We start from the raw sequence: 144,179 nt of genomic DNA, 5'->3' as shown, positions 1-144,179 counted from the left end.
GGTAACCGGGTCCATTTTACTCGCCACGCCAAGGTGGCTAGCCACTGGTGACCTATGATGGATGCCATTAATTCAAATGGCAGCCTGCACACGGGCCACTTTGCGGTGGCAGTGGCGGACGGACTTGCATTGTTGACGGTCCATTCCCTACCCAAGGTCATGTGTCTACCCCAGGTTCTCTCCCTAACCAAGGCCATCTTCTTTCCCAGGTTACATACGTATACAAGATCATTCCCAAAATAAAAGTTACACCACACTACAAAGCTGAAGTTCACGAAAGTCTACAGTTTGTATCAGGTAACGTTATCAATGTGTCCTCCCCAGTGCCAGACAGAATGTCAGGTATTGCAAGCGAAGCTGAACAGTCTGACTGATTCAATTATTTCATTTATATATTTTGTTTATTGGTAGCATGTTGGTGGATTTTTTCTAGCAGTGGCACAGTTCTCTGATAAATCAGTGTTGCATGTTTTGTTATTATCTTTATGTTTGCCACTAGGTCTCATCATTTTCAGAAAAGCAACACACACACCGCAACTCAGCCAGGAGACAGGGCGTGTGTGCTGGGCATTCCCCAGGCCCTGTCTTCCCCCTTACCTTTACTCAAGACAACCACCAGCAACCGGGCTACAGCAAGGCCCGGTCTCCTCGAATTGAGGAGAGAATCATCAACAACAACAACAACAACAACAGAAAAGCAAAACATTACGCCATTTTCTTAATTATCTGTGGAAAGTATTTCTGTGTTATACAGTTTCAGTGTAATATCTTTACTCTTTAAAAAATACAATGTCTCATGTATTTTATGACATGTGGTTAATTTACTCACAAGTTTTCTCAATAAAATTCTTGCCCAGCGTGTATGTGTTTTTCTATATTTACCTTAAGATAACTGCAAGTCTTCCTCATGTTTGTGTTCAAACGTGAAACTGAAGGCCCAATTGCAGTCAGCAGGTCATCAATAGAAGCACAGGTCATTTTAAAATAGTTTGTAACCTCTCTGGGTATGCTTTTAAATCTTCAAATAGGGTACAAAATTGACCCCTGATAAGCCTATGGCTGATTATTGGATGCACCCAGCACATTCTTGTACGTCTTTCTTTTCTTATTTGGAGGAGCACAGCGATGACACATGCCACCTCCTCGACATCCTTGGTGGAACTGCCTGTGGCTGCCACGAAAAAGTGGCTTGTGTGCGGGATGTCATATAGCATCCCTCTCCACTTTTTAGTGGCGCCACGAAAAAGTGGCAACCACCGCCCACTGAAAAGTGGCCCGTGTGCAGGGGACCTAAGAGTGAGAACCTAGCTTAGGGTACAACATTAGTGGCCTTATAACTACTGAGATAATAAGAATGTTAATTCTATACTTACTTGTAAAAAGTAACTGAAGATGAGATATAATAAAACCTTACAGTAAATATGGGTATAACCTTACTGCGATGATTAACACATGGGGAATTACTGCTGAATAGTAACTCTCCTCAAGTATATATTTTTTGCGTTCTTAAAAAAATGGAACATCACAGTGATCACGAGCATACACTTATTTACATTTTGTAGAAGCTTACGTGGTGACTACGGTTCGTTTATCATTTATATTAAGTTAGCAACATGCAGCAGTTTTGTTACATACCCACTATTAATACGTAACAGCACCCTAAAAAGAAGGAGCACTCAGAGAATATCTGACTTTGGCCTGTGGCCTTAATCTTTGACACACTGCTCTATAGACTCAAATTACTTCATTCTCGTCTGACTCTAAGCTCATCCACTAGCTTTGGTTAAAATCAAATAAAAACTGAGCTGACTTTGTTCAGCGAACTTGATCATTGACATTTCCCCCTGACCTGGATCTTTGACTACTTGTTGTCAAAGTTGAATTTGTTTCCTTATTTTAACCTTAGCCTATCCTGAAAGTGTAGTCTACAACGAATAAAAACTAGTGAAGTTGACCTTGCCATGTGATCATGAATTCTGACTTTTTTCTCAAAACCAATAGAGCAACCACTTTGGTGATCCTCAACTCATCCACCACCATTTATCCAAATCATATCAAAACTGTTTTAGTTATTTTGTTCACACATAGACGCACAGATCGAATTGGACCTTGCCCTGTGATCTTGATTTTTGACTACTTGTTCTCTAAACTGGGTCCATTCGTTCTTACCCGACCCTTAACATTTCCACAAAGTTTGGTTCAGATCAGGCCAGACTCTTGGAGTTGACCCTGCCGTGTGACCTTGGACTTTGATCTTGTCCAGCGACGTTGAGTGCTGGGAGTTCATCAGATTCCAGTCCTTTAACTCTTGCCTTGTCTTTAACCCTTGCACAAAGTTTGATCGAAATTGGATAAAAACTGTTTAAGTTGACTTTTTGCCCTGTGATGTTGACTTTTGATCTTCCCTAAAATTTGGTCCAACTTGGATAATAGCTGCAATGCTGAATTTCCTCGGTAATATTTCGACTTAACCCTATTCGGTGCAACCCTTGGCGATTTCCCACACTTACGACCCTAGTATCGTGAAAAGAATCTTGAGTAATATTATTGGTTTGACGAAGTGCAAGGAACGCATTCGGACACGTCGGCGCCGTTGAAAGGCAAGCGCCGCCAAACATATCGTACCGCACCCGCGCGCACTGAAACACACACACACGTTTAACTATTATCAAATTTAAAATTAATGTAAATATCAAATGACCATATATTTTACCATTCACCAACGCTTATCATGTTTGCCATATATCAAAGCTGTAGGCTTTATTTTCAGTCTGAGGGCTGCAGTATCAATAAACCGTTTACTCGTCTCACACACACACCGTCCATAACATGGAAGTTGATGGCTTACACATCTTCCTCATCATCATCACCACCCTTCCTCCCTCACACTCACCACCTCCCATCTTCCTCACCACCACCTTCCCTCCTTCCATCACCCTCACACTCACCACTATATTCCCTTCTACCCTACTCTCCCTGTCTCACTACCACCGCTTTTTTTTCTCACCACCATCTCTCTCACTCACTCGCCACCACTAATACTCTCCCTTTCTTCCTTACCATCATAACTCCTAAACCCACTTTCAGTGGATTTACTACTAGGTAGACTAGTTGATGGAGAGGTAGCTATTAGTCAAGGAAATCTAATAATGTAAGCATGTAAATAATTTCTGGTTATACATGCAAGTATTTTTTTTTTATGCAAGAAAGAAGGAACCAAAGGGCAGGACCTACAAATTGCTCCCTCCAAGAAAAAAACGACAGCAGAGCCAAATTCAAGATCAGTTCATTTCGAGATGCCTGGACACACTGTGTATGAAAGACTGGAGACCGTAGGCAGTAAGAAAAACAGAGATGGAGACAATTCCAGAGTTGACCTGTTGCATACATGAATGACTGGAGCAACGGTTAACTCTTGCATTAGAGAGTTGGACAGAAAAGGGCTGAGTTTGTTGCTAAGACGGGTGCTGCGTGCCTGCCGTGGTGGTGGAGGGATGCAAACAGTTCAGAGGAGCAGTGACCATTGAAGTGGCGATAGAAAAGAAACAATGATGCAACAGTGCCGCGAAGAGACAGAGGTTGAAGGGAGCCAGTAAGAGGAAAGTTAATGAGACGAAAAGTCTCCGACTCCATCCTGTTGAGAACTGTGTGGGGAGCTTCCCCACACACGACAGCTGTGCTCTACACAGGAGCGAATAAAACCCGTGTATAAAGTCAACAACTGTGCAGGGCCGTGGGTTAGGGCTTCCTGACTAAAACCTCCCCAAGTGAAGAGTTCAGTCCTGCTGTGGACTAAAAATGGAAAGTACATAATGATGATGATGAGAATACTACCATATATTTTTTTTCTAATGACTGAATATAATATTTAACTAAGCGAGTTTCAGCCACACTCAAAAAAAGAGTGTAACCAGGATACGGGACGAGGACCCAACTCGCCATGTATCCCACCAACCACTTTCCCCAACCTCCTCCCTTTAGAAAGTAGTGATTTATTTTTCAACTGTCATTACCACTATATAATAATGAATTTATAAAAGTAAAAGATTATTCTTATTAATGAATTTTACACGTGTGGTGTGAGGACTGTGTTGGTGCGTGAGGACTGTGTTGGTGTGTGAGGACTGTAGTGGTGTGTGAGGATTGTGTTGAGTGAGGACAGTGGTGGTGTGAGGACTGGTGGTGTGTGAGGACTGTGTTGGTGTGTGAGGACTGTGGTGGTGTGTGATGATTGCGTTGGTGTGCGAGGACTGTGTTGGTGAGTGAGGACTGTGGTGGTGTGAGGACTGTGGTGGTGTGTGAGGATTGTGCTCGTGTGTGAGGTCTGTGGTGGTTTGTGAGGATTGTGTTGGTGTGTGAAATATAATCTATTCGTGAGAACAAAACAGACTCGGCCTTCTCATGGACCCACTTCACGTATGACTAAGGAGTGAGAAACAGGTAGACCTTTATCATACAAATGGATGGCGAGTGAGAAAGGGCCGGGGAGAACAGGAGGTAGATAATGCAGAAGGCGGTAGATGTACGGGAGATAAATGCTTGAAAAGGCATACATATTGCATAATAATTGCAAAATTCCACATCAACAGCCTTGTGCCTTACCTACCTCCCATTCTGCCTGCCCCTCTGTTGTATAATAAAGGTCTACCTGCTTCTCACTCCTTACTTACAGCTGAAGGAGGTCCTTGAGAAGGCTGAATCTGTTGTCACCAATATATTATATAGGTATTTCTAAATCTGAGTACTGCAAATTAAAATTGAAGGCCACAGAGAAATATTTAGTTATAACCAATTATTCGAAGGGCACGGTAGCCCTATCTGCTCATGCTACGCCCCAAGGAGTATTCAGAGCAATGCAATAACAAATATTCAATTATGGATAGTTATACCCAAAACATCATTAATATACAGTATAGATCAATAGTTATTCAGTGGGTCAGTCAATCCCAAAATACCGACAAATTAGCCAGTAGACTGTCCTTCTGATGTCAGTTTATTAGTAATTTCCCACTGGTCAATCACTAGTCTATCACTGAGACCTTTGTCGGTCAGCCAGTCAGTCTCTCCAGAAGTCAGTCCCTTGATCCTTTGTCAGTAGTCACCACGAGAAAATGCAGCTGCCAGCCAAAGCTCCGTACATGCGGGGTCACCATTAAATTCTTACGAGTAAACTGTTAACCAGGAAACGTGCCAGTCTTTGGATTCCTGAATCGCTTAGAGCAGCCTGTAGCTTCCTGGTTAAACCCTATATCTCTATTAACCGGAGAACAAGCTGTTCCTTGATTAATGCACAGGCACAGTGTGTATATGAGGGGTTAGGTCCAGAGCCTTGCCTGGCTCTTTCAAGGGAGACAGCAGTCAATCAGGCCCCAGCTCCTTCTCTCCACTGCGAGATCATGCTTCATTTCAGCTGATCCACCCCCTGCAGCATCGACCCCTGGTAAGTTAAAAAGATCTCGACGGGTGCCAATTAACTAACAGGGCCCTCAGTGACCCACAGCCCGTCACAGGTCGAAAGAGTAGTAACCGTTAACTCGGGGCTATCCATGCCTATGCTCCTAATCTATGTATTTTCCGGCGGTATTTGATCCTACGCACTTGAACATCCTTTTACTCTACACTTACAACTAATGTAAGTAAGCTGGAGGATTCTTATGCTGCAAGATCCTCACCTTCCGTATCTCTATTTACATCTATAAGGAAATTTTTAAACAAAAATATAATCCGTATATAACGTAAACTCAGTCATAATCTATACATATTCGCAGACATGCATATTCATTCTTAATTTCCAAAACAAGACTTTCACTGATTGGGCATGTTACTATAGCATTTCATACATACTTTATTTCAATGCTGATCACAGGTGTGCTTGTGACATACTTGACATTGTTTCGTGGACGATTTTACTTTAGGGCGATTCTGAGTGTATCCTGGACCATAAAGAGACTCCAGTCATGAATGACACTTGTGCCGCTTGCCTGACCTATTCTCATGTGTTACTTCTGGGACGGCCTCCTCTACCTCTCCCTGTCCGAGCATCAGATTCTTCTTAGCTATTGTATTCCTGGTCACACCACAAGCCTCAACTTTTCTTCTTTCAATTTGCGGATTACACAATGCCTTCACTATCTGCCAGCCATAGGAGATTGAAGCAATTTTTCTTGGGTCCTGATTATTATATAACGAATAAATTGTCTGTGAATTTACTCTGGCAGTGTCGACAATGTAGCCAAGGGCATTCACTGTCCATCTTCTACATTTAGTGTGTACTGTATGAAAACTTATTCTCTGATCCATAATGTCAGTGCCTTCTTTAGTGAAATCATACAATTTATAGCTTTTTTTTTTTTTTTAAATCATTCTTGGTAATGCCAAATATAGGGGAAACTGTGCTCAGAAGTAACACATTTTTCTTACCTTTGCTTTTGGTGGGTGTTATATAAGATTCAGTGTCATTTCCTCCCCGTGTTTCTTCCAGTAAATTTGGTATGACCTATCTTCCCTTTCTGTGACTGTCTTTATCTCTGGTGGTATGCATTTCCTAGTAGAATCTATAGTACCTAAGGCTGAGATACCTTGTGTTTGAAGCCACTCCAGTAACTCTATACTGGTGTACAATCTGTCCAGGCTAATAATCCCACCTCTGAGGTCGACTGAGGCTTGTAACTGACTTACCAGAGCTTTCACTGTTGGGACTGTACCGCGTATGTAGTGTGGTCCTGGCTCTCCAGGTTTACCTGAATATACAGCTGTCCTAAAGGTTACTGGATATCTAACAGCATTAATAGATTTATATTGGAGGCCGTAGAGTATGGGTTTGCTCTTATTGTAGTCTGAACCCTATTTGTGTTCTGCACCCATACAACGTTTCATCAGTGGTCAAGAAGTCACCTGGCTCTAACACTGAGCAAGAACAATTACTGAACTGTTCAAAAAGCTCCCTGATTGCTGCAAACCGATCGTGTACCCATCTCTGGTGTCTGGTATCAATGTTGATCGTGTACCCATCTCTGGTGTCTGGTATCAGTGTTGATCGTGTACCCATCTCTGGTGTCTGGTATCAATGTTGATCGTGTACCCATCTCTGGTGTCTGGTATCAATGTTGATCGTGTACCCATCTCTGGTGTCTGGTATCAATGTTGTTAAAAATTATCTTGGCATGTAAGAAACCAAATCGTTTTACAGACATGACAGCTCCAAATATTGGGTGACCAAACCCTTCCATGAAGAGACGATTATAGCAATATTTATTTTGTCCCAACAAGCCTCTTGCATAGAGCAGGCCAAAAAAGCTTTTCAATTCAATGGCATCAGTCATCTTGACGTGTGTTGGTATTTCAGCACTGTCAGTATTAGAAATTTCGGTAATTATGCCTTGTGTTAGCATGGGTTACAATACCATCAATCATATTAGATGTTATAAACAACTCCCATGCCATTATTTCTGTATTAGCTGACCTTGCCTCTCCTAACAAACATCCTTCACTAGGCAATACCTTCTCAACAGGCCTACCTTCTGTATGATTGGTCCATGTTATTGACTTAACGATATCTAATTTTCTCTGGGGTTTCTCTAAAATGCAGGTATATTCCCTGAGCTCGTGTGGCAGGACAAATTCGTCATAATTTTGTTTGTTCAAGCATTGGTCCAAAGTACTGATTAATCTATTTTTCACCAGTGGCTTTCTGTTTCTGAGCGGTACCCACTCTTCTTCATTTTGTCATCATTCTGATCCTCTTCATCATCGCCCTCAGCTACTCTATCCAAGGCAAGGTCATCATCGCCAACTACCTCTTCCAAGTAATCTTCGACTGGGTCGTCAACATGGTCGAAAGTAAAAGCCATGACTACGTCCGTCAGCACATCCACCCCGTCCCCTAATTAATTGCTAACTAACCGTCGTTCGGCACGCCTACACGAGAGCCGAGAGGTTTGTGTGTGTGTGTGTGTGTGTGTGTGTGTGTGTGCACATTACAATACACGTGTGTGTATCTGTGTGCACAATACAATGCACATGTGTGTATCTGTGTGTATGTGTACGAACAACCATTTCATTGGGTATGAGAAGTCATAGAGCAAAAACAATGAATAATACATAGATAATAAAATTAGTGAATGAAATAACTATTTCACTAGGTATGAGGAGTCATAAAGTATGAACAATAAATAATACATAGAAAATAATGTAGTTTTAATGAAAATAGGAAACGTATCGTACGTCTGGAAGCTGTGTTGATGCCCGTTAGGCTTGCGTAGGCAAAGGTCCCAGATATTCCACTCATCTTCGAGCGTTTTCTTTTTGTTTAGCGCTCTCCACGGGGAAAAATCGTTAATTTTAGAGAAAACGCTCGTTTCAACCCAGTTTTTTTTGCTCAGAATCACCATTTGTTGTGTTTCCACTTCCAGTAATTTAACAAGAAAACAATCGTGAGACCATGCATTGCTTACAAACTAGAGTTTATTGGTAAAAATTAGTTAGGGCGTATCAAAAATGATACGGGTTGCACCGAATAGGGTTAAACCCGAGACACTGACCTCTGACCCTCAGCCCTTCTACCAAACTCAGTTAGAACTACATAAAAACTGTTTGAGTTATGTTGTTAACACACACTCACACGATCGTCTATCAGGGCATTGCACGCGATTTCGCTTTGCGAGGGATGGTGTAATAATATTCTAAGCACCACCGAAAACTTATCTGTTTCCCAGTGGTACTATTCGTGAAACAATGAAATATTGCATTTTCTGTTATGTAAATTTTACATTATGCTTTCTCCTATTAGATATTTTTTCTTATTTTCGCAAGCCTCGTTGAAAATTTCATAAAATACAACCTTGTCGCCTACTCGAACGTCCATAAACAATTTTACTCATTCATCACGTTTTTCACATGTCAATGTCATCTGATACACCGTTTATGCACTAAAATATTGCGTTACATCTATCACACTCATATCACCACCTCAAACATCAGAGGGTGACTAACTGACAACTTAGGAGTAGAGGTAACTAACAGAGAGCCCCTGACAGACTTTTTGCAGCACAACTCGTCAGGTGGAATTCAATGTGAGGTGCCAAACTTGCAGCATCACATATACGGCACCCGAAGCACTCTTTGCTGCAATATATGTAAACAACAAGAAGGGAAGAGATTAAACCATTTTACCCCTACATTATGCTTAAATACTTTTTAATATAACCTCTTTGCTGCCATACACTTTTATTCAGTTTAGGAAAGACTTTTTTTCGAAATGGACAGGTCAGATATAACATTTATCAATTCCTTACTATACAAAGTCTCTCCTTAGTTACGAGTAATAAATGTCTGAAGGTTACAAAATAAAATGTAAACCAGTTCATCACAATATAGAGAGCAAGCAGAAACAAATATTTAATATGGGAGAACTTTGTATCGGGGTAGTAATATTAATCAGATTACAGGAAAGAATGTACACAGAACATTGTTTTTGTACAATTACATTTCAGCTTATATGTAGGAAGAGAATATATATTTTTCTTTTTTATTATCAAAGCTGGTGAATGGAAAAGTTACCTGGTTATGTATTTCGCAAAATCGGAATTAGATTAAGAGAAAGTTGTCTAGGGAGTCCGAACTCTCTCTCTCTCTCTCTCTCTCTCTCTCTCTCTCTCTCTCTCTCTCTCTCTCTCTCTCAGGTTTCAGTTTATCTCGTGCAACTAGTGCAGGGTAACTTAACTGTTGTATGAACAACAGCATTAAGTAGTCAAAAATTTCTCATCATTATCAGTTTAACCTTGCTGATAAAAGGCATCTTCGTGATTGAAAAATACACTTTTGATAATCCATATATAAATTTAATTCCTATTTATTTTGTATACGTAACTCTTGCCAGTAGGTAGGCTAACAAAAAGTTCTGAACCCCCACCCCCCCAACAAATGCTAGACCTGACCCTAAGTTAGTGAAATTTAAGTGGAGAGTCTCGAAAATATGTTAAACATACGACGAAAGAGAGTTGGATTCAACAGTTTTCTAATTTCCACAGTTTCGAATGGAAAATTATGACGGTATTATAGATTTTTCCAGCAGGTTACTCTCAGGATTATTATCCAGTGGAAAAAGGGAAATTTTGAAGACGTGAAATATTATATGAACTTCGTCCCCGATTATAATTATACAGTATACTCGTTTCAAAAAGTATCCGAAGTTTTCCGCCTTATAATATGAAAAGTGGATGAGGTTTTAAAAAATAAAACATCTCCAGTAATGTTCCATCAGTGTGTATGCGTGTTGTTTTTTTATCAATACACCATCCACTCAGAAATGGTTTGTTTGGAAAAAACGGGTCTCGCAACAACGCTCGTTGTGAAACTACTGACCTCCTGGATGACAAAAATGCTTCTATTGTGCGTACGTTTTCACTTTCACCTGCCAATTTAGATCAGAGAGTGTGATGGACGGTGAATGGGGCTGGGAGATCATTGTTCGTTGTTATCCTTCATTTATTCTCATGGCTTAATCATATGCTTAAGCTTTTCACACCGCGGTGGAATAACTTTATTGGCTAATGGCAGGCGAGATTAATATTCTGGCAGAAACCGCCAAAAAAAAAAAAAAAAAAAAAGTTTCCAACTCGCATTATATCTAGCTCAGGGAAAACTCATCCCGGCCACAGGGTTAAACTGAAGCTGCTTAGAGTTTGCCCACGTGAACACGGCGGAGATTTTCGTCCTTTGACTCTGTAGCTCATTGGCAGATAAGACAACAGGCACTTTTTCTGTGACAAGCACAATTTTCTTGTGTAAATATTTTGTTACAGCTTGGCACGCAAGAAGGAGAGATGCAATTTTTTAGTACAAGCCAACCGGCCTACTGATTTGTCCTAATTCATAATTATTCGATATTGTTTATAATATTCAACTTTACAGCAAAGGAGGTGTTTCCAAACTTGGGGTAGCAAATACAACTTTACTTGAGAACCAACACATGTTATGTTATTTTTTTTTCCTACTATCAACTTAGCGATGCAAAGTACACCAAACTAACGTCCTTTTTTTTACCAGTAGGAACTCAAACTTTGTATGTTAAGTGTGGAAGTCTGAACAAAACTGCAGTAAAGTAAGAAGGTGGGTGGGAGGGAAGGAGAAAGGGGGGAAGGAAAGAGGAAGGAGGGAGGGTGAGAATAAGGGTGGAAAAGTAGAACAGCAGGAGGGAAGGCAAAGTGTGGAGAAAGGAGAAAGCCAGCGTAAGAGTTTAACCCACGGCATCCCGTCGACGTTCTTCAATGTCCTCACGTTTTGTCACTGCCAATCCCGTCGACGTACTTTAACGCGCTGCAATTTCAAGATCCATAATTTCCACAATTTTCAAAATTCGCGCAAGATTTTCGATTCGCCCACCTACCCAAGCCTCCCCTACCTGCCACCAGGCGGGCAGCGTCCCAGACCCTGTGTGACCCATGTGCGCCCTTGTCTTGGTCACTCACCTGTTAGCAGTGACCCAGGTCAGACATGGCGCATAAAGGTCTCTCAGACGACGAGATACAATCCGCCCTGGATGCCTTCACTGGAGATAGTGATTCTCCACTTGATGACGATGTGGTGGATCGAGATTATGTGCTGCCTGAGGAGGAAATAACAAGCAGTGATGAGGAGGTCCCTTCACCCCGGAAAAAGCGGTATGATATGTATCATAAGGCAAGGGAAGGCCAGCCTGCACCCAAAACACCTGCATGGACCTCTCTCCATCTCCTAGAGAGAGATTCTGATAAGGACGAGGACAAGGATGGCGGCTTAGGACGTGATGCTGCCTCGTGGTTGGGGAAGGAAAAAATCTCACCCCGAGGATCAGAAGGTGGGGCGAGAAGGCAAATAAGGTATGGTCCTAGTGTTTTGTCTGGGGAAGGCGAAAGTGGTGTGGCGGGAGTGCAGGGTGAAAGGGAAAGTGGTGTGAGGGAGGCAGCACGAGCACGTGGTGAACGTAGGCATAGAGGAGAGGAGGTGGAGCCGCTCCCCAGCATGTCTTTCGCCCCTCAATATTCCCAAACTTCCTCCCCACAGCCCCAGGATGTGGGGAAAGGAAGGAAAGGGAAGAGAAAGGGTAAAGGAAAAGGGAGATGGAAGAGAAGTGTGAGTGATGAAGGGCGCCGCTCTCCACCTCCCCAACCTCCCCCACCACCCTCACCTCCCGACCCTGACGAAGGCAACGATGGGGATGAGGCTGGAGACGGTAGTGTCTCGTGGAACTGGGAAGATGGGAGTAATTTTACTCCCATCATTCACCCTTTCACTGAGGAGTGGCGGTCTGGTTGCACAACTCCAGGTGTGCATGTGGGTTCCACTAGGGTGGATTTCTTCCACCTGTTCTTTGGGGAGGCGTTTGTGGGGCGCATAGTGGAGCAGACAAACCTCTTTTCACGAACACAGCGCCGTGAAACTGAATGTCTGGGTACAACTAGCAGGCACTCCCAGCAATATGATTATCCTGTGACAAATTCTGAGATGTTCTTATTTTTTGCCCTGGTTCTCTTGATAGGTGTTGTCAGGAAAAATCAAATACCGGCACACTGGACCACTGACCCAATGACCATCACACCTTTCTTTGGAAAGGTGATGAGTTGTAATAGATTTCAGCAGATTCTCAGCCGCCTCCTCTTTTTTGATGCAGAAGATCCAGCTAATGCTAATAACACTGATAAAATGAGGAGAATTAGGCTTGTATTTGATCATTTACGGGAAATGTTCCGCTCCTCATTTTATCCTTACAGAGACCTCATCATAGACGAGAGTCTTGTGTTGTGGAGAGGCAATATTTCCTTTCACCAGTACATACCCAGCAAGAGACACCGTTTCGGGTTCAAGATCTTTGTTATGTGTGACTGTAAGACTGGTTATGTGCAAGACATAGTCTTGTACACGGGCGCACAGACAGACATAACAGAAGATCGTAGTATTGGACTCTCAGGGGCCGTGGTGAAGACAATGATAGAGGAGTACCTTCATCGTGGTCATGTGTTGTACCTGGACAACTGGTACACTGGCCCTCTTCTCGCTCGGTTCCTCCACCAACACAACACCGGAGTCTGTGGTACAGTAAAGAGAAACCGTCGCCATATGGTCAAGATAGGGAGGAAACTTGACAAGAATGAGGTGGTTTTCTTCCAGGCAAATAACATCCTTGCCACCGTGTGGAACCACAACAGGGAAGTTTGCCTCCTATCGACTGTACACAGCCCCCTGATGCACAGCACAGACTCCGTTGATCACCGTAGCGAGAGGAGGCGCAACGTCTGGAAACCTGAGTCTGTACTTGACTATAATCTGAACATGAGGCAAGTGGATCAGTCAGACTCAATGATTTCCAGTGTGGACTGTGCCAGGACCACGATGAAGTGGTACAAAAAGCTCTTTTTCCACTTGCTCGACATCACGGTCCTCAACGCACACTACCTCCACGCCATGACAACGGGAATATCAGAGACCTTTGAGGGGTTTGTGAGGGAGCTGTCACGTGAAATAATCGCCAGGTACGCCCAGGACAGGCCCACACACCGCACACGCACCCCCATGGCTGCCCAGACTCCCCTACGCCTCGCACAGGACGCCACTACCCTAGCACAATCCCTTCCCAACCAAACTGTCGTAAACCCCAGTGCTGCTGCCATGTATGCAAGCACTCGACAGTCAGACCAGCCACTCAGAGAAAAGACACAAGGTACGAGTGTGCAGAGTGCAATGTTGTGTTGTGCCTTCAGCCCTGTTTCAAAGAGTACCATAACTTCCTACACTACTGAAACTGTGTGGGATGGCGATATGACGCTCAGTATAATGGTAAGGCCAGTCAGTATGTGATAAGTTTTATATAAAGTCGAAACGGGTGTAATGTTAGCAGGAAAGTAATGTATAAGTTGAGAAATAGTGTAAGTTGAAAGAAGTGATATCAAAACTACACCCACTGTGTAAATCTGCGAAAATATGTCGCTCAGTATAACAGTCTGGTCTGTAAATATGTGATAGCAAGAATATAAAGTGGAAACGGGCGTAATGTTAGCAGGAAAGTAATGTATAAGTTGAAAAATAGTGTAAGTTGTAACAATTGATATCATGAGTACACCCACTGTGTAAATCTGAGAAAATATTACGCTCAGTAGAACATTCTGGTCTGTAAGTATGTGATAGCAATGATATAAAGTGGAAAAGGGTGTAATGTTAGTAGGAAGGTAATTTATAAGTTGAATACTAGTGTAAGCTAAAACAAATGATATCGCGATAACACTCACTGTGTAAATATGCGATAATATGATGCTCAGTAGAATGGTAAGGTCTCCAATTATGTGATAGCAATGATATAAAGTGGAAACATGTGTAATGTTAGTGGAGAAGTATTATATAAGTACAAAAATAGGTTGTATGTTGAAATAATAGTCATAGCGACTTCACCCTCTGTGTTATTATGCAATATTATTACGCTAAATATTATCGTAAGGCCTAAAACTATCTCAAAACAGTTCTCTAAAGTGGAAAAGTGTATAATGTTATTAGGAAAGTATTATGTAAGTTGAAAAAACACAATGCGAGTTGAAACAACAGTCACAGCGAGTTCACCCACTACGTAAATATGCGCTAACATTACGCTAAATATTATCGAAAGGCCTGTGAATACATAAAAACAGTTCAGTAAAATGTAAAATGGTATAATGTAATTGGAGATGTATTATGTAAGTAGAAAAAATGATATGTATCATGATTCAGCAATGTTAGCGATTCATCAGTGAACAGTTTGGCCGATTTCGCTCGGTTTGCCCGATGGTACAATGCTTATTTCACCTCTATTTTTGTATAAAATCCAATTTACTCTTGCATCACATGTTTTTATGTTTGTAATAAATACATATCTACTTATTCGCATTGGTTTCCCAGACTTATAATACCATAGAAAACTTGAGAGCCTCAGACCACCTCCACAGAACACGGTACCAGGTGTAATGAAGGTATACCTGTTTAGGCCACTTATGGACCCCGGTGAACACTTTCTTGGTGATTGACCATTGTTTCTGACCAAAAACGAAAGTTTTAGCAAAAAAAATTTGGGTTCAAAAATGGTCGGGATTGGGGGGTACCAGTGGTGAAAAAGTGGTCGGGACGGGGCGGGTTAAGGGAAAGAGAAAGAATAGAGATGAACAGGAGGAGAAATTCAGTAAGGTAGTTTGCAAATAACAGTTATCAATAGACATCCTTTTCAGAGAGCAATGCCGGCAATGTTGTGTACTTTGTCCATTTTAAGGTGGCCAATAATCGTATTCCTCCTATCTTGAGTGCCGAGTTGTAACAAAAGAATAACACTAGAATGTGATCTTAGTCACGAAGAAGTACGGTATAGTGAAGAGAAAGTGGAGGTGCAATATCATCTTATTCAGCCCTTGATACACGGGAAATAAACTGCAATGGGCGAAAAATCTTCTCCAAATTAAGAGGGGCTAAATTCATTATTGTACAGAATTCATATAAAAATTAGGTGTGTTGACATGAATGAACAAAATACTTTAGACAAGGCAGGTCTCCAACATCACAACTGAGTGCAATATTTGGGAGAGTCGTTGGTGACGATTTAGATGTCAAACATGTGACAGCAGTGGGGGTAAGAGAAAGACTCGATCCACTCTAGGCTGTCCATCTCAATTTGAAGGTGGGACATTCACCAGTTCGCAGTTTATTTCCAGCAACTCGGTAAGAAACTAAGACAATATGACGGCACTACATATTTTCCATAACAGTGTTTTTCTTTGTCAGTAGACGTACCGTCCAGTTCATTCGTGATATTCCCAGAGTAGTATATGCACCTTTAGGATAGAATTATTTTTACCATCAGGGGTTAAACAGACTCATTAATAACCTTTTTACAGTAAACGTCCTTCTTAATCTTATCAATAAAATCGTATAGAGGTAGAAAGGATGAAAGAGAGATCATGTCATCACACTGAAAGGGTTAATCTCTTCTTACAACTCAGCATTCAGGATGGAGGCAGTTTTAGGCCAAGTTAAGGCCGACAGAATATTATGTGTTTCAGTGTGTATTAAAGTGGCACCCTGTGGTCCTGTTATTGTTACCACCCCTGTGGCGAGTGTTGGCCGGTGGGTAGGTGGGTACTGTAGGTTGGTAGGTATGTCTGAGCAAAGTTAAACAAAATATGTTGTTTTTGGATTGAAGGATAAATGTATAGGATTGGAAAAGTACTGAAGGGTAGGTAGGGGAATATGACCCAAGGGATGGGGGAGGGGAGAGAGGTAAAGAAAGAGGCTGAAATATAGTTGAAGATAAAAGTGTTGGTAGCCTTATAACCCTGCCCTTCAATGCTTACGAAACATCTTGAGGTTTAATTGTTTATAGATTTTTTTTACTATTTCACCATCTCATATCTTTACCACAAACCGTGTGTAAACAAGAGTGCATGGTAAAGTGGAATAGATAGAACTGAATAATGTAATCTGATAACAGTACACTGCTAGAGACACTGGTATATCCTGAAAGCAAGGTAACCTCTTCAGTCCAATGATATATGTTTAGGCTATTATTATTCTTAATATCCTCAGACGATTTCATTCATTTTCGAGATGCAAGCCACTTTGTGAACGTGTTGATTTGCATTGTTTCTAACCATATAACTACAAAGGGCTTCTCGAACACTAACAAAATCATTTATAGGGAGGAAGATTATTTTAAAAAGTCATCGGACTGAAATGTTTCAGAAACTTGCAACAACGAGCATTCAGTGACTGCAATACCATCGCCACACAACTGGTCTGAGGGTTGAATATTTCACACTGTTATCTGAACTTGATCTTCCACCGATTGTCCATAAAACTGAAATTACTTCAGCCATGCCTGAGCCCCAACTCCTCCACTAAGTTTGTTTAAACTGGATGGGAATGTCTGAACTGGCCTTGCCCAGTCGCCTTGAACTTTGACTTATTCTCCAAATTATACCTTCTTCATTCTACCTTGGCCCTCAATGCTTCATCCAAGTCTTGTCCAACTTTAACCCCTTAACCGCGGGGCGTCACTTTCGTGATGCTCGGGCGCAATGGATCATACTGCGGGGTGTCACTTTTGTGATTCTGTGTGATTTTGAATTCTCCCGGGGTTACAAGTGGTGGCTTGTATCATCTATCAGTACTGCCAATGTCCAACACTAGTCAGCACTCCTAATCTCATCTGTACTCCCATCCATTGTTGACAATTTAGCCATTTTTCCCCATTCTTGACTCCCCTCCCTACCTCCCCTCCATTACCCTCTCCTCTTGCCTGCCCGGCCACACTGCGCTAAGCAAATCTTCCCCAGAATTTTCCACTGATGGCATCCATTGAAATAAGCCCTGCCCTTTTCTTATACAAAATAATATATACAAAAATGAAATAAGGTAAGTGATAGTGCCATACACCTGGAATTGGCTAATTATCACCTGACAACACCTCACATGCACTCGTTCGCTAATTTCCCCCGGTAATATCCCCTTGAAATATGCCATATAATCTATTCTCATAATAAAAATATATATATATATATATATATATATATATATGAAAGGAAGGGACAAGCCTAAGTGATATTTACATTCACCTGGAACTACCTATTTTTTTATGTATTGTTGAGATTTCCTACCAATCATTTCATAGCATGTATATTAGCAGCTGTCACCCTATTGACCTTGTCAACCCTTGCCTGCCCATATACGCAGCGGGAACAGTTCCTTGTCGTCCTCTGAGGTGAAACCATGTTGCACTCGCGCCCCGCCATTTCTGCCGCTTCTGTGCCCATTGCAAAGGGTCCTGTGACCTCTACCCCTAGAAAAACTCGTGTGGGAAGCAGTAAAGGACTTAGTGACTCGGCAGTGGAACATGGACTGTCAGAGTTATCTATGATAATGATGGATAGTGACTTTGATCCTTCGGGTGAATTGTGTGATGAGCCTCGGGAGGAAATTGATACAGAAACTCCTTGTATGAGTGCTTCAGTGTCCCAAGTTATCTTTAGCTCCAAGGGAAAGGAGCCCTTAGTGCAGCATGGGAAGGAATTTGGGAAGGGAGTGAAAAGGCGGTGGGTTAGCCTCGAAACAATGGCCCCACGTGACCCAGCCCGCCATGACTCCCGGGGTGAATCACCTCCCCACTCCCCCAGTCCCACTTCACTAATTTCTTCCTCATCTTCAGCGGAATTTTCTCCTGAGTTTTCGTCGTTGGAGTCTCCACCAGCATCTACAGTGAAGGCAGGCCATAGGGGAAGAGGTAAATCCCTGACTCGTTGTAAAAGTAGAGTAGCAAGTAGAGTTAGGGCTGCTAGTGCTACACGGCAACCTGGGGTCAGTGAGAGTGACCTTGAAACAGCCCAGTCTGCCTCACAGCCACCCTCTACCCTTACCCACCCTACACCGCCACGACAAGGAGTCCTGGACGCCTTCTTGTGGACGGAAGGTTCTGATTTCATCCCTGAACATCATTTTTACAAGAGTTCCTCATGGATACAGCCTGCCTTCACTCTTGACGACGATGCTGAGTGTGTGGACTTTCTTTTGGCCTTCCTCGATGACGAAGTCATGCAGCACATATGTGATGAGACAAACAGGTACAAATCACAACGTGCTGCAAGTGGTGCAGGTGCAGCGAAAATGCAACAGTGGACCATGCTGGAAATGCAGGAGCTGTATCTGTCCTTCGCCCTCATGCTTCTCATGCCACACTCAAAGAAGCATGAGTTGGAACAATACTGGTTTATGGACTCCTTACTACTCTCACCCACCTTCAATAAGTACATGGCCAGAGATTGCTTCCAGAACATCATGGGAAACCTGCACTTCGCCAACAATGATGTACCTTCCCAAACCGACCCACTCTGGAAGATCCGGGAGATTCTAAGCAGAATGAAGGATAAGTTTATGTCATTCTTCCACCCCTTTCAGAAGGTTGTCATAGACGAATCCTTGGTTTTGTTCGGAGGACGTCTTAGGTTTGTACAGTACATTCCAAGCAAATGCCATCGCTTTGGAATCATGTTCTTTGTACTGTGCGACTGTAAGACGGGGTACATCCTTGACTTCGTCATCTATTCAGCCAGCACTGTCGATCTGGACAAACCCCCCCCCCCTGGTTTCTCAGGCTGTGTAGTGAAAGTGCTGCTTGAAAGGTATTTTGGTGGGAATCATGTGCTGTATACTGACAATTATTATGCAGCACCGAAGCTTGCTAAATATCTTTCAGAGCACGGTATCGGCTCCTGTGGCACTGTGAAGAGTAATCATGCCCACTTCCCCAAATTCCCAGAGGCAGGAAACTCGCAGTGAGGAGACGTGCACCTACACAAGTCTGAGAAGATGCTGGCAATACAGTGGCATGACAAGAGGGTCGTGCACATGCTCACCTCCGTACACAAGGGGGAAATGAAGGAGAGTGGGAAGGTCGACCATAGGACAGACGAACCTGTGAGGACACCTGATGCTGTCATAGACTATAATAACAATATGCGGCTGGTGGACAAGTCCAACATGATGATTGGAGAGATTGACTGCCTCAGGAAGAACACTAGGTGGTACAGGAAAGTTTTTCTGCATCTCATAGACATGACGATGCTGAATGCTTTCATCCTGCACAAGATGAAGGTAAAGCACTTGTGTTCAGTAGCTGCTTGAGAGATATGGGAGGGTGACAGCAGCAGCTCCAAGGCACCATGCAGTAAGACTTCCCGACAGACTTGAGCAGAGGGCGTACATGGATTGCCACAAACTGATGCAAATGCCTGCCACAACCAAGAGGAAGGCTGCAATTCGCAGGTGCCAGGTGTGTGCACATACCACCAGACGCACACCTGAGCACAAACGCACCTCTTGGCAGTGTGCTGAGTGCCAAGTTCCCCTCTGCGTTACCTGCTTCTTTGAGTACCACATCCTGAAGCAGTTCTAAAAGTGCAAGTGGAAAATGTAAATAATGTGTAAATAATGTGAAAATAGTAAGTGAAAGCAATGGATATAAGTATGATGGAACAGTGTAATATGGTTTTATAAGTTACTGGAAGTGACCTGCATTACATAGTGTAAGAAAAATAGAAGTGTAAATATTGAAAATACAATAGAAAATGTAAATAGAAATGTAAATAATTACTAGTATAAGAATATGAGTACAGATACTTGAAGTTATGACAGTGAAAGTGAAACTGTGGCTCTCTATGTTTTTTACTGAAAGAGAAATTGAATGCCTACAGTGACAATAAACTACTGTTACTGAAGGAAACTTATGGATAAAGACTGCAGATATATATAAGTGTTATACAGTAATAGGATTATAAAGTGTGAGTATTTTTATGAATAATATATAAAAGAATACCAGCGGCGAACGAGCGCAAGTGGGAAGGTCATACACGCTCGTAATTTTCATTGCTTTCACAGTTGTTGTTTTTTTTAGTATGGATTCCAAACTATTTGAAAATCATAGAATAGTGTTTTTAGTGATAATATCAGGCTGTGGTAATCATATTACGGGTTGTCGGGAAGTGTAAAGTGGAGACTTCGTTACCCAATTTCAGAGGTCTCCACAAGTCCTACGGTACTCGACGAAGGCTCAGCAAACATCCCAGGAGAAAGCTGAATGTATGTGCCATAAGCATATGTAATATTAATATTCTAGGGCTAATAACTGATTTTTGGCAAATATTTTTAGAAAGTCTGTCGGAGCGCGAATATCTCCGCGGGACACAAAAGTCGAGCCAAAACAACCCTGCGGTTTAGGGGTTAATGAAAAGTATTTGAATTACAGGGTAATTTCTCTGACTTAACCTCTGACTTTGACCTTTTGCCGATTATTCATAAAATAGAGCAAGTTTGACCTGAATCAGGTTTAGACTCATTGGGCAGACCTTGCTCTGTGGCTCTGACCTTTAACTTATTATTTAAAAAAATAACAGGACATCCATACGACTGATCTACAACTTTCCTCCAATTTTGGTCAAAATCGGATCATAACTGTTTTACTTACAGTGTTCTGACACACACACACACACACACACACACACACACACACACACACACAACGAGTGAAACGATACACTCACGCTACCGGAGGGGTTTGATAAAAAGGATCCCAGGTGTCATACGTCACTTCCTTCTGCAAGGCCCTGTGCCCAGCTATCTCTTTGTTTCCAGATAAAATGCAACCAGGAGCGCGGATATCACAGACAGTTAACCCTTTCATGGTCACAACAACCCCACAATTCTATTCTTGTAAACAGCACACGATTTTAAGCACAGAGTAAGTCATAGGATCCTGATTATTAATACTGACACCATTAGCGTCTTCTTGGCCCAGTCAACCCTATTATTCTAGTACGTGAAACACCAGACGATTTTTTTCAAAGCTATGTGTGCGTCCTAGGAGCCTTAAATTATAGCCTAAAGGAAACCCTCATTTATTTCATTTAACTGCTCTCTCTTGGCTGCCCTGAAATGTAGGCGAACTGAGTGTAGATTGTTTATCCCGGGTCTACGTTAATGAACAAACCTTACCACCACTCTCCTCTCGCTTCGTACTCAAATATACGATTTATGGAAGGAAAATGAGAGTATAAAATCTTCCCATGTCTCTTGTTCATTCTGTAAAAGTTAATCTTTGCTACGAAACGAAATGTATTGGAGAAACTTCCCATGTCTCTCTCTCGTCGTACAAATAAAATTTTGTTTTACGAGCGCGAGTTGATCTTATGTTTGTGAATCCTGGTTGGGACAGTTTTAGTATTTTATTCCAGCTAACGCCAGACGATTATCTTTTACCTTAAAGTAAGTCATGGTAGCCTGAGTGTTACTACTGGCAGCATTAACTTTTCTCTGGTCTGGACAAGTCCATAATTGTATTCTAGCTGACTCCAGACAGTTATTTTAATCTTGAAGTGAGTCATAGGAGCTTGAGTGGTAATAATTACCCTGATATACAAATGCCTTGTTGCCATGTGCTTGAAGACACTTGTTTCGTTTAGCTAGAGCAACTGTGAAAATGGAGACACAACCAAACTGACCAGATTGAAGGAACATTGGATAGAAACATGGGGTGTAGGAAGGACATTTGGATGAGTAAGAATTAGAGTGCAGTGAGCAAAGAAGGGGAGAGAGGTAAAAGGACTGAGAGAGGGAGTAATTTAAGAGTCTATTATACATCAGAATCTTTTTTCTAATACTTCTGGGGGTATGAGAGGAATGAGATATAATGTGCGATGTGAGGTAGGAGAGACCAAGTGTTGATGCCTCAGTACTTGAGGTTGGCAATATCGGAGTGTATCGGATAGGGGGTACTGCTTCTGGCACATGTCTACTTGTCATACTGTTTCTCAATTTCTTTATTACACACACACACACACACACACACACACACACACACACACACACACACACACACACACACAGATATATATATATATATATATATATATATATATATATATATATATATATATATATATATATATATATATATATATATATATATATATACACGATTTTGTTCTTCTTACATGGCTCTTGAGTGTCGTTTTCATTTGAATTTTTTAAAAGACTCCTAAAGTTTTTCTTTTAATGGGTCGGGTGTCCTTTATCCTTAACATCACACAGGTGCCGAATCCGTCAAAGGGCAGTGACCGTCCTTCTGTAAAGTACGTCTCACATAGATATGTGTGTGTGTTATGGTCATGCCAATTTCTCGCACTGAGGAGATGATGCGATAGTTTTAATCTCATTATAATTCTTCCTTCCACTGACTCTAAGCAGTCTTTTTCATTTGCTTCCTCCCACTGACTCAATAATTTTATCGTTTGACTTCCTCCCACTGATTCTGAGCAAAGTAAATCATTTGAAATCCTCCCACTGACTCTGAGCAAATATTTTTCATATGACTTCCTCCCACTAACTTTGAACAATTTACCATTAGACGTCATTGATACACAGATTCTTTCTGTAGTGTATTACGCTGAGCATTAATCCCCTGAAATCATTGTCTACATGCTTTTCGTACTTAGACAGATATGTACCATCATAATACTCGTAGATCTGCTGTTCTTTTCTTTCAAAAGCATTATGCATTACAGGTAGATTCTGGAAGACTCTTTCATAGCCGATCATTCCCTTTGCGTACGATCTCCAGTCAGCCGTTCAGACATAAGTGACCAGACACCTCACTGAAAAACAATGATAAATTTGGGTTTTGTACTGATTTCATTTGCTTAGAAATATGTGGATTCCATGTCTTTGTCTCATTCATCTTACCTGAAAATGTTCAAGTCAGGACATCCTTAGATATGCAATATGTACAGTATGTTCAGTTCAAGTTTTCTGACGCCGTTCCATTTAGCGTCATGGATTCCCTTATCTATCTTTATCCCCTTCAAATTTAGGACGTCTACTTTATATTATTACTACCACCGATAATATACTTCAGCTTCGGAGAAACTCTTTAAACATGGGTGGGTTAAGTGAAGCCTCTATATACACAGCTCATCTAATATACCATAGCAGTAGCCGTGTGTGTGTGTGTGTGTGTGTGTGTGTGTATTTTAGGCAGCCGAAACTACACATTCAAATCGCACCAAGATTGGCACAGAAATCGCAAAAAATTCTCTATGTGAAAAAACTTGGTCCCTCACGATCAAAAAACTTTTACTATATTTAATGAGTGATCATATATTGACCAAAAAAACGCCACTCATGGCGCCCGGCATAGGATCTCCGTAGAATTTTTTGCCCACAGGTACAATTAAAGTATTTTGGACTTACGTTCGGACAACTTGGGTTCCATTCCCGAAACTGCAAATAACACGATCAATTGGTTAGCTGCAAAAAATCCAAGTGACAACATTACACTAGAACATCACATAAACGCGAGAGCCCTCTGCAGGAGCAAGTGCGAGGGACCCGAAGGGTCCACGAGCATTTGTCTAATATACTCTAGCACTAGCCGTGTGTCTTTGTGTGTGTGAGTGTGTGTGTGTGTGTGTGTGTGTGTGTGTGTGTGTGTTTTGGGCAGCCGAAACTACACATTCAAATCGCACCAAAATTGGCACAAAAATCGCAAAAAATTCGCTGATATGAAAAAACTTGGTCCCATCATGATCGAAAAACTTTTACTATATTTAATGAGCGATCACATTTTGACCAAAAACGCTGCTCCCGGAGCCCTGCATAGGATCTCCGTAGAATTTTTTGCCCAGAGATAGAACTAAAATAAACTGTAGCAGTAGCAGTGTGTCTGTGTGTGTACTTCGGACTTGCGTTCGGACAACTTGGGTTTCATTCCCGAAGCTGCAAATAACACGAAGAATTGGTTAGCTGCAAAAAATCCAATTGACGACGTTACACTAAAACAGCACATAAACGCATGAGCCCTCCGCAGGAGCAAGTGCAAGGGGCCTGAAGGGCCCACGAGCACTTGTTATACAACTAAAACCACACTTCTGTATATGTCACCGAAGCCATCCTTCACCATAATCCTTACCCAAGCCAGCTATCCCTATAACCCTCATCTAAGTCACCCTCCCTCATAGTCTCCATTATCCTCGAGCCACAGCAAAGCATGAGCATCTCCAGCACCCCTCTAATATGCAATAATGGTGCGAGGGAATAAGGAGAGAGAGTAATAAACTGAGAAAGAGAAAGAATAAATGATCAAGGCAAGGGGAGAGAGACTGTGGCGCGACTGAAAGAGGGCGTCATATGAAAGCGTGTAGCGAGCCAGTGAGGGGTGGGTAAGTGAGTAATTGCGTGAGAAAGTGACGGAAAGTGAACAATGACTGAGTGAGAGCGGGCTGTGTGCTGATTGTAGATCCGTTAATGATCAGACCTTCTCGTGAAGAAGCTTCGCTCTTGAGAGCCTGGGGTGGAAACTCAGTTGCCAGAGATAACTAAAAAATATAATCACTTTGCTACTCATCCTCTTGGCAGCTAAAGTTCTGAAGGTTTAACATTATTTATAAATAAAGAATCCAGATTTGTGGAAAAAGATCTGTAGATATTTTATTTCGCAGTCTTTGTTACATTCGCGGTATTATTCACATTGTCCTTATTATCCAGAAATTACACCCCCCCCTTTTCCTAAGAGTATGAGAACTTCATTCTTTCATTTCACTGTAAATTTAGTGTACTAATATATCGCTTTATAGGCTGAATCCATGGGAAATAATCTTATATCAAGAAATGAACACTTACCTTCTGTCAGACTGAGAGGTGGCCTGCAGTCCTAACGGACCCAGGTTCGAATCCCGGCTGGGGCAGGGAACAGTTTAAGGATTTGAATTTCAATAAATCAGGCTTTACTGATCTACCAGAAGACCCGCCGACATGTCGTGAAAATACCCCCGCTAATACCAATACACCAGTCCTGTATGAGACAGCCCTAGCATGTATTCAATATGGACGGTGGGTGTTAGCGCCGAAGTGGTGACATGTAGAGGTGTATGGTATGTAGGAGGACTGCTAGGCCTTGATAGCAGGCTGTGAAGCCTATGCCCTGAATCGGACACAAAAAAAAGACTACAGCCTATATACTGTTGTCTTCCCCAGATGCTACTCATTCATTACATTAACCGGTAAGAAAGATCTAATCAAGATCTGAATCCGTGTGACATTCCTAAGAGTCAGTTGCATTATGTATAATTATACTCAAGTCAGATAAGTTCTTCAGGCAACACTCTAATGTCTGACATTTAGCTACGTACTGGAGTATGACAAAACTCTCTGCAGTTGAAAGGTGTGACTGTGTTGCGCCTGGAATCTTATAGAGGTGTGTGTGTGTGTGTGTGTGTGTGTGTGTGTGTGTGTGTGTGTGTGTGTGTGTGTGGTATAGCAGTGAAATAACTGTAGGTGTCTAAGTTTTGGCGACAAAAGTTTTGACAGTGTGAGGTGTGTATGATGTAGCTTGTACGGAGTATTAGTGTGTAAAGTGTGGTAAAGTGTAAGATTTAGCAGAATTAGGTGTGTGTAGCGTGGCAGTGTATGAAGTGTGGCAGTGTACAATGCTAGACTGTGCGCGGTGTGGCAGTGTGTAAGGCTTGGCAGTGCAAAGACTGGCAGTGTAAGGTGTGTGAGGTCGACCTGTGTATGGCGTAGTAAGGTGTGGCAATGGATGGTGTAATATTTCATAAGGTGTGGCAGCAAGGGAGGTGTGACCATTTGTGAGTTGTGGCTGTGTACGAGGCTGGGAGTATTTGAGATATGGCAATGTGTGAGGTGTGGCAGTGTGCAAGATAATCCAGTGTGTGGGGTCTGGATACGGAAAGCAAGGTAAAGTACCATATGCTACTGGAGTGAATTTTCTATCACCCTGTAGCAAAAAAAAGAACAATATTTAATTCTGTATTTCTCCTACCCACAACAAAGACACTTTCCCGACTAAGTTTGGAAATTCAGCCTGGGCTGAGGAAAGTGCAAGGTGGCACTTGATTTCACACCAGCTTGCATACGTTCTCTTGCTCCTTTCTCTTCACATCGAATTACAACCCATTTTGCCACAGAGTGCCCACCACAACTCCCCATTTCATCAGCTTAAGTGTGCAGATGACCTGTTCCAGTTAGATATCATTGTGGAGGTTCCTGCATTCACCTTTTTACCGTTTATTGTAACAGTTGAAAATAGTTAAATATGGTAAATATGAAATAGATTTTTCTGTGTATGTGTATCGTTTTACAGTACTTTTTCTGCACACAAACTAAAATACCTGCTCTACTTCCCAAAGCAGAAATAATATACACTTTCTTCAACATGGGGGACGTCTTTTTCATTATTTTCCTTGCTTATACAAGACAGTTATATTCATAATTATGACACCCCCTCGTTCTGTATGGGCCAATGAAAGGCATTTCCTTCATTTCAGAGAAGTGTCTGTAAAACTGAATAACAGTCTAGATATACCTTGAATGCACTTTAAAACAAAAAGTCTGAAGTTATTTTTGATGAAAAAAGAGCACTTTTGTAGTAAGTCATGGGTTCCCAACCCCATGGTTCTCGTATCTCTAGGGTTTGCACGTGAAGAGATTTTCAGGCTATACTGTACGCCTCAGAATATTAAAATTAATCATGTAGCTATTGTCATCATTGCTTTGTACAAGGTCACATCGTAAAAAGAAATAAAGAGACAATAAGTGAATGACAGATTATTTCAGTCTGTGCGACGAATCTGAGAGTTTTATTTTTCGAATATATATGCACTTTTTGTGTGTGTAGTACTTTTTCTTTTTTTTACATGCAGTATGTGTGCAGTTATTAAGGATACAATATTGTTAAAATGTATAAGTTATTTGGTTAATTTCATATTATGCTGATGCAGTACCGAAATATTTTGAATGAAAACCAGTTCAGAATGTGTTTACGTGTGTTTTATCTGTCCGTTTTCACATATGCACAAAGAGGCTCGCGATTCGTCATACAAGTTCCAAATGGAAGACAGACGATTGGAAAACCCTGCGGTAATTGGAGGGCGCTACAAGGGGGAAAAAAAAGTACCGTGTTGATGAGCAAAACCCACCGACAGTTCCAGATAGTCAGTAAGCAGCTGGACACTAAGATAGCCGTGAGTTACTTTACAGATACTGGCACCTGAATATCCGATTGTTAATAACAGAACGAGCAATAGGCTGTATCATGAATGCATTAATGGTTAAATTTTGTCAACGTACTTACATGAGTATCATCTAGCTGTATGGAAATATGAAAAAAATAGACTAGGTGGGGGTGCCCACCAAACACTCGATGTAGCGATGCCTTTGGATGATTCTTCATTGATTGACAGATCAAACTGTTTACTGTAGAATAGGAAACCATTTAATACTTTGGATGGTAACCATATAACTAAATGGCGTCTGGTGGTCAAGTCAGCAAAGGTGCTCCAACAGGATTGGGCTCTCAAGGGTTTACATTTAAGGATGGGTTGGGATTTACTGCCCACATAATGCCGCTTGGGGCAAGCGAGGCAGGTCAACCTCGCCTTAAACGTTGGGACAGAGCAGTCTTGCCCCAGGACACAAAAGGGAATTTAACGAATAGTGGATGGATAGATGGATGGATAAAATACATACTCAAGGATTATATTGCACAGCAAAGCAAAGATACACTGTCAGGTAGTTCTTCTTTAAGAAACATTTTTAACATAATTCACTTGATGATTATATTGCATTCATTTTGCACCAGATAATTTTACAAATGCAGGAACATTTTTCAGCAAAAGTCTGCCTTTGGATTTCTGGCACTATATTTGTTCTAGGATGATTTGTCGCGGTGCCGTTAGAGATCTTTGTTTTAATTTAGTTTGTGAATGTGCCCCGGAAGCCACATAATGTACGTTCTGGTGACATAGGATTCAACCAGAGACCTACTTGAAAGGAAGTAAAACATATATACGTGTGTAAAAACCGGCCCATATATTGTTTGTGTGACTAGAGTGAAAGGTGGGTTATGAGCGGATGTGGAAGTGTGCATGAAGAAGTTTGAGAGAAGTAAGTGAGTTTCTGATTGAAGATATGAATGCAAAATTAGGGAGTGTTAGAGTGGATGAGGTGGTTGTCAGTGGGACTTGCCCACTGCAGTGGATGGGAATTGTAGTGCTCTGATGAATATTTGTGTATTGAAGGATTTGGTAATAGTTATTGCCTTCTTTAGGCACAAGATGATCCACAGGTATACTCGTACATGGCAAGTGATAGGGAGGAGGGGTGACGAGCTGGGTGAACGTAAGCCAATGACTGACTATGTGTGTTTGTGTCAGGATGATCAAATAAGACCTGTCCTGGACACAAGAGCGCATAGAGGCTGGGGAAGGAGACAGTCTGATCACTTCATAGTAGAGTTTAAGACTGAGGTGCAAAGGTGATAAGTGAATAAAGGAAGAGGAAGACAAGAAGAAGTAGTTCCCCAATAAAGATCATAAAGACTTACTGTAGGGGAAAAAAACAACAACTGTGACGTACATGAGAAAAGTGGCGAAGCAAATAGGTAGATATGGTCTGGCTCAGATGGAGTGATGAATGTGTTTGCATCAGGATGATCAAATAAGATCTGTCCTGGACACAAGAGCGCATAGTGGCTGGGGAAGCACAGTTTGATCACTACATAGTAGATTTAAGACTGAGGTGCAAAGGCGATAAGTGAATAAAGGAAGAGGAAGACAAGAAGTAGCAGTCTTTATAATCTTATTATAAAGACTGCTGTAGGAAAAAAGAAAAACTGTGAAGAACAAGAGAAAAGTGGAGAAGCAAATAGGTCGATATGGTTTGTTTCAGATTGAGGTGGCAAGCTTGTAGACGATATTCACAGACGAGATCTGTACAGCATGGTGGACTGAAAAGGTGATATGAACTGTGGATGAGAAGTAGAAATCGATATATGTTACTGGTTGAGAAAACGAGGAACGCAGGATGCAGAGAGACGGGAAAGAGAGGTTTATGTAGAGAAAAAGAAAAGGGTGAAACGACTAGCAAGACAGAGTAAAATAAGAACAAGACAGAGAAAAATAAGAACAAGACAGAGTAAAATAAGAACAAGACAGAGAAAAATAAGAACAAGACAGAGTAAAATAAGAAAGAGTGTATGAGGAATTTGGCAAAAATCTGAGTGTAAAATGGAAGGAATGTAAGAAAATTTTCGGATGAAGGTCAAGAAAGTAAGACTGAGTGACAAGAGAAGTTGTAATAGAAAGAAAAAAAAAATAGCAGTATGTCGGTGGAGAACGGAAAAATAGTGAACATATGGAGAGAACATTTTAAGGAATTTTTGAACATCGGGAACGAAAGTAGCGCAAGTGTGAGTGGTTGGGGAATGGCTGGGAGAAGACGGGAAGTGAAAAGGGAGGAAGATTTCAGTGCGATGGGAGTAGCTGAAGCAACGAAGAAAGTCAAAACGGGGACAGCCTCAGGAACTAATTTAATGTGTGTAGCGAAATGGTGATATTCGAAGGAGAGATACGAGTTGTGATTAAATGGATATGGCAGATGTGTAGATTAGTCTCGGAGGAAGGTAGAACCCAGGAAGATTGGACGTCAGATAATAATAGATTGCAAGTTCAAAGGAAAAGTGGGAAAAGAAGTGCATGGCAATCATTATGGAATTTGTCTCCTCTGTGAAATAAGAAAATCATACGGTAGGATACTTGACGACAGAATAAGGGAAATAAACGAGGAATTAGTTGGAGAAGAACAAAGGGATTTTGAGTCGGGAAGAGGTTACGTAGATCAGATGTTCGTTTTACAATGTTTCGTGAAAAATTATTTAAAGAAGGGAAAGAAACTGCATGCTGTCTCCTTGGATTGGAGACAGGATACGACAAGACATGAAGATACTGAAAATGTATGGAGTAGATGGGAAGTTCTTCAATAATGTCAAGAGGATGTATGAGGGCGTTTGGTCTGCAGTGCATATGGAGAGTATACTAAGTGAATTCGTTTAATTGAATGTTGAATTGAAACAGTGATGTGTCATGTGTCCATGATTGTTCTGAATTTACAAGGACAGGGTTATCAATGATGTACAAGGTAAGGCAGTGGATGTTGGAGTGTCCTTAGTGAAAGAAGGTAATACCAGGAAACTGTCTGCATTGTTGGCTGTTTTCCCGTATGAACGGGAGCTGCAAGGCTTGGTAACTGTGTATGGAAATGTACAGTACGTAAGAAGCGTAAACTAATAGTGAATGTAGCTAAGAGTAAAGTTATGGTCTTTGAAAGAATTAAATTCACAGAAGGCACGGTGTGACTGAGTGGTCAGGAAATGGGAATGGTGAGCGCACTTACGTATTCAAGTAGTTTGATGAGTAAAGGAGGAAGTTTTGATGATGAAGTGCATGAAAGTGTACAGCAGGAAAAGGAGTTTGCTGGTTTACTGAAAGCAGTAATTAGGGAATAGGGAAGTGAGTATGGAAGCAAAATAAGTCACTGCAAGACAATGTTGTGATCCCCACTCTATGTTAGGATGAAACAGTAACGTGTTATGTCACGGTGGGTCGACAGCCGCTTCGCTCAGGTGATGTCCTTCATGCCGCTACTTTATTGTTGCTGTTTGCAGAGGCTATATCTCATGTTAAGAGAAACTTATCCAGCTGCCGGGGTTTGATATAGACTTTCATTGGTTTCCTCAATGCAAGATGTCTCCCATAGGTTCAGTAAAATTGTCTGGTAGTAACAAGAACAAAAATAAAAGTACGTAACCCTATTGTAATAGTAAATATCTCCATTGATAAATATAATATATACCTGGTACATCTATAAGCCGATTGTGCTAATAACCTGCTTTGGTACAGTGTCTTAGATGACAGATAATTAAACATATCAAAATCTTCGTTCCATGCGCAGAGAATTTCTTTGAGAATTACTTACACACACACACACACACACACACACACACACACACACACACACACACACACACACACACACACACACACACACACAAGACCAGCCAGAGCGTCGGACGTGTCTCAACCGCCTCTCAATCACTGCAGCAAACCTGTGCGTGATGCTAAAGTGGCAGCAGATGAGAGGTGGGGTAGGCGGCTGACAGAATTTTCAGCAGAATAAGAAAATGTTTTGGAAGGAGATGAAAAGGGTGCGAAAGGGAGAGTCTGGGAAGGAAGAACGAGTAAAAGCAGAGGATGGAAGGATGTTAATTGAGATGGATGCAGTAAGGAAGAGATGGGCAGAGTATTTTGAAAGATTGTTAAATGTAGATGAGGAAAGGGTGGCTGAGATTGTGGCGGATGGAAGGGTGCAAGGAATAAATGTGTTGAATGATTCTTTGATCACGAAGGAGGAAGTGGAGAAGGCAGTAAAGGAGATGAAAACAGGGAAAGCTGCAGTTATGGATGGGTGTGCTGTAGAATGCCTGAAGGGTGGTGGAGTGACTATTGCTGACTGGTTAGTAAGATTGTTGAATGTGTGCTTTGAGAAAAGTGTGGTGTCAATTGACTGGGAACGTGCTTGTGTGGTCCCGTTGTATAAAGGCAAGGGTGATAAGTATGAATGTACTAGCTTTAGGGGTATAAGTCTGTTGAGTGTTGTAGGTAAGGTGTATGGCAGAGTGTTAATTATGAGAGTTAGAGTGGGTACAGAGGGAGTGATTGGTGATGAGCAGTGTGGCTTTAGGAGAGGGAGGGGACGCGTTGATCAAGTGTTTGCTGTGAGACAAGTGTGTGAAAAGTATTTAGCGAAAGGCAAGGATGTGTTTTGGGCATTTATGGATTTAGAGAAAGCGTATGATAGAACTGGTCGGGAGGCTTTGTGGACTGTTTTAAGATTGTATGGACTTGATGGTAGGTTACTAAAAGGGGTGAAAAAATTTTATGTAAATAGTAGAGCATGTGTAAGAGTGGGAAATGCTGTGAGTGATTGGTTTCCCGTGAGAGTGGGGCTGCGACAGGGATGTGTGATATCGCCTTGGTTGTTTACTATTTACATGGATGGTGTTGTAAGGGAGGTGAATGCAAGAGTTTTAGGTGGAGGTCTGAGTCTGGTGAATGTTGATGGTGAAGAGTGGAATCTGAAGCAGCTGCTGTTTGCAGATGATACTGCACTGGTGGCTGATTCAGAGGAGAGATTGAGACAGTTGGTAGAGGAGATTGGAAGGGTGTGTGAAATGAGGAAATTGAAAGTAAATGAGAATAAGAGTAAAGTGATGAAGGGTACGAGGTTGATAGATGGTAGGGGGATGAATATAGTTTTGAATGGTGAGTTGCTTGAGGAGGTAGATCGTTTTAAATATCTAGGGTCACATGTTGCTGTGGATGGAAGAATAGATCCAGAAGTGAAGTTTAGAATAAATGAAGTAGGAAAGGTGCTGGGAGGAATGAAAAAGTGTTTAAATGTTATTCGCTTAGAATGGATGTAAAGAGAAGGCTGTATGAGGGTGTTGTGGTACCGACTGCGTTATATGGGGCTGAAACATGGAATATGGGTGTAGCAGAGAGGAAAAGTTTGAATGTAATGGAGATGAGGTGTCTGAGGAGTATGTGTGGAGTGACGCGTATGGATCGGGTGCGAAATGATGAAGTGCGAAGGAGAACTGGAGTTGTTCGGGAGACGGCTGGTAGAGTTGAGCAGAGGGTGTTGCGATGGTTTGGGCATATGGAGAGAATGGATAATGAGCGATTGGTGAAAAAGATAACTAGATCTGATGTGAGAGGTGTAAGGCTGAGAGGAAGACCACGAATAGGATGGATGGACAGTATGAAGAGAGCGCTGGATGCGAGAGGGATGTCTGTTGAGCAAGGAGGAGTGGCTGTGCTTGACAGAAATAAATGGAGAGAAATTGTGAATGAATAAGTGATGACGCAGCCCTGAGGGGATATTCTCCCGCATTTGGTCTGATCAGCTAGTCAGGTCAGGTGCGGGTAAGGGGATGGATCTGTTATGATGTGGCAGGGGTAAACCAGTTATGCTGTCAGGCCCTGCTGTCGGATGTCACTGACTGCACTGCGCAGTTGACCCTTGTGCGGTGTGGTGCGGTGAGGATCTGTCCGTTTTCCCCTTTGGGGCTAAGATGCGAATGAATGTGTTTGAATGGATGAGTAAATGGGGAGTGTGTCGTCCTGTCTCGGCTACCTCCCTTTCCTTGGGGGAAGCAGCCTAGGTATATAGATAGATAGATCCTTTAACCTTGTCTAAAGTTAAAAGTATTGTAAGTTAATATAGACTACCAAAAATGAATAGAGCTACTGTTGGTGAGTATACATGAATGTTTATAGGAATTTCGATAACAGTTGTTTAGTACTGTAACCAACCTAAAACATGGCCGACAATGTAAACATTGAGGGACCCGAATTTCCAGGTTTTGACAGTGAGACAAATGTGATGGATTAAGTTAAAACATTGATTATGAGGATTAGTGAATTAGAAAAGAAAGTGGAGGATCTAGTATCAAGAAACATGCCTGAAAATACAGAACACACTATACAGAGTCTGATACAGGCCAATGAGACGGCGAACCAGGAGATCGAAAATTTGAAACGAGAAAATATCGAATTAAGGAGAAAACTAGAAGAGAGCAGTAACAAAATGGAGAAGGTGAGTAGTGTGTTAGAAGAGCAAAAGGCAAAGTGGCACATGTGGAAGAAGAACAGAAAGAAGTGGTCAGTTTAAGGGAAATCATTCAGGAAGAATGGGAAATGAACAAGGAAAAAATATGGAAGGAAATGTGGTGTAAATATTGAAGAAAAAAGAGAAAATAGTGAGAGAAACTGTAGAAAGGAACAGATGTGTGGTAATATTTGGAAACAGGGAGGAGGAATAAAAGGTTAGATCTGGGAGACTCAAAAGAGACACGAATCAAGTGAGAAAAATATTGGGCAGGATGGATCCCGAAGGAAACAAGTGGGAAAAAGAAACTGAGGAAGTAAGGAGAATAGGGTCATATAAGAGAGGGGAGGCAAGACCAATTAGAGTTAAGTTGTGATCAGAAAGTGTAGTAAACGATATACTTAAAGTTACCTGGAAACTAAGTAAAGAGGCAGGGATGGAAAATATTATAGTAAGGAAAGATCTGAATGAAGAAGAAAGAGAACTTCTAAAATCTTTGAAGAAACAAGTATAGGAAAAAAAATGACAGGACAGAGGAAGAATGTAAAACTTTTTTTTTTTTTTTTTTTGGAGAGTGATGGATATGAAAGTAAGGAAGTGGTTTGTGAGGAATCTGAAGTGAAGGAAACAAGGGGGATGGATATGAATACGAAAAAGAAAGGCATGAGTAAAGATATATATATATATATATATATAACCAGTGCAGTAAATCTAAGTATCATGTATAGTAATGTGGATGGGTTAATAATTATGTATGAAAGGGGAAATTGGAGACTACATAAATGAAAAGAAACCTGAAATTTTTTGCTTGGTGGAGACTAAATTGCCTCGAGATGTTGATACAAATTTATTTGGCTGTAACAATTATAGTATATGGAGGAAGGATAGAAAAAGTAAGTTTGGGGGAGGTATAATGATTTTAACCCATAATGACCTAAGAGCAAAAAACATAGAAACTGAAAATACCATAGCTGAACTTTTGGGAGTTGAAAAAGAGGACAGTTATGGAGAAAAAAAATAGATTTAATAGTATTTTATATGCCTCCCAAAACTAGGGCATGGACAAAAGAAGATTACGAACAGTTAATAAGAGAATCCATTATTATACCAAAGACGTTAACCTAACGAGCAAATAGAATAATAATAATGGGAGAATTTAACCGTAGAGAAGTTGATTGGGAAGTCATGGATGCTGGGAACAATGAAGAATCATGGGGAAATAAATTAATGGAATTGGTGATGAAAAATATGTTAACCCAAGTAATTAAAGAAAACACAAGAATTAGGGGTGACGACGAACCATCAAGACTCCACTTAGTATTCACAAAGGACCCAAATGATGTGAAGAACATAACCTACCAATGCCTCTTTGGTAAAAGTGATCATCTGGTTATTGAGATGGAAATGGCAGCAGTAAGGGAAGGAGAAAGAGATGAAAAACACAGAGAAAACAGACACAACTATGGGATGGCAGACTTTGCTTCCCTGAGGAACTTTTTCCAAAATGTAGGCTGGAGTAAAATGAATACGATCACAATTGCCAATGAGAAATATGAGTTTCTGGTAGAAGTGTATAAAACAGGAGTTAGTAAATATGTCCCAAAATTTTCCGCAGCCATGGAAAGGAAGAAAGAATGGTTAATCAACAGATGTAGAATGGCACATGAGGCAAGAAAAAGAGCATGGAATAAAGTGAGAAGAAGGTATAGTGAAAGGGCTTGGGAGGAGTACAAGCAGGTAAGAAATGAATATGTAAGGGTGCGGAGGGAAGAAGAAAGGAAATATGACAAAAGATATTGTAACTAAATATAAAAAAGAGCCGAAATTATTTTATAGGTTTGTAAATGGTAAAATGAAAGTTAAGGACAGTATAATACAACTGAGGGATGGAGATGAAACTTACGAAAGAGAACAAGAATTGTGTGAAATAATGAGCAACAAGCTGCAGTCAGTCTGTGTTGGAAGAGGAATTTAGGGAACCTGAAAAAGAACCCAGGATGACGGGAATGGCAGAAACTACAGTTGACGTGAATGAGATGAGGGATTTGGATGTAAGAAAAGCAATGGGACCAGATGGTGTTGTTGGATGAATCCTGAAGGAATGTGCTGACCAGTTAGTGTGGCTTGTTTATGTCATCATCAAAGACTTCGCTGGAAAATCGACAATTACCTAAAGATTGGAAAAGAGCAAGTATTGTGCCAATCTTCAAGGGAGTAGATAGGGAAGATCCATTCAATTACTGACCTGTATCACTTACTAGTATTGCTTGTGAAATCTGCGACTCTTGGCCCTGTGATGTTGACCTATGATTTTCCCAAAAGTGAACCATTTTGTATTTGCCTTACCCTCAGCTCCTCCCTAAAATTTGGTCCAACTTGGATAAGAGCTGCAATGCTGATTTTCCTCAGTAATATTTCGACTTAACCCTGAAACACTGACCTCTGACCGCTGCCCCTCAGCCCTTCTACCAAACTCGGTTAGAACTACAAAAAACTGTTTGACTTATATTGTTAACACACACTCACACGATCGTCTATCAGGGCATTGCACGCGATTTCGCTTTGCGAGGGATGGTGTAATAATATTCTAAGCACCACCGACAACTTAACTATTTCCCAGTGGTACTATTCGTGAAACAATGAAATATTGCATTTTCTGTTATGTAAAGTTTACGTTAGATTTTTAGTCTTATTTTCACAAGCTACATTGAAAATTTCATAAAATATAACGTTGTCACCTACTCGTACGTCCATAAACAATTTTACTTTACTCATTCATCACGTTTTTCGCATGTCAGTGTCATCTGATACACAGATTAAGCACTAATATATTGCGTTGCTTCAATCACACACATATATATATCACCATCTCAAACGTCAGAGAATGACTAACTGACAACTGGGGAGTAGAGGTAATTAACAGAGAGCCCCTGACAGACTTTATGCAGCACAACTCGTCAGGTGGAATTCAGTGTGAGGCGCCAAACTAGCAGCAACACATATACGGCACCCGAAGCACTCTTTGCTGCAATATATGTAAACAACAAGAAGGGAAGAGATTAAACCATTTTACCCCTTCATTTTGCTTAAATACGTTTTAATGTAATCTTTTTGCTGCCATACACTTTTATTCAGTTTTGGAAAGACTTCGAAATCGAGAGGTCAGATATAACATTTATCAATTCCTTACTATACAAAGTCTCTCCTTAGTTACGAGTACTAAATATGTCTGCAGGTTAAAAAAATAAAATGTAAACCAGTTCATCACAATATAGAGAGCAAGCAGAAACAAATATTAAATATGGGAGAACTTTGTACCGGGGTAGTAATATTAATCAGAATGCAGGATAAAATGTACACAGAACATTCACTTTGTACAATTACATTTCAGCGTATATGAAGGAAGAGAATATATATATTTTTTAATATCACAGCTGGTTAATGGAAAAAGTTACCTGGCTATGTAGTTCGCAAAGTCGGAATCAAACTAAGAGAAAGTTGTCTAGGGAGTCCGAACACTCTCTCTCTCTCTCTCTCTCTCTCTCTCTCTCTCTATCTATCTATCTATCTATCTATCTCTCTCTCTCAGGTTGCAGTTTTTCTCGTGCAAGAAGTGCAGGGTAAAATAATTGTTGTATGAACAACAGCATTAAATGTTCAAATATTTCTCATCATATCAGTCTGACCCTACTGATAAAAAGCTTCTTTGTGATTGTAAAATACACTTTTGATAATCCATACATAAATTTAATTCTATATATTTTGTATACGTAATTGTCGCCAGTAAGTAACAATAAGAAAAAGTTCTAAACCCACCCACCACCATAACAAATGCTAGACCTGACTCTAAGTTAGTGAAATGTAAGTGGAGAGTTTCGAAAATATGTTAAACATACGACTAAAGAGAGTTGGGTACAACAGTTATTCCATTTTCCACAGTTTCGAATGGAAAATTATGACGGTATTTTAGTTCCCCCCCCCCCCGTTACTCTCAGGATAATTAACCAGTAGAAAAAGGGAGATGTAGAAGACATGAAACATTAAATGAACTTTGTCCCCGATTATATATACTCGTTTCAAAGAGTATCTGAAATTTTCCGTCTTATAATATGAAAAATGGATGACGTTTTGAATATAAGACATCTCCAGTAATGTTCCATCAATGTGTACGCGTGTTGGTTTTTTATCAATACACCATCCACTCAGAAATGGTGTGTTTGGAAAAAACACGTCTCGCAACAACACTCATTGTGAAACTACCCACCTCCTCGATGACAACAATGCTTCTGTTGTGTGTACGTTTTCACTCTCACCTGCTAATTTAGATCAGAGAGTGTGTTGGACGGGGAGTGGGGCTGGGAGACCTCTGTTCTTTGTTATCCTTGATTTATTCTCATGGCTTAATCATATGCTTATACTTTTCACACCGCGATGGAAGAAATTTATTTTTTACCGACTAATGTCAGGCGAGTTTAATAATCTGGCAGAAAGCGCCATTAAAAAAAAAAAAAAAAGTTTCCAATTCACATTAAATCTAGCTCAGGGAAAACTCATCCCGGCCACAGGGTTAAACTAAGCTGCTTAGAGTTCGTCCACGTGAACACGGCGGAGATTTTCGTCCTTTTGCTGCTTGTTTCTGTAGCTCATTGGCAGATAAGACAACAGGCACTTTTTCTGTGACAAGCGTAATTTTCTAGTTTAAATATTTTGCTACAACTTAGCACGCAAGAAGGAGAGATGCAATTTTTTAGTAAAAGCCAACCGGCCTACTGATTTGTCCTCTTTCATAATTATTTGATAATGTTTATAATATTAATATTTACAGCAGAGGAGCAGTTTCCAAACTCGGGGCAGCAAATACAACTTTACTTGAGAACCAACACATCTATCTATCTATTGCCAGACGCCTCAATCCCGTTTGGGGTGGCCACAAACAAATCGCCTCCAAGTCGCCCTGTCCCCCGCCATTTCACTGACCTGCTCCCAACTCACACCCCCCTCTCTCATATGCCTCTCCACCCCATCCCTCCATCTCATCCTCGGCCTCCCCCTCTCTCTTCCCCCCTCCACCTCACTCACATACACTCTCTTCGTCAGTCTTTCACCCTCCACCCTCTCCACATGGCCAAACCACCTCAGTGTGTTCCTCATAACGCTTCCTATCACATCCTCATCAACACCACAACGCTCCTTTACGTCCTCATTCGTCAGTCTGTCTCTCCATGTGACTCCACAGGCTCCTCTTACATAACTCACTTTCACTGCTCTCACTCGTGACTTGTGTCCTTCCAGCAACGTCCAAGCTTCACTTCCGTACGTTAGAGTTGGTATCACAATATTGTCATGTAGTAACTTTTTCACTTCCATGCTCACTTCCCTGTTTCTTATCACTGCTTTCAAAGAACCAGCAACCTTTCTTCCCTGCTGTACCCTTTCAAGCACTTCACCCTACAAACCTCCATCCTTACTCATCACACTACCCAAGTACTTAAACGTACTCACATTTTCCAATTCCTCACCATCCAACCTTGCTGTACATTCACTGACTTCACCTCTCTCAAAGACCATCACTTTACTCTTCCCTACATTCACCTTTAGATTCCGTTTCTTACACACTCTCTCAAACTCATCCACCAAGCCTTGCAGCTCCCCTTCGTCTTCACTCAACAACACAGTATCATCTGCAAACAACAGTAAAGGAAGTTTCCAAACACTATCCTCTCTCACCAGGGCCACTCCAACATCCACTACCCTACCTTGTACCTCTTTTATTACCCCATCCAAGTACAGATTGAACAACCATGGAGACATGGCACATCCCTGTTTCAACCCAACTTTCAAAGAGAAAAATTCACTTAGTTCACCATCCACACGCACTGCAGCCTTCGCACCATCTACATACTCTTCACAGTATTCAACAACTTCCCATCTACTCCATATATTCTTAACACTTTCCACAATCCTTGTCTATCCACCCTGTCATATGCTTTCTCCAAATCCATGAAAGCCGCATACAACTTCTTTCCCTTCTCTAGAAACTTTTCCACTAAAGATCTGAGAATGAATATCTGATCTACACAACCTCTTCCCTTCCTAAAGCCTCCCTGTTCTTCTCCAACTAATTTCTCTGTTCTTTCTCTAACTCTGTCAATAAGTATCCTACCATACACTTTTCCTATTATACTAAGAAGACAAATGCCCCTATGATTACCACACACTTCTTTTTCCCCTTTTCCTTTGTACAAGGGAATAATTATACCTGACTTCCAATCCTCCGGGACTCTACATTCCTCCCAGGCCAATCTGCACATCTTCCACATCCATTCCACTACTATCTCTCCCCCATGCTTCAGCACTTTAGCATTTCACCACACACTCCATCAATTCCTGGGGCTTTCCCCGATTTAACTTTCTTCATTGCTTCCACAACTTCTATCCTACTGATTTCTTCCTGTCTTCTCACCTCCCTCCTTCTCCCAGCCATTCCGCAGCCACTTATACTCGCATTACTTCCATCCTCTACGTTCAACAATTCCTTAAAGTGTTCTCTCCATCTGTTCACTTTTTCTCCCTTCTCCTCTAGTAATCTACCATTTTTATCTTTCACTCCCCTGCTAACTTCACATCCACCCTGTCTTACTCTTTTCACCTCTCTCCAGAACATTTTCTTACAGTCCCTCCACTTTACACTCAGATCCCTTCCAAATTCCTCATCCACTCTCTTCTTACTCTCTCTTACTAATCTTTTCACCTCTCTCTTTCTTTCTACATATAACTCTCTCTTCCGCCTCTCAACTTCTTCCACGCCCCTATTTCTCATCCATTCATTGTATGCTTTCTTCTTTTGTGCCACAGCCTGTTTCACCTCTTCAGTCCACCACTCTGTTCCTTGCACCAACACATGTTATGCTTTTTTTTTTTCCTCTACTATCAACTTAGCGATGCGCACACAGTACACCAAACCGTTAATTTATTTATTTATTTATTTATTTTTAATCATTAAGAACTCAAACTTTGTACGTTCGGTGTGGACGACTATACAAAATTGCAGTAAAGTACGAAGGTGGGCGGGAGGGAAGGAGAAAGGAGGCTGGGTGAGAATAAGGGTGGAAAAGTAGATCAGTAGGGAGGGAGGGCAAAGTGTGGAGAAAGGAGAAACCCAGCGTAGGAGTTTAAGAGAAAGAGAAAGAACAGAGATGAACCGGAGGAGAAATTCAGTAAGGTAGTATGCAAATAACAGTTTTCGATAGACATCTTTTTCAGAGAGCAATGCCGGCAATGTTGTGTACTTTGTCCATTTTAAGGTGGCCAATAATCATATTCTCTCTATCTTGAGTGCCGAGTTGTAACTAAAGAATAACACAAGAATGTGATCTTAGGAACGAAGAAGTACAGTATAATGAAGAGAATGTGGAGGCGCAGTATCATCTTATTCAGCCATTGATATACGGGAGAGAGAAAAATCTTTAAATTAAAAGGGACGAAAGTTATTATTGTACAGATTTCATATAATAATTAAGTGTGTTGACAAGAATGAAAAAAAAAACTTAGTTTGGAACTGTAAAGAGTGGACAAAGCAGGTTTCCAACATTACAACTGAGTGCAATATTTGGGACAGTCGTTGGTGACAATTTAGATGTCAAACATGTGACAGCAGTGGATGAAAGAGAAAGACTCAATTCACTATAGGCTGTCCATCTGAAACTGAAGGGGGACGTTAGCCAGTCCGCAGTTGACATGCAGTAGCTCAGTAAGAAAATAGGAGTGTGACGGCACTACATATTTTCTGTAAGTTTTTTTCTTTGTGAATAGCGTCATATGGTAATGCTAACCCTTTTCATTCAGTTCATTTGTGATATCCACAGACAAATATATTCGCCTTCGGATAGACCTTTTTACTGTCAGGGGTTAATTCTACTTATGAATAACCTTTTCACAGATAACCGTCCTTCCTAATCATCGGTGCAATAATCGAACTAATTTACGATCCAATCACTGTCGTAACTCAAGAGGAACTGGGGACACGGCAAATTTATACTGTTTTCTTTCTCTGTCCTCCTGTCCACATCACATAACAGCAATGACAGTTTTCCTCACGTAATCAGGAACAGTTTTTGACGAAAGAAACCAAGGCAGGAAAAGATTCGAATGCCGCTGACCATTCTGCGGAAAACTACTCTGAGATACGACGAGGAACCCATTGTAAACACCTTTGAGGATCCCACGCATCAGTAAAATCATAGAGAGCAGTGGTTCTCAACTGGTGGTCCACGGTGACTTTTTGGGTGGTCCGCAGGACGGTCACTATATTTGGTAATACACTGGAGATTGGTGCATATAGTTTTAAACTTATTGAAATTTCAGTACGAAAAATTTTATAAAAATAAATAATTGGCCATTCATTTTAGTGTATTATTCCTATTGATTATTCCAGTATGATTGATACCCAAATCTGTCAACACATGCAGTCAGATGTCTTCTGCCATTTGCATCAACTTTCATGTGTGAGAGCAGATTTTCATGTTTGTTGCACAGTAAGTCCAAACAGAGGAATCGGCCTGCAGTGGAAAGCGATATTCATTGTGCATTACCAAGTACCACCCCTAACACTGAAAAGCTTGTCAGTGAGAAAAGAATCCAAAAGTCTCGTTGCAAAGAAAAATGTTAGTTGTATACTCCTACATAATTTCAAAATTCTGTTTGTTAGAAATAAATGTCACAGCAAATGTTAGAGAAGTATTCATGTATTTCCTGGAAATTATGTTTGGAAGAAATATATTTTCAGACCAAAATGTCAACTGTCTACTATTTTATATAATTTCTCGAAATTCTGTTTGTAAGAAATATATTTCTAACCAAAATGTTTGTTGTCTATGCTTTATTTATCATTACTCAAAAATGAAATGGTCCATGATATCTTTTTTAATAGGGCTGGGAGTCCATGGCCTGAAACGAGTTGAGAACCACTGGTATAGAGGTAGTAAAGATGAAATAAAGATCAAGTCATCGCACTGAAAGAGTTAATCTCTTCTTACAGCTCAGCATTAAATATAGAGGCAGTTTTAGGCCATGTTAAAGCAGACAGAATATTATGTGTTTTAGTGTGGTTTAAAGTGGCACCCTGTGGTCCTGTATTTGTTACCACCCCTACGACGAGTTTTGGCCGGGAGGTGGGTAGGTAGGTGTGGTTTAAGCAAAGTTAGATATGTTGTTTTTGGCTTGAAGGATAAAGGTATAGGACTGGAAAAGAATTGAAGGGTAGCTGGGGGAATATGACCCTGGTGGGGCTGGGGAGTGTGGAGGTAAAGAAAGAGACAAATATAGTTAGAGATAAATAAAGCCTGTTGACTGGCCTAGTGTTGGCAGCCTTGTAATCCTGTTCATCAATGCTTACGAAACATCTTGAGGTTTAGTTGTATATAAAATTCATTGTGTACTATTTCGCCATCTCATATCTTTACCACAAACTTCGCTTGTAAACAAGAGTGCATGGCAAAGTGGAGTAGATGGAACTGAATAAATGTAATCTGATAACAGTACACTGCTACGGACACTGGTATATCCTGAAAGCAAGGAAACCACTTCAATCCGATGATATATGTTTATTTATATTCTTAATACTTTCAGAGGATTTCATTAACTTTCGATGTGCAAGCCACTTTGTGAAGGTGGTGATTTACATTGTTGCTAATCATATAACTACAAAGGGCTTCTCGAACACTAACAAAATCATTTAGAGGGACGAAGATTGTTTTTTAAAAAGTCATCAGGCTGAAATGTTTCAGAAACTTGCAACAACGAGCATTCAGTGAGTGCAACACCCGCGCCATACAACTGGTCTAAGGGATGAACATTTGATACCGTTCTCTGAACTTGATCTTCCACCGATTGTTCATAAAACTGAAATCACTTCATCCATGCCTCAGCCCCAACTACTCGACTAAGTTTGTTTAAATTGGATGGGAATGTCCGAACTGACATTGCCGAGTAGCCTTGAACTTTAACTTGATCTCCAAATTATATCTTCTTCATCATTCCTTGTCCCTCAACGCTTCAGCCAAGTCTTGGCCAACTTGAATGAAAACTAATTGAGTTATTGGGTAAATTCTCTGGGTTAACCTCTGACTTTGACCCCTGACCGATTGTTCATGAAACAGAATAAGTTTGACCAGAATCAGATTTAGACTCATTGAGCAGACCTTGCTCTGTGGCTCTGACCTTTAACTAATTATCTAAAAAAAAAGAAAGAAAGAAAGAAAGAAATAACAAGACATCCATATAGCTGATTTATTTCCTTCCACCAAGTTTGGTGAAAACCGGATCATAACTGTTTTACTTACACTGTTCTGATACACACACACACACACACACACACACACACACACACACACACACACACACAACGAGTGAAACAATACACTCACGCTAACGGAGGGGTTTGATAAAAAGGATCCCAGGTGTCATACGTCACTGCCTCCCGCAAGGCCCAGTTATCACATTCTTTGTTCCTAGCTAAAATGCAACCAGGAGAGGATGTCACATACAGTTAACCCTTGCATGGTCAGTAAACCCACGAATTCTATTCCTATAAACAGCAGACGATTTTAAAAACAGAGTGTGTCACAGGATCCTGATTATTAATACTTACACCATTAGCTTCTTCTTGGTCCGGTCAACCATATTATTCTAGAACGTGAAACACCAGACGATTTTTTAAAAGCTAAGTGTGCGTCCTAGGAGCCTTAAATTGTAGCCTAAAGGAACCCTTTTTTATTTCATTTAACTTCCCTCTGTTGGCTGCGCTGAAGTGTAGGCAAATTGCGTGTAGTCTGTCTTATCCCGCGACTACGTTAATGAAGAAACCTTACCACTATTTTCTTCTCGCTTCGTGCTCAAAAACACAATTCATGGAAGGAAATGGGGAGTATGGAATCTTCCCAGGTCTCTTGTTCATTCTGTAAAATTTAATCTTCGCTATGAAATGAAAAGTATTGGCTATATTTTTCTTTGGAAGAATGGCAAGTAAAATGAGAGAAACTTCCCATGTCTCTTTTTCATCCTGCAAATAAAATTGTTATTTACGAGCGGGAGTTGATCTTATGTTTTCTTGAGAATTCTGGCCCTGACTTGATACTTAGACACATCGCTGCTCCAAGTGATGTCCCTTTACTTATGCCGCTGCTGGGGCCGTCTACCTCTGCTGACGTGGAGGATACAAATACAGATAACAGCTCTTTAGTTAAGCAAAGCACATGAATTGGTCACTGAAGATGATTGAACTTTAGCTACATTTCAAGGCTCGCTATGTTTCTTTTACCCCACTCATGGTCGGGACAGCTGTAGTATTTTATTCCAGCTAACGCCAGACAATTATCATTTAGCTTAGAGTAAGTAATAGGAGCCTGAGTATTAATACTGGCAGCATTCACTTTTCTCTGGTCTGGACAAGTCCGTAATTGTATTCTAGCTGACGCCAGACATTTATATTAATCTGGAAGTGAGTCACAGGAGCTCCAGTGTTAATAATAGTCCAGGAGACGGGTGGGGTTTTTTAGCTGAACCTTGCTTTAGGGTATATACAAGTTTTTTTGGTTGTTTATTGCTCTCCCACATGTCCTGAAGAAGAATCCGACGGATGCCACTCTGGCACCCTTGGGCAAAATTTTTTATAGGGGCAAATAAGTACCTCCTCCTTTATAAGCGATTTGGTCAGCCGTTTTAATATTCAGACACTGCTCCCAGTTTCATCTTCTTGAAATTAAGTCACTGAGGATGTCAAGGTCTTATATCTTGTCTTTGTATGTCTAAATGTATATTGTAGTGCTTTAGTTTTCTTGTGGTTTCTATGAACCAGTGAAAAAAGATGTGGTCACCTTGGAGACAGTGAAGAAAGGAGTCAGAGTCGGAGACAAGACAGTGTATGATACAGAAAGGTTGTATGCAAGAATGCTCGTGACAAGTGCTTACAGGGGCCTTGACTTAAAGAATGTCCTCAGTTATGAACTGGCACCCATCCCATTCAGGCTATTCGATGAATATGGTGATATGAGGAAAGGCAACAAATCCTCTCTTGTCAGCCATCTTGCAGTATTGAAGCATTCAACCATTCAGCCCGAGGTTGAAATCATTGATGGTAATGCAATGCTGTACCACGTCTCCTGGCCAAAGAATGCAACAATGGAACAGCTGGCAGCTAACTTCAGCAAATCAGTATCTCGAAACCATGAGGTGTACGTTATCTTTGACCGGTACCAGGAGGGATCCATTCAGTACCATGAACGTGAGAGACGTACATCTGGAGCTCTGCCCCCTGACATCAAAATGACAATGACCACTCTCTGCCAGCTAGGAATGTGCTCATGAAGAATGTCAACAACCAAAAGCAACTCATTGGCCTTCTTTATTCAGCACATGATGATGATGATGATGTGAATGTGAAGATGATTGGTCAGGAGGATGAAGAATTTGGTCATGAAAAAGCCGATATCAACATCATCAGCTACACTCTTCTTTTGGCAAGAGAGGAAAGCAGGGAACACATTCAGGTACTGAGTGAGGACACAGATGTGTTTGTGCTGTTGGTGTACTTTTGTTGGAAACACCACCTCTCCCAGGAGGTCACAACGAGGAAATTTGATGGAACAGTTATCGATATAACTGCTACAGCTAGAAAGCTTGGAATAAAAGCTTGCAGCTTTTGCCATTGCATGTGATTACCGGGTGTGACACAGTCTCACACCCCTTTGGGAAAGGCAAAGTATCTGTCATTAATGTCATGATGAGGCATGACAACCTTGATCTTACTCCAGTGGGTCAACCAAACACTTCTGAAGAAGTCTTGATGGAGACTGGTCGTCGTCTGTTTTGCCTCTTGTATGGTGCCAAGATCTGCACAACCATGGCTGAAGTTCGCCACATGCTCTTCACCACAAAGAGAGAAAAATGGTCCAATCTCCACTCTCTTCCGCAAACAGACGAGGCACTCATTTACCACATGAAGCGAGCTCACCTTCAGGCAATGTTGTGGAAAGCTGCTGATGAGCAGCAACCCCTAGATGTGAATGCAGAAGACTATGGGTGGCATAACAGAGAATGGGTCCCCTATCCAGCAACAATGTTGTCACGCGTTGGTGAAATTAAGTATTTGAATAAACTCGTGACATTAACTTTGGTGGGAAAGCGCGAATTCTAGTGGAATCCCAGTATTTATCGTTCAGTTTAACCGCCATGTATTTACCCAATCGGGAGTGTTTTCAGAACAGTTTTTCACTGTGTCATAAATGACTGTCTTTGTGCGCGACTTTAGCACCTCCGCTGAGTACTTTGTTATGGGCATGTTTTGCTCATTCTAGCCGTTAGGAAGTGCGGCTCGACACTTGCTTCTCTCTCACGATTTGAAGTCAGTCAAGGTTTGAGCGCCTCGGAAGCAGGTAGTGTGTGTGGCAGTGTCCTTCCTCAGCAATGACGCCTAGTTCCCACCGCCGCCGTTGGATTCCCACCTAGCGTGACTGGCGAGAGACTCAGCGTGTGCAACATCCCTCCTTAGCAACGACGCCCAGTCATCCACTTGGTCCACTTTTCTGACCAGTATTTCTTTTTGTTTTCCTAGGTTTAAGAGTTAGCTTCTGAATGAGCGAGTGAGTGCGATCTCCTTATTTTGAATCCATCTTGAGACTCATGTAACGTAAATTTATTTTCTTGTAATCAATAAATTTAACCGTTCTTTTTCTTTGAGCTTAATGTAATGTAAACTCGTGTTTTATTTCTCCATTAAGCTTATTTTACTTATAGCTCCTAGTTTGCATAAAAGCTTTGCTATTCATAACTGGTACTTAGGCCAGTCCTTTTGTATTAACTTAAATCCGTTGTGCCATCTAGGAGTTAATGCATCGGCAAGAACCTGTTATCATTAATAGCATTAGTTACTGATTGTCAGGGGTGGAGTCACTTTCTCCAGAGGCCAACAGTACTAATAAACAGCACGAGTAAATAATTAGTCTCTGCTGTGTACTGTTGAGAAAGTTTATAAATTCTCATCCTTAGAGAATTGGCTAAGTAAGCCGACATAAAGTAATCATTGCTTGATTTTCACAAGACAATTCAATGTCCTGCTCTCAAGTATTATTGAATAATTATTCTTTAATATTGCATATACTCTTTAAAAACCCCATGACATTTGGCGACCTCATTCCAGGATATTAACTCCTACCTCTAAAGCTATTCACAAGATAATATTCACCCACTCATACTTAGGTATTTACCATTAAAGTATATAGGCACTATCTTACTGGTGATTATTAATTCATTTTTATTAATTCACGTAATAGTTTTCACAGTAAGTTGTTTGTTTAATTTTCTTTCTTTACCAGTTTAATTAGATAAAACTGGTCACCACTATCCTGTGCCTATATTCTTTATTCTTGATTATTGGCATCTTTCTTTGCAATTGCAGTCAGTACTGAGTCGCTAGTTTACTTAGATTGAGTTAGCATCATGTCTACCAGCGTCTATGTACAGAAAGCCAAAGATATGGGGCTTACAGACCCAACTGAAGTAAAGAATTATGTCCTCTCTCGGCTTGGTCACGAGCAGCAACGCGAGAGTGATGCTCGTGAAGAGTGTAGAATCCATCGCGAACATGAGCGAGAACAACACGAACACCAGCGAGAACAATGCAAACACGAGCAAGAACCGCGCGAACATGAACAAAAACAACCTGAACTCGAGTTAGAACATGAGCGAGAACAACGTGAGGAACGAGAGAGAGAACGTCAATACGAGTTACAACAACGCGAGAGAGAATGAGAACACGAACATGCCGAGCGAGAAGCACGCGAAAAACATGAATTTGAAATGTTGAAGCTCAAGCGAGATTCCTTGGCTTCAGACACATCTGGTGCAGCTGGCCCAAGCTCCACGAGCGCTATCCCTGCACATATTATGGCGACCCCACACATCAAGCTTCCCCCATACAAGGAAGGCGTGCGAATCGAGCCATACATAGCTCGTTTTGAAGACATGGCTCAACTTTACCATCTGGATGATGCAGCTAAGCAGCTTCAGTTTCTTAGCCTGTTTGAGGGCCCTGCCCTTGATATTCTCCACAGAATTCGTGGAGACAGTCTCATGTATGAGATGATGAAGGCCACACTTGTCAAAGCTTACGGTCTCACAGTTGACGATGCCAAGAGTCAGTTCATAAGGGCACGTTTACAGGAAAAAGAGACTGCTGTTCAGTTTCTTGACTGGCTTACTGCTTATTTAGATGAGTGGATGGAGAAAGATGAAACTCCTTCCACGTGTGAGGGGATAATTGACCTTATGCTGCGCATGCAGCTAGAAAAGTTGTGGCCTACTGAATTTATGGCTCAGCTTAAGATCTGCCAGGTAAGAGATGCCAGCCAAATGGTAAAGAAGGCTGATGCATTCTTCACTGCATACGGGTGTCAAACTCGCAAACAGCATACCTGGAACAGGAAAGCTGATAAACCTGGGAAACCGTCTCAGACTGAACCCCAGCAAGAAGGCCGTTTTCAGAATAATGGCCAAGGTCCAAAACCGCAGAGGAAGGATCAGGGGCAAAACACTCAGAAACCTGAGTGCAAGAGGTACAACAAGTACCCTAACCAGCAGCAGTATCAGCCATGCAACCGACCGTCGGGACAAACTTTTTACCACCAGCTCAAAAGAGGCAGGAAGCGAGCGCAGCCTTCATTCCTCAGCAGCAGCACGGTGGTCACGTCCCTACCAGTACGGGTACTTCCCCACAGTTCACTAGTCCCACGGCGACAGTGAACCCCCCTCCACAGATGGCCAATGCTCCATCTCCCCAGGCAGTGAGTACGACCCCTCAAGTATCAAATTCTCAGGGCACCATGTTTGCCGCATCATTCATTCAGCAGCCTCATCGGTGGCTGGCTGCTTCCTCCACAGGCCCTCCCACAGGTGACAGTGCCTTCCTTGTTCAGCCAGGGTTTGTGGGAGACATTCCTGTGAAGGTCCTGAGAGACAATGGTTCCTCAGGTTGCTCTGTTAGGCAGAGTCTAGTTCGGCCTGAGCAGTACACAGGTCGACAGATCCAAGCTAACCTTATTGATGGATCAGTGAGATTGTTCCCTGAGGCACGTATCCAGGTGGCATCTCCTTTTTACACTGTCACGACACTCGCAGTTGTCATGCCAGAACCATTATTTGACCTTATCATAGGCAATATTCCAGGTGCCAAGTATAGTCGCACCATAGATGACGCTACTCAGACTTCGGCCGCGGTCCATCGCTGAGGCCCTAAATGGTGTCACCCCTGTGACCATTGAGTCGCCTCAAGATCCTGTGTGTAGCCAAGTTGTTGTTCAAGAACAACATTCTGACCCGACACTTGCTCCCGTGTGGAAGAAACAAAAGGGTAGAGTGATAAAGTATTCATGGGGAGGTCAAGCCAAGTTCCTTTGCAAACAAGGACGGCTCTACCGTGAGTCACGAACACCCGAGGCCGAGGTTTGACTGCAGTTTGTCGTTCCCGCCAAGTACCGCCAAGCAGTGTTAGAATGGGGTCATTGTTCAGCCTCAGGAGGTCACATGGGCAAAAGGAAGACCCAGGGCCGTATCCGAGCTGACTTTTTCTGGCCAGGAACGGGACGAGAAATAGATAGTTTTGTGCGTTCCTGCAATGTGTGTCCACATACCACTAATCAGGGACATGTCCTTCCTGTACCGTTTGAACCCACACCCATTATCTCTGAAGCAGTTGAGAGAGAGGGCAGTGGTAATGTGCGTGCAGACCCGATGTCTCACCTACTAACTAATGACTAACACGGGCAACTGCTGTATGCTGGGTTCTGTAAGATAGGCGTCCTCAGAGATTTGAGTAATCCAAGGACCAGCCTGGTTCCCAGTTAAAAGTACCAGTAATTGCTGACGTCTTGCCCGTTGGTCCCACAGGACACGTTACATCCAGGACTTGTATATACATGTATACCATAAGTTAAGGGGGAAGTTTGAGAACCCTGCAGAGACAGTCCGAGGCTGTGTATGAATTATTTTGTGGAACATCTCGAGCTGTGGGCCTCTCTGAGGATTCCCGGAGAATGCACAATATCCACACGAGTGTTCACACCAATGGTGGGTGTTTAAACGTGACCTGCCCGAGATTGCGTAGCGATTCTCAGCTTCCTGTCATTAATCGTAAGTGTAGAGTTAGGTTAACCAGTAAACTGCCCGTTCTAAGAGATTTGAGCAATTCAAGAACTGGCACGTTTCCTGGTTAATAATGTTAGGTTAATCTGTAAACTGCCCGTTCTAAGAGATTTGAGCAATTCAAGAACTGGCACATTTCCTAGTTAGTAAGCATTAACCAGTAAACTATAAGGGTCCTGAGAGATTTGTGAATCCTAAGACTACGTTTCCTGGTTAATAATGACATAGTACTGATTGCTAGGCAGAGAGAGAGAAATGACACTTTTAATGCTCCACCTTGATTCCGTTTGCAGGTGCAGCTGGCAGGTACAACAATGCCGTGCAGAACAGCTGATCGTCCCTGATGCATGCTGCCGCCTCTTCTCTTCTGCCTCGTCATCATCATTTATTATTGATTTACATTATGTAATTTTACACATAGGTACAGTTACACCACAACTGTCACACCTACACCGTGTATTACATACATCACGCTACATAACAATTAGTAGTTAATGTAAATGTAGCGAACTTTTTGCTCAGTTTGACCTGAGTACAGGATTTTTCACCGTTGTCACGGAGTTTTTCCCTCAAGCTTGCTTCTGTTAACGTAAATACGAGTTTTTTTTTTTTCACTCAATGGCGACTGTGACTTTCTCCTGTAGCAGGAAAGCACACACACACCACAGTGTGAATCTTGTGTGACTGAGTTAGGATTTATATGTATGTATATTGAATTTTTTCTTCCTGAAAATAAAAATTTCATTTTTGATGGGGCATAATGTCACGAGTTGGTGAAATTAAGTATTTGAATAAACTCATGACATTAATTTTGGTGGGAAACCGCGAATTCTAGTGGAATACCAGTATTTATCGCTCAGTTTAACTGCCATGTATTCGCCTGATCGGGAGTGTTTTCAGAACAATTTTTCACTGGGTCATAAATGATCGTCTTTGTGCGTGACTTTAGCACCTCCGCTGAATACTTTGTTATGGGCGTGTTTCGCTCATTCTAGCCATTAGGAAGTGCAGCTTGACACTTGCCTTTCTCTCACGATTTGAAGTCAGTCAAGGTTTGAGCGCCGCGGAAGCAGGTAGTGTGTGTGGCAGTGTCCTTCCTCAGCAACGACGCCTAGTTCCCACCGCTGCTGTTGGATTCCCACCTAGCGTGATTGGCTAGAGACTCAGCGTGTGCAGCATCCTTCCTTAGCAACAACGCCCAGTCATCCACTTCATCCACTTTTCTGACCAGTATTTCTTTTCGTTTTCCTAGGTTTAAGAGTTAGCTTCTGAGTGAGCGAGTGAGTGCGATCTCCTTATTTTGAATCCATCTTGAGACTCATGTAACGTAAATTTATTTTCTTGTAATCAATAAATTTAACCGTTCTTTTTCTTTGAGCTTAATGTAATGTAAACTCGTGTTTTATTTCTCCATTAAGCTTATTTCACTTATAGCTCCTAGTTTGCATAAACGCTTTGCTATTCATAACTGGTACTTAGGCCAGTCCTTTTGTATTAACTTAAATCCGTTGTGCCATCTAGGGGTTAATGCATCAGCAAGAACCTGTTATCATTAATAGCATTAGTTATTGATTGTCAGGGGTGGAGTCACTTTCTCCAGAGGCCAACAGTACTAATAAACAGCACATGTGAACAATTAGTCTCTGCTGTGTACTGTTGAGAAAGTTTATAAATTCTCGTCCTTAGAGAATCGGCGAAGTAAGACGGCATAAAGTAATCATTGCTTGATTTTCACAAGACAATTCATTGTCCTGCTCTCAAGTATTATTGAATAATTAGTCTTTAATATTGCATACACTTTAAAAACCCCGTGACAAATGTATAGGCCTGCAGCACCTTCAGACCTGATGAAAGTTATCGCATGTGGATGCACAAGCAGCACACCATGTAGTCGTAAGCAGTGCAGCTGTAAGAGTGCAAAGATGTCTTGCACCACATTCTGCAGCTGCCAAACAGAGGACAAGTTCAACAATGAACATACAGTTAAGCAGATGTTCGATGATCCTCTTGAATCAGACAGCGAGGATGATCTGGATGAATAGATCTCTGTTCAGAGCTATGGATGTAAATGTTTAAAGTTTACATATTGTGGTGAAGTGTAGAGAGCTTTATTTTAAATATTTTGGTGAAGAGTAGTCTAGAGAACTTACTGATGATTGTTAGTCACAGCTGGCATCATACATTTTGTTGCGGTTATATGCTATTTTTATATCTTTTGGTAGCTCTTTGCCCATACTATGTCCATGTATTGTCATGATGAATGTGTATGATGTTAAATAAAACTCATAGACGTTATTATAATAGCAGTGACAGCTTGTACATAGTATTTAAATCAGGTATCCTCTTGATCTTCTGCACAGTACTACAGTGATAACTATGGTCCAGCCGCCATTTTGAATTTCTGTTAATAAAAACAAATGCCCAAGGGTACCAGAGTGGCATCCGTTAGATTCTTCATTAGGACACCCAGGAGGACTAGAAACAGCAAAAAAACCTTGTATATACCCTACTGCAAGGTTCATCTCACTGTCTCCTGGACTATAATCCCGCTGACACAAAAATGCCTTGTTGCCATGTGCCTATAGCGATTGTGAAAATGGAGACACAACCAAACTGACGAGTTTGAAGGAACCTTGGATAGAAACACGGGGAGTGGGAAGGGCATTTGAATGAGTAAGACTCAGAGTGCAATGAACAAAGAAAGGGGAGAGAGAAAGATACGAGGACTGAGAGAGGGAGTAATGTAAGAGTCTATTATACATCAGAGAGAATCTTTTTTCTAGTACTTCTGGGGGTATGAGAAGGATGAGATATAGTGTACGATGTGAGGTAGGAGAGGCCATGTGTTGATACCTGAGTACTTGGGGTTGGCAACATCGGAGTGTATGAGATAGGGGATACTGCTTCTGGCACATGTCTACTTGCCATATTGTTACTCATTTTTTTTTTTTTATAAGACGAAAATAGATATAAGATTTTGTTCTTCTTACATGGCTTTTAAGTGTCGTTTTCACTCGAATTTTATTAAAGACTCCTAAAATTTTTCACTTAATGGTTCGGGTGTCCTTCGTCCTTAACACCAAACAGGTGCCGAATCCGTCAAGGGGCCGTGACCGTCCTTAATTAAAGTACGTCTCACGTAGATGTGTGTGTGTAAGTGTTATGGTTATGTCAATTTCTCGCAATGAGGAGATGATGCGATAGTTTTAATCTCATCATAATTCTTCCTTCCACTGACTCTAAGCAGTCTTTTTCATTTGACTTCCTCCCACTGACGCAGCAATCTCTATCGTTTGACTTCTTCACGCTGACTCTGAGCAAACTTAAGCATATGAAATTCTTCCACTGACTCTAAATAATTTGTGTTTTTCCCATATGACTTCCTCCCACTAACTCTGGACAGTTTACTATTAGACGTCACAGATACGTAGATTCATTCTACAGTGTATTACACTAAGCATTAATTCTCTGAAATCATTGTCTACATGCTTTTCGTGCTTAAATAGATATGCACCATCATAATACTTGTAGATTTGATGTTCTTTTCTTTCAAAGGTTTTATGCACTACAAGTAAATTATCGAAGACTCTTTCATAGCCTATCATTCCCTCTGCGTACAATATCCAGCTACCCATTCAGACATCGTGACCAAACACCTCACTGTGGATGATAAATTAGGGTTTTCTACTGTTTTCATTCGCTTAAAAATAATATGGATTCTGTCTTTGTTTCATTCATCCTACATGAAAATTTTCAAGTCACGACATCCTTAGAAATGCAATATTCATGTTCACCTCAAGTTTCCTGAATCTGTACCATTTAGCGTCATGAATTCCCTTTTCTCCCTTTATCCCATTCGGATTTAGGACGTCTACTTTATATTTTTTACTACCACCGATAATATTCTTCAGCTTAAGAGAAACTCTTTAAACATGGGTGGGTTAAGTGAAGCCTCTATATACACATCTCATTATACAACTAAAACCACACTTCTGTATATGTCACCGAAGCCATGCTTCACCATAATCCTCACCCAAGCCAGCTATCCTTATAACCCTCATCTAAGTCACCCTCCCTCATAGTCGCCATTATCCTCAAGCCACAGCAAAGCATAAGCATCTCCAGCACCCCTCTAATATGCATTAAGGGTGCGAGGGAATAAGGAGAGAGAGAGAGAGAGAGAGTAATAAATTGAGAAAGAGAAAGAATAAATGATCAAGGCAAGGGGAGAGGGACTGTGACGTGATTGAAAGAGGGCGTCATATGAAAGCGTGCGAGCAAGCCAGTGAGGGGTGGGTAAGTGAGTAATTGCGTGAGAAAGTGACGGAAAGTGAACAATGACTGAGTGAGAACGGGCTGGGTGCTGATTCTAGATCCGTTCGTGAAGACGCTTCGCTCTTGAGAGCCTGGGGTGGAAATTCAGTTGCTAGAGATAATTGAATGAAGACGAAGGGGAGCTGCAAGGCTTGGTGGCTGAGTTTGGGAGAGTGTGTAAGAAACGGAATCTAAAGGTGAATGTAGGGAAGAGTAAAGTGATGGTCTTTGAGAGAGGTGAAGTCAGTGAATATACAGCGAGGTTGGATGGTGAGGAATTGGAAAATGTGAGTATGTTTAAGTACTTGGGTAGTGTGATGAGTAAGGATGGAGGTTTGGAGGGTGAAGTGCTTGAAAGGGTACAGCAGGGAAGAAAGGTTGCTGGTTCTTTGAAAGCAGTGATAAGAAACAGGGAAGTGAGCATGGAAGTGAAAAAGTTACTACATGACAGTATTGTGATACCAACTCTAACGTACGGAAGTGAAGCTTGGACGTTGTTGGAAGGACACAAGTCAAGAGTGAGAGCAGTGGAAATGAGTTATTTAGGAGGAGCCTGTGGAGTCACATGGAGAGACAGGCTGGCGAATGAGGATATAAAGGACCGTTGTGGTGTGGATGTGGATGTGATAGGAAGCGTTATGAGGAACACACTGAGGTGGTTTGGCCATGTGGAGAGGATGGAGGGTGAAAGACTGACGAAGAGAGTGTATGTGAGTGAGGTGGAGGGGGGAAGAGGGAGGGGGAGGCCGAGGATGAGATGGAGGGATTGGGTGGAGAGGTATATGAGAGAGGGGTGTGTGAGTTGGGAGCAGGGCAGTGAAATGGCGGGGGACAGGGCGACTTGGAGGCGATTTGTTTGTGGCCACCCCAAACGGGCTTGAGGCGTCTGGCAATAGATAGATAGAGATAATTAAAAATATGATCACTTTCCAACGCTTCCTCTTGGCAGCAAAAGTTCTGAAGGTTTAGGATTATTTATAAAAAAAATAGCCAGATTTGTGGAAAAAGACCTGTAGATATTATATTTCGCAAAGTCTTTGTTACATTCGTGGTATTAATTACGTTGTCTTTATTATCCAAAAATTACACATCCCCTTTTCCTAAGAGTATTCTTCATTTCACTGTAAATTTGGTGTACTGAGATATCGCAATATAGGCTGACTGTATGGAAAATAATCTTATATCAAGATATGAACACTTACGTTCTGTCAGACTACAGCCTATACACTGTTGCCTTTCCCAGATGCTACTCATTCATTACATTAACCGGTAAGAAAGATCTAATCAAGACCTGAACCCGTGTGACATTCCTAAGAGTCAGTTGCATTATGTATAATTATACTCAAGTCAGATAAGTTCTTCAGGCAACACTCTAATGTCTGACATTTAGCTACGTACTGGAGTATGACAAAACTCTCTGCAGTTGAAAGGTGTGACTGTGTTGCGCCTGGAATCTTATAGGTGTGTGTGTGTGTGTGTGTGTGTGTGTGTGTGTGTGTGTGTGTGTGTGTGTGTGTGGTATAGCAGTGAAATAACTGTAGGTGTCGAAGTTTTGGCAATAAAAGTTTTGACAGTGTAAGGTGTGTATAGTGTAGCTTGTACGGAGTATTAGTGTGTAAAGTGTGGTAAAGTGTAAGATTTAGCAGAATTAGGTGTGTGTAGCGTGGCAGTGTATGAAGTGTGGCAGTGTATAATGCTGGACTGTGCACGGTGTGGCAGTGTGTAAGACTTGGCAGTGCAAAGACTGGCAGTGTGAGATGTGTGAGGTGGGCCCGGGTATGGCGTACTAGTGTGTAAGGCGTGGCAGTGGAAGGTGTAATATTTCACGAGGTGTGGCAGCATGCGAGGTGTGACCATGTGTGAGTTGTGGCTGTGTATGAGGCTGGGAGTGTATGATGTAGTAGGGTTTGAGATACGGCAGTGTGTGAGGTGTGGCAGTGTGTAAGGTAATCCAGTGTGTGAGGTCTGGATATGGGAAGTAAGGTAGAGAATGCTATTGCAGTGAATTTTCTATCACCCTGTAAAAATAAAAAAAACAATAATTAATTTCGTATTACCCAAAACAGACACTTTCCCGACCATGTTTGGGAATTCAGTGTGGGTTGAGGAAAGTGCAAGGTGGCATTTAATTTCACACCACCTTGCTTACGTTCTCTTGCTCCTTTCTCTTCACATCGAATTACAATTCATTTTTCCACAGAGTCTCCCGCCACAACTCCACATTTCATCAGCTTAACTGTGCAGATGACCTATTTCAGTTATATATCATTGTGATGGTTTCTGCATTCACCTTTTCATTGTTTACTGTAAGAGTTGAACATAGTTTTATATGGTAATTAATAAACAGATTTTTCAGTGTATGTGTATCTTTTTACAGTACTTCTTTTTGCACACAGACTAAGATGTCTGCTCTACTTTTCAAATCAGAAATAATGTACACTTTACCAACTTCAACTTGGGGACGTCTTTTTTATGTCTTTTTCTTGCTTAGACAAGACAGTTATATTCATAAATATGACACCTCCTCGTTTTGTATGTGCCAATGAAGGGTAATTCCTTCATTTTTGAGAAGTGTCTATAAAGCTGAATAACACAGTCTACAAATATCTTGAATGCACTTTAAAACAAGAAGTCTGAAGTTATTTTTGCAGAAAAAAGAACACTTTTGCAGTAAGTCATGGGTTATCAAACTGTGGTTCTCTTACCTCAAGGGTACGTGTGTGAAAGGATTTTCAGGCCATACGCCTCAGGATTTTAAAAATTAATCATGTAGCTATCGTCATCATTGCTTTATACAAGTCCACCTCGTAAGAAGAAATAAAGAGACAATAAGTGAATGACATTGTTTCATTTATGTGTGACGAATATGAGATTTATATATTTCGAATATATATGCATTTTGTGTACTATGATTTTTTTTTTTTTTTTTTTTTTTTACATACAATATGTGTGGAGTTATTACGGAAACAATATTGAGTGGATTACAGTAGTTATTTGATTAATTTCGTAATATTTGGTTACCCAGTACAGAAACATTTTGAATGAAAACCAGTTCAGAATGTGTTTACGTGTGTATTTATCTGTCCGTTTTCGCATATGCAAATAGAGGTTCGTGATTCGTCAAAGAAGTTGCAAGTGGATGATAGACGATTGGAAAACCCTGTGGTAAATGGATGGCGCGACAATGGAAAAAGCACAGTGTTGATGAGCAAAGCCCGCCGACAGTTCTAGATTAGTCAGAAAACAGCTGGACATTAAGATAGCTTTGCGTTACTTTACAGATACTGGCACCTAAATAACCGTTTGTTAATAACAGAATGAGCAATAGGTTGCACCATGAAAGCATTCATGCTTAAATTTTGTCAACGTACTTAGAAGAGTATCATCTAGCTCTATGGAAATATTTAAGAAAAAACAGAACAGGTGAGGGTGCCCACCAAACACTCGTTGCAGCGTTGACTTCGGATGATTTTTCACTGAGGGGAGCAAATGATGAGGTGAAAGAGAGAGAGATTGTCCAGGTGCTTGAGGATGCGAAAGTGGATGTATGTGGAATAACTGAAACAAAATGGAGAGGAGAAAGTGTGAGAGAATGGGAGTATGGATGGGGTATATGTGCAGGAGTAGGTGAGAATGAGACAGCAAAGGAAGGAGTATGTATAGTTGTGAGTAAAAGATGGAAGAGGAGCATAAGACAATATGGATCAGTTGGATCAAGGATTGTGTGGGTAAAGTTGAAAGTTGGAATACAAATGTGGGCGATTGTGTGTGTGTATGCGCCAACGCAAGATCGTGCTAGAAGAGTGAGAGAAGAGTTCTGGACAAATGTAGAAGTGTGCATGGAAAAGTTTAGAAGGAATGAGAGAGTGTTTTTGATTGGTGATATGAATGGTAAAGTTGGGAATGTGAAGGTGGATGGAATAGTTGGTGAGTGGGGTGTGCCTGCTGAGGTAGATGAGAATGGGAGTGCGTTAGTGGACGTTTGTGCTGGGAGGGGGTTGGTGATAGCCAATACCCTCTTCAGGCATAAAATGATCCACAGGTATACATGGCGAGTGATGAGAAGGGTGGGTGGTGAACTGAGTGAAAGGAAGGCAATGATTGATCATGTGTGTGTGGATGAAAGGATGCGAAGATGTATATTGGATGCAAGAGTTTATAGAGGTTGGGGGAGTGGACTTTCTGACCACTACTTGGTGGTGGCCAGAATTAAAGTTCAAGTAAGATGGAGGAATAGAAGAAGGGAAAGACGAGAGGAAGGAGTAGTTGCAAGGAGAGTGGAAAGGTTACAAGAGGATGAGAAAAAGGCAGAGTATAAGAGAGAAGTGGAGGAACGATTGGGCAAACATGAATTGGAGCAGATGGGGGACGTGGAAGGTGTGTGTAGAAAATTTACAGAAGAAATATGTGCAGCAAGTGATGTGGTGTGTGGAAGGAAGAGAAGACGGAGGGGGGTGCAAGGAACAGCGTGGTGGACTGAAGAGGTGAAACGGGCTGTGGCACAAAAGAAGAAAGCATACAATGAATGGACGAGAAATAGGGGCGTGGAAGAAGTTGAGAGGCGGAAGAGAGAGTTATATGTAGAAAGAAAGAGAGAGGTGAAACGATTAGTAAGAGAGAGTAAGAAGAGAGTGGATGAGGAATTTGGAAGGAATTTGCGTGTAAAGTGGAGGGACTGTAAGAAAATGTTCTGGAAAGAGGTGAAAAGAGTAAGACAGGGTGGAAGTGAAGTTAGCAGAGGAGTGAAAGATAAAAATGGTAGATTACTAGTGGAGAAGGGATAAAAAGTGAGCAGATGGAGAGAACACTTTAAGGAATTGTTGAACGTGGAGGATGGAAGTAATGCGAGTATAAGTGGCTGGGGAATGGCTGGGAGAAGGAGGGAGGTGAGAAGACAGGAAGAAATCAGTAGGATAGAAGTTGTGGAAGCAATGAAGAAAGTTAAATCAGAGAAAGCCCCAGGAATTGATGGAGTGTGTGGTGAAATGCTGAAGCATGGGGGAGAGATAGTAGTAGAATGGATGTGGAAGATGTGCAGATTGGCCTGGGAGGAAGGTAGAGTCCCAGAGGATTGGAAGTCAGGTATAATTATTCCCTTGTACAAAGGAAAAGGGGAAAAAGAAGTGTGTGGTAATCATAGGGGCATTTGTCTTCTTAGTATAATAGGAAAAGTGTATGGTAGGATACTTATTGACGGAGTTAGAGAAAGAACAGAGAAATTAGTTCGAGAAGAACAGGGAGGCTTTAGGAAGGGAAGAGGTTGTGTAGATCAGATATTCATTCTCAGATCTTTAGTGGAAAAGTTCCTAGAGAAGGGAAAGAAGTTGTATGCGGCTTTCATGGATTTGGAGAAAGCATATGACAGGGTGGATAGACTAGGATTGTGGAAAGTGTTAAGAATATATGGAGTAGATGGGAAGTTGTTGAATGCTGTGAAGAGTATGTATGATGGTGCGAAGGCTGCAGTGCGTGTGGATGGTGAACTAAGTGAATTTTTCTCTTTGAAAGTTGGGTTGAAACAGGGATGTCATGTCTCCATGGTTGTTCAATCTGTACATGGATGGGGTAATAAAAGAGGTACAAGGTAGGGTAGTGGATGTTGGAGTGGCCCTGGTGAGAGAGGATAGTGTTTGGAAACTCCCTGTACTGTTGTTTGCCGATGATACTGTGTTGTTGAGTGAAGACGAAGGGGAGCTGCAAGGCTTGGTGGATGAGTTTGAGAGAGTGTGTAAGAAACGGAATCTAAAGGTGAATGTAGGGAAGAGTAAAGTGATGGTCTTTGAGAGAGGTGAAGTCAGTGAATGTACAGCGAGGTTGGATGGTGAGGAATTGGAAAATGTGAGTACGTTTAAGTACTTGGGTAGTGTGATGAGTAAGGATGGAGGTTTGGAGGGTGAAGTGCTTGAAAGGGTACAGCAGGGAAGAAAGGTTGCTGGTTCTTTGAAAGCAGTGATAAGAAACAGGGAAGTGAGCATGGAAGTGAAAAAGTTACTACATGACAGTATTGTGATACCAACTCTAACGTACGGAAGTGAAGCTTGGACGTTGTTGGAAGGACACAAATCAAGAGTGAGAGCTGTGGAAATGAGTTATTGAAGAGGAGCCTGTGGAGTCACATGGAGAGACAGGCTGACGAATGAGGATATAAAGGAGCCTTGTGGTGTTGATGTGGATGTGATGGGAAGCGTTATGAGGAACACACTGAGGTGGTTTGGCCATGTGGAGAGGATGGAGGGTGAAAGACTGACGAAGAGAGTGTATGTGAGTGAGGTGGAGGGGGAAAGAGGGAGGGGGAGGCCGAGGATGAGATGGAGAGATGGGGTGGAGAGGTATATGAGAGAGTGGGGTGTGAGTTGGGAGCAGGGGAGTGAAATGGCGGGGGACAGGGCGACTTGGAGGCGATTTGTTTGTGGCCACCCCAAACGGGATTGAGGCGTCTGGCAATAGATTGATAGATAGATAGACAAACCAAACTGTTTACTATAGACTAGGAAACCATTTATTGCTCTGGACGGTAGCCATATAATCAAATGGCATCTGGTGGTCAAGTGAGTAAAGGCGCTCCAACAGGATTTGGCTCTCAAGGGTTTACATCCAAGGGTGGGTTGGGATTTACTGCTCACATAATGCCGGTTGGGGCGAGCAAGGCGGGTCACCCTCACCTTAAATATTGGGACAGAGTAGCTTTGCCCAAGGACACAAAGGGGAATTTAACGTATGAAGGATGGATGGATGGATGGATTGATTGACAAAATACATACTCTAAGATTATACTGCACAGCAAAGCAAAGATGCATTGTTAGGTAGTTCTTCTTTAAGAAATTTTTTTAACATATTTCACTTTATGAGTATACTGTATTCATTTAGAGCCAAATAATTTTACAAATGCTGGGACATTTTTCAGCAAAAGCCTACCCTTGGATTCCTGGCACTACATTTGTTCTAAGATGATTCGTCGCGGTGCCGGTAGATTTTTTTTTTTTTTTTAGTCAGTGAATAAGCCCCGGAAGCCACATAATGTACGTTCTGATGACACTGGATTTAACCAGACCTACTTGAAAGGGAATAAAACATATAGACGTGTGTAAAAAACCGCCATATAAATTGTTTGTGTGGCTAGAGTGAATGGTGGGTTATGAGCGGGTGTGGAAGTGTGCATGAAAAAGTTTGGGAGTAGTAAGAGAATGTTCCTGATTTAAGATATGAATGGAAAATTGGGGAGTGTTAGAGAGGATGGAATGGCTGTCTGTGGGATGTGCCCACTGATGTGGATGAGAATTGTGGTGCTCTGATGAATATTTGTGCATGGAAGGGCTTGGTAATAGTTATTGCCTTCTTTAGGCACAAAATGAACCACAAGTATACATGGCGAGTGATAAGGAGGAGGGATGACGAGTTGGATGAACGTAAGGCAATGACTGACTACGTGTGCTTGTGTCAACGATGGTAAGATGAGAAGACCTGTCATGGACACAAGCGCGCATAGAGGCTGGGGAAGCAGACAGTCTGATCACAACATACAGTAGAAGCGTTTAAGACTGAGGTGCATAGACGATGAGTGAATAAAGGTAGAGGACGACAAGAAGAAGCAGTTCCTCAATAAAGATTATAAAGGCTGCTGTAAGGAAAAAACGGTGAAATACAAGAGAAAAGTGGAGGAAATAGATATGGTTTGGTTCAGATGGAGGTGGAAAGCATGTATACGATATCCACAGATGAAATCTGTAGCCTACAACGTCGTGGACTGAGAAGGTGATATGAGTTGTGGATGAGAAGTATAAATCGATACATGTTACTGGTTGCGAAGTAGAGGAACGGAGGATGCAGCGAGACGGGAAAGGGAGTTGTATGTGGAGGAAAAAGAAAGATGCGAAAAGACTAGTAAGGCAGAGTAAATGAAGAATGACTGGATGAGAAATTTGGAAGAAATCTGAATGTAAAATGGAAGGAATATAAGAAACTTTCCCGGAAGGTCAAGAAAGTAGGACTGAGTGACTAGAGAAGTTGTGATAGGAGGAAAGAAAAAATAGCAGAATGTTGGCGGAGAAAGGGAAAATAATGAACAGGTGGCGAGAACATTTTAAAGAACTGTTAAACATCGGGAACGAAAGCAGCGCAAGTGAGTGTTGGGGAATCGCTGCGTGAAGAAGAAAAGTGAAAAGGGGTATGATATCAGTGCGACGGGAGTAGCTGAAACAACGAAAGAAAGTTAAAAGAGGGAAAGCCTCATGAACTAATTTAGTGTGACTAGCGAGATGGTGAAATTCGAAGGAGAGATAATGATTAAATGGATATGGCAGATGTGTAGATTAGTCTCGGAGGAAGGTAGAACCCAGGATGATTGGAAGTCATATACAATAGATTCTATATTCAGATGAAAAGTGGAAAGAGAAGTGCGTGGCAATCATAATTGTGCTTGTCCTCTTTGTGAAATAAGAAATTCATATGGAGGGATACTTGACGATAGAATAAGGGAAATAACAGTGGAATTTGTAGGAGAAGAACAAAGGGATTTTGAGTCGGGAAGAGGTTGCGTAGATCAGATATTCGTTTAACGATGTTAAATGAAAAAGTATTTAAAGAAACGAAAGAAACTGTGTGCTGTCCTCTTGAATTGGAGAGAGAACTCGATAAGAAATGCAGAAGATACTGGAAATATATGGAGTTGATGGGAAGTGTTTCAGTAACGTCAAGAGGATATATGAGGGCGATTGGTCTGCAATGCGCAGGGAAAGCAAACTAAGTGAATTCTATGATCTGAATGTTGGACTGAAACATGGATGTGTCATTTGTCCATGATTGTTCAGAATTTACAAGGACGGAGTTTTGAAAGATGTAAAGGGTAGGGCAGTGGATGCTGGAGTGTCCTTAGTGAAAAAAGCTAATATCTGGAAACTGTCTGTGCTGCTGGTTCTGATGACATTGTACTGTCAAGTAAAGATGAACTGGAGTTGCAAGGCTTGGTAACTGTGTTTGGGAATGTATGTATGAAATGGAATTTAATAGTGAATGTAGCTAAGACTAAAGTTATGGTATTTGAGGGAAATAAATTCACAGAAGGCGCAGTGTGACTGGGTGGTCAGAAAATGGGAATGGTCAGTGCACTTAAGTATTCAGGTAACCTGATGAGTAAAGAAGGAAGTTTTGATGATGAAGAGCATGAAAGGGTACAGCAGGAAGGGGAGGTTGCTGGTTCACTGAAAGCAGTTATTCGGGAATAGGGAAGTGAATATGGAAGTCATTGCAAGACAACGTTATGATCCCCACTGTAGTGCATGGAAATGAAGCGTGGACCGTGTTGGAGGGACACATGACAAGAGTCAGAGCAGTGGAAATAGGTTATTTGAGGGGAGCATGTGCAATTAGATGGAGGGACAGACAAACAGTCATGGAAGGGAAGGGACGTTGTGGTGACGGTGTGACTGTGAATGACAGAAATGCTCTGAGCTGTTTCGACTATGAGGAAAGGATGGAGAATGAGATGCTGACTAGAAGAATGTTTGTGAGTGAGGTGGAGGAGGAGAGGGGAAGGGGAGACAGAGGATGATATGGATGGATGAGATGAAGAGTTATATGAGAGAGTAGGGTGTTAGTTAAAGGGGGGCCAGCCAGAGGACAGGGTGAAATGAAGCCGAGTTGTTCGTGGCCACCCTGTAAGGAATTAAGCCCTCTGGCTTTAGAGAGATAGACCGATGGTATATTCCTTACAACGATCTAATTCCTGCTCTTTTTTTATATTCTTGTCAAACATATCCCCATTTTTTTTTTCTTCAAAATCCTAAGCGTACTTTTCCTGATGTTTCTTGAGTCATTAATTAAATCATCAGCCATGGAAAATATAGGGTGTTTCGATATACTGAAGGGAAGATAATGAAACAGTTCAGAGTTCTTCATATTCCGTAGTGTAGGCTACATACTCCGCAAAAGTTCTGAAATGATGGATGCAAAACTTCCGCCAAGGTTTGTGACGTCATGGGCCATATCCCTGCTGCTTATAATATTGTACTGCAGATCTAGTTTTTCTTTGCCTTAACTTGGCTGAGATTATCGTCCTCTTCCACTATATTTATCATTGCTCAAAGACCGAATAAGACAATACTACTCCACTGCATCCTTTACATAAGCAACACCACATTAAAAAATCAGCCTTTTGCCATGACTCAGTATTCAACGGAGAGATGGCATTTTAAGGCCAGTTAAAAATGTACATGATAGAGAGAGATGTGTTGCTGACCGCAAGGTTGCTCAGGTATTTGATGTCGTCACACTTCGCAAAAACCACAGGAACATTAGCTCAACGTTTGTCCTGTATACGATAACAGCCTATTCTTTCGTTAATCTTTTTTTACAGATTGAATAGCTGATAAGTTTTTAACTGGATCCTCTTGTGTGTGAGACTAGTGGAGGTTGAAAGTCTGAGGTTGTGTTGGAGGTAGCAACGGTAGCACTGATTTACTTAAAATCTCTCTGCTAGTAACGGACCCAAAGTAAATCCACAAAATTTATCAACATTCATATTCACCGATATTCATATTAAAGAAGTTAAGGTAAATCTTAAAATATACACTTGCCATATCTTAATCACATGTTAAATCATGGCTGTTATATCAGTACTATAAGAGTTCACTAACTTGAATTACAGTCACTTTCACTCCCCGAGTACATGGCTATCGGAACCGGCAACACCACCACTAATATGTCGCTGCACGACGAATCGCGTGACCAGACTTCAAATCCACCAGAGCTACCTACAAGGTAAGTTAAGGAACTCATTAAGCCTAATAACACTTCACTAAAACTGCGCTCGCATAGCTGAGGCAGGGTACTCGAATAGTTTGTTCGTCACGTGCTCTTGTGTATGTTTTAACAAAATTACTCAGACAGCTTCGGTCCGATTTGGACCAAACCTGTGAAAGAGTTAAAGGTTTTACCAGGGGCTGACCTACTCGTTTTTAGAACAATGGGTCAAAAGTCATGGTTACATAGTGAAGAAACATAAATAAATTTGGTTCCATCTGGACCAAATTTAGCGGAATGGTTGTCAAGCATGGAAGAAATAATTCAGTTTTTTAAACAACTAGTCGAAAGTCAAGGTCGTTTGACAAAAGCATGTTTGGTCGTTAGGCCAACTCTAGGACGAGAATGTTGCACACTCCGCGTGCTCCTTGTCGTTAAATATTTCTATTAACTCTCAGACTGATATGATGCACTCTTAGTCGAAGTTAACTGTATGGTTTTTGGTGGAGTAGAGTTAAAGTTAATGGTGATAGTGTTTACTTTCTCAGGCTCCTATGACTCACTCTCTCATGGATACAATCGTGTCCCGCCAGCCGGAGTACAATACTGGACTTGTCCCGATCATATAAGAGTTTATAACCCGCTGTCCTAATAATGGAAGTACTTGACTTCAGCCCTTCTACCTGGTTTGGTCCAAAACTGTTTAAGGTAACCTTTCTATGTGCCCATCACCTTTGTCATGTTGTTCTCAAAAGCATTAGGTCACACCCTGGTAAGACCTTCAGTCCTTTCACCAAGTTTTGTCGTAATCGGATCGAAACTGTTTGAGGTATTTCGTTACTCGAACCACGATGGTTTGGTGGTAGCATGGTCGTCTCGCTGTTTTTATGAGCTTTAAGTTGTGGGTTTAAATCCAAGCACATCAGACATGAAGAGGAGGTGTTGGTATTATCTCATCTCAGATGTTTGCCTACACATGTTCGCAATCTACCGATTCATAATAATGACATATGCAAACTCTGACACATATAAACATAGCAGTTACTGCAACTTCATTTTCATTTGCAGCACCCCATGGAAATTCATACTTCGCTAGCATGTAGGTCAACAACGGATCACGCATTCTCCCCCAAAGGAATCATCTAGTCCTCATCTAGTCCTGCAGGGGACCTCATAATTAATGGCACATTTCCATTTAATAGGAAGACATTGTTTATGATGCATAATTGAAGACAATGTAATGTCGCTCATATTCTTAAAAAACAATATAATGCTCATTTTAATGAATGAATAGCCTCTTGTATTGTGAAAAATACTTTTTATTACTGTTTTACATGAACATTACAAAATCGATAATTACTTGACGTTGTTATAAACCTGGAATCACATATAATAATCCCATAGTTTTCTGATGGACAAGAACAATAGGCAGTTCAAAGTCTATAAATCTAAGGATGTGAAAGACAAAACTTCCTCCTACTGTGGAGGACAATTGTTGCCCCGGCTGACCTGACATCGTCTTGGTGACTACGGTTAAACAGGTCAGGTATTGTACTGAACTTGACTGCCTCCACTTTTCCTCGACTGTTTGATTGCACAGGAGCAATTAGGGATATATATATATATATATATATATATATATATATATATATATATATATATATATATATATATATATATATATATATATACACACACACACACACACACGATCATAGGCAGCAGCAGCCATTACAAGTCCACTGCTGAACAAAGGCCTCTCCCAACCTTCTCCACAAAGTCCTTGACTGAGCCAATCTCTGCCACGTTGTCCCTCCAATTTTCTCTACCTAATCTCTCCACCTCCTGTCTGGCCTTTTTCTGCTACGTTTACAGTCTCTTTGTGTCCAGTCAGTCAGCCTCTTGCTCCATCGGGTATCCTTTATTCTTGCTACATGTCCTGCCCACCCGTTCTTTTATAATTTCTATAATGACTTTGACTTCAGTGTGCTCTCTCACCCAAGTTGATCTTTTCCTGTCAGTTAAAGATATTCCCAACATTGCCCTTTCCATTGAGCTCTGAGAATGGAGTAGTTTATTTTCCATCGATTTTGTTAGTTTCCAGGTCTCACAACCGTATGTCATAGTTAGAATTATCTATATATCTATCTATTGCCAGACGCCTTAATCCCGTAAGGGATGGCCACAAACAAATCCCCTCCGTGTCGCCCTGTCCCCCGCCATTTCATTGCCCTGCTCCCAGCTCACACACCCCTCTCTTATATACTCTCCACTCCATCCCTCCATCTCATCCTTGGCCTCCCCCTTCCTCTACCCACCCTCCACCTCACTCACATACACTCTCCTCGTCAGTCTCTCACTATCCATCCTCTCCACATGGCCAGACTACCTCAGTGTGTTTCTCTTAATGCCTCCTATCACATCCACATTCACACCACAACGCTCCTGCACTTCCTCATTTGTCAGTATGTCTCTCCATGTGACTCCACATGCTCCTCTCAAATAACTCATTACCACTGCTCTCACTCTTGACTTGTGTCCCTCCAACAACGTTCAAGCTTCACTTCCATACGTTAGAGTTGGCATCACAATAGGCAGGTAGTAGCTTCTTCACTTCCATGTTCACTTCTCTGTTTCTTATCACTGATTTCAAGGGATCAGCAACCTTTCTTCCCTGTTGTATCCTTTCAAGCACTTCGCCCTCTAAACTTCCATCCTTACTCATCACACTACCCAAGAACTTAATTGCACTCACATTTTCCATTTCCTCCTCATCCAACCTCACTGCACATTCACTGACTTCACTTCTCCGTAAGAACATTATTTTACTCTTCCCTACATTCATCTTTAGATTCGTTATATACTTGTCGTTCCATACATACTGGCAAGCTATTTTTCATAATGTCTCAGTGTTTACCAAAAACTTTCCATCCACTTGTAATGCATCTTTTTATTTCGCTCTCATGATCTTTCGATAATTATAGCACTTGCCCCAAGTAATTCTACTCCTTGACTTCAAGAATATCTTCACTTATTCTGATGACGCTCTTTGGCGTATGTGGATTAAACATTTCTTTAGTTATGCTCCGGTTCATCTGTAGCCCTACTTTGAGGCTTTCTCTAATCAGGTCATTTAACATTTCTTGGAATGTCTTAGCTGTTTCTAGGATTAGGACAATGTCCTCTGAAGCTTCGTACAGCTGCAATATTCAAGTCTCTGTTTCTTATCAAGGCCTTCATTGCACCAGCTACTTTCTTTCCTTGTGTCACTCTACTTTCCACTTCTTTTGCACATTTTCCTAACTTTTCTATCACTGTACCCAGGTATTTGAACTCTCACCAATTCCAGTCTCTCTCCATTCACTGTGACATCGCACTAGGAGTCACCTTCTCTCTCAGTAAACATCATTTTACTTTTTTCTACATTTATTTTCGAGGCACGACTCTCACCGACATCAGCAAAACTCTGTACTTGTCTACTAAGTTCTTGTCCAGTATTTACAAGTATTACTGCATCATCAGCATACAACAAATCTGAGATATTCCATTCAGCATTCACACACACACACACACACACACACACACACACACACACACACACATATATATATATATATATATATATATATATATATATATATATATATATATATAATACTACCAAATAGGGCTCACATTCGTTCTTGCTTTTCAACCTGTCCTTCGACAACCTACCAAACTTCCTCTCTTTCAGTAACCGTAATGCTTATTGCTGATAGCTTAGCATTTGCTTCACAACACCTTAAAGCACAATAAGCATTGGCCAGCTCTGGCAGTATCAACACTCATTATAACACTATCTGACACAAAACAAAATGATTGCTTCGTTAACTAAAACAGTTAACACTTTCTTCTATCCAGATTCCGAACAGACTGGCATTTCCAATATACTTTATGTTTGTCTCTTTAACCACCCATTCACATTGGAGAGACATCCTCAAATTCCTTGATTTATCTAGGATACACCTCGTTGTTTTTCAAAACACTAGGAACATGGGGGAGGCGGTGGCTGAATCGGTAGAGAGGCCGCCTGCAGTCCTGATGGACCCAGGTTCGAATCCCAGCTGGGGCAGGGAACAGTTTAAGGATTTGAATTCCATAAAAGCAGACTTTACTGATCTACCAGATGACCCGCCGCCATGTCGTAAAAGTACCCCCGCTAATACCAATACACCAGTCCCGTATGAGACAACCCTAGCATGTATTCAATATGGACGGTGGGTGTTAGCGCCGAAGTGGTGACATGTGGAGGTGTAGGAGTACTACTGGGCCTTGGGATAGGCTACTGCCCCCGAGATATAGGCCCTGAAGCCTTTGCCCAGAGTCGGACACATAAAAAAAAAAAAAAAATCAATTCAAGGCATCACGATGTCACTGAAAATACAAAGAAACACTGCCTTCAGTTAGCAGAATGAATCAGTGATGAGATTCTACAGAAACTCATTCAGATAATAATGAATTAAGCGAGCCCAAGTTGGGTTCAGTCTCTTAATAGCTACAATGAAAGCTTCATAAAGTACAGTAGAAGCTTTAAGAATACCAGCAGGTTGTACAAAGCCATACATCTAGATCACTTCCACCGAGAAAAAAGCCTTCCCAATCAAAAACCAGATCAATATGAGAGGTACACGGTTCATTGCTGCAACATAGGATCCATAAATACCTTCCATGTAACTTTGTGTTGCAGTCTCTGCCCCACAACACAAAGGAACGAAAAAAACGAAAACATTCATAACACTATGAGAATGAAAAAAAAAAAAAAATCCAATGAACAGTTGAAGCAAACTTGTCCAAAAACAGCGAGTCAACACAGTTAGCCACAGTCTGTAGCCAATAAATGTCCATGAACTCCCACCAAACATTTATACCTCAAACGTTTCCCTCCCTAGCAGGGGCGTCACTGGGGGGGGGGGCAGCGAGGGCGCTCGCCCCCCCAAACTTTCTGAGGGGGCCTCCAAATCAACTGTAATTGACGATATATATATATATATATATATATATATATATATATATATATATATATATATATATATATATATATATATAAGGTTAACAACGTGAAATTAAAAATAATTTGTATTTAGCCTCAGTACGTTTTGAGTGAAATATATCGTGTGTGTGTGTGTGTGAAATAATCACAATAATTTAGTAGATATATTAAAGGATGTCAATATTGTTACATAGCCTATGATTTCATCATCCTTTGTGTAATTTTAACTCACAGTATGCTGCATGTTTGATCACGAGCGTGTTCTGCCTCAGTCCCCCCCTTCTACCGTTATAGTAGAGTAAGTCGTCCTTTCTGTTGTTCAGAGCGGGATTGTCAGCTCTTTGTCCCCATGGCTTCATTTGCGCGTCCTTCTTACAAGTTGTATCAAGCTCTGCTGGCCCCTATATAATGAGCTCAGTCTCTGCATCATTGCCACTTAGATCTACTCCTCATTTTGTTCACATCTCTATCCTCCCCTGCACCGTTATTATTATTGTGAGTACTCAGGAAGTCTCCAACCATCTAGCAGCTGTGTAATTTGAGTATAAGTGATATTGCATTTTGTTCTTGTACTGTGTAGCATAGGGTGTTGATTCTTAGGCCTAGTAAGGTTTTTGTGATTAGTGTAAGGTTTTATGTCAGTCATTTTTGATAATATTTTGTATCTGTAATAATTTATCTTGCATTAACTGAGCATTGCCCGGTGTATTTTCAATTTATCAGGGCTGACTTAGATAAATTTACTCTTGCTAATTTCGTGTTAATAGAGGTTATTGCAGTTAACCATATATTTAACCTGTTTTTTGCCATTACATTATCCTTATGAGTCCTGAATGTTTTGTTGTTAGTTTGTGCATTAAACTTTAACTTGTAATTTTACCTAACTCTTTTGTTTTGAACCTGGAACTTTACGGGACAGTAGTGACTCTTAGTATTCTCACTTAAAGTGTACATTATCTTTCTCTGTTCCGTAACATAAATTTGGCGACCTCATATCAGGATATTCAGGATATTATCATAAGGATATTGCTTGATATTTTGTGACTGTTACTTATTCATGATGTCTACTATTACTACACTTGATGAAGCCAAAGATTTTTTGTCAAATGTGCAAACAGTGTTGGATGTAGAAAACAGAACAAAGAATGAACTTAAGCTTGTTGCTCAACAATTGGGAATTGCTGTTCGCTCTCATCATTCTAAAGATCAAATTGTTGACATGATTAATGAAAGCTTCTTTAATGTAACTCCTCCAAATGAGCAAACGCAGATTGAATTAGCTAAGTTACAGCTAGCCCTGCAGGAGGTTCGTGTGAAGGAAGCTGAATTTTAAGCACGTGCTAAGGAGGCTTGTGTTAAGGAGGCTGAGTTTCACGCACAAGTTGAATTTGCTAGGATTCAGGCAGACCATGAGTATCGCATGAAACAAGGTGGAACTGGATCATCTAGCTCTGATGATTTTGATGTGGCTAAAAATGTTAAACTTGTCCCTCCTTTTAATGAATCTGATTTAACAAAGTATTTTCAGTTGTTTGAGAGGGTAGCTACAGGTTTTAATTGGCCCAAAAAGTATTGGCCAGTACTCCTTCAAACTGTTCTCACCGGTAAAGCTCAAGTAACTTATGCATCTTAGCCTCAGGATCAATCTGATAATTATGATGTAGTTAAGAGCTTGATTCTTAAGGCCTATGAGCTTGTTCCTGAAGCTTATAGAGTAAAATTTAGGACAACTTACAAGCAAGATAAGCAATCCCATGTTGAGTATTCAAAAATCAAAGAAGATCTGTTAGAGCAGTGGTTAAATTCTAAGAATGTGGATTCTGATTTTGGTAAATTTAAGCAGATGATTTTGCTGGAGGACTTCAAGAGGTGTATTAGTAAAGATGTAAGCCTATATCTTGATGAGAAAAGAATAGATAATTTGTCTGATGCTGTAGTTTTAGCTGATGAATATGTTCTCACTCACAAGAGATATTCTAGAGAAAAAGGGAAAGCTGAGGGTAAGTACGTTGCCTCTACTCAGAGTACAGGTAACAGGAAAGAGAATAAAGATGATGTTTCTCAGGAAGTAAATACCAGCTTCACCTCTAGATTTCAGAAAAGTAAATGTACTTATTGTAGTAAGCTTGGTCATAGTACGGAGAAATGTTTCAGGAGACAGCGTGATGTGAACAAAAAGGAGTCTTTAAATATTCAGTCAATTGGTCTAGTGTCCACTCTTGAGAGTTCCCAGAATTCTTTAACTGAGTTAACTGAACCTGCTTTGAGGGGTAACTTAAATTCTCATGATGGAGCTCCTCTTTTGAGCAGTAACGTGGGTGACACTCTCAAGAGTTCATGTGCTAATTTCCTGTCTGATGGTTTTGTCAGTCCTCTGGACAGTAATGACAGGAAATCAGTTAAAATATATCGTGATACAGGTGCTTGCCAATCCCTTATGCTGACCAGTATTCTAGACTCTAATGTTAATTCCTCTGATGAAACTGTAATCTTACAAGGTGTAGGGAATAATTACCTCTCTGTCCCTCTGTGCAGAGTGAATTTAGATTCTGGTTTTGTTAATGGTTCCTTTATGGTTGGGTTGGTTGAGACACTCCCAATGTCAGGTGTAACTTTCTTACTTGGAAATGATATTGGTGGAAGTCAAGTGTGTCCAGCTCCTCAGTTGTCTAGTTAGCCAGTGGCTGCATCCCAGGATTGTGATGTCCCTGATGTGTTCCCTGCATGTGCTGTCACCAGGGCTAAGTCTAAAGTTACTGGTGATTTAGAGGATAATGATGATGATGATGTTATCCTAGCTGACACTTTTCTTGCTAATTTGGACCACTCACCAGATGAGGCAGTACCCCGTAGTGTTGATAATTTGTCTCGTCAAGAGTTGGTTGAGTTGCAGGTTGCTGACCCTGAGTTGAAAGGTCTAGCTAACTCTGCTTAGAGTGAAGAAGAGTCAGCCGGTGCTTCTACTTGTTATTATATAAAGTCAGGAGTACTTATGAGGAAGTGGAGACCCCCAACAGCATCAGCCGACTGTGAATGGGAGGTTGTACATCAAGTTGTCATCCCTCGTGTTTGTAGGCAAGATATCATTAGAGTGGCTCATGATTCCAGTTTGGCAGGACACCTTGGAGTGAGGAAGACTGTGGCACGCATTTTGAAACACTTCTACTGGCCAGGTATCTTCAGGGATGTTTCCTGGTATTGTAAGTCTTGTCACACCTGTCAAGTTGTGGGGAAGTGTAATCAGACCGAAAAGGTTGCACCTCTAGTTCCCATTCCTCCTTTTGAGGCGCCTTTCACTCGTGTGTTGGTGGATATTGTGGGCCCTCTTCCTAAGACTTCTTCAGGATTTTCTTATGTGTTGACCCTGATTGATATGGCTACTCGTTATCCTGAAGCCATTCCACTTAGAAATATCTCAGCAAAGAACGTGGTTAAGGAAATGCTAGGGTTCTTCACCAAGTTTGGTCTGCCCAAGGAGGTAAAGTCAGACCGGGGAAGTAATTTCATGTCGAATGTTTTCAAGCAGTCTCTGAAAGAGTTGGGTATCACCCAGATCACGTCTTCAGCTTACCATCCCCAGACCCAAGGAGCGTTGGAGAGATATCATCAAACACTCAAATCGATGCTCAAGAAATACTGTTTGGAACATCAGAAAGACTGGGATAAAGGTCTTCCATTCGTTGTATTTGCTGCAAGAGAATCTCCAAATGAATCACTGGGCTTCTCACCTTTTGAACTACTGTTTGGCCATGAAGTAAGAGGACCCCTTAAGCTACTCAAGGAATGCTGGCTGTCGGAGGAAGATGACGTCAACCTGCTGGAGTATGTGATGAAGTTCAAAGAACGGCTGTCCACTGCTTTACAGTTGGTGAGAGAGAATTCAGGAGCTGCTCAGGAGAAGATGAAGACTTGATATGATAAGAAGTCCAGGTTACGCCACTTTCAGCCAGGAGATCAGGTTTTGATTCTGCTACCGGTTCATGGGCAACCTCTTCAAGCCAAGTTTAGTGGTCCTTATTTCGTGGAGAAGAAACTCAGTGATGTCAACTATGTCATCGCCACACCAGATCGTAGAAAGAACAAGCAATTATGTCACATCAACATGCTAAAGTTATATCACAGGCGGGACGAAAATAATCCAGTCTGCACTGTAGCTGTTCCACCCGAGTCTGCAAGTGAAGCTCTCCCATGCAGTATGAGCCTGAGTGATAGTTTGGGGAAGAATCCTGATATCATGAATGATCTCCAGACTAAGCTTTCTCATCTACCTCCCGAGGAAAGGCAGGAGTTTCCGGCATTACTGCAGGAGTACCCGGAAGTGTTCCGTGCTACTCCAGGAAGAACCACTGTGTTGATGCATGATGTCGATGTTGGAGACGCAAAACCAATTAAACTGCCTCCTTACCGTGTGAACCCAGTGAAAGTTCCTCTCATCCAGAAGGAGCTTGGCTACCTGTTGGACCACAAGATGATTGAGCCCTGTCAGAGCGAGTGGAGTTCTCCTGTCACTCTAGTCCCTAAGCCAGGTGGGTCACAGCGGCTTTGCATCGACTACAGACGTGTTAATCAGATCACCAAAACAGACACCTACCCTCTCCCTCGCGTGGAAGATTGCATAGACAAGATCGGAAAGGCTAGGTACATAAGTAAGTTTGATTTGTTAAAGGGATACTGGCAAGTACCTATGACTGAACGTGCTAGGGAGATCTCATGTTTTGAAAACCCTGTATCTTATTACAGTAAGAAGTTCACTCCACATCAAAAGAACTACTCAACTATTGAAAAAGAGCTTTTGGCCTTGATTTTGGGTTTACAGCATTTTTCATTTTATTTGTGTTCTGGTTTTGACCCCATAGTCATTTATACCGATCATAACCCACTGAAATTCCTTAGTAAGTTTAAAGATAAAAATCAGAGATTGACAAGATGGAGTCTACTTCTTCAGGAGTATTCATTAGACATACATGTCAAGGGGAAAGCAAATGTCATTGCAGATTGCTTATCTAGACTTTAGACAGATTGTTTTAGAGTAATAAGAAATTTCCTTTGTAAATTTCTTTTTCTTTGTGGGGAGGTGTTACATAGCCTATGATTTCATCATCCTTTGTGTAATTTTAACGCACAGTATGCTGCATGTTTGATCACGAGCGTGTTCTGCCTCAGTCCCCCCCTTCTACCGTTATAGTAGAGTAAGTCGTCCTTTCTGTTGTTCAGAGCGGGATTGTCAGCTCTTTGTCCCCATGGCTTCATTTGCGCGTCCTTCTTACAAGTTGTATCAAGCTCTGCTGGCCCCTATATAATGAGCTCAGTCTCTGCATCATTGCCACTTAGATCTACTCCTCATTTTGTTCACATCTTTGTCCTCCCCTGTACCGTTATTATTATTGTGAGTACTCAGGAAGTCTCCAACCATCTAGCAGCTGTGTAATTTGAGTATAAGTGATATCGCATTTTGTTCTTGTACTGTGTAGCATAGGGTGTTGATTCTTAGGCCTAGTAAGGTTTTTGTGATTAGTGTAAGGTTTTATGTCAGTCATTTTTGATAATATTTGTATCTGTAATAATTTATCTTGCATTAACTGAGCATTGCCCGGTGTATTTTCATTTTATCAGGGCTGACTTAGATAAATTTACTCTTGCTAATTTCGTGTTAATAGAGGCTATTGCAGTTAACCATATATTTAACCTGTTTTTTGCCATTACATTATCCTTATGAGTACTGAATGTTTTGTTGTTAGTTTGTGCATTAAACTTTAATTTGTAATTTTACCTAACTCTTTTGTTTTGAACCTGGAACTTTACGGGACAGTAGTGACTCTTAGTATTCTCACTTAAAGTGTACATTATCTTTCTCTGTTCCGTAACAATATACATACAAGTATGTTCCTAGCCTGCTGTTCAGTTACAGTAACATCAGCATCAAGCTGCCTTTTTTTTTTTTTTATTGTATTCTGGCCATCATCAAAAGCTTTTATTCATCTTAGGAAGTATGTACCTGCCTTTTCGTGGACATAATGAGAGTGGTGAGCCATTGAATTCAGGCAATTTTTTTTTAGCAATTCTTCACCTAATTGCTGAATCAAATCCCTCTCTGAAACAAAAGTTATATCGACGATATGGCCAACACACAAGTCCTCAATACCAGAATGAGTTGATATCAGTTGTTGGAAGACATATCAAAGACACAACTTGTGTTGAAGCACAAGAAGCCTAGATCTTTTCAGTTATGGTTGATGAAAGACTTGTCCAAAAAAGAACAGATGGCTATTCTTGTGAGGTACTTTAGTGAGGGTATTGTGAAGGAACTTGTCATTGGAACCTATCACATTGAAAAGGTTGATGCTGCAAGTTTACCTGATTTTATATATGAGATAGAACAATCTGGTTTAATTTGGTCTAACTGTGTAGTTCAGTGTTATGATGATGCTAGTGTAATGAGTGGATACTTTAGCGGGGTTCAAGCAAGACTAAGGGATAAAATTCACCAAGCAGTATACACACACTGCCATGCACACAGGCTTAATTTAGTACTGGGAGACTGGTAAAGAATATCAGTGGCCTCTCTTCATTTTTTTCAGTTATTAACACACCTTACACATTTATTACTAACAGTAACACAAGGAACCAACTTTTCATAGAGGCACAGAAAGCAGAAGATCTTCAAGTTTTGACACTAGAAAGACCTGCTATAATTAAATGGTTTTACTACTGTAGGTCAATATCAAAGGTTAAGCTTCGCTATGGAAGTTTGCGATCAGTGCTTCACACAGTTGCAGAGGGTTCTGATTCAGAAGCTGCAGCAGAAGCAATTGGACTGTACAAACAGAGTCTTTCAGGTTCGTAATGGATCTACATATTATTGAACGAGTCCTTAGAGTTATCAATCGTTTGTTAGATCAGCTTCAAGCAAAGGAAGCCTTGCTATCTGAAGCTTGCTCTCTTATACACAACTATTAAAGAATTGCAAGCCTTGAGAACTGACGAGGCTTTCTCTGGTATTTTGACAAAGCTAAAGATTTTGCTACAACATATGTGATTGACATTAACTTGGAAAATTCAAATCAGTTGGGCATACCTAAGAGAATTCAGAAGGTATCATTAAGACTAAAGAGCTTAACTAATTCAGCTCTAGGTAGAAGTGAGGTGAATTGCTACAAAGACTGAAATCAAAAGAACCTATTTTGATATATTAGACAAATTTCTCTCAGAGCTTGATATTTGCATCACACAAAAATGTCCTTAATAGAAGCAATGAATTCACTTGATTGCAATTCCAGAGACTTTCTAGAAAATGAGAAGCTTTCTATTATAGTACAGTCTTACAAATTCTTCTAGTTTTCCAAATATCTGTTGCAAAAAGACATTTTCTAAATAAGAGTGACAGGCCAAAGCATCTCTTTGAATTATATGATGAACTCAAACCATTAGATTGTGCTTATTCAGAAATAGTAAAAATTGTCAAAATTCTTATCACACTTGTAACTACTGAAGGCAATGAACGACTTTTTTCAGTACTTAGCTTAGTCAAGACATATCTTAAAACCTCAGTGAAAATTGATCGCTTAGTGACTGGCTATTTATGGCCTCAGAAAAAGGAACTTGTTCAAAATCTTAACTTTAACACCCTGGTTGATAACTTTGCAAGCAGAGATCACGGAGATATCCACTGTGGCAGTAGTTTATTCATTTTTCAGTGCAATAAATATACGTAGTTTAGTTTTCAATATCCTCTAATGAATTCTGAAATTAATATACTATTCTTACCTGAGCGTCTTCCAAATTTAAAAACCATCATTTTATTTCTCCCACCTCTTAGTGTAGAGCTTACCTTTTCGCATTACTTTATATGGTTCATGGTATTTTTGGGACTAGTAAGCTAAACGCTTTCATCATTTTTTCATTAGGCTATAAGAATGAAGTCAGTTTAAGCTTTCACCTATACAAATATTTTAATTGCTATATAGTATATTATGCAAGGTCATTAGCATATAATGCAGTGATATGTACTTTACCATGCACTTTAAATTACATATTCAACTTCACACAGAATGCTAGAATATCCATTAGTGTGTGTCAGGAAGTAATTGGTTTAATAAATAACTATATACAGTGTACATACCTATATCCATCTATCTATCTATCTATCTATTTATATCTATATCTATATCTATCTATCTATCTATCTATATACTGTACATATATGCCCGGTCTCGTTTACTGCTTTAATTCCCTGACCATAGCTTTGCATGTGACTTCAAAATGCACGCTCGCCACCCTACCCATGTGGGGAGGTGGGAGTAGGGGGGGCCTCCTAAATAGCCTATGCCCCCCCAAAGGAAAATTGAAATGACGCCCCTGCACCTTAGAGAAAGAGAAGTGCACCTAGCCAGAACAGAATGCGGTCCCAGAGTAGGATGTGGCCTTTACCCTTTCCTGCTCCACTGAAACACAAAATACAATTGGCAAATAGTCCAAGATGACCTCACCGTAATGAATCCCCCCATATCACATCACAACGCACCTAATGCACCCCACATTCACTACACATGCAGTCCGCCGACAGAACCAAATCGTTTCGTTTTCGTTTCGTTTTCGTTTTGTTTCGTTTTTAAAGGCTCCAACATGCTTGCATGTGTCGGCCTTGGTCACCTAATGGCGGCTCTCCATGCTGCACGATCCATTGCAGCCTCCCTGTTCAGTCCCTTAACCCTAAGGTCACACTTAATGACCTCGTCCCATGTCTTTCTCGGTCTACCCCTCATAACCCCACCCCCAATATTAACACTTCTCACCTTCCTCACCCAACTATCATCCCCCATCCTCTCCACATGTCCAAACCACCTCAATCTACCTCTCCTCATCACAACACCAATACACTCCAGTCCCATCCTACCTCTCAACTCTTCCATTGTAAACCCAGCCCCTCCAGGCCTTGGACGCAGGGACGCACTGCACATCCACCTAATCATTGCCATTTCTGTACGTCTGAGCCGGCGAATGTCTTCCTCCTTCACTGCCCAGGTCTCACTGCCATACAGCATTACACTCCTAACACACGCTGCATACAAAGACCCCTTAGCACGTAGGGAGAGCCCCCTCAATGTCAGGAGAGGCAAGAGCTCCCTGAACTTCTTCCAACCACTTCTCACCCTAGCCACAGAGCTAGCTCCTGCCCCACCTCCAGCACACAACATGTCTCCTAAATAACAAAACTCTTCCACACACTCAAGAGATTCACCAGCAAGTTCAATTCTTTCACGTCTGACGATCTCCACCTGCTCACCCCGGCACGCCGTACACATAAAATCAGCATTATCTCGCAGTCTACCTCTGATACCACTACATCTCTTATGCACCCATTTATCACACACACCGCACAAGATGGAATTACTTCCCACGCCCTTGTGGCAAACTGCACATGGCCACTCTCCCTCGTCTTTGACAGTACCGCCACCAACCCTAGATATCATCACTTTTGTTTTATCTGCATTTACCCTTAAACCCTTTTGCCCCATACCATCTCTCCACTTCCTAAACCTTTCCTCCGCCTCCCTTTCATTCTCTGCAATCAACACCAAATCATCAGCATACAACTCCCACGGGAGTCCGTTTCTAAAGTCACGTGAAAGGGCTTCAAGTACCATGATAAACAACATGGGACTCAAGACTGACCCCTGATGCACACCAACATTCACGGAAAACTCATCACTCAAATCTCCATTCACTCTCACCTGGGTGTGAGCACCCACATACATGGCCATAACCACCCTAACGAGCCACTCCTCCAAGCCAAGCTTTCTCATTGCCCACTTCACCACCTCTCTAGGGACTCTGTCAAAGGCCTTTTCCAAATCAACAAAAACAAAATAAAGATCCCTTCCCCTACCAATATATTTTTCCTGAAGCTGTCAAACAATGAATATGGCATCAGTGGTCCCCCTACCTGGCATAAACCCAAACTGCATCTCATCAATATTCACTCTTTCTCTAATCATACCTTCTAAAACTCTCTCCATTACTTTCATTATCTGATCTAAAAGCTTTATACCTCTATAATTCCCTCTTTCCAGGGCATCACCCTTCCCTTTATACACATTTACAATTACACTCTTCAGCCAATCATCTGGGACAACACACTCATAAATAATCCTATTTATCAGGTCAGTGACTAAACTCACCCCTATATCGCCTGAGGCCTTCAACATTTCGGCAGTCAACCCAGACACACCTGCTGCCTTCCCCACCCTCATCCTGCCTATTGCCTCACTCACAGTAGCAGTATCAATCAAAGGCCAAGGGCCAGTCACTGGATCTGCTGGCTCCAAACCTTCCCTGTCCCAGTCAAACTCCTCATTCAACAACCGGTTATAATGCTCTCTCCATGCATCTTTAATATCCTCACTTTTCACCACTACCCTTCCTTCATCATTCTTCACACACTGCTCACCTATGATATCCCGATTATCCCTCTTCACCTGACCTGCCACCCTAAATATATTTTTCCTTTCCCCATGATTTAGGTTATCAAGTAATTGTCTCTGTGACTCAGACTTTGCCCTGTATACCTCTCTCCTAGCCCTACGCTTGGCAGCCAAATATTCCTCTTTGCTACCACCCTTCTTCCATTCCCGGAAAAGCCTTCTTTTCTCCTTAATTGCAGCTTCTACACCCTCATCCCACCACCAAGTTACTTTATGTCTTGGTGGTCCTCTTGTCCAGCCGCATGTTACATCAGTAACTCTCAAGAAATTGTTCTTAAGGGCTCTGTACTGTTCATTAACGCCTCTGTCTACAGCTCCCTGTTCAGCCACCACTCTCCTCAACTCGCTATAGAAGGCATCCCTTACTACTTGGTTTTTCAGCTTCCATATTTTCCTCCTAGGTACATAAGTCCTCTTTTTCATCATTTGTTCTTTAAGCACCATATCACAAATCAATAGTTTGTGCTGCTGCACACACACCTCACTTCCTATAACTTTAACATCCCTCACTAACCTCCTATCGGCCCTCCTAACCAGAAAATAATCTATCTGACTGCTATTTCCCCCAGACTCATACGTAATTAACCTACTGTCTCTTTTCCTAAAATATGTGTTGCACACAATCATGTCCGTTGCCTCCCCAAACTCGAGTATCCTTTCCCCTTCTGCATTCCTTAGACCATATGCACATCCCCCATGCACTCCTTCATAACCTTGGGCTGCTTCACCTACATGACCATTTAAGTCCCCTCCCAAAATCACTATCTCATCATCCCGCATACCACCCACTACACGTATTAAATCATCCCAAAATCTATCTTTCTCTGATTCATCCAATCCTGCCTGTGGAGCATATGCCGATATAATCACAGCTATCTTTCTTCCCAACAGTATTTTCACAACCAATATCCTATCGCTTACTCTCAAAACATTCATAACATATTCCACCCATTTCTCCGCAACCATCACACCAACACCTCCATGTCCGTCTGTCCTCCCCTGCCAAAACAACTTATAGCAACAGTCCTTCCCAACAATCTTTCTGGCTGATCCACCCCTGTACCGGACTTCCTGCAAACACGCCACGTCCACCCACCTCCTACTGAATGCCTCAACGACTTCCCCTGCTCTTCCCCTCAAACTTCCCACATTCCATGAACCCACCCTCATCCCCATGGGTGATTTACTGTCCTCAGGCTTGCTTTGAAACCTTTTTTGTTTTGTCATCTTCAGTATTAATAAATGGGGACAGACACAGCACAGGTCCCACTCACCGCACAATCCCAGGTCCAGGCAATGGATCTGGGACCCCTAGCCCACCAGCTTACCAGTGGCTGTGGTAGTGGCCTCGGGGCACCCTGCCAGGACAGCTGCAGGGACACCCTCCAAGCGCGTCTTGGCACTGCAACTATCCCGCCATTATACACCCACTGATAGGGCAGCCTCCTGGGACGCTACTCCCAGGTTCGGGCCCCTCTCTATTGGGCGGAAGCGGCAGCCTGGGAACCGCAATGCCCTGTACCCTCTAGCACAGGCCCGAGCCCCATCTCGCCCTGGACCCATGATCTATGCCGGCGGAACCCCCGCCACGCCTCCCCCAGAAGTCCGCCACTAGGTAGCGGGGGCAAAGTTTTCTGGCCGCATGCCCTTGCTGGCGCCAACCCCTGTAACGTAGTGGGATACGTTGTGTGAAATGTAAAGTGCATGTGGTGTAGTGCATAGATAGTTAGAGGAAATGTTTGGGAGAGTATGCTGGTCTACTCTCCATGTTACTGTCACACTGAAAAGGTCAGCAAAGGGGGATGGTTAGATAGCTAGTGAAACAGGAGCTCCAGCTCTCCCTATCACCAGCATTCCCATTCCCCTCGGGAGTACTACCCTGTTCGGCCCGTGCTACGGCCTCCTCCTAACACATCCAGATTAGCCTGCCACAACTACTTCCACCACCACCACCACCACAACAACAACAACAACAACGAGCACACTGAAAGCTCATACATCCGCCAATTATTATTATTATTATTTAGGATTTAAGGTCAAACTGGGTCTAGATAGATCTTGTTTTCTGGAGAAGAGTTCAAGGTCATACCTCACGACTCTTGTTCAATATGGTACAGTGTCTATAAGAAGTAGTATGGTTTTGGTCTGGTATCTCAATCTCGTTTCATTGATGACTTTAAAAGTAATGTTCATGTTTTTCGTGACCTTCACCTTAGACTGTGACTTTTTTGTACCGAAAATTTAATGGTTCTCAATCATTATACCAATTTAGTTTAATTTCCATCAAGTAGTTTCTTTTTCCCCCCCTAATCTTTAGAGTTTAGATTTTTCCACCAAATTTAGTCACTTGTTCCACTGATAAGTCTCAGTCATTGTTCCAGACCAAGCTCTGTTTCCATCAGATGGTCTTTCCATAATGTTGTAATTACACAAGACAAACAAAATTGCCAACATCCCCAAGGGAATGCAAGATGGTCCTCACACAGCTACAGTATACTGAGATGCTTCTGGACAAACGGCCACGATAAAAATGAACATAGAGAAACCTCGGGTCATAAAATTTGCTTGTTTGTATAATTTGACGTCTGACTCCGTAATTCCCTTTAGCGTCCAAATTAAAAAGATAAGCGAAAAAGTTCTCACAGACTATTAGCCAAAAGAATAACTAAACAGAGTTTGAAGTGAATTGGTGAAGAAATAAAGGAATGGCGCAAAGTTAAAAACGCCTTTGGAAGAAAGAAGAAAGGAGCAGAGGTAGAGTAAGTCCCCACTATTTGGTGTGGACACCTAACAAACAGTCATGTCAAACACATAGCCTCCTTCGCAAATGTAATAATAAGATAAAGTTAATAGTTTCAATGTATTCCTTTTCATTTCTCGGAGCATGATATCGATCTTTTATTTCATAGGAGAAGATAGACATTTTACATTTCCCGATGAGAAAGTGGTCTGGATTTTTCTATTTCTTCTTGGCGTTCGTGGTGACGCTTATTGCCACGGTCTCAAGAGTTTATCTTAGGGCAGATCTGCCGGAAAATTACTACACATGCGGCTAGCCTGATATCTCAAGAAGCCTTACTCATATTTTCTTTTTAAGTCATTAGTTATCTTGACCCCCAGAGTGAAAATGACGGGCACAAAACCATCCCTCTAAGCACCCATCCACTCCCCCCCAAACACACACACACACACACACACACACACACACACACACACACACACTCAAGTGAAGGCACGTGTTCTGTTTAGTTTAGGACACATTTACGGTAAGGGGGAAATTCGATTCGAACTTGTAGCCTGGTTGGTCTGTGACTCTTTCCACAACGAGGCACGGTTAGGGACCTGAACCTTATTCACATAAGGGGCAAACTTTGGAAGATATAACACATTTGGTAGCAGATCTTGCCTCTCTAGTTTCTTTTACCCTCATTAACGACTTCTTTTTCTTACAAGTTCATTTCTCACTTCTGAAATTTAGGCTACAGGTATAGCTTATAAACGTATGGCCGTCGTCTACAGCAGTATAATCAATGACCACAGTATATATAACATAGTTCCTTTTATTCTCTACAATGTGGTCAGTGTTGTCCTTACGTAATTTTCTGAAAACTTGACTAGTATCTCGCCAGTATTTTCATTTTTTCATCTGCTCCAGACTTTTCTGGACTTGTTTCAATGATCACATCTCTACATTTTTCAGAGCTAAAGTCTCCAAAAAGCATATTTTTTATAAGCCGACTTATTCATCACAGAATGCATCAAATATTTCTTCGTCAGAAATTTGTAAAGTGAGCGAATTAGCTTAAATAATTTGGCAGTTTATCTTTCCTACAACTTGGCCAATATGCAAGCTAAACAATCTGCTACACTGCTGAATTTCAGCAAGTTATCAGTTAACATCAGAGTAACAAGGAAATCTGGTATACCAAAAGTCTCAATATATTTTTCCTTGGGCCAGAAAAAGTAAAAATTGACCTGTATCATAATAAGCCTTTTTTACTGCCTGTGGAATTCGCGAATTCTTCAGTATCGCCAATAATGCTTTCCGGCTCTTTCATCAAGTTCTTATTCTTTTGAATTTCTGCGAGACTGGGCGACGATGATCCAACAAGAACACTAGAAGAAGATAATACGTGCAGTAATCCTGCAAAGGATGACAGGATGTCACACTGTAATCTCAGTTCCTTGCCACAGTTTCTGGCAATAAATGATTTGGTGTCGCCTTAGTATAGGTTGTGGATCATTATATATCACAAGGATGTCCTATGTCCCTCGCCGTCAGCCCATCACTACAATGATACCCAGTATGTCAATGAGGCTTTCCCTCATTCAGCGTTGGGGTTTGCCAGCATATGCTCAGGGTACTAGGAAAAGGCAATTTTATATATAATCTCTTTTTAAAAATATCAAAAAGATTTGCAATATGAAATTTTCATAGTAAATGCCAAACCATTCTCCCACGAATGCGTATTGCCCGCCATCAACTAAAAAAAAAAAAAAAAAAATCAGTAATTCACTGCCAATCGGAGGCATAGGCCTAATATCGTAGCTTCGCCAAATCGAAAAAAAAAAAAAAAATCTTAAGATTTCGCTGTTTACTCCTTTTAATTTAAATACCATGTTAACATTCAGAGGCCCGCAGTTAGGGGTATTATGTTGGTGAGGGTCACTGAATGTAGCAGGTCTTACAAATAATTCTAGTAGTAATCTTTAAACAGCCGTTCCCTTCGTTGACGGTACGATAGAAAATGGCGAATAATAGCAAACTAAAAGAAAAAGTTAGATGGTATTTTTTCTTGCCAAATCCTATACCAATCAGAGACATATCATCGCAGTTTCGCCAAAGTTATAAACAAACAAGCCATATATCCCGTGATTCTGCCTGTAAAGCTTGGATACAAGTTTCCCACTTGATTTTGAGAAATCTGGGGAACAGCCAGACACACAGAGACACAGATACAAATAGGCAATTGCATTATTGTCTCGCTAGGAGGGCGTTAATAATCCTTATACCAACAAGGGCATGCACATATAATCAATCTTCATCTTCTTCATTAAATGTCCTGTCCAATAACATGTTATAAATTCTGTTATTACCTAATTTTACTTTTTTCCCTTAAATACCAGAAGATAAAGTAGTGAAAGTCTTAGACTTCTCCTTTGCTGTAATACGAAAACTTTTGCTCCTTGCTATAAGCGTTGAAAGGTTAATCTCTCTCTCTCTCTCTCTCTCTCTCTCTCTCTCTCTCTCTCTTTGTGTGTGTGTGTGTGTGTGTGTATATATATATATATATATATATATATATATATATATATATATATATATATATATATATATATATATATATATATATATATATATATATTGTTATAGGGGTGTATATTACGGTGCACTCTTAACCCTTAATTAAGCACCAAAAGGGATAAGATAAAGTTTGCAAGAAAACTAAGTTAACTTTACTGTACACTATAACATACACAACCAAAGAAGAAATCAGGGTTCGTTTTACAAAAGGGAGGATTCATATAGGCATCAGGATACAAATATAAAACAAGTTATTTCGTACCTAACCAGAATACACTCAGTGGAAGCTAAGTACTCACAAAGCTCGAGGAAACGTGTAGACTTCGAAGGTTAAATCCAGATATAAATCACACACTAGTGTACATGGAGGAGTGAACCAAAAATGGGAAATTGTACACAAACAGTGTGTTTTGTAATCAAAGTCAAGTACTGAGTAGTGTTGGGGAAAAGTTCAACACAATGTGGCAAAAGTGTAACGTGACAGTAAATGTGTACAAATGTGTACAAATGACAAAATGTGTACAGGGATGTGTACAAAATAAGACAAATGTGTACAAGGATGTGTGTACAAAAATGAGACTAAATGTGTCTCTTCACATTTTCCTGGAGCTTATAAAGTAGCTTACTCCGCCTTTCTCAGCTAATTAACCACTAGGCTGTCTTAAAAATAATCTCTGTCCATACAGAAACAATAGAGGCACCTGCTACCAATGAGGGCCTCATAGACTCCACACAGAACCAATTGCGTGCTATCAAGAACGTGACGAAAGCGCCATTTAAGCTTCTAATTGGCAAACATCCCTACTTTGCTCCTCCCACATTATGTCACCCCCACAGTTCATGGACAAGAGGAACTTTCTGTGTAATTTGTGAGAAAAACATCTGGTGTCATCAGTTGAGAAGGCAAAAAGTGACCGCTTGGGTAAAAAAAACGTGGGGACTAGGGTTTCCCTTACAGGCAGCAAAACTGATAAGAAAAACAATTATGTTCTTCATGGCTCGCTTCTCTCTCCTTTCATTATCACCTTATCTTCTATTTCACCCATTCGCTGTTGGGGTAACTACGCCAATGACACCTCCCTTCCTGAGAGAAGAAATTTCCCAAGGGGAAATTTTTGGATACTATACAATCAAGTTCTGGACAGGTAATCTGCTAAAACATTAATAACACCTTTTACATGTCTTACATCAAGGGAGTATGCTTGCAAAAATAGGGCCCAGGAGGTCAATCTAAGATTTATGTCCTTAAATCGGGACAAAAATTTCAGAGGGTGGTGATCAGTGTACACTACAACATCACCTGACCCTGGACCAACATATACAAAGTGTTGAAGGGCAAGTATGAGTGCAAGGAGTTCTTTCTCAATAGTTGAATAATTTCTCTTGGCCTTATTGAACTTTTTCCTAAAATAGCACACAGGCATCTCAAAGCCTTCATCATTATCCTGAAGCAAAACTGCGCTGGCCCCTAGGGCACTGGCATCAACAGCTAATTTAAAGGGTTTATCAAAACTGGGAGCTTGAAGCACCGGGTGACTTGACAGGATGGCTTTAACTTTAGAATAGGCTTCCTCACATTCTGGCTTCCACTCATACTTGACTCCTTTTCTTAACAAATCAGTGAGGGGAGCTACAAGATCAGAGAAGTTCTGGACAAAACGTCTGTAGTACCCTACCATACCCAAGAATCGTTGCAACTCTTTCTTATTTTTGGGTTGGAGGGAATTGACTATGGCCTGAACTTTAACATCAGGTGGACTCACTCGGCCTGAACTGACCACATAACCTAGGTACTGCACTCGAGCCCTCACAAATTCACATTTAGCTAAATTAAGCACTAAATTAGCAGAGGACAGTCTCTGAAGCAAGGCATCTAGCTGGCTCAAGTGTTATTCCCAGGTGTTGCTAAAAATAACATCATCAATATAAGTTACACAGCTCTCAACATCCTTGGTGAGATCACTTATCAGCCTTTGGAAGGTGGCAGGAGCATTTTTCATACCATAGGGCATGACCTTACATTTATAAAACAGGAAATTTCTTGGGCCCTTTCTGTGAGTGGGACTTGCCAATATCCCTTCATTAAATCTAATTTTGTGATAAACTTAGCACTGCCTGTCGCGTCCACACAATCATCTATTCTAGGAAGTGGGTAAGTATCAGTCTTGGTAAGGGAGTTGACTTTGTGATAATCAATACAAAAACGATGTAACCCATCGGGTTTTGGAACCACTGTGACCGGGAAGCACCACTCACTTTGACAGGACTCGATTAACCCCTGCTGCAACATGTAGTTCAGCTCCTCTCAAATGATGGTCTGCTTCTGAGGACTAGCCCGGTAGGGGGACTGCTTTACAGGGCTGGCATCTCCAACGTCCACATCGTGATGTGCCACTTCCGTCCGTCCTGGGGTGTCCTGGAAGACATCAGGGTACTTCCTGAGAAGAGCAGCAAGCTCAGCACACTGCTCTGCAGACAAGTGGGAGAGTTTATCAGTCAGTGTACTCCAAGCTTCCTGGTTTTCTCTCCAACTGTTCATCTGGTCCAAAGTCAGAGGGGAGCCTTCGTCCTCCACCAACTCGACAGCCGACACCACGCATGCAGCGCTAAGGCGGTCCATGTCTCGCCTGTGGTACTCCTTCAACATATTCATATGGCACAATCTTCGTTCCTTCCTCCGGTTTGGGGTTAAAATGACATAATTTACTTCACCTACCCTCTTTTCCACTAGATAAGGGTCTGCAAAACTTGCCTGCAGAGGCTGACCATGAATGGGAAGCAAGACAAGAACTTGATCGCCTGGGTGAAACACTCTGTGCCTAACTTTCTTAGAGTGGTCATACCACCTCTTCATCTTCTCCTGAGAGGACGCCAAGTGTGCCCTGGCTACTTCCATACTATAGGCCAGTCTTTCTTTAAATTTTGACAAATAGTCTAGCAAGTTAATTTGGTCATCATCCTTGACCTATTGTTCTTTGAGGCGTTTAAGGGGACCTCTTACTTCATGGCCAAAGATTAACTGAAATGGGGAGTAGCCCAAGGACTCGCTTGGTGCCTCTCTGGTTGCAAAAAGTAGGAAAGGCAAACACTCGTCCCATTCCTTTTCATCAACACGTAGTTTTCTGAGAATACTTTTCAAAGTTTGGTGATACCTCTCTGATGCACTTTGACTCTGAGGGTGATATGCTGAGGAAGTGATCTGTGAGATTCGTAACTCCTTAAGGGTTTGTCTGAACAGTTTGGAATTAAAATTACTGCCTTGATCCGACTGCACCTCCTTAGAGAGACCAAAGAGGGTAGAGAAGGTTAGCATCTCCTTTACAACTAATTTAGCTGAAATATTTCTCAAGGGAATGGCTTCAGGATATTTAGTGGCCATGTCTAACATTGTGAGGATGTACTGGTGGCCTGAAGAGATCTTAGGCAAAGGGCCAACAATGTCCACAAGGACTCTAGTGAATGGGGCCTCAAACACAGGTAGAGAAATCAAAGGAGCCGCAGGGATGGGCTTATTGCTCTTATTGACTAGCTGACAGGTATGACATGACCTACAGAACCGGGAGACATCTCGACGGATTCCAGGCCAGTAAAAATGCTGCCAGATGCGGGAGAGAGTCTTCCTCACCCCTAAGTGACCTGCTAAAGATGAGTCATGAGCAATGGACATAATTTTTTGCCTATAGGGTCTTGGAACCACCACCTGATGTAATCTCCCACTCGTTATCATGAGCAACACTAGGAGGTCTGCATCTTCTCAGTAACATGTTATTTGGTCTTAAATAATAACACTCAGTCAGTTCACACTCACATTCATCTTCCCTAACTGCTGAGTCAATTAAAGTGGCAATCTGTGGATCAGATCTTTGCAAATCAGCTAACTTTGCACTTGCATCAGTCTGGGAAGAATCATCAACCTCTGAGTCATTTAACTGGGCACAAAGGTATCACGAAGCCCAATATCATCATCGGCATTGCCAGTGCCATTACTGTCAACATTCTCATGGCTGGCTTTTGCCGTCATAGCTCTAGTTACAGCACATGCGGGAAACAATTTTGGACATGTATCTTCCAACTCTTTAGTCCTGTCCTCACTCAGGGGAGTTTTGACATGCAGGGAACAGCACTCACCTGGCCTCCCGCCAGGTCATTACCCAAATGGAAAGTGACCCCTTGTACAGGAAGCTGGTCAACAACACCCACATGCACTGAACCAGTAACTAACTCTGACTGGAGCTTCACCTCAACTAGGGGAACAGATACAAACTCAGCTATACCCTGCAGCAAGACACATTCAATAGGGTCAGCTACATCAACAATCCCATTCAACATTAGTGACTGTGAAGCTCCTGTGTCTCTAAGTATAGTGACTTCCTTACCACCTTTTCCATCAACTGAAACTAATCCCTTAGAAATAAAGTTAGCAAATAAATGACCTGGGAAGGAGTCACTTTGAGTACTGCTTGAGGAAGGACGCTCTGATGGAGTCTTATTACCACTCTCACCTGAACCTGACGGCTGCACTGCCCGAGTCTTACCAGTGTCTAACACTGGCTCTACAGGAGTCTGTCTATCCACCACTGACAGTTCCATTCTGGCCTTATCAACAATATGCACCTGCTGGGGTTGTGTCTGACTACCGCTAACAATATCTGTGGAAGGCTGCTCTCTGTAGGTGTCAAAAGATCCCCAAGAGTTTACTAAAGAAACAGGTTTTACCGAGGGACTTTTCCCTTGTTTTTCCAGCACCAATCCTCCAAGTGCCCCGTTTTCTGGCAATACTGGCAAAACCTGACACTTTTTCTTGACCCTCTGGCAACACTGTCCTCACTTACTTTCGTAGAACTAACATGCTCTGGGGTTGCAATGTTCCCACTAGTGTCACTTGACATTAACCTTTACCAGAAGAAGGGTTCACAAAAACTGGTTGGTTCATTCTCTTACCCTTAACAAGTAACTGAGGCTTACGTTCATGCTTATGAATTATGCTATAGTTATCTGCTACAACAGCAGCCTCAGCTAGGGTATCTAAATCTTTTTCCACTAGGTATGTAGCCACATCCCTATCTATCTTACCAGTGAAGTTCTCCAAGATCATTAATTCTTTAAGTTTACAGAAATCATCAACTTTCTTAGAATGCAACCATTGATCAAATAAGTCCGTGAATACTCTAGCATATTCGACATGAGTCTGATCTCTCTGTTTAAAGGTGGATCTAAATTTAAGCCTATATGCCTCTGGTACGAGTTCATATGCTTTGAGAATGGCATCTTTTAAACAATCATATTTAGCACTTTGGTCAACAGATAGAGAAATATAAGCCTCTTGAGCCTTTCCTTTCAAAAAACTCTGCAGCAGTACTGTCCAAGAGTCTTTTGGCCACGAGAGACGACCTGCTACCTTTTCAAACATATGGAAATACTTGGTGACATCTTGCTTATTAAAGGGAGGTACTAGCTTAATGTTCCTAGCAACATCAAAAGATTCCTTGACAGATGAACTATCAGCTCTAGGTAAACTAGGGTCTTCAGTCTGTATTCGTGATCCATTTCCTTTTGTCTCATTTGAGCCTGTAATTCTATTTCCTTCATTTTGGCATTCCATTCTTGTTCTCTCATTTTTGCTTGCATCTCTAGTTCCCTTGACTTAATTCTGGCTAACTCATGTTGCACTTTGTCACCAGTATCATGAGCAGAAAAATCACTAGGGCCAGGTATCTCTGATGCCAAAGGCTGAGGGTCAACACCTTGTGCAGTAACAAATGACTCAGAACCAGCTATAGGAGACTCACTTTGCTCAAACATGGTGTCCAATATTAAATCACGTAACTTAGTCTTAGTGACTGAGGCAGGAAATCTCAACTGTAAAGCCTGGGCAAGCAATATGAGCTTGTGTTTTGTGAGTGTTTTCACTCTGGTTGGGGAAGGCTTAGAATCCAAAAATGCTCTCACATCACTATCACTCATTAGGGCCATGATTACTGATTATAGTTAAGTAGGTAAGAGTAAGCACTGTGTATGTGGCCAAGGTTGCCAATATTATGTCAAAGAGCTATCCTGGTGAGGTCGTCAAATTGCTATGGGGGTGTATATTGCGGTGCACTCTTAACCCTTAATTAAGCACCAAAATGGATAAGATAAAGTTTGCAAGAAAACTAAGTTAACTTTACTGTACACTATAACATACACAACCAAAGAAGAAATCAGGGTTCGTTTTACAAAAGGGAGGATTCATATAGGCATCAGGATACAAATATAAAACAAGTTATTTCGTACCTAACCAGAATACACTCAGTGGAAGCTAAGTACTCACAAAGCTCGAGGAAACGTGTAGACTTCGAAGGTTAAATCCAGATATAAATCACACACTAGTGTACATGGAGGAGTGAACCAAAAATGGGAAATTGTACACAAACAGTGTGTTTTGTAATCAAAGTCAAGTACTGAGTAGTGTTGGGGAAAAGTTCAACACAATGTGGCAAAAGTGTAACGTGACAGTAAATGTGTACAAATGTGTACAAATGACAAAATGTGTACAGGGATGTGTACAAAATAAGACAAATGTGTACAAGGATGTGTGTACAAAAATGAGACTAAATGTGTCTCTTCACATTTTCCTGGAGCTTATAAAGTAGCTTACTCCGCCTTTCTCAGCTAATTAACCACTAGGCTGTCTTAAAAATAATCTCTGTCCATACAGAAACAATAGAGGCACCTGCTACCAATGAGGGCCTCATAGACTCCACACAGAACCAATTGCGTGCTATCAAGAACGTGACGAAAGCGCCATTTAAGCTTCTAATTGGCAAACATCCCTACTTTGCTCCTCCCACATTATGTCACCCCCACAGTTCATGGACAAGAGGAACTTTCTGTGTAATTTGTGAGAAAAACATCTGGTGTCATCAGTTGAGAAGGCAAAAAGTGACCGCTTGGGTAAAAAACGTGGGGACTAGGGTTTCCCTTACAGGCAGCAAAACTGATAAGAAAAACAATTATGTTCTTCATGGCTCGCTTCTCTCTCCTTTCATTATCACCTTATCTTCTATTTCACCCATTCGCTGTTGGGGTAACTACGCCAATGACACCTCCCTTCCTGAGAGAAGAAATTTCCCAAGGGGAAATTTTTGGATACTATACAATCAAGTTCTGGACAGGTAATCTGCTAAAACATTAATAACACCTTTTACATGTCTTACATCAAGGGAGTATGCTTGCAAAAATAGGGCCCAGGAGGTCAATCTAAGATTTATGTCCTTAAATCGGGACAAAAATTTCAGAGGGTGGTGATCAGTGTACACTACAACATCACCTGACCCTGGACCAACATATACAAAGTGTTGAAGGGCAAGTATGAGTGCAAGGAGTTCTTTCTCAATAGTTGAATAATTTCTCTTGGCCTTATTGAACTTTTTCCTAAAATAGCACACAGGCATCTCAAAGCCTTCATCATTATCCTGAAGCAAAACTGCGCTGGCCCCTAGGGCACTGGCATCAACAGCTAATTTAAAGGGTTTATCAAAACTGGGAGCTTGAAGCACCGGGTGACTTGACAGGATGGCTTTAACTTTAGAATAGGCTTCCTCACATTCTGGCTTCCACTCATACTTGACTCCTTTTCTTAACAAATCAGTGAGGGGAGCTACAAGATCAGAGAAGTTCTGGACAAAACGTCTGTAGTACCCTACCATACCCAAGAATCGTTGCAACTCTTTCTTATTTTTGGGTTGGAGGGAATTGACTATGGCCTGAACTTTAACATCAGGTGGACTCACTCGGCCTGAACTGACCACATAACCTAGGTACTGCACTCGAGCCCTCACAAATTCACATTTAGCTAAATTAAGCACTAAATTAGCAGAGGACAGTCTCTGAAGCAAGGCATCTAGCTGGCTCAAGTGTTATTCCCAGGTGTTGCTAAAAATAACATCATCAATATAAGTTACACAGCTCTCAACATCCTTGGTGAGATCACTTATCAGCCTTTGGAAGGTGGCAGGAGCATTTTTCATACCATAGGGCATGACCTTACATTTATAAAACAGGAAATTTCTTGGGCCCTTTCTGTGAGTGGGACTTGCCAATATCCCTTCATTAAATCTAATTTTGTGATAAACTTAGCACTGCCTGTCGCGTCCACACAATCATCTATTCTAGGAAGTGGGTAAGTATCAGTCTTGGTAATGGAGTTGACTTTGTGATAATCAATACAAAAACGATGTAACCCATCGGGTTTTGGAACCACTGTGACCGGGAAGCACCACTCACTTTGACAGGACTCGATTAACCCCTGCTGCAACATGTAGTTCAGCTCCTCTCGAATGATGGTCTGCTTCTGAGGACTAGCCCGGTAGGGGGACTGCTTTACAGGGCTGGCATCTCCAACGTCCACATCGTGATGTGCCACTTCCGTCCGTCCTGGGGTGTCCTGGAAGACATCAGGGTACTTCCTGAGAAGAGCAGCAAGCTCAGCACACTGCTCTGCAGACAAGTGGGAGAGTTTATCAGTCAGTGTACTCCAAGCTTCCTGGTTTTCTCTCCAACTGTTCATCTGGTCCAAAGTCAGAGGAGCCTTCGTCCTCCACCAACTCGACAGCCGACACCACGCATGCAGCGCTAAGGCGGTCCATGTCTCGCCTGTGGTACTCCTTCAACATATTCATATGGCACAATCTTCGTTCCTTCCTCCGGTTTGGGGTTAAAATGACATAATTTACTTCACCTACCCTCTTTTCCACTAGATAAGGGTCTGCAAAACTTGCCTGCAGAGGCTGACCATGAATGGGAAGCAAGACAAGAACTTGATCGCCTGGGTGAAACACTCTGTGCCTAACTTTCTTAGAGTGGTCATACCACCTCTTCATCTTCTCCTGAGAGGACGCCAAGTGTGCCCTGGCTACTTCCATACTATAGGCCAGTCTTTCTTTAAATTTTGACAAATAGTCTAGCAAGTTAATTTGGTCATCATCCTTGACCTATTGTTCTTTGAGGCGTTTAAGGGGACCTCTTACTTCATGGCCAAAGATTAACTGAAATGGGGAGTAGCCCAAGGACTCGCTTGGTGCCTCTCTGGTTGCAAAAAGTAGGAAAGGCAAACACTCGTCCCATTCCTTTTCATCAACACGTAGTTTTCTGAGAATACTTTTCAAAGTTTGGTGATACCTCTCTGATGCACTTTGACTCTGAGGGTGATATGCTGAGGAAGTGATCTGTGAGATTCGTAACTCCTTAAGGGTTTGTCTGAACAGTTTGGAATTAAAATTACTGCCTTGATCCGACTGCACCTCCTTAGAGAGACCAAAGAGGGTAGAGAAGGTTAGCATCTCCTTTACAACTAATTTAGCTGAAATATTTCTCAAGGGAATGGCTTCAGGATATTTAGTGGCCATGTCTAACATTGTGAGGATGTACTGGTGGCCTGAAGAGATCTTAGGCAAAGGGCCAACAATGTCCACAAGGACTCTAGTGAATGGGGCCTCAAACACAGGTAGAGAAATCAAAGGAGCCGCAGGGATGGGCTTATTGCTCTTATTGACTAGCTGACAGGTATGACATGACCTACAGAACCGGGAGACATCTCGACGGATTCCAGGCCAGTAAAAATGCTGCCAGATGCGGGAGAGAGTCTTCCTCACCCCTAAGTGACCTGCTAAAGATGAGTCATGAGCAATGGACATAATTTTTTGCCTATAGGGTCTTGGAACCACCACCTGATGTAATCTCCCACTCGTTATCATGAGCAACACTAGGAGGTCTGCATCTTCTCAGTAACATGTTATTTGGTCTTAAATAATAACACTCAGTCAGTTCACACTCACATTCATCTTCCCTAACTGCTGAGTCAATTAAAGTGGCAATCTGTGGATCAGATCTTTGCAAATCAGCTAACTTTGCACTTGCATCAGTCTGGGAAGAATCATCAACCTCTGAGTCATTTAACTGGGCAAAAAAGGTATCACGAAGCCCAATATCATCATCGGCATTGCCAGTGCCATTACTGTCAACATTCTCATGGCTGGCTTTTGCCGTCATAGCTCTAGTTACAGCACATGCGGGAAACAATTTTGGACATGTATCTTCCAACTCTTTAGTCCTGTCCTCACTCAGGGGAGTTTTTGACATGCAGGGAACAGCACTCACCTGGCCTCCCGCCAGGTCATTACCCAAATGGAAAGTGACCCCTTGTACAGGAAGCTGGTCAACAACACCCACATGCACTGAACCAGTAACTAACTCTGACTGGAGCTTCACCTCAACTAGGGGAACAGATACAAACTCAGCTATACCCTGCAGCAAGACACATTCAATAGGGTCAGCTACATCAACAATCCCATTCAACATTAGTGACTGTGAAGCTCCTGTGTCTCTAAGTATAGTGACTTCCTTACCACCTTTTCCATCAACTGAAACTAATCCCTTAGAAATAAAGTTAGCAAATAAATGACCTGGGAAGGAGTCACTTTGAGTACTGCTTGAGGAAGGACGCTCTGATGGAGTCTTATTACCACTCTCACCTGAACCTGACGGCTGCACTGCCCGAGTCTTACCAGTGTCTAACACTGGCTCTACAGGAGTCTGTCTATCCACCACTGACAGTTCCATTCTGGCCTTATCAACAATATGCACCTGCTGGGGTTGTGTCTGACTACCGCTAACAATATCTGTGGAAGGCTGCTCTCTGTAGGTGTCAAAAGATCCCCAAGAGTTTACTAAAGAAACAGGTTTTACCGAGGGACTTTTCCCTTGTTTTTTCCAGCACCAATCCTCCAAGTGCCCCGTTTTCTGGCAATACTGGCAAAACCTGACACTTTTTCTTGACCCTCTGGCAACACTGTCCTCACTTACTTTCGTAGAACTAACATGCTCTGGGGTTGCAATGTTCCCACTAGTGTCACTTGACATTAACCTTTACCAGAAGAAGGGTTCACAAAAACTGGTTGGTTCATTCTCTTACCCTTAACAAGTAACTGAGGCTTACGTTCATGCTTATGAATTATGCTATAGTTATCTGCTACAACAGCAGCCTCAGCTAGGGTATCTAAATCTTTTTCCACTAGGTATGTAGCCACATCCCTATCTATCTTACCAGTGAAGTTCTCCAAGATCATTAATTCTTTAAGTTTACAGAAATCATCAACTTTCTTAGAATGCAACCATTGATCAAATAAGTCCGTGAATACTCTAGCATATTCGACATGAGTCTGATCTCTCTGTTTAAAGGTGGATCTAAATTTAAGCCTATATGCCTCTGGTACGAGTTCATATGCTTTGAGAATGGCATCTTTTAAACAATCATATTTAGCACTTTGGTCAACAGATAGAGAAATATAAGCCTCTTGAGCCTTTCCTTTCAAAAAACTCTGCAGCAGTACTGTCCAAGAGTCTTTTGGCCACGAGAGACGACCTGCTACCTTTTCAAACATATGGAAATACTTGGTGACATCTTGCTTATTAAAGGGAGGTACTAGCTTAATGTTCCTAGCAACATCAAAAGATTCCTTGACAGATGAACTATCAGCTCTAGGTAAACTAGGGTCTTCAGTCTGTATTCGTGATCCATTTCCTTTTGTCTCATTTGAGCCTGTAATTCTATTTCCTTCATTTTGGCATTCCATTCTTGTTCTCTCATTTTTGCTTGCATCTCTAGTTCCCTTGACTTAATTCTGGCTAACTCATGTTGCACTTTGTCACCAGTATCATGAGCAGAAAAATCACTAGGGCCAGGTATCTCTGATGCCAAAGGCTGAGGGTCAACACCTTGTGCAGTAACAAATGACTCAGAACCAGCTATAGGAGACTCACTTTGCTCAAACATGGTGTCCAATATTAAATCACGTAACTTAGTCTTAGTGACTGAGGCAGGAAATCTCAACTGTAAAGCCTGGGCAAGCAATATGAGCTTGTGTTTTGTGAGTGTTTTCACTCTGGTTGGGGAAGGCTTAGAATCCAAAAATGCTCTCACATCACTATCACTCATTAGGGCCATGATTACTGATTATAGTTAAGTAGGTAAGAGTAAGCACTGTGTATGTGGCCAAGGTTGCCAATATTATGTCAAAGAGCTATCCTGGTGAGGTCGTCAAATTGCTATGGGGGTGTATATTGCGGTGCACTCTTAACCCTTAATTAAGCACCAAAATGGATAAGATAAAGTTTGCAAGAAAACTAAGTTAACTTTACTGTACACTATAACATACACAACCAAAGAAGAAATCAGGGTTCGTTTTACAAAAGGGAGGATTCATATAGGCATCAGGATACAAATATAAAACAAGTTATTTCGTACCTAACCAGAATACACTCAGTGGAAGCTAAGTACTCACAAAGCTCGAGGAAACGTGTAGACTTCGAAGGTTAAATCCAGATATAAATCACACACTAGTGTACATGGAGGAGTGAACCAAAAATGGGAAATTGTACACAAACAGTGTGTTTTGTAATCAAAGTCAAGTACTGAGTAGTGTTGGGGAAAAGTTCAACACAATGTGGCAAAAGTGTAACGTGACAGTAAATGTGTACAAATGTGTACAAATGACAAAATGTGTACAGGGATGTGTACAAAATAAGACAAATGTGTACAAGGATGTGTGTACAAAAATGAGACTAAATGTGTCTCTTCACATTTTCCTGGAGCTTATAAAGTAGCTTACTCCACCTTTCTCAGCTAATTAACCACTAGGCTGTCTTAAAAATAATCTCTGTCCATACAGAAACAATAGAGGCACCTGCTACCAATGAGGGCCTCATAGACTCCACACAGAACCAATTGCGTGCTATCAAGAACGTGACGAAAGCGCCATTTAAGCTTCTAATTGGCAAACATCCCTACTTTGCTCCTCCCACATTATGTCACCCCCACAGTTCATGGACAAGAGGAACTTTCTGTGTAATTTGTGAGAAAAACATCTGGTGTCATCAGTTGAGAAGGCAAAAAGTGACCGCTTGGGTAAAAAAACGTGGGGACTAGGGTTTCCCTTACAGGCAGCAAAACTGATAAGAAAAACAATTATGTTCTTCATGGCTCGCTTCTCTCTCCTTTCATTATCACCTTATCTTCTATTTCACCCATTCGCTGTTGGGGTAACTACGCCAATGACACCTCCCTTCCTGAGAGAAGAAATTTCCCAAGGGGAAATTTTTGGATACTATACAATCAAGTTCTGGACAGGTAATCTGCTAAAACATTAATAACACCTTTTACATGTCTTACATCAAGGGAGTATGCTTGCAAAAATAGGGCCCAGGAGGTCAATCTAAGATTTATGTCCTTAAATCGGGACAAAAATTTCAGAGGGTGGTGATCAGTGTACACTACAACATCACCTGACCCTGGACCAACATATACAAAGTGTTGAAGGGCAAGTATGAGTGCAAGGAGTTCTTTCTCAATAGTTGAATAATTTCTCTTGGCCTTATTGAACTTTTTCCTAAAATAGCACACAGGCATCTCAAAGCCTTCATCATTATCCTGAAGCAAAACTGCGCTGGCCCCTAGGGCACTGGCATCAACAGCTAATTTAAAGGGTTTATCAAAACTGGGAGCTTGAAGCACCGGGTGACTTGACAGGATGGCTTTAACTTTAGAATAGGCTTCCTCACATTCTGGCTTCCACTCATACTTGACTCCTTTTCTTAACAAATCAGTGAGGGGAGCTACAAGATCAGAGAAGTTCTGGACAAAACGTCTGTAGTACCCTACCATACCCAAGAATCGTTGCAACTCTTTCTTATTTTTGGGTTGGAGGGAATTGACTATGGCCTGAACTTTAACATCAGGTGGACTCACTCGGCCTGAACTGACCACATAACCTAGGTACTGCACTCGAGCCCTCACAAATTCACATTTAGCTAAATTAAGCACTAAATTAGCAGAGGACAGTCTCTGAAGCAAGGCATCTAGCTGGCTCAAGTGTTATTCCCAGGTGTTGCTAAAAATAACATCATCAATATAAGTTACACAGCTCTCAACATCCTTGGTGAGATCACTTATCAGCCTTTGGAAGGTGGCAGGAGCATTTTTCATACCATAGGGCATGACCTTACATTTATAAAACAGGAAATTTCTTGGGCCCTTTCTGTGAGTGGGACTTGCCAATATCCCTTCATTAAATCTAATTTTGTGATAAACTTAGCACTGCCTGTCGCGTCCACACAATCATCTATTCTAGGAAGTGGGTAAGTATCAGTCTTGGTAAGGGAGTTGACTTTGTGATAATCAATACAAAAACGATGTAACCCATCGGGTTTTGGAACCACTGTGACCGGGAAGCACCACTCACTTTGACAGGACTCGATTAACCCCTGCTGCAACATGTAGTTCAGCTCCTCTCGAATGATGGTCTGCTTCTGAGGACTAGCCCGGTAGGGGGACTGCTTTACAGGGCTGGCATCTCCAACGTCCACATCGTGATGTGCCACTTCCGTCCGTCCTGGGGTGTCCTGGAAGACATCAGGGTACTTCCTGAGAAGAGCAGCAAGCTCAGCACACTGCTCTGCAGACAAGTGGGAGAGTTTATCAGTCAGTGTACTCCAAGCTTCCTGGTTTTCTCTCCAACTGTTCATCTGGTCCAAAGTCAGAGGGGAGCCTTCGTCCTCCACCAACTCGACAGCCGACACCACGCATGCAGCGCTAAGGCGGTCCATGTCTCGCCTGTGGTACTCCTTCAACATATTCATATGGCACAATCTTCGTTCCTTCCTCCGGTTTGGGGTTAAAATGACATAATTTACTTCACCTACCCTCTTTTCCACTAGATAAGGGTCTGCAAAACTTGCCTGCAGAGGCTGACCATGAATGGGAAGCAAGACAAGAACTTGATCGCCTGGGTGAAACACTCTGTGCCTAACTTTCTTAGAGTGGTCATACCACCTCTTCATCTTCTCCTGAGAGGACGCCAAGTGTGCCCTGGCTACTTCCATACTATAGGCCAGTCTTTCTTTAAATTTTGACAAATAGTCTAGCAAGTTAATTTGGTCATCATCCTTGACCTATTGTTCTTTGAGGCGTTTAAGGGGACCTCTTACTTCATGGCCAAAGATTAACTGAAATGGGGAGTAGCCCAAGGACTCGCTTGGTGCCTCTCTGGTTGCAAAAAGTAGGAAAGGCAAACACTCGTCCCATTCCTTTTCATCAACACGTAGTTTTCTGAGAATACTTTTCAAAGTTTGGTGATACCTCTCTGATGCACTTTGACTCTGAGGGTGATATGCTGAGGAAGTGATCTGTGAGATTCGTAACTCCTTAAGGGTTTGTCTGAACAGTTTGGAATTAAAATTACTGCCTTGATCCGACTGCACCTCCTTAGAGAGACCAAAGAGGGTAGAGAAGGTTAGCATCTCCTTTACAACTAATTTAGCTGAAATATTTCTCAAGGGAATGGCTTCAGGATATTTAGTGGCCATGTCTAACATTGTGAGGATGTACTGGTGGCCTGAAGAGATCTTAGGCAAAGGGCCAACAATGTCCACAAGGACTCTAGTGAATGGGGCCTCAAACACAGGTAGAGAAATCAAAGGAGCCGCAGGGATGGGCTTATTGCTCTTATTGACTAGCTGACAGGTATGACATGACCTACAGAACCGGGAGACATCTCGACGGATTCCAGGCCAGTAAAAATGCTGCCAGATGCGGGAGAGAGTCTTCCTCACCCCTAAGTGACCTGCTAAAGATGAGTCATGAGCAATGGACATAATTTTTTGCCTATAGGGTCTTGGAACCACCACCTGATGTAATCTCCCACTCGTTATCATGAGCAACACTAGGAGGTCTGCATCTTCTCAGTAACATGTTATTTGGTCTTAAATAATAACACTCAGTCAGTTCACACTCACATTCATCTTCCCTAACTGCTGAGTCAATTAAAGTGGCAATCTGTGGATCAGATCTTTGCAAATCAGCTAACTTTGCACTTGCATCAGTCTGGGAAGAATCATCAACCTCTGAGTCATTTAACTGGGCAAAAAGGTATCACGAAGCCCAATATCATCATCGGCATTGCCAGTGCCATTACTGTCAACATTCTCATGGCTGGCTTTTGCCGTCATAGCTCTAGTTACAGCACATGCGGGAAACAATTTTGGACATGTATCTTCCAACTCTTTAGTCCTGTCCTCACTCAGGGGAGTTTTTGACATGCAGGGAACAGCACTCACCTGGCCTCCCGCCAGGTCATTACCCAAATGGAAAGTGACCCCTTGTACAGGAAGCTGGTCAACAACACCCACATGCACTGAACCAGTAACTAACTCTGACTGGAGCTTCACCTCAACTAGGGGAACAGATACAAACTCAGCTATACCCTGCAGCAAGACACATTCAATAGGGTCAGCTACATCAACAATCCCATTCAACATTAGTGACTGTGAAGCTCCTGTGTCTCTAAGTATAGTGACTTCCTTACCACCTTTTCCATCAACTGAAACTAATCCCTTAGAAATAAAGTTAGCAAATAAATGACCTGGGAAGGAGTCACTTTGAGTACTGCTTGAGGAAGGACGCTCTGATGGAGTCTTATTACCACTCTCACCTGAACCTGACGGCTGCACTGCCCGAGTCTTACCAGTGTCTAACACTGGCTCTACAGGAGTCTGTCTATCCACCACTGACAGTTCCATTCTGGCCTTATCAACAATATGCACCTGCTGGGGTTGTGTCTGACTACCGCTAACAATATCTGTGGAAGGCTGCTCTCTGTAGGTGTCAAAAGATCCCCAAGAGTTTACTAAAGAAACAGGTTTTACCGAGGGACTTTTCCCTTGTTTTTTCCAGCACCAATCCTCCAAGTGCCCCGTTTTCTGGCAATACTGGCAAAACCTGACACTTTTTCTTGACCCTCTGGCAACACTGTCCTCACTTACTTTCGTAGAACTAACATGCTCTGGGGTTGCAATGTTCCCACTAGTGTCACTTGACATTAACCTTTACCAGAAGAAGGGTTCACAAAAACTGGTTGGTTCATTCTCTTACCCTTAACAAGTAACTGAGGCTTACGTTCATGCTTATGAATTATGCTATAGTTATCTGCTACAACAGCAGCCTCAGCTAGGGTATCTAAATCTTTTTCCACTAGGTATGTAGCCACATCCCTATCTATCTTACCAGTGAAGTTCTCCAAGATCATTAATTCTTTAAGTTTACAGAAATCATCAACTTTCTTAGAATGCAACCATTGATCAAATAAGTCCGTGAATACTCTAGCATATTCGACATGAGTCTGATCTCTCTGTTTAAAGGTGGATCTAAATTTAAGCCTATATGCCTCTGGTACGAGTTCATATGCTTTGAGAATGGCATCTTTTAAACAATCATATTTAGCACTTTGGTCAACAGATAGAGAAATATAAGCCTCTTGAGCCTTTCCTTTCAAAAAACTCTGCAGCAGTACTGTCCAAGAGTCTTTTGGCCACGAGAGACGACCTGCTACCTTTTCAAACATATGGAAATACTTGGTGACATCTTGCTTATTAAAGGGAGGTACTAGCTTAATGTTCCTAGCAACATCAAAAGATTCCTTGACAGATGAACTATCAGCTCTAGGTAAACTAGGGTCTTCAGTCTGTATTCGTGATCCATTTCCTTTTGTCTCATTTGAGCCTGTAATTCTATTTCCTTCATTTTGGCATTCCATTCTTGTTCTCTCATTTTTGCTTGCATCTCTAGTTCCCTTGACTTAATTCTGGCTAACTCATGTTGCACTTTGTCACCAGTATCATGAGCAGAAAAATCACTAGGGCCAGGTATCTCTGATGCCAAAGGCTGAGGGTCAACACCTTGTGCAGTAACAAATGACTCAGAACCAGCTATAGGAGACTCACTTTGCTCAAACATGGTGTCCAATATTAAATCACGTAACTTAGTCTTAGTGACTGAGGCAGGAAATCTCAACTGTAAAGCCTGGGCAAGCAATATGAGCTTGTGTTTTGTGAGTGTTTTCACTCTGGTTGGGGAAGGCTTAGAATCCAAAAATGCTCTCACATCACTATCACTCATTAGGGCCATGATTACTGATTATAGTTAAGTAGGTAAGAGTAAGCACTGTGTATGTGGCCAAGGTTGCCAATATTATGTCAAAGAGCTATCCTGGTGAGGTCGTCAAATTGCTATGGGGGTGTATATTGCGGTGCACTCTTAACCCTTAATTAAGCACCAAAATGGATAAGATAAAGTTTGCAAGAAAACTAAGTTAACTTTACTGTACACTATAACATACACAACCAAAGAAGAAATCAGGGTTCGTTTTACAAAAGGGAGGATTCATATAGGCATCAGGATACAAATATAAAACAAGTTATTTCGTACCTAACCAGAATACACTCAGTGGAAGCTAAGTACTCACAAAGCTCGAGGAAACGTGTAGACTTCGAAGGTTAAATCCAGATATAAATCACACACTAGTGTACATGGAGGAGTGAACCAAAAATGGGAAATTGTACACAAACAGTGTGTTTTGTAATCAAAGTCAAGTACTGAGTAGTGTTGGGGAAAAGTTCAACACAATGTGGCAAAAGTGTAACGTGACAGTAAATGTGTACAAATGTGTACAAATGACAAAATGTGTACAGGGATGTGTACAAAATAAGACAAATGTGTACAAGGATGTGTGTACAAAAATGAGACTAAATGTGTCTCTTCACATTTTCCTGGAGCTTATAAAGTAGCTTACTCCACCTTTCTCAGCTAATTAACCACTAGGCTGTCTTAAAAATAATCTCTGTCCATACAGAAACAATAGAGGCACCTGCTACCAATGAGGGCCTCATAGACTCCACACAGAACCAATTGCGTGCTATCAAGAACGTGACGAAAGCGCCATTTAAGCTTCTAATTGGCAAACATCCCTACTTTGCTCCTCCCACATTATGTCACCCCCACAGTTCATGGACAAGAGGAACTTTCTGTGTAATTTGTGAGAAAAACATCTGGTGTCATCAGTTGAGAAGGCAAAAAGTGACCGCTTGGGTAAAAAAAACGTGGGGACTAGGGTTTCCCTTACAGGCAGCAAAACTGATAAGAAAAACAATTATGTTCTTCATGGCTCGCTTCTCTCTCCTTTCATTATCACCTTATCTTCTATTTCACCCATTCGCTACTGGGGTAACTACTCCAGTGACAATATATATATATATATATATATATATATATATATATATATATATATATATACGGTGGAGAGAGACGGAGAGAGAGAGAGAGAGAGAGACGATTAGCCGAAATTGTTTCTGCCATAATCATTGATGTGCTGGTACCAGACATGAAATTAACCTTGTTATTTGATGATATCTGTTTATATTTCATGCTCACCACCACCAAACGAACTTGCAGAATTTGGCAAAAACTCTGTTGCAGCGTCTACACTTCTCATTAACTTCTTTCCTACCTGATATTTGTCTGTCTATCTATCTGTCTATCACCAGACGCCTTATCTATTTGTCTATTACCAGACGCCTTAATCCCGTAAAGGGTGGCCACAGAATTATCGCCTCCGTGTCACCCTGTTCCCCTCCCCCCAGCTCACACCCTCATCTCTCGTATACCTCTCCACTCCATTCTTCCATCTCATCCTCTGTCTTCCCTTCCCTCTCCTCCACTCCACCTCACTCATATACACTCTCCATGTTAGTCTCTCTCTCTCTCTCTCTCTCTCTCTCTCTCTCTCTCTCTCTCTCTCTCTCTCTCTCTCTCTCCACATGGTCAAAACTCCTCATTGTATAATGTTCTCCTAACGCTTTCTATCACATCCACATCCACACTAAAACGCACTTTCACTTCCTCATTTGTCAGTCTATCTCTCCATGTAACTCCACATGTTCCTTTCAGATTACTTATTTCACTGCTCACACTCTTGACTTGTTTCCTTCCAACAAGTGCCAAGCTTTGCTTGGTATCACAATACTATCATGCAGTGACTTTTTTTCTCCTTGCTCACTTTCCTATTTTTTATCACTACTTTCAAAGAACCAGCAACCTTTCTTCCTTGTTGTACATTTTCAAGAACTTCATCCTCTAAAGTTTCATCCTTACTCATCACACTTCCCAAATATTTAAATGCACTCACATTTTCCATTTCTTCACCATCCAACCTCCTTGTGCATTCAGCAACTTCAATTCTTTCGACAACCACAATGTCTCTCTTCCCTACACCCACCTTTAGATTCCGTTCCCTACACTCTCTCTCAGACTCATTCACCAAGCCTTGCGGTTCCCCTTCATGTTTACATAACAATCCAGTATCATCTGCAAACAACGAACAGGAAGTTTCCAAACACAGCCCTCTCTCATTAGGGCCGCTCCAGTATCCACTGCTCTATCTTGTACCTCTTTTATAACCCCATTCATATACGGATTGAACAACCATGGAGACATGACACAACCCTGTTTCAACCCAATATTCAGGTAGAAAAATTCACTCAGTTCACCATCCACAAGCACTGCAGCCTTAGCGCACTAATTCATACTCTTCACGGCATTCAATAGCTTCCCATTTACTCCATATATTCTTAATATATTCCACATTCCTTGTCTATCCACTCTGTCATATGCTTTCTCCAAATCCATGAAGGCCGCGTACAACTTCTTTTCCTTCTTTAGAAACCCTTCCACTAAACACTTTAGGATGGATATCTCAACTATACACACTCTCCCTTCCCAAAACCTCCCTGTTCTTCTCCAACTAATTCCTCTGATATTTCTCCCTGTCATATACTTTTCCAATTACACTAAGAAGACAAATGCCCCTGTGATTACCACACACTCCTTTTTCTCCTTTTCCTTTGTACAGGCGGAATAATTATACCTGACATTTGCAATAACATGAACAATCTCTTATTTTTGTTGTTCTTGTTGTTGTTGTAGTTATAATTATTATTATTGTTATTATTATTATTATTATTATTACTACATGTGATGTAGTGTGTGGGAGGGAGACAAGACGGAGGGGGGTGCAAGGAACAGCGTGGTGGACTGAAGAGGTGAGACAGGCTGTGGCACAAAAGAAGAAAGCATACAATGAATGGATGAGAAATAGGGGCGTGGAAGAAGTTGAGAGGCGGAAGAGAGAGTTATATGTAGAGAGAAAGAGAGAGGTGAAAAGATTAGTAAGAGAGAATAAGAAGAGAATGGATGAGGAATTTGGAGGGAATTTGAGTATAAAGTGGAGGGACTGTAAGAAAATGTTCCGGAAAGAGGTGAAGAGAGTAAGATAGGGTGGAAGTGAGGTTAGCAGGGGAGCGAAAGATAAAAATGGTAGATTACCAGTGGAGAAGGGAGAAAAAGTGAACAGATGGAGAGAACACTTTTAGGAATTGTTGAACAAACAGGATGGAAGTAATGCGAGTATAAGTGGCTGGGGAATGGGTTGGAGAAGGAAGGAGGTGAGAAGACAGGAAGAAATCAGTAGGATTGAAGTTGTGGAAGCAATGAAGAAAGTTAAATTGGGGAAAGCCCCAGGAATTGATGGAGTGTGTGGTGAAATGCTGAAGCATGAGGAAGAGATAGAGGTAGAATGGATGTGGAAGATGTGCAGATTGGCCTGGGAGGAAGGTAGAGTCCCGGAGGATTGGAAGTCAGGTATAATTATTCCCTTGTACAAAGGAAAAAGTAAAAAAAGAAGTGTGTGGTAATCATAGGGGCATTTGTTTTCTTAGTATAATAGGAAAAGTGTATGGTAGGATACTTATTGACAGAGTTAGAGAAAGAACAGAGGAATTAGTTGGAGAAGAACAGGGAGGCTTTAGGAAGGGAAGAGGTTGTGTAGATCAGATATTCATTCTTAGATCTTTAGTGGAAAAATTTCTAGAGAAGGAAAGGAAGTTGTATGCGGCTTTCATGGATTTGGAGAAAGCATATGACAGGGTGAATAGACAAGGATTCTGGAAAGTATTAAGAATATATGGAGTAGATGGGAAGTTGTTGAATGCTGTGAAGAGTATGTATGATGGTGCTAAGGCTGCAGTGCGTGTGGATGGTGAACTAAGTGAATTTTTCTCTTTGAAGGTTGGGTTAAAACAGGGATGTGTCATGTCTCCATGGTTGTTCAATCTGTACATGGATGGGGTAATAAAAGAGGTACAAGGTAGGGTAGTGGATGTTGGAGTGGCCCTGGTGAGAGAGGATAGTGTTTGGAAACTCCCTGTACTGTTGTTTGCAGATGATACTGTGTTGTTGAGTGATGACGAAGGGCAGCTGCAAGGCTCGGTGGATGAGTTTGAGAGAGTGTGTAAGAAACGGAATCTAAAGGTAAATGTAGGGAAGAGTAAAGTGATGGTCTTTGAGAGAAGTGAAGTCAGTGAATGTACAGCGAGGTTGGATGGTGAGGAATTGGAAAATGTGAGTACGTTTAAGTATTTGGGTAGTGTGATGAGTAAGGATGGAGGTTTGGAGGGTGAAGTACTTGAAAGGGTACAGCAGGGAAGAAAGGTTGCTGGTTCTTTGAAAGCAGTGATAAGAAACAGGGAAGTGAGCATGGAAGTGAAAAAGTTACTACATGACAGTATTGTGATACCAGCTCTAACGTATGGAAGTGAAGCTTGGACGTTGTTGGAAAGACACAAGTCAAGAGTGAGAGCAGTGGAAATGAGTTATTTAAGAGGAGCCTGTGGAGTCACATGGAGAGACAGGCTGACGAATGAGGATATAAAGGAGCATTGTGGTGTGGATGTGGATGCTATTGGAAGCGTTATGAGGAACACACTGAGGTGGTTTGGCCATGTGGAGAGGATGGAGGGTGAGAAACTGACGAAGAGAGTGTATGTGAGTGAGGTGGAGGGGGGAAGAGGGAGGGGGAGGCCGAGGATGAGATGGAGGGATGGGGTGGAGAGATATATGAGAGAGGGGTGTGTGAGTTGGGAGCAGGGCAGTGAAATGGCGGGGGACAGGGCGACGTGGAGGCAATTTGTTTGTGGCCACCCCAAACGGGATTGAGGCGTCTGGCAATAGATAGATAGATAGACATTTTAGTTAAATATTACCTCCGTCAACGAAGTTGGAGTTGTTTATGTATTCTTTGTTTGTTACTTGCCGGTGTCATATGCACGGAGTGACTTTACGTTGGAAGTTACCGTTCCCTTCTCTATTAAATCTAAATTAACCTAACCTAACCTAACCAAACCTAACCTAACCAAACCTAACCTAACCAAACCTAACCTAACCTTAACCTAACCTTATCCTGGATCAACCTAACCTAAATAAACCTAAACGAAACTAATCTTAATTCACGAAATGACTCATTTCACAATCTGCCTGTAACATACATATATATCTTTATTTATATATATCCATATATCGACCTATAATTACCTACAGGTCGATAAGACATCCAACTATCTTCCTGACACATGTATATCATACAATGTTGTTGATAAATGGCACAAAATATGAGTAACATGCTGATACTTTCAAAATAGAAGCTAAACGGCCACTCGGTGCATGCGCACTGAGCGGAAAGGTAACTTTCAGCTTAAGTCGCTCCGTGCATACGACACCGGAATCAATAGATTCGGCATGCATGTTGGTCAGTTTCGTATGTTTGTCTGTCCGTCTGTTTGTTTGTCTGCTTTCTACAGGTCACAGTTTTGCACCAATTGTTATGAAAACAAATCAGATGGTAGATATCCATAAACCCTGGAAGCCTATTGTTTTTCATCAGTATCGGTCAAAGGCCCTGGGTTGGGTGAGGTGTTGAAACCCCTCAATGGTCTTGGGTCCGGAAATCGGCAGGACCCGGTGGCCGGCCCAGTCATCATTTTTTCAAGTTTCAGTAATTGATTTTTTCTCACCAAACTGAGGAGAAACATCTAACGCACCTGGCAATGCAGTTTTTAGCTTTCTAAACCCATCCTATGCTTCACAGTGAAGTGAGGGAAATTTCGCCACGTGACTGCCTACACGCCGGTGAAAACTAAGTAGACAATCTGATCCATCCAGCAAGCACTCTACTGTACTGCCTACTCGCCGGTGAAAACTAAGCAGACGCTCTGATCCTTCCAGCAAGCACTCTACTGCCTACACGCCGGTGAAAACTAAGTGGATGACGGGATGAAGAGGGGAGGGGAGAGGGGAAGAAGAGAAGAGGGGAAGAGAGGGGCAGAGGGAGGAAAAGAGGTGGGGAGGGGAAGGGGGGGGGAATCATCCTGCAAGCTCTCTGCCTGTGGCGGTTTCATCTGTTTGTTTGTTTTTCCACAAGATATCTCCAAAAGTTTTCAATGAATTTCAATGATATATGGTGGAAGGTTGGGCCATGAGCCAAGAGAGAATTGATAAAATTTGGGGGCGGATCCGGATCCGAATCCGGATCCTGTGTATCCCGCACAATATAAGTTCTCAATGAAATGAAATTTTGTGGAAGGGTGGGCCATGGACCAAGAAAGAATTAATTACATTTGGGGGCGGATCCGGATCCGAATCCGGCATTGGTGGAGGCATGGGCTCTGTGAGTGCTTTCTAGTTATCAGTATAATTTGTAGTAACAGTAACACTAGTAGTAATGGTAGGCTAGTATCATTGTTGCTATTAATATTATATCTACTGCTGCCACTATTACTAGTACTACTGCTGTTATTACAACTACTACTACTACTTCTGTCACTATTACTACTAGTACTACTGCTGCTGCTACTAAATATTGATACTGCTACCGGTACAACAACAACAACAACAACAACAACTACTACTACTACTACTACTACTACTGCTGCTACCGGTACAACAACAACAGCAACTACTACTACTACTACTACTACTACTACTACTACTGCTGCTGCTGCTGCTATTACTACTACTACCACTACTACTACTACTACTACTACTACTACTATCTATCTATCTGTCTATCTATAGCCCGACGCCCTAATCCCGCAAAGGGTGGCCGCAGACAAAACGCCTCCAAGTCGCTCTGTCACCCACCATTTGACTACCCTCTCCCCAACTCACCCCCCCCCTCCCTCCTATACCTCTCAACTCCATCCCTCCACCTCATCCTCGGTCTGCCTCTCCCTCTTCCTCCCTCCACCTCACCTACATACATCCTCTTAGTCAGTCTTTCATTCTCCATTCTCTTCACATGTCCAAACCACCTCAGTGTATTTCTCCTAATCTTCTCAACCTCATCCACATCCACCCCACATCGTTCCTTCACTTCTTCATTCGTCAACCTGTCCCTCCACGTCACTCCACATGCTCCTCTCAAGTAACTCATTTCCACTGCTCTAACTCTTGACTTGTTCCCCTCTTGCAAGGTCCATGCCTCGCTTCCATACATCAGGGTAGGGATCACAATACTATCATGCAGTGACTTCTTAACTTCCATACTCACCTCCCTATTTCTCATCACTGCTTTCAGTGTACCAACGACCTTCCTTCCCTGCTGTACCCTTTCACGCACTTCATCCCCCAAAGTTCCATCCTTACTCATCACACTACCCAAGTACTTGAATGCACTCACATTCTCCATATCCTCACCATCCAACCTCACTGCACACTCTGTGACTTCATTCCTCTCAAACACCATAACTTTACTTTTGTTTACATTAACTTTCAGATTCCTCCTCCTACACACTGTCCCAAATTCATTCACCAAGCCTTGCAACTCCCATTCATCTTCACTCAAAAGTACTGTATCATCAGCAAATAGCAACACCGGAAGCTTCCAAATCTCACCCTCATTCATTAGGGCCACCCCCACATCCACTGCCCTACCCTGCACCTCCTTTACAACCCCATCCATGTATATATTAAACAGCCATGGAGACATCACACAACCCTGTTTCAGTCCCACATTGAGATCAAAGAACTCACTCAGCTCACCATCCACTCGCACCGTAACCCTAGCTCCCTCATACATACTCTTCACAGCACTCAACAATTTCCCCTCCACTCTATATATTCTTAATACCTTCCACATACCTTGCCTATCTATTCTGTCGTAAGCTTTCTACTTACTACTACTACTATTATTATTATTATGATGATGATGATTATAATTATTATTATTCCTGACCGTGGGCCTAGACTTGAAAGCCTGTTATCTGAAACCCAGCAGTCCTCTCACTTCCTCCAGAGTCCATAATACACCCAGCATCCATACTGAATATATGAAGGATTGATAGACATAAAGATTTAGAATTTATTCAGTGGTACTGGATGAAGTATTCTTATATGTTGATGCGTCTTGTGGGAAGTCAACAAAGTACTTATTCAATGAAATTCAGTTAATCAAATCGCTCCCCGATTCAGTTTTCAGTCTAGCTCACGTCCTTCTGATCAGCTAAACTTTTCCCTGAACACTGCACGTCCACGGTCTGAAGGGATTAATCACACGTTGAAGGGGTCAAGTAACAGCTGGGATTTAACCCCTTCAATCCGCTGGCGTACTGTCTTATTCCTTAATATACACACAGTGTTATTGATCTTAAACCTTTTTGAACTAGAAGGTTACATAGAGCATCCACAGACCCATTGGCTATACAATGTCTACCCTTTTTTTTTTTTCTACCCTAAGGCGATAAAATCGTCAGAAGGTAAGGAGAAGATGGAGAGTGAGAGACTGACGAGGAGAGTGTATGTGCGTGAGGTGGAGGGAGGGAGAGGGAGGGGGAGGCCAAGGATAAGATGGAAGGATGGAGTGGAGAGGTATATGAGAGAGGGGTGTGTGAGCTGGTAGCATGGCAATGAAATGGCGAGGGACGGTGACATGGAGGCGATTTGTTTGTGGCCACCCCTTACGGTATTAAGGCGTCTGGCAATAGATAGATAAGTAAAATAGACAGAGTATTAGCTATATCATAGGGCCAGAGGTGCTAGCAGAAGTTTGAGAGACACAAGAGTGATAGATGCAGTGCTTCGACTCCCGCCCTGTGTCTCCTGTGTCAGTGTACAAGGAGCTCCCCCCCCCCCACCACCACCATCCCCCTCCCCTGCAGCATTTACGCCCCATGACTCGCTCCAGCTTCCACCATTTCTCCGTCCATTTCCTCTAAGCACTGTCCACCCTTCCCACTGTGTCGGGTTTATCTGCCTTCTGCCCAGGCACTTGCCTCACCCTCCTAACCTCGCTACTCGTATTTCCAGGCCTGTCCTTCCCTCCCATCCAGCAGCCTTCTTTTTTACTCTTACTCCTGGCTTATATTTTTCACCTTTTCATCCGATGACTTTCTAAATTTTGTTTTTCCTGTACGTAATTGATTTTAATAAACTTAGAAAGAAATTTAATTAGTGAAGGTAGTAGTCTACCGCCTCCAGCTGAAAAAACTTGTATCTAATATCAGTCGAAAGGTTTGGGGTTAGCAAGAATAAAATGTTAAAATACACCCTCGATCTGGAGGGGTTAACCTTGCCAAGAAGATGACGTAGTTTTTATCGCCCGCCTTTAGAAGGCGGAGCGATAATGTTTTCTCCTGCCTCTGTGTGTGTGTGTCTGTTGGCGCGCGCGCGCGTGCGTGTGTGTGTGTGTGCGTGTGTGTTTGTGTGTGTGTGTGTGTGTGTGTGTGTGTGTGTTCTCATTATATCTAATTAGCTACAACATGCAACTTTCAGGGTATGAATTGCAGCAGATGGGGGACGTGGAAGGTGTGTGTAGGATATTTACAGAAGAAATATGTGCAGCATGTGATGTGGTGTGTGGAAGGAAGAGAAGACGGAGGGGGGTGCAAGGAACAGCGTGGTGGACTGAAGAGGTGAGACAGGCTGTGGCACAAAAGAAGAAAGCATACAATGAATGGATGAGAAATAGGGGCGTGGAAGAAGTTGAGAGGCGGAAGAGAGAGTTATATGTAGAGAGAAAGAGAGAGGTGAAAAGATTAGTAAGAGAGAATAAGAAGAGAATGGATGAGGAATTTGGAAGGAATTTGAGTGTAAAGTGGAGGGACTGTAAGAAAATGTTCTGGAAAGAGGTGAAAAGAGTAAGACAGGGTGGAAGTGAAGTTAGCAGGGGAGTGAAAGATAAAAATGGTAGATTACCAGTGGAGAAGGGAGAAAAAGTGAGCAGATGGAGAGAACACTTTAAGGAATTGTTGAATATAGAGGATGGAAGTAATGCGAGAATAAGTGGCTGGAGAATGGCTGGGAGAAGGAGGAAGGTGAGAAGACAGGAAGAAATCAGTAAGATAGAAGTTGTGGAAGCAATGAAGAAAGTTAAATCGGGGAAAGCCCCAGGAATTGATGGAGTGTGTGGTGAAATGCTGAAGCATGGGGGAGAGATAGTAGTAGAATGGATGTGGAAGATGTGCAGATTGGCCTGGGAGGAAGGTAGAGTCCCAGAGGATTGGAAGTCAGGTATAATTATTCCCTTGTACAAAGGAAAAGGGGAAAAAGAAGTGTGTGGTAATCATAGGGGCATTTGTCTTCTTAGTATAATAGGAAAAGTGTATGGTAGGATACTTATTGACAGAGTTAGAGAAAGAACAGAGAAATTAGTTGGAGAAGAACAGGGAGGCTTTAGGAAGGGAAGAGGTTGTGTAGATCAGATATTCATTCTTAGATCTTTAGTGGAAAAGTTTCTAGAGAAGGGAAAGAAGTTGTATGCGGCTTTCATCGATTTGGAGAAAGCATATGACAGAGTGGATAGACAAGGATTGTGGAAAATGTTAAGAATATATGGAGTAGATGGGAAGTTGTTGAATGCTGTGAAGAGTATGTACGATTGTGCGAAGGCTGCAGTGCGTGTGGATGGTGAACTAAGTGAATTTTTCTCTTTGAAAGTTGGGTTGAAACAGGGATGTGTCATATCTCCATGGTTGTTCAATCCGTACATGGATGGGGTAATAAAAGAGGTACAAGGTAGGGTAGTGGATGTTGGATTGGCCATGGTGAGAGAGGATAGTGTTTGGAAACTCCCTGTACTGTTGTTTGCAGATGATACTGTGTTGTTGAGTGAAGACGAAGGGGAGCTGCAAGGCTTGGTGGACGAGTTTGGGAGAGTGTGTAAGAAACGGAATCTAAAGGTGAATGTAGGGAAGAGTAAAATGATGGTCTTTGAGAGAGGTGAAGTCAGTGAATGTACAGCGAGGTTGGATGGTGAGGAATTGGAAAATGCGAGTACGTTTAAGTACTTGGGTAGTGTGATGAGTAAGGATGGAGGTTTGGAGGGTGAAGTGCTTGAAAGGGTACAGCAGGGAAGAAAGGTTGCTGGTTCTTTGAAAGCAGTGATAAGAAACAGGGAAGTGAGCATGGAAGTGAAAAAGTTACTACGGAAGTGAAGCTTGGACGTTGTTGGAAGGACACAAGTCAAGAGTGAGAGCAGTGGAAATGAATTATTTAAGAGGAGCCTGTGGAGTCACATGGAGAGACAGGCTGACGAATGAGGATATAAAGGAGCGTTGTGGTGTTGATGTGGATGTGATAGGAAGCGTTATGAGGAACACACTGAGGTGGTTTGGCCATGTGGAGAGGATAGAAGGTGAAAGACTGACGAAGAGAGTGTATGTGAGTGAGGTGGAGGGGGGAAGAGGGAGGGGGAGGCCGAGGATGAGATGGAGGGATGGGGTGGAGAGGTATATGAGAGAAGGGGGTGTGAGTTGGGAGCAGGGCAGTGAAATGGCGGGGGACAGGGCGACTTGGAGGCGATTTGTTTGTGGCCACCCCAAACGGGATTGAGGCGTCTGGCAATAGATAGATAGATAGAAGATATGGCCAAAATCTTGGACGACTTCGAAAATGGGCATTCGGGGTCAAGGTCAAGGCCACCAAAATGGCTACCAAAGGTCAACTAGTTTTTATCGTCCGCCTTTAGCACCATTTTATCTTGTGTACGGCTTCAGCTATCAACATGAATCCTTCAGGGTATCAACATATGGCCTAAATCTTGGACTTGGCCAACAGCATATTCTGGCGGGCGAATAGCATTCGGCTCCCGAATGCTTTTCTTTCAGTTATGGCATGTTTGCTGCAGAAATATTTTCCGACCTTTAGGGATTGGATACAGCTTTCCTTCATATCTTTTCTGCTAGTAGACTCCCCTAAGCTCAATAAAAAAAAAAACAGAAGATGAATGCATGTAAGGAGTTATTAGACACCAGCAGATTTGTAAGACGTGTTAAACTTAACCAAATGGTGTTAGAAATTAACGCATTAATACATGTTTATCAATTTACAGGTACACCAAAGAGTTACCGGTAATTAAGAGTGTCGTGGATGACAAACTGCTGCTTCGTTACTCGATGATTTAAAAGTTAATGTTTATTTACGTCAGGACAGGTTTCTAATTACAATAAACCCCAGGAATTATTATGCTTAAGAATTGGTAATAATTTATCACCACAAATGTAAATGAGGATGGCGCTCATTTTACATGAAACATAATAAGCACGAGAGAGAGAGAGAGAGAGAGAGAGAGAGAGAGAGAAAATTCTCACCAACATTTCTCTGACTCTGTTTCCAACCCTTCAACACCCAACACTCCCCACCTGTCCCTCACGCCGCCTCCTATCACAGGGTACATTTCAAGCTCCTCTGTTTTCCCCAGTCCACAGAGTGGGTGTTTCTCCAGGATGGAAGAGGGGGAGGAAGAGGAGGGAGAGTTAATAGCTGAATGCTTGTTATGGCAACCGGTTGCGTGCTAGAGCACCTTGGGAAACGAAATTTTTCATAGTGGTACTCTTCTAGCAGGAGCAAGTTTTAGCAGGGTGACGCCCTAAGTTCGTCCCTCAGTGGGGAGGAGGAGGGTATCCCAAGGGTTCCGGGCAACTCCGGGATGTGACTTTTTTTTTTTACCTAAGAAAACGAAATTATGCGCAGTTGTACACGTCCATCCAGACCAGCTTTTAAGTAAGATATGACACCGAGACCCTCCCCCCCACGGGGTCAGCACCTGGAGTCTGCTGCCGTGGAGTGACTGCAACACTTTTGTTGGACTTGTTTTAGGCTTTTCACTAAAGATGACGCAGTAGTATAGTTTGTTCTTGCTACCTCCTGATGAGATTACACATGTATCGAAAGACCTGTTGTATTAGAGTGGCTATTGAATGCTACATGTAATCGTTCTGTTACAGGGACGTAGCCAGAAAGTTCACAAGGGAGGGGGAGAAAGATGTCTACAGATTCTTGAAAAGGTGGTGGTAGGCAGGCGAAGCGAGCCTCTGCAGCTGGGGGGTTTGGGGGGGGGGGGTTGTGAGCCCCCCAAGAAAATTTTTGAAAATTAAGTATTTTTATGGGCTTTCTGAGGCCTATGAAAGTATGTATTGAAAAATTTTGATGATAACTCATTATAGTGAAAATGGAGAAAAATAGAGCAAGAAAATGGTTTTGGCTGACAAAAGAAGCTTTTTTAATGATCCCTATGGAATTAAAGAACAGTAATGCATCTGGGAGTCTCATGTGCATTTTCCTCGCCATTGAGAGCATAATAATCTTAGCTAAGTTAACTGGAGCCTGGAAATGTCAAAATTCATCTGACAAAAGGCGATAACAAAAACATATTATAGTGTTCTAAACGAAAGCAATATAATTTTAAAAATTTCACAAATCTGTTGGTACCTCAAGACTCAAGTATCATATAACATATTAAGACCCACTTCCTTAGTCCATACATCACCTGTAATTATAAATGTGCCATGCATTGAAATTCAACCTACTTGGTTAAACCAAAAAGGTAGGCCTTTAAAATATTTTAAATTATTTAGACTTCTCTACTATTTTTAAGTGACTTCTTAGAAAAAAAATATTTTATACTATATATATATATATATATATATATATATATATATATATATATATATATATATACGTACTTAGAAAGTGTTTTATTTATTCATTTATTTATTCATTTTTGAAGATTTATTATTTTTTTTAGCCCCATATGGTTTCAAGCCCTCAAGGGGGCTGCGGCCACCTCCTCTGCCCCCCCCCCCTCCCTCCCGAAGCCCCGGTTCTGTTATGAAGAAAAAAGAATCCCAAATGAATACAATCGCCAAGGGACTGGTGGATCAATGTATAATATGTAACCAAATTCAAGGGACTAAGAAAAAAATTATTTTTGGTCAAAACTGACAAGTTTGTTTTGTCATGAGTGTCTGCGCCTGGTTAAGACTTAAACATTCAGATATGACTACTTGCGCATATAGAATCTTTTATCGGATTTATCATCAGTCAAGTGGTTTCATTATAAAAGGAGCCGTTTAAGTAAAAAATGAGTTTTGTGAAAGGAAATTTTGTATTTCCATAAACTGAAAGGAGGTAATAAAGGCCTTGAAGCAGAAATTTCTGATGTAGATTTTGCTTTTACCTAAGCTTATGTAACACACACACACACACACACACACACACACACACACACATACATTGCCTCATCTCCAAGCCTATCCCCCCTCATGATGAAGAACCCACTGATGTACCAGCATTGGCTTGAGATATTGATGAGAGGCAGGCAGGCATGTTGTTTCATGTACTACCTTACTTTATTCATCCATCCATCCATCATCCACTCCTACGTCGCCCCATGAGAAGCGTAGGAACCCAGGGCTAGGCAAGTTGGTCCTGACATTTAAGATGAGAGTGGCCAGCCTCACTCATCGCTAAGTGGCATTACGTGAGCAATAAACACTAACCACCCCTTGGAAATAGACCTACACAGGCTCAGTCCGATAGGAGCACCTTAATTACCCACTAAACCACCAGGCACCATAATTTGGTTATAAGGTTACCACCCAGCGTAGTAAATGGTTTCCTGGTGTACAGGAAACCATTTGGCTGGTCACTCAGTGTAGAGTTACTCATAGGTAGAAGGAAGAGGAAAGAATGAAGGAATGACAGAAAAAGGAGTGTAAACTCACTCATAGGCAGAAGAAAGAGGAAAGAGTGAAGGAAAGAAAGAAGTTGAAGGATGGAAGACAGGACAAGGCAGACACCCAAAGTAGCACTACATCGAGTGAGTGGATGGTGAGCGCCCCCACCTACCATTAACCTTATTTTATACCTAATGTATTAGACTGGATAAACACGGCACATGCCATCCTGTATAGGTTAGTCCTAGAATAAATTATCAGATAAGTTCAGAATGCTTTGTTTCTCTGAGAGAAATGGAGTCCCTTGAAAGGTCTTGGACAACTGTGTAATTTTGTCAACCGACCAACTATCTCTTAATCACGAGGTCGGATGTTCCATTCTCTGGAGGTAACTAAGTTAGGAGACATTTGCTCCTATCCTGTAAAAGTCAGCCTCCATACCAGCCTTTCCTAAACCAACATAGAGAGGTATTACTTACCCTTCTCTCGTGGAGAGATCCCGTTCTCCAGTACGTAAGTGAATATGATGGTGGTGACTGTAGGGCCTAAGCATGTGATGATAACAGTATCTCGTATTATCTGTTTATTACCCAGTTTACTCTGGCTTATTCCTGGGGTGATGTAAGAGCCTAGTTAAAATACTAAAAGCCGGAGAGGTTGAACCCCCTTCTTTTTGTATTAAAAAAAGGATGAAGCAATTTGCGCTATTAACAGCTTACCTCCGGTGGGACTTGCAACTTCGTTACTACTCATATTATTGCCAAAAGGAATATAGGACAACATTCTGAATGTTACCAGGAAATACCCCGTTGGGATAAAGGACAAGATTGCTTTTTATTACTGTTTACTAAGCATGTGTGCTTAAGTGAAGATGAGTTTATTCTTACTGAAAAGAAGAATAAACGTATTGCAGCGATTGCTCTCATCGTAAATGAATTATTGCTAGGTTTTGTTGGTTAAGCATATTTCTCATCTTCGTTTTACACGAAGACAAACGTATGTCAAGTGTAGTATGTACTCATGTCAATGATAGTATAAAGTATGATAATTTTATTGCACACATGCTTACTCCTATATCGTAACGTTTGTTAGAGATGATCACATTCTTATTGTCACAGACTGGCTTCGCTGAAATACTGTTTTCACCTCTTCCGTAAGGCTTGTCATAAAACTACCTCAGCTACGACCATCACACCAGTCCCGAATGAGAAAACATTGGTATATCACTTCAGAGACTATGGCTATGAATAGAGGAGTAGTTGTTCCCAAGCGGTGATTGTAAGGACTGCTGAACAATCCTTTGTGTTTGGTGGGCTTCTGGATCTCAGAGTAGGCTACGGACCTCTTTGAGATGGTCAGCGTTGGATGTATTAGCAATAAAAACAAAAACAAATAAATAACAGATATATTAGCGACAATCACTGATGAAACTGACAACTGCAGCAACAGCTTTTCTCTGTGATACTGAGAGAATTTCCTGGGCCTAGCTTTTGTGAAGGATTTCGCTTGATTTTAATTTTGTTTTTGTACACTTTCCTGAACAAGTATGAGTGACACGTCTATTTCATGCCAGTTACTAAGTGGTGAATGTAACGTTTCCTCTGGCAACAACTCCCTAACGATACGAGTATATTATTCATGCAATATCTTACTGTATGTTTTCCACGATGTCAGTATCTCTGGTCTCTAACCTCTGTATCGGGCTTTGAATGTTTTGTGGCGTAATACCGGACTATGCAGTGGTACGTCTTAATGTACGTTCCTTCTTTTGTATTTTCGTTGCAGAAGTTTACCGTGATTTGTCTACATGTGCCGTGGTCTCGTGCGGCTCATTCGTCGACTGAGAGTTTTGCCAGTCACGCAATCTTTTCCTGTGTTATTTGTGTGCGCTACTTGCAGTGTGTTTCTGTTGGACACATTTTTTTTTTTTAGGTAGTCGAGTTTCGTGCATTCCCTTTTTATGTACTACTCTAGTGGGTTATCTTTCTTTACATTACATTCTGTAACCTTGTAATATCTTTCAGCGTTTCATCTCTTGAGATTATTTTCTTGAGTGTATTTTGAATGACCTTTTTTCACGTGAACGCTCTGAAAACACATTTACTTATACTGTCGTGTATAATAGCCTAGCATTCCAGGTGCCACAGGGAAATTCGTAACATCAGTGATATACAAATGATACTGAGGTGAAATGCGCATACTAAATTGTTAAGGAAGTGGTGTAACAATATTTGCAAAGCCACTTAGAGCACGACCCATAATATTTCCCAGCATGTATTTCATTTCAATGTTGCTGTGTGGTGTAATTCCATGCATTGTGTTTCTTGTGCCGGGTGTTCCCCCTGCGTGTTTTGCTGCAGTAAGTTCCCCTTTGGAGGTGCTACTCTGCGTGGCGCCTCTCTGCCTCTGACATTGATGCCCTGATAAACATTTCCCAGTAGCATCGTTTCCACGCTACTCTAACCCTTCCCCAGCCCAGCCCCAGCGACGCTATATACATTACGGCATTACATACCTTGCAAGAGTGCTTGGGTATACACGACCATCTTAAATCTTCTCCAGGCCAACTAAAATTGTTCTTAAGCTAAAAAAGTTTAAGTCCAGATGGTTTTCCTCGTCTTCAGTACTTATTAAACCCTTCAAAGCTTAGTTTGTTCATATTATTGCGTGTATATATATATATATATTTTTTTTTTTCCGTAAAAATGCAGCTGCCAAACACTCCAGAATCAAGTAAAAATGAATGATACAGTGGCAGCATATGAAAACCGAAGCAATCTGTGTTAAGAGTTGTGGTCATTCAGAATCATCGTATAATGTGGTTAAGGCATTTTTAGATACGACCCCAGTTCCTTATGTCCACACTGCATACAGATAACTAAGCTGCCAGTTGTAATAGCTTTTATTTTTTTTTCCAGTGCTTATGATGTAATATTAAGAGGTATTAAATTTAGTGAATTTGATTTTCTAATTTCAGTCATTCAGTAAGCATAGAAAAACTTTCATATGCTTTCCACTGTATCAAGCACCTTTATTATATGAGTCTGCATTCTTATGAGAATTCTGACGCATGATTAGTATTTTTTAAGGAAGAGCAAAAGTTTAGGGACACAAGAGACTGAGTTCAAGCAGGTTCCTTGTGATTCCCTCGAGGTGCAATCAGGCCAAGACCACAACTTTTAACTGACAGAGTGAGGTATACCAGGCTGACGTGCACCACGCGAGTCTCCACTCCACCTTATCTGGTCTCTTACACAGAATATCTTATCACAAAACGTTACTACCAACTTTGCAGTGAAACCACTCCCATTACCAGGGCTTCCCACGCTCCACATCGAGTGTTTTGTTGTATAAATTTTCTTCATCATTCCCATAAATAACATGGATTAATTCCAACAATATGCTCGGATGTGCTAGTATTCACATTCACATTAAAAATAGGCTATTGTAAGTTAAGTTACGAGGTGTGGGGAAAAAACGGGGAAGGGGGAGGTTCTCATAATGGCGGTAAACTCAGTTTAATTGATCACTGGAAACATATTTCAGATTTCCTCGTCAAAGTATTCACTTCCTACATCTATTCACTTGTTCCAGAGCTCCTGCCACTGATGAAACTATTGCTGGAACTCACCTATTTTTAGGCCTTTAAGGATGCTCGTCATTTCAGGTTGAATGTATTCAGTCCTGTCATACGATGTCCTTTCATCACTAGTTTTAATTTGGAGAACGGGCAAAGTTGCTTGGTACTAAGACAGATGAATAAGGAACATGTGAAACTAAAGTATTGCAGTATTATTATTATTATTATTATTATTATTATTATTATTATTACCATTTATTTATCTATTTATTTAATTATTTGTTTTACAGACATATTTTCTTTCAAAGTTTTTGGATAACAAGCAGTGCGTGGCCAGGCGTACCGTCATTGTGAAGCAGCTGGTCATTCTACTGCTAACGTGGTTTATGCATCGCTGCTGCATACACACGCTTCATAATTTTCAGCTGCCATTAATAGTTACACATTTTGCGAGACATTCTGTGTTTACACTATCCTCCTCGTGGACAGAGAGAGAGAGAGTGAGAGCGAGATGCGGCCACATGATTTTCACTGTCAATCTTTTTTTTTTCTTCTTCTTCCATGGATGTCATTCAAGTCTTCCAGAAGGAGCAATATCTTTTGGCTTCTGGCTCCCATCCCCTATTATGACTTTAGTTAAGGTGGGTGGATCTGACGCGTACAGTTCAGTCAGGCTGGAGGAAGAAATTACATGATGTTCCATTAGGACGTCGGTAAAGATTCACTTTTCCCAGCACTGCAAAAATCAGTGAAGGACATGTCAGACTGCGTGTACATTGCCCTTGCAACAGTACACTGTTGCGTTGAATTGTGTTCTGTATCTATCTATCTATCTGTCTATATATATCTCTATATATCCATCAGTCAATCTATCTAGCTCTATATCTATCTATATCTATCTATCTATCTACCTATCTATGTGTATATATATATATCTATTTCTATCTATCTGTCTATCTATTTATCTATATATTTATCTATCTATCTATCTATATATGTATATCTATCTATCTATCTGTATATGTATATCTATCTATCTATATATTTATTTATATTTATATTTATATATATATACATACATATATAGATAGATAGATAGATAGATAGATAGATAGGTAGATATAGATAGATAGATAGATACACGCACACACACAAATAGATAAATACATAGATAGATAGCTAGATAGACAGATAGACCGATAAATAGATTGATAGATACATAGAGTGTGTGTGTATATATATATATATATACAGTATATGTGCAAGATTAAGACTTTATCTTTTATTGAAAACTAAGCTGAGTAAGCTCTTCAGACCAGATGCATTTCACTGCAGCTTTCCTAATGCCTCATACTCACTGACCGATATAATGGAAGAGATATCATCAGAAATCGGCGAGTCAGCATGCAAAGATGGTCGTCTGTTGCAGCCTGGAATAGTGCCATCACTTGGGATGTCAGATTATGTTCATCAGTGGCAGTCACGTGGTGGCGACAGATCAATTATACAATAAGTAGTTTTAAGATACTAATGTTTTAACGATCATACAGATTTACTAAAAATATCAGCTGAATTTGGGAAACAGCCGCTGAAAAAAAAAAATAATAATGTAAAGAAAAAATGACGAAGATATTTCAGTGCCAGGACTTCAGTAGTTTTTAGAGGCTCATGTCATATTTTGTGTCGAAACACAGTCTTTTTACTTAAAAATCATCTGGGTCTGATCAATGACCACAAATATATCATACATGAAAAAATAAATATTACAGAAAAAGGGACGAAGACATCCCAGGTCCTAAGCTCATCCCGTGTTGCAAAGTATGGGGGAAGTTAAAAAAGTGCGAGATGCTTCCTGCACCGCGTATGTCCTCCTCCAAGAAGGGTCAGCCAGAGATACACACACGAGGCTGGCATAAAGTTTCCAGACACACCTCCACACCAACACTTCCCTATATACTTCTCATGCTTACGGTTGCTTAAATATTTTTACTCAGCCACACTTACGTTTATACTGCTCATTCGTACGTATTCTTTCTCAGCGTAACTTTTGTATATTCTAATACTCGTGCTTACAGACATTTGCGTGTTTTCACACACACACACACACACACACACACACACACACACACACACACACACACACACACACACACACATACACACACATACACACACACACAAAATTGCTGCCATTAACAAAGTAAATGTTTACAGGAGAGACAATGACTATAAAATATGTTTGAGTTTCTTACTCCTACACCTGTGACAGGTGAAGAAGCAGTATTAATGTGGACACTATGAAGGGGACACTCCTAAAACTTCTAATATACATGGTAAAAACAAGTCTCAGAGAAAATGTATTCCACTTCGTTGTAACCTGAAAACCTATCTGTTACAGTAAAGGATATAAAGGATTTAATGTTTCAAAAACGGAAAATTGGACATAAGTCGGCCATCTTCGATTTTTTTTTTAATTTTCGAAAAAACGGGAATCAACACTATAATCATAAAAAAATATGAGAAAATTTCAACAAATTATTTCAGAGATACAGCGTGGAACGGACGTACGGACGCACGGACGGACATGACTATACCTAAGATTCTTCTTCGTGGGAAACGAAGTGGAATAACAACATAAAGCAACCATGGTCGATGAAGTATGGAATATTGTTCCGTAAAATTATAAGTCTTGACATTCGTGTTGCTTCCCCTCCTAGACTATATATATATATATATAGATATATATAGATATATATAGATTTATATATATATAGATATATATATATATATATATATATATCTATCTATCTATAGCCCGACGCCCTAATCCCGCAAAGGCTGGCCGCAGACAAAACGCCTCCAAGTCACTCTGTCACCCACCATTTGACTCCCCTCCCCCAACTCACCCCCTCCCTCATATACCTCTCAACTCCATCCCTCCACCTCATCCTCGGTCTACCCCTCCCTCTCCCTCCCTCCACCTCACCCACATACACCCTCTTAGTCAGTCTTTCACTCTCCATCCTCTCCACATGTCCAAACCACCTCAGTGTATTTCTCCTAATCTTTTCAACCACATCCACATCTACCCCACAACGTTCCTTCACTTCTTCATTCGTCAACCTGTCCCTCCATGTCACTCCACATGCTCCTCTCAAGTAACTCATTTCCACTGCTCTCACTCTTGACTTGTTCCCCTCTTGCAAGGTCCACGCCTCGCTTCCATACGTCAGGGTAGGGATCACAACACCATCATGCAGAGACTTCTTAACTTCCATACTCACTTCCCTATTTCTCATCACTGCTTTCAGCATGCCTACAACCTTCCTTCCCTGCTGTACCCTTTCACGTACTTCATCCCCCAAAGTTCCATCCTTACTCATCACACTACCCAAGTACTTGAATGCACTCACATTCTCCATATCCTCACCATCCAACCTCACTGCACACTCTGTGACTTCATTCCTCTCAAACACCATAACTTTACTTTTGTTTACATTAACTTTCAGCTTCCTCCTCCTACACACTGTCCCAAATTCATTCACCAAACCTTGCAACTCCCATTCATCTTCACTCAACAATACTGTATCATCAGCAAACAGCAACACCGGAAGCTTCCAAATCTCACCCTCATTCGTTAGGGCCACCCCCACATCCACTGCCCTACCTTGTACCTCCTTTACGACCCCATCCATATATATATTAAACAGCCATGGAGACATTACACACCCCTGTTTCAGTCCCACATTGAGATCAAAGAACTCACTCAGCTCACCATCCACTCGCACCGTAGCCCTAGCTCCCTCGTACATACTCTTCACAGCACTCAACAATTTCCCCTCCACTCCATATATTCTTAATACCTTCCACATACCTTTCCTATCTATTCTGTCATAAGCTTTCTCCAAGTCCATGAAGGCAGCGTACACTTTCCTTCCCTTCTCTAGATACTTCTCCACTAAACATCTTAGAACAAATATCTGATCTACACACCCTTTTCCCTTCCTAAATCCCCCTTGTTCTTCTCCAACTAGCTCCTCTGTCATATGCCTAACCCTATCAATGAGTATTCTACCATATATTTTACCAGTCACACTAAGAAGGCAAATACCCCTATGGTTACCACATACTTCTCTCTCCCAATATCCAATATTCCTCAGTGCATGAAGCTATTCCGAAACAATTGTGAAGGAAGCAGCCACAAATGATACGACTTTCCCCCCCTCCCCCCCTCCCAGAAGAGAGAAAAGATGAAATCACAAAGATTTCCAGAAGATAGGAAGTCACGAATTCCAGGTGGGCCGACTGAAGTGATGCACAAAATTCTCACACAGCTTTAAAATCAATACCTTCTGGTCAATCTGGAATGAGTGGATGCTAGGGAAATGGTTGCACCAGGAAATAAACTTTAAACACGTGCCCTTGTGCTGATGCAGACCGACAGTTTGCAGGAGCCAGTTCGCTGTAGGTTATCGGAGCAATTGTTGGCGGGAGGAACTCTGAGAACGGGGCAGCGGAGCATGAGGGAATCTCCACCGTCACACACACACACACACACACACACACACACACACACACACACACACACACACACACACACACACACACATATTTAACTATAAATGTCTATCTATCTATCTATTGCCAGACGCCTCAATCCCGTTTGGGGTGGCCACAAACAAATCGCCTCCAAGTCGCCCTGTCCCCCGCCATTTCACTCCCCTGCTCCCAGCTCACACCCCCCTCTCTCATATACCTCTCCACCCCATCCCTCCATCTCATCCTCGGCCTCCCCCTCCCTCTTTCCCCCCCCACCTCACTCACATACACTCTCTTCGTCAGTCTTTCACCCTCCATCCTCTCCACATGGCCAAACCACCTCAGTGTGTTCCTCATAACGCTTCCTATCACATCCACATCAACACCACAACGCTCCTTTATATCCTCATTCGTCAGCCTTTCTCTCCATGTGACTCCACAGGCTCCTCTTAAATAACTCATTTCCACTGCTCTCACTCTTGACTTGTGTCCTTCCAACAACGTCCAAGCTTCACTTCCGTACGTTAGAGTTGGTATCACAATACTGTCATGTAGTAACTTTTTCACTTCCATGCTCACTTCCCTGTTTCTTATCACTGCTTTCAAGGAACCAGCAACCTTTCTTCCCTGCTGTACCCTTTCAAGCACTTCACCCTCCAAACCTCCATCCTTACTCATCACACTACCCAAGTACTTAAACGTACTCACACTTTCCAATTCCTCACCATCCAACCTCGCTGTACATTCACTGACTTCATCTCTCTCAAAGACCATCACTTTACTCTTCCCTACATTCACCTGTAGATTCCGTTTCTTACACACTCTCCCAAACTCATCCACCAAGCCTTGCAGCTCTCCTTCGTCTTCACTCAACAACACAGTATCATCTGAAAACAACAGTAATGGGAGTTTCCAAACACTATCCTCTCTCACCATGGCCACTCCAACATCCACTACCCTACCTTGTACCTCATTTATTACCCCATCCATGTACAGATTGAACAACCATGGAGACATGACACATCCCTGTTTCAACCCAACCTTCAAAGAGAAAAATTCACTTAGATCACCATCCACACGCACTGCAGCCTTCGCACCATCGTACATACTCTTCACAGCATTCAACAACTTTCCATCTACTCCATATATTCTTAACACTTTCCACAATCCTTGTCTATCCACCCTGTCATATGCTTTCTCCAAATCCATGAATGCCGCATACAACTTCTTTCCCTTCTCTAGAAACTTTTCCACTAAAGATCTAAGAATGAATATCTGATCTACACAACCTCTTCCCTTCCTAAAGCCTCCCTGTTCTTCTCCAACTAATTTCTCTGTTCTTTCTCTAACTCTGTCAATAAGTATCCTACCATACACTTTTCCTATTATACTAAGAAGACAAATGACCCTATAATTACCACACACTTCTTTTTCCCCTTTTCCTTTGTACAAGGGAATAATTATACCTGACTTCCAATCCTCCGGGACTCTACCTTCCTCCCAGGCCAATCTGCACATCTTCCACATCCATTCTACTACTATCTCTCCCCCATGCTTCAGCATTTCACCACACACTCCATCAATCCCTGGGGCTTTCCCCGTTTTAACTTTCTTCATTGCTTCCACAACTTCTATCCTACTGATTTCTTCCTGTCTTCTTACCTCCCTCCTTCTCCCCGCCATTCCCCAGCCACTTATACTCGCATTACTTCCATCCTCTACGTTCAACAATTCCTTAAAGTGTTCCCTCCATCTGCTCACTTTTTCTCCCTTCTCCACTAGTAATCTACCATTTTTATCTTTCACTCCCCTGCTAACTTCACTTCCACCCTGTCTTACTCTTTTCACCTCTCTCCAGAACATTTTCTTACAGTCCCTCCACTTTACACTCAAATTTCTTCCAAATTCCTCATCCACTCTCTTCTTACTCTCTCTTACTAATCTTTTCACCTCTCTCTTCCTTTCTACATATAACTCTCTCTTCCGCCTTTCAACCTCTTCCACGCCCCTATTTCTCATCCATTCATTGTATGCTTTCTTCTTTTGTGCCACAGCCTGTTTCACCTCTTCAGTCCACCACGCTGTTCCTTGCACCCCCCTCCGTCTTCTCTTCCTTCCACACACCACATCACATGCTGCACATATTTCTTCTGTAAATATTCTACACACACCTTCCACGTCTCCCATCTGCTCCAATTCATATTTGCCCAATCGTTCCTCCACTTCTCTCTTATACTCTGCCTTTTTCTCATCCTGTTGTAACCTTTCCACTCTCCTTGCAACTACTCCTACCTCTCGTCTTTCCCTTCTTCTATTCCTCCAACTTTCTTGTACTTTAATTCTGGCCATCACCAAGTAGTGGTCAGAAAGTCCACTCCCCCAACCTCTATACACTCTTGCATCCATTACACATCTTCGCATCCTTTCATCAACACACACATAAGCAATCATTGCCTTCCTTTCATTCAGTTCACCACCCACCCTTCTCATCACTCGCCATGTATACCTGTGAATCATTTTATGCCTGAAGAGGGTATTGGCTATCACCAACCCCCTCCCAGCACAAATGTCCACTAACGCACTCCCATTCTCATGTATCTCAGCAGGCACACCCCACTCACCAACTATTCCATCCACCTTCACATTCCCAACTTTACCATTCATATCACCAATCAAAAACACTCTCTCATTCCTTCCAAACTTTTCCATGCACTCTTCTACATTTGTCCAGAACTCTTCTCTCACTCTTCTAGCACGATCTTGCGTTGGCGCATACACACACACAATCGCCCACATTTGTATTCCAACTTTCAACTTTACCCACACAATCCTTGACCCAACTGATCCATACTGTCTTATGCTCCTCTTCCATCTTTTACTCACAATGTACACAGCATAATCGAGAATTGTTACCATCTAAAATCTGCATGTCTACACAGCCTCCAGTAGTACCCGGAACGTCATTCACAGTCTTCACTGTTACCGAAAAACGAACTCATGTCTTGTAGCTTGTGCCCCGAGGCTAGAAGTGCAGCCCACGTTATGTAGAACATTTTATCCGTTCATTTAGTTTTAAGGAAGGTGACTCAATAACCATCATCTCACTCGATGCAGTGCTTTCTTCCGGTTTCTGTACACTCAATAACAAACTGAATGACTTCATGTAACCTAGGAAACCATTTACTATAATGGATGGTAATCATATAACCAAACAAACGCCTGGGGACTAGTGGGTTTAGGAGCTGCAGCTGGATGTGGCCCATAAGGGTTTATTTCTGAAGGGCAATGTGAAGATTACTCTTCACGTGAAATACTGTCATTCAGGGACAAGCGTCTGGTGACCCTTACCGTAGATACTGGGAGTGAATACCCTAGCCCAGGGCCCCTAGGCTCCTGATGGAAAAATAATGCCACATGATGACGAGCACATATTTTAACATTAATGTTGATCTGAAACAATACGCATAAACCAAATGAATGTTGTGTTTTATGTGTGTGTACCTTCGAGTGTCCCACACCATTCATTGTGTAGTCCGAATGTTGTACCATTCTATACTCACAACTTACCTCCCATGTCTGGATAATAGCAAGGGAGGGGTAAAGGATGAGGAGTGAGGGTTGAAGAGAGCAAAGTGAGGCATGACTCCCGTCCGCCAGTGCTCTTGATGTACAAAATGAATTTGCCGCTGCACTGGAAGCGCCTCTTGCACAAGCACAGCCAGTATGCTGAACACGTCTGTCCATTGACTTGTGATTTTTTTCGATGTTTTAATGTTCACTGATAATAATAATAATTCGATCTTAAATAAATATATTGCTATAAATGCAATAATCTTTTTGAACACTAGTATAGACATTATTAAAACACCAATTGCAGGGTTTCCTGTCACTGTAGCGTAACTGTTTGTTGAAGGTGTGATGTGGTGTGGTGAGGTGAGGTGTGGTGTGGTGTGGTGTGGTGTGGTGTGGTGTGGTGTGATGATGTGTGATGTGCAGTGTGGTGTGATGTGATGATGTAAGGTGTCGTGAGGCTTGGTGCAATGTGATGTGATGAGACGAGGTATGCTGTGGTGTGGTGGTGTTATGTGATGTCGTATGTTGAGATAATATGAGGATGGAGAGGTGTAGTGTGGTGTTTTATAGTGTGACTTGGTATGATGAGGTGGGATGAGATGAGGTGAGCTGTTTTGTGGTGAAGTGTGGTATTGTGTGCTGTAGTTTAGTGTGATATGGTGTGTTGTAATCTGGCGTACTTTGGTGTGGTGTGGCGTGGTGTGGTGTGGTGGTGAGATAAAGTGTGGTGTGCTGTGCTGTGGTGTGGTGGTGAGATAAAGTATGGTGTGCTGTGCTGTGCTATTGTGTGGTGTGGTGTGGTGTGGTGCTGTGGTGTTGTGTGATGTGGTGTGGTGTGGTGTGATGCTGTGTTTGGGAGTTGTGTAGTGCTGTGTTGTGATGTGTCGTCGTATCGTGTTGGGATGTGGTGTTGTGTGGCTTGTGGTGAGGTGCAGCCTAATCCTGTGAGTACACACACACACACACACACACACACACACACACACAGGCGGCCTGGCGTGGAGCGTCTGAGCCAGTCCCACCACAGATCAACGTGCCTGCTTTGCACTCTCCACCAGTCACTTCAGCCGCAGTAAATCTAGCTCCGGCTGTCATGCTCTCTGCTCCCGGGCGTACGCTGCCGTAATTCCTGCTATGCACACGCTGATAGCTCTTTGAAATATCTATCAGATAGACAGCAATCTTATCCCAGAGGATGCACGGGAGTGTGAATTACTGCTACTGGGTTTCACTTCGGTATTCCCTGCATTCCTGATGTATTGACGGCTACACAGACACTGAAATTCTCTATATTAACCCCTTCATTTCAAGAACGTACTTTTTCCTGTTTTCCAGCATTAGAGGAAATCATTCAGCCTAGAGGAGACGTTCAGTTGCAGCTGGGGTAAATGAATCTCGTTTCTAGCCCGCCCACTCTTAACCCTCTCTTCAAAACAAAAAAAATTCGCCGGGAGGCAGCAGTGATAAAATATACAAGTAAATCTTTGTTAACTTTCTTACTGCTGTGGTTTTCTCTTGATTTAACCAACCTTGCTTCGCGGTATTTTGATTAAAGTACAAAATTGTTAGCAGCCTAAATGATCATAGAGTTCAATTGGTTCTCGTTATCTATGAGCCCATATATCAGTTAATGGACTTTATATTAATCACATCAGCCCAAGGACTTTGTTTAAATTTTATTTTTGTTGTCTCCGTGCGAATGTAGTCAACTTCGGAAAGACTCCAAATTGGAAGATTTGAATATTGCCTTTCATTTACCCATTCACTACTGGGTTATTCTCTTAAATTGCATACGATCACCTACATTTAGCAATAATATTGTACAAAACAGGTCATGGGATATAAGTGTCTTGCCCTGGGACTGCCGTGGGCTTCTCTGTTCAGAAAACAACCATCTGAAAAGAAGCCAATATCCACCCAGTTCCGAAGAAAGGAAGTTCGTCTGACCCCTCCAATTACAGACCAATAGCTGTCACATCTTCTCTTGGTAAGGTATTTGAAACTTTAATTAATAAGCATATTGTTAAACATCTTGAATCCAACAACTTAATTAGTGATAGACAATACGGTTTTCGCCACGAAAGATCCACCATTGACATACTCAATCTCTTAACTCATACCATCCATCAATCAATTGATCTTTTTGGAGAAACTCATGCAGTAGCTCTTGATATCTCTAAAGCTTTCGACAGAGTATGGCACCGTTCCCTGCTGTCCAAACTCCCTTGCTATGGACTAACGTCTTTTGTTCCTTTGATTTCTTCTTATCTTAGTGACAGGAAAATAAGAGTAAAAGTAGATGATGTATATTCGAATTTCCACTCAATTAACGCCGGCGTGCCGCAAGGATCAGTTCTGGCGCCAACCCTATTTCTGGTTCATATTAATGATCTCTTATCTGTCTGTCACAATCCCATTCACTCATACGCAGATGACTCAACACTACATAGTTCATTCACACTCAGACATCCATTTACAAAGTCTAATATCTCTACCTCTCAACTCAGTACAGCCTTCTCCATAAATCAAGATCTATCTACAATCAGTGAATGGGGACAAAACAACCTTGTCTCTTTTAATGCTAGTAAAACTAAATATATACAGTTTACTAATAGACAGATATTGCCAGATTCGTACATTACCTTCAGTGCTACTAATATTCCCATCTCCAAAAGAATTGAAATTCTTGGTGTCTCACTTAACAGTGCCCTCAGCTGGACCTCTCATGTCAGATCACTTGCTAAAACTGCCTCAAAGAAACTTAGATTATTGTACAGAGTCCGTAACTTCTTCGCCGATGAGCAGTTAGCTATAATTTATAAGAGTCATGTGCGCTCTCAGCTTGAATATTGCTCACCCTTGTGGAATGGTTGTGGACAGGTTGCATTAAGACAACTGGACAAAATTCAGAATAAAGCCGTTAGAATCATTAACAACCCTGCCATTACATATAAACTACCTCCGCTGCAAGTAAGAAGGAATGTTGCCTCCCTTGCATTATTTTACAGATATTTTTTTGGCAAATGCTCAGACGAAGTTGCGTCCATGGTGCCACCTCTCCATGCCTTCCCTCGTGCTACACGGGCATCTGGTAACGCTCATGACTGGAATGTCACTCAACCATATTGCAGAACTTCTGCCTATCAGAATTCTTTCATTCCCCGAACTGCATCTCTCTGGAACTCGCTTCCCCAGAATTGCTCTAACTGTTACAGATATTTTATGAACAGAGGACACCAGTAATCTGGTGTATGGATTATTTTTTTTTTACCCATTTGTTTTTCCTTCCTCCGTTCTGTTATTATAAAAAAAAAATAATAATAAACTGGATTGTGATACAGGGATCTTAGTAATCAGGCAGAATGAGCATCCTGGCGGTTTTTAAACCTGCTATACTGCAGTGATTTTCCAGGGCTGAGCGAAATCGCGTGCCTTACCCAAAAAGAAAATACAGATTTGCATGTCACAGATAAAGGGTTGGATTCATAGCGAATATCAAAAGAGCATACACGGACACCAGTTCCCTAACAACATCCATTTCACACTAAATATTGCATTCACCGTCATCAAACAGCACCAAACACTGCTTTATAATAACTTTCAGCTGCAAAGGACCCCTAGAATATTCGGCTAAATGAAGGTTATCGGTACATAGATACATTGTTTATCACTCTATGCCCGTCTACCATCGACTCCGTATTTACATTAACAGGAGAGGAGAGGCATGATGTTAGGCCACTCGGTCCCAAAATAAAAAGCGAGGGTGACCACTCCCTCTTCCCTGAGTGACACTATTTGAGCAATTAACCCCAACTACTCTTTGGATGGAAACCCTTATGGGCCAAATCAGATCACCAAACGTTCCTTAGGTTATATGGTTAAGTAGTTCTTCATTGGGTGAGATGGTGGCCTCCCTCACCTACGCAGATATACACATTCAATTTATTCCTTACTCTTTTCATATTTAATTACTGGTGTTATCTAGCGGTAACATGAAAAAAATCATTAGACATCGTATATAAAAGATTAACATCTTCACTACAGTGATCCATTTACTTTTATTTTCATTATTTCTAGAACATTTTATTCATCTCAGGAAACACACTTCAAACTCAAGTCATTAATTTAGATGTAAACTAGATCAATGCCTTTAGTACGACGAGCTTCTTCTGACGTTATTAAGTACAAAATTTAGACATCCACCCGTCAGACATGAGGAACCGCATTTTTATGAAGCTAGGAGACTTTTAACACCTCTTCCATGGCAATTTATCTTGCTTCTAACACCTCACTATTTTCTCATGTGCTGCTTATTGCTGTTTAGTATCGACATAGTAAATACATCATACACGGTATCATTCACAACCAATATTTACAATTAAACATGAAGGGAAAAGGAGCAAGTCAATTCCCTTGGCTGACGAAAATAAGCCGATTTAACCTCCCATATGTAGAACTCACAAATTCAGCTATAATAAATCACACTTTAATCCCTTCAGAGAGCTGATGTTTATTCCTCCTACCTTCTGACTCATCTGTACGTCTGTGGAGAGACTGTTTGAGTTGGATGGGTCTGATATAGCACTTTTAGCCTCTTCATAACTATTAGGTGCTTTCTGAACCTAAATTTTATCTTGTAGCAGCAAAATATATATAATATAAACAACAAACTCGGGCAGAAATGATTTACACATTTTGGTAGTATTCTAAATGACTGAGGGACACTGCACCTTACTTACAAGAAGAAAGTGTCGTAAGAAAACACGCATATTACGAACCAGTTACCTTAACCTTCTAATGGTCCTGCCTTCTAGAGAATAATATTCCAGCATAATTATGTTATACAATTAATACGATTTTATTCATCTGAGAGTGAGTCGTGGGATCCTCTGAGCGGTAACTTTCGTTAGCTGAGGCAGATTTGCTGAAAATATTAAATTCAAGTTAAAAAATTTTCTGTAGTGTTTTATGCTGGTGGCTGATGTTTATGCCGTATAGGAACTAGTGAACAGTTTGTGTACTTGATGTGTCTTTCCCATAGTCCATTCAATTCAACTTGAAGATTTTCGTCTTTTTGATGTTTACTTTTCGTAGTTCAGTGGTAGAATAAGACAATCCTATGGCTCTAAATTATTTACTTGGCACTGCTTCGTGAAGAGCATTATATACTAATGTTAATTTCTCGTTACAGCTCAGCAGTCAAGAAGGAGAGATGGCAATTTTACGACAAGGTAAAGTAACGCAGTACATAACTGATGGTGTAGTGCCAGGAAAGAAAATTTGGGTGTACGGTTCATTAAACCTTACATTCCTTTGTTTTGTTTGTCCTGTTCCCATAAAATTGTCACACAATTTCACAGCAGCTTAAAACACTGAACAGCAGACCCATTATTATTATTATTATTATTGTTGTCGTTGTTGTTGTCGTTGTTGTTGTTGTTGTTGTTATTATTATTATTATTATTATTATTATTATTATTATAATTATTATTATTATCATCATCATCATCATTATTATTTATGAATTCCCCTTTCTGTGGAGTTCGTACTGATATTGTGGATATTATTATTATTATTATTTTTTTTTTTTTTTGGGGGGGGTCTAGAAGCCTGACATTGCAAGACCGTTCGAGATAGACTTGAAAATTTTCAGGGGTGATGTACCTTTGTTGCAGGCTTCTTTGGCACATTTTTCTCCCTTATCACTAGCTCTGCACCAGCACCTTTTATGTTATTTTTGTTTAATATCTGTGCTCCTGTGCAGCAAAAGCTACTAATTCGATTGCTTTGCAAATGTTCCAGTATGTAGTCGTCAACATATACTGCTGCACCTGGGTAATGATGTTGAGATCCAACAAATACTCTTTGATATATTGGGGAAAATCAAAATGACAGCCTCATGCCTGGGAGTGCTAAATCGGAAAGTATTTAACCGATTTGGGTCAAACTCAGTGGAAATGAAGTGGGTCATGAGTGAACATGACTTGCATAGTATGAATGACCTTGACCTTGATGTCAAGGTCACATGTAAAAATCCGTAAAAAATTTTGAGTTACACCAAAAGTCCCTTAATATTAAGTCTACAGTGATAACAAAAGTATTTTCACCTTTTATGAAACATTTCTTTGAGCTAATATGTCTCTTGCGTTCAGTAACAAGTCATCTTGAGTGCTCCCTCCCCTCCTCGAAAACCATTATAGAAGAACCTTATATTTTAACTGCTCAACTCTCTTTCTAAAACAGAATAATATTTACGAGCACTTTTACATAAAAATTTCACAGACTAGTGTCCAAATTTACCGTAATGAAGCTCCTGCTTTCAGTAGGCTTAACTGTGAGAAGCTCTCGTGACCCGCACCAGGAAATACTGCTGCTTGTTTGCGTCCCCGCTTGATGAACTGCTCAGGAATTAGCGTTAGCACGTTAAAAAGTTAAATGCCAAGCTTCACCTTGTAATTGCCTGCATAAGCAGTAAATTCACCATTTGACCTTTTGTGGCGCCTCGGATTCAAATAAGTTAGTATGAATGTTTAAAGGAAGGTTAATGTTTACGCTTTGTATCGCAGTTCAGTTTTCTCCTGGACCTCGAACACCAACCCTTTTCACGTTTTTATCAGAGAAGAGGCGGCCGAAAAAATGAGAGTCGAAAATTGCCTTGGTCGTGGTAGTGATACCTTTGGAGGGCAACAGAGAAATATGAGAAAATCCACTTCCCTCTTTTGTTAGCTTACCGGTATAAATCGCGAGGAACAGTACCGCAGTCAGTGCCTCTTTAGAAATATATCTGCCCCGTCTTATATTCCAGTTACTTTTTTCCAGGCGATGTAGTGTACGAGAGTGGAGTAGCTAGAAACAAGTGGAGAGTACGAGCATGAACTAGTGAAGAATTGAAGTGGGTGAATAGATGAGGAAAAGTGGCGTGTGTGGGAAAATGGAAACAAAGCCTTTCTTATATGTCAGAGAAGTGTTCCAGAATGCCTTTATTCATACATCTGGTACTGCAAAGCGGGGAGATAGGTACTGAAACAGCCTGACAGGTAGCAATGGAACGTTCATAGGCAGTTTTTATTTTTAATTTTCTGTGGACCTTAATTATGAAAAGACATCCACGGCAACATAGAACAACTTTTACTGTGGTTTTTTAAGTATGAACAAAAATATTTAGATCAACATGGCAATAGAGAGCTTGATATGAACCACACTAGGAGACAGAAGTTACCCTAATAGATTACCCCTTCAGTTTCTATCTTCCCTGCGGGCTATACTGAGAGAGGCTGGCTTAGTTCATCTGCCTTTAGATGAGGCTTTTTATTTGATATGAAGCGCCAGGGAAGGCAATGATGGACATGTCCTTAGTGTAATGCAGAAACAGTGTTAATGTTGTCCCTACTGTACTTTCGTAACTATCCTCCTTCCCAGCACAACAGTGAGTCAGTGCACCCTTCACTTGCCCATTTGTGGTCGCAGTTTAATCAGTGCAGAAGTCTCTAGCACCTCTTGCGTACCTACATGGCTAGCGGCAGCATAATTTTTTAAAATTAAATCCTCTACACAAAGGATGAAGGGGGACTGTTTCACACAGTTTAATACGAGAGAAGCTAGAACTCAGTCAACCAAAGCTCGTCGTTTCATTTTATTCTTGCTGCTAATAAATGATTTTATTCAGAGTAAGAAAGCCCCTAGTGAAGACTTTAATGAAGGCCACAGTATATCTAATTCCTCCAGTTCTAAAGTTTGTGGACAGCAGGAACAAAATGGAAACTATGGCACTGGATTATAGGGGTTAAGCTTAATAAAAATAGTCCGGAGGCAATAAAACTGTGATAATACAGATGTCATGGTGCTCAAGGAAGAATAGGAAATGTTTCTACCACCTTCATTGCGAGAGGTATTTATTAGTCCTAAATAAAATTGCCTTGCTGTAATAAACATGGGCTGACACGACCGTTGAAGGGTTAACGGAGACGGATGTCATCTCTTCACCACGTAAGGTCTTCTTTAAGTTATCTGCCGGTAGCAATTATTAAAAAGCTAAAAAAAAAAAAAACATCTTGGTGAAAAAGATATTAATTCTCAGACTCTCATGGCTCACTCTCAGCTGAATAAAATTGTCTGACGTTACCTTCATTAAGAAACAAGAGTCTTAACAAATGAGAGTAAGTGACAGTTTTAACTCTCAGGCTTTTATGACGCATTCCCAGCGGAATACAATGGCCTGGGGTTATCTGGAATAATATAAGAAAGAAGAGGCTGCCTTGAGTGTTAATGGCGGCCTTACTACTGAAAGTGTTATAATGAGACCGTGAAGGTGTAACCAAAATCCAGTTTACTGACGCCCAGTTGACTCTTAGAATTCCAGCCGCCAATTAACCAGTTATGTGATTTCTTGCAGGTGACACAGTTTTCTTTCATATTACAATAACTATTCTTTATACCAGCCTATTCGTATCTAAAACCAAAAACGAATCTGGATTGTAAATTGGGCTGTTCATTGCCGTCGTCTAAAGCAAGACTTAGTCACTGCAGAAACTCAGTGTCTGCATTAATGGCCTTCGTGTCGTTCATAGTCCATACACATGAATCTTACCATTTCCTTCTATATCAGCACTCTCTGGGATTCATTACTCACTCCAACCAGCAGCAAAGAATCTGTTGTTAGCCGGGCAAGAAAACTAGAGTTGTCCTGACTGATAATGTTAATGATGAAACCGATGACGCTCCCAGGCTCCTACACTCACAGGCAAAAAAATAAAAATCGCTTGCCGTTACCTGGAATGCGATACGAGAAAAGATGAGACCACGACAAGGTTAAAGATCCCATTTTTTAGACTATGTATTAAATAATAATGAATAGTCCTGAGGGAAATTTATGAAAGTTTCAAAAAATTTCGGTCTGACTGTCCCGCAACACAATATTGAATTTGATGTCACTAATGTTTTCAGTTTTCTTTATAGAACACCTTGTAATAGAGGATGACGCCAACCTGCATCCCACGACATAGAGCACAAGCCTCAGTGGGACGCAGTCAGGTACAAAAGTTTACCATATATTTCATCTCATTTATGTCACCCTTCTGAATAATACTCCTAGGCTGCGGGAGGCTTGGCATGTTTCTCTGTCCTAAGCGTAAAGCAGAAGCAGTTTGATGGTGAACGAACTTTTGTCCCGAACTGCACGCATCCTTATCTCATTACTTTCAAATTAGCTGCCGAACCACTTCAGTCCAAAGACATCATTCATACTTCAATTACTTTAATCATGTTCTCATCAGACGACTTCAATGGACCACCGTCTTTGTACCTACAAAACTTGAGTGACTTGATGACTCAGGAAAGGTACGCTTCAGTAAAGGAAGAGATATCAAAGCTCTGTGTTGATCTGGATGCACTGAAAGAGATATGATCATAAATGAGGTCTATGTCAGTGGTAACTTTGGCTTATACTGCAGTGCCACATAACTCATAATTCAGTCGTTTAACACAAATAGCTCTTCCTAGTTTAGCTAAATTGCCATCCAAAACATGATGAAAAAATGACCAGCCCGTGCTGCTGGAATTCCTGATACTCGTATTACGACTGTTGATGTAAATAGGAATGAATTAATGCTGACAGTGAATGATCTTTCTGTAACATTGAAGGATGGTCGAATCATACTATCCATCTATCTATTGCCAGACGCCTCAATCCCGTTTGGGGTGGCCACAACAAATCGCCTCCAAGTCGCCCTGTGCCCCGCCATTTCACTGCCCTGCTCCCAACTCACACCCCCCTCTCTCATATACCTCTCCACCCCATCCCTCCATCTTATCCTCGGCCTCCCCCTCACTCTTCCCCCCTCCACCTCACTCACATACACCTCTTCGTCAGTCTTTCACCCTCCATCCTCTCCACATGGCCAAACCACCTCAGTGTGTTCCTCATAACGCTTCCTATCACATCCACATCCACACTACAACGCTCCTTTATATCCTCATTCGTCAGCCTGTCTCTCCAAGTGACTCCACAGGTTCCTCTTAAATAACTCATTTCCACTGCTCTCACTCTTGACTTGTGTCCTTCCAACAACGTCCAAGCTTCACTTCCGTACGTTAGAGTTGGTATCACAGTACTGTCATGTAGTAACTTTTTCACTTTCATGCTCACTTCCCTGTTTCTTATCACTGCTTTCAAAGAACCAGCAACCTTTCTTCCCTGCTGTACCCTTTCAAGCACTTCACCCTCCAAACCTCCATCTTTACTCATCACACTACCCAAGTACTTAAACGTACTCACATTTTCCAATTCCTCACCATCCAACCTCGCTGTACATTCACTGACTTCACCTCTTTCAAAGACCATCACTTTACTCTTCCCTACATTCACCTTTAGATTCCGTTTCTTACTCTCCCAAACTCATCCACCAAGTCTTGCAGCTCCCCTTCGTCTTCACTCAACAACACAGTATCATCTGAAAACAACAGTACACGGAGTTTCCAAACACAATCCTCTCTCACCAGGGCCACTCCAACATCCACTACTCTACCTTGCACCTCTTTTATTACCCCATCCATGTACAGATTGAACAACCATGGAGACATGACACATCCTTGTTTCAATCCAACTTTCAAAGAGAAAAGTTCACTTAGTTCACCATCCACACGCACAGCAGCCTTCGCACCATCGTACATACTCTTCACAGCATTCAATAACTTCCCATCTACTCCATATATTCTTAACACTTTCCACAATCCTTGTCTATCCACCCTGTCATATGCTTTCTCCAAATCCATGAAAGCCGCATACAACTTCTTTCCCTTCTCTAGAAACTTTTCCACTAAAGATCTAAGAATGAATATCTGATCTACACAACCTCTTCCCTTCCTAAAGCCTCCCTGTTCTTCTCCAACTAATTTCTCTGTTCTTTCTCTAACTCTGTCAATAAGTATCCTACCATACACTTTTCCTATTATACTAAGAAGACAAATGCCCCTATAATTACCACACACTTCTTTTTCCCCTTTTCCTTTGTACAAGGGAATAATTATACCTGACTTCCAATCCTCCGGGACTCTACCTTCCTCCCAGGCCAATCTGCACATCTTCCACATCCATTCTACTACTATCTCTCCCCCATGCTTCAGCATTTCACCACACACTCCATCAATTCCTGGGGCTTTCCCCGATTTAACTTTCTTCATTGCTTCCACAACTTCTATCCTACAGATTTCTTCCTGTCTTCTCACCTCCCTCCTTCTCCCAGCCATTCCCCAGCCACTTATACTCGCATTACTTCCATCCTCTATGTTCAACAATTCCTTAAAGTGTTCTCTCCATCTGCTCACTTTTTCTCCCTTCTCCACTAGTAATCTACCATTTTTATCTTTCACTCCCCTGCTAACTTCACTACTCTCTCTTACTAATCTTTTCATCTCTCTCTTTCTTTCTACATATAACTCTCTCTTCCGCCTCTCAACTTCTTCCACGCCCCTATTTCTCATCCATTCATTGTATACTTTCTTCTTTTGTGCCACAGCCTGTCTCACCTGTTCAGTCCACTACGCTGTTCCTTGCACCCCCGTCCGTCTTCTCGTCCTTCCACACACCACATCACATGCTGCACATATTTCTTCTGTAAATATCCTACACACACCTTCCACGTCTCCCATCTGCTCCAATTCATATTTGCCCAATCGTTCCTCCATTTCTCTCTTATACTCTGCCTTTTTCTCATCCTCTTGTAACCTTTCCACTCTCCTTGCAACTACTCCTTCCTCTCGTCTTTCCCTTCTTCTATTCCTCCATCTTACTTGAATCCTAATTCTGGCCACCAGCAAGTAGTGGTCAGAAAGACCACTCCCCCAACCTCTATAAGCTCTTGCATCCATTAGACATCTTCGCATCCTTTCATCCACACACACATAATCAATCATTGCCTTCCTTTCATTCAGTTCACCACCCACCCTTCTCATCACTCGCCATGTATACCTGTGGATCATTTTATGCCTGAAGAGGGTATTGGCTATCGCCAACCCCCTCCCAGCACAAATGTCCACTAACGCACTGCCATTCTCATCTATCTCAGCAGGCATACCCCACTCACCAACTATTCCATCCACCTTCACATTCCCAACTTTACCATTCATATCACCGATCAAAAACACTCTCTCATTCCTTCCAAACTTTTCCATGCACACTTCTACATTTGTCCAGAACTTTTCTCTCACTCTTCTAGCACGATCTTGCTTTGGCGCATACACACACACAATCGCCCACATTTGTATTCCAACTTTCAACTTTACCCACACAAGATTTGACCCAACTGATCCATACTGTCTTATGCTCTTCTTCCATCTTTTACTCACACCTATACATACTCCTTCCTTTGCCCTCTCATTCTCACCTACTCCTGCACATATACCCCATCCATACTCCCATTCTCTCACACTTTCTCCTCTCCATTTTCTTTCAGTTATTCCACATACATCCACTTTCGCACCCTCAAGCACCTGGACAATCTCTCTCTCTTTCACCTCATCATTCGCTCCTCTTACATTCCATGTACCTATTACCAAGTCCTTTGTCCGGTCCTGGGTCGTCATCGTTTGGTCAGTCCTTGTCCGAGGCTTCTTGTTTGTTTTTTTAGTTAGCTGTCTTCCGGGGAGGGGCACTAACCCTCCGCCAACCCTTTT

This window comes from Coenobita brevimanus, chromosome 70 (assembly GCF_032717465.1).
Source record: "Coenobita brevimanus isolate Jiangsu-jjx chromosome 70, ASM3271746v2, whole genome shotgun sequence".
Taxonomy (NCBI): Eukaryota; Metazoa; Arthropoda; class Malacostraca; order Decapoda; family Coenobitidae; genus Coenobita; species Coenobita brevimanus.
This window is presented reverse-complemented; position numbering follows the sequence as displayed.